General features: G+C 36.9%; 3 protein-coding genes across 5 annotated transcripts in view; 1 reads left to right on the top strand and 2 right to left on the bottom strand.

Moving 5' to 3' along the window:
- The window catches only part of LOC148951370 (uncharacterized), a 53642-nt gene extending 28465 nt beyond the window's left edge, over positions 1-25177 (bottom strand). Inside the window, exons 1-3 of the mRNA XM_089090268.1 lie at positions 24863-25177; positions 10597-10656; positions 1834-1963 (exon numbers count right to left, since the gene is read on the bottom strand). Coding sequence (XP_088946394.1) covers positions 1834-1963; positions 10597-10656; positions 24863-24933 — 261 coding nt within the window. The 5' untranslated portion in view covers positions 24934-25177. The remainder of the gene's footprint in view (positions 1-1833; positions 1964-10596; positions 10657-24862) is intronic.
- A 14536-nt stretch (positions 25178-39713) lies between these two features.
- Polr3H (RNA polymerase III subunit H) lies at positions 39714-115875 on the bottom strand. 3 transcript variants are annotated; one of them, XM_089090818.1, is made up of 5 exons: positions 115800-115875; positions 54728-54914; positions 45229-45357; positions 42338-42426; positions 39714-39950 (listed from the first exon to the last, which is right to left on the bottom strand). In XM_089090818.1, the coding sequence occupies exons 2-5, from the start codon at positions 54888-54890 to the stop codon at positions 39825-39827; spliced, it is 507 nt and encodes a 168-aa protein (XP_088946944.1). In that variant the 5' UTR covers positions 54891-54914; positions 115800-115875; the 3' UTR covers positions 39714-39824. The 3 variants fall into 3 exon arrangements, with proteins under 3 accessions (XP_088946944.1, XP_088946942.1, XP_088946943.1); XM_089090816.1 differs by lacking the exon at positions 115800-115875 and adding an exon at positions 112155-112291; XM_089090817.1 differs by lacking the exon at positions 115800-115875 and adding an exon at positions 62836-62904.
- Positions 60212-92790, top strand: LOC148951372 (thiosulfate sulfurtransferase/rhodanese-like domain-containing protein 3). The gene is made up of 4 exons (XM_089090819.1): positions 60212-60447; positions 75172-75363; positions 75974-76133; positions 92635-92790. The coding sequence occupies exons 1-4, from the start codon at positions 60291-60293 to the stop codon at positions 92696-92698; spliced, it is 573 nt and encodes a 190-aa protein (XP_088946945.1). The 5' UTR covers positions 60212-60290; the 3' UTR covers positions 92699-92790.
- Positions 115876-144179: the final 28304 nt, after the last annotated feature.

The following is a 144179-nucleotide window of genomic DNA, read 5'->3' on the forward strand; positions in this document are numbered from 1 at the left end:
AAAACAGAACTCATACTTCTGCACACTGAGCGGACGACAGGTATTTCCAAAAAGGTGCTATATACAGTACATGTGGAAGGGCAATGGCATCATACAGCGACGCAAGATATTTACGGCAGCACCGATGTCTGTTACCAATAATTGACCCATACATAATATATATATATATATATATATATATATATATATATATATATATATATATATATATATATATATATATATATTATTACATTATCCTCCACTTCTCGTATTTTCATTTAACCTTCGGCATAGTTGTGTGTGCCCCAAAATATTTCTTCCAAGAAATTCATTATGTTAGGAAAAATCCCATAAATTAAAGGATGTGCAAAGCTATATATATATATATATATATATATATATATATATATATATATATATATATATATATATATATATATATATATATATATATATATATATATATATATATATTGGGGACCGGTGGCTTCTCCGCCGGTTGCGGCTACGCGACAACCTTTTATATATTGATTCTCATTGTCACTTGTCTTCTAACCGAGACTGTTGTCCCAGTGAAGCAATAAGTTGAATTACATCATCCTCCACTTCTCGTATTTTCATGTAACCTTCGGCATAGTTGTGTGTGCCCCACAATATTTCTTCCAAGAAATTCATTATGTTAGGAAAAATCCCATTAATTAAAGGATGTGCAAAGCTTTCTTCAACAGCTTCATCGGGTCTAAAAAGTGCATTTTGGCCATATCAAGGTGGTTCAAAATCACGTTTGGGGGTTTGTGATGGATGCGCTGCTAAATTGATTTTGCGATAAATTTGTCCAGCTACTTTGAAACTGAAAACATAACGACTATTGATGGTTTGATTAACGCTTACGTTGAATGAAGCTAAAGTGAAGCATGAGTTATAGTTTCAGATTTGTTTGTGGAACTCTTTAGAGAGCAGGTGACGTCCTAAAAAAAAAAAAAAAAAAATTCCTTTGGAAACTGTGGAGGTAACAATGCAAATCAACCAAGCAAGCAGCAACCTCCAGATGAATCACCTTTGTTTGTGCTTTCATTTTTGACATGTTCGGATTTTCGCTGTCGCTTGTAATTCTCACTGCCACTTATCTTCAAAACATACATTTCTTCGTTCTCGCTGCCGCATATCTTCAAGCCACGTATTTTTTTTTTTTTCACTTTCATTTTGATTCGTTGTGATCCTCGTTATCGCATGTCTTGTAACCGCATATTTCTTTGTTCTTCACTTTCGTTTCTGACTCGTTGCAATTTTCGCTGCCACTTATCTTTTAACCACACATTTCTTTGTTCTTTACTTCTATGTTCTTTTTATAATGTTGCCTGAGCCATAGATACTAAAAACGACACGATCACTCCTGGGGGGATGTGTTCTTAAATATGAAGTCACTGACATGAGTATTTTTTTTCCGAATTAAGTTTCTTAACGAATTTCCTCAAAGTCTTGACCTATATAGATCTTTTTTAGGCCAGAAAATCCCACGATACCAATTTTCCCGAAAAAAATATGGAGCCGTTTTCCAGGAAAAATAAATAAATACACAATTATTGCTCGTTTAAAGAGATAGTATATATATATATATAAATATATATATATATATATATATATATATAAGATTCTAAAATAAATACCAGACTGTTCATGTCCTGCCTATATGTTTTTTTCTAAACTATTTTGAACCTTATGAAGTCTCAGGATTTTTTTGCTCTAAACAGAGGTTGAGTTGAAAGAGAGAGTCAGAGGGGAGTGAGAGGTTATTCATAAGACGATTATATTTATTTTTTCTTCTGTTGAAAAGGAAAATAAAAAACTCACCGCAAATATCATATCTCCATAGTATCCAAGCCTAAGATGCCTTTCTCTTATTATCTTTTTCATAGCTCTTAATTCTCTCAATACATTAATGTTTGGAACTAAAGCTCCTTTGACTTTGTATTCACTTTCCCTAAAAAATATAGTACAAGATTGTTATAAAGCATGGGCATGACGAAAAAAAAAAAAAAAATCCAATTTTTGCTTTTTATAAACAAAGATTCGTTCTTTCCTAGGTTGCTGCTACTGCCGAAACCTATATTTTTTTAAATAATTTGTTTGGATTTCTTTTCTATGATTTTTATTTTATTAATTCAAGGAATTCATTTATCTACATGTATAGAATTATGTGCATCTCTGTTTAACTATTTATCATCCCGTCTTTGTACTGATTTAACAGCTATACTATTTAGGCTGGAAACGTACCTTACTCGGACTAATATTGAAAGCATTAGAATGATTCTAAGCTATAGAAATCTCCCCCCCCCAAAAAAAAGTTAAAGAGAACAACTGTGAAAACATGACTTGGAATTACACATATAAACATAAAACAGCTCCTGGTAGCGAACTATAAGTAAAGAAAGACTCTTACTGCTATACTAGCCAAAAAAGGCCCGGTTAGTGGGTCTGAGACGAAAAACAGGGCTGGGTTCGATTCCCGCTCCCGCAAGGTTGGGAGACAGGCTTGCTACCTGTCACTGTAAAAAAAGACCCAGCAACTAAAACGTCAATAATAACCTGTCGACACCCTATGCACCATCAAAGACTGTGGAGGATTTTTTTTCTACTGGTACTACTAATAAGAACTCACGGCAGCACCAAGTCACATTAGAATAACACAGCGACGCATGCTCCGCTTCCATCCTAATCTATCTAAAGCTTCATTTGGGGACGTCCAGCTTTTAATTGGCTTCAAGAATGGCCAAAAAAGCACAATCTTTGGCAATATGTCATCCTTCGTCCATGAATCGCAACCAAGCCATCTTAACCTTTCTTGGCTTACAGCCCTAGAAAGTGGGATCGAACCACATTTTTTTGTGCAGGTTAGTGTTTGATATGCGTTCAGTCAAACGAGTACATAATACAATCCTTTTACAATTCACACCTACTAGATTAGAATAAACAATTTAAGGACCGAAACATTAATTTCGATTTTTTTTTCTTAGGTATTCAAAAAAAGATTTGGATTTTGAGACAATCCAGCAACCAATAATGACTACTACTAATACTGCTAGCAACTCGTAGCAGCACCAAGCCGCTTTAGTCTAACAGAGCTACGCAGCCTCCCCTCGCTGAAATTTTGTTCAGAGTTCCACTCTTTATTCCCTTCCGAGAATATACAATTTCATTTAAATCTTTACTCATGATCCCCTCCCCAAACCACACACCATTAGGGAAGCTCGTTCGTAAAACTGTTCACTTATTTCAATATAAGTATAAACAGTGGGATCAAATCAAATTTTTCGTAGAGTTTATTGTTCAATATACGATCATCCAAACAATTACCCCAAAATATTTTTAAACAATGCCTCTGGAAGAAATCTAGCATATCTTCTTTAATCTTCTTAGAGGCAATATTGCCGTTTTAGAGGCATACTTAAACACTTTTGTTGCCGTGGCGTTGTTTTTATGAAATAGCCTATATGGACAACTTAATGCTATTGCTAAAAGAAATGCAAGGAGCTAAACTGCGATCACCCAGAGCGTCTTATCCAGAACGATGAAAAAATCTTGAAGATGCTCACTGCTCTTAATATGACGATTTGAACACAAAGAACAGCCTAAATATTATTTTATTGGATTTTGACTTAAAACTAAGAAATAAAATATACCAAAATTAGACCCAATTATTTTGTGACTCTGAGGAATAAGGTTTCTTCTAAGATGGCGTTGGGTTTGCTGTAACTACAAATGGCGAGTGATGACAATCAAATTTATGACTTCATAGTCAGAATTGGATCGTGTCAATTAGTCTTATTTCTATTTCCACGAATATTTCTGTAAGTATTACAAATTTGCAGCGAATCTTCCGCTGTCTCAAGCAAACAGTGGCGTCATTTAGCGAAGGGGGCTGATTAGGGCTATAGCCCCCGCTTTTATGAAGAACCCCAAATCAATATAGATATTTATATTGATTAGAATTTAACTGTGAAAAATGTTGTGTAGGCAAAAATGTTTTCAATTGTTGTCAAAATATTTTCAAAAATGATCACAATGAAAGTGATACGAGTGAAAATAATAGATACTTCCAGAAAAACTTGGGTTTCGTATTCGTTTAATCAAATAGCTTTTGTAGCAAACAAAACTGAACGCTAAATTATGCTATTTTTACAATCATTTAAGAAAAATAAATCACTTATTTAAAAAAACTAACAAAATATGGTACGAAGGAATTTGCAAATCTGTTCGTTCGGCACTTGACGGGTTGTAGTCTGTTCTGATGCCTGGTGAGTTTGGGGGTCGGTGCAGTTGGAGGAAGAATTGAGCGATTTTTCTCGTTTGACATGAGTGATTTCCCGAATATCATTATCAAATCGTGTCTTCGGGCGAAAAAAGTGGGCAAGCTCATAACCACAAGGGTATGCTCGTAGCTCTCATACCTGGGTCCAAGAATTATTTTAGTAGCAAGTTTTTGAACGTCTTCTAGTTCCTCTGACATGTAGGCAGTGTTTTGTGCTTGGGGACCCCAGACAGGACAACAATATTTAAGGATTGGCATGATGTATGTCGTATAAGCCAGTAAGAGCTGACGATCTGAGAAACCCAGCCTTCGCATACTCGTTAAACTTTGGATTGAGTAGTGTCCTTTGCGTACGATATTGTCTACGTGCAGTTTAAACGAGCAATCGCTTGTAAAAGTCACGCCTAGTATTGTCGCGGACGAAACAGTTGGAAAGGGAATATCTGGTATTGTAATATCTCTTTTGAGCGGGTTGAAACGTTGAACTTTCGATTTCTGCTCGTTCAGTTGCAGGCTTTATATTTACGCTGGTTAACGAAGTCAGAAAAAAGTGTTGGTTCAAGCTGCTGTTTTGCTACTGCGTTTTCTACTATGTATTGGAGAAGCGAAGACAAGTCGTCAACGAACTTGAAACGCTCATCAAATTCTGCAAGGATTTTATTGGCAGCTAGTTTCGCTCCTTAGGGACAGCCACAAGTAAGTTCGGTCCACCCAGAGCGGATATCATCGGCAAATAACGGATATACCGATTGCCGTCACCCTCGTAGAAAACCTCTCACTAATAGCAGCAAGTTTTTTCCAGCTCCCATCTCTTTTAGATTTGTCAGTGCAATGAGGTGCTCTATAAGATCAAATGCTTTCCTGTAGTCTGCCAAAAGTAAATTGACAACACTGTTTGGGCTGTCCAGCCACTCAACTATCAAACGGTGCATCTGCACTAGCTATATTGCCGTGCTACTGCCTCGTATACAGCCATATTGGTAAGTGTCTATTGAGGGTGCAATCTGCTGTAATAGGGCACGGTGGATAAAACCCTTGGCCACTTTAGCCAAGTTGGGAGTTATGGATATAGGTCTCAGCTGGTTGCAGGACTTGGGTGCCTTTACTTTCGGAATGACCCGCACATAGGCAGCTTTCCACAATTTTGGGAACGATTGTTCTGAGAAACACTGATTTATGATTGATGCCATGGGTTTGGCTAGATAAGGTGAGTACTCTTTCAGTAGCTTCACAGGGAGTTCACCTGGGTATGTGGCACAGTTGTTATGTAGTCGTTCAATTTCACAGAAGACTGATATTTCGGACACTTCTACAATATCATTGGCACTATAACTGTTGATGATATTGCTCATCTGTTCGTCACTTATGGTGGGGTAAGAAGTGCAAATTTGTGTAAAAAAATTTGTTAACATCCGAGGCTCTGATTAAACTCCCGTCTATGTTGCTGATTTGTACTTCAGTCCCTTTCTGTTTGCCAATAAGCCTTTTTACCGCATCGTGCCACTTGTGGGAATCTGACTTGAGGAGTGGAGCTATTTTTTCCCGTATATACCTTTTCCTAGATACGCGGAGGGCTGAAACGACTTTGTATCTGAACTTGTTCCCCTCCGATAATCCTCCCACGGCATGGAGGTTGCATCGTTTTTGATCATTATTTTGAGCTCTGAGTTTAGCCACGGCTTATCTGTTTCACAGACCAAGCGCGTTTTGACAGGAAAGAATTCGCTTGCAGAGTCGAATATAGTGTCTCGACCTTTTCATCGATGTCAGTTATAGCACAGATTGAAGCAAAATCGAAGTTCGTAATCCATCTGACAAAGGCTTGAATGGAGCTTTCACTCAGTGGTCTGTACAGTATTCTAGTATTTTTTGGTTTAGGTATATGGTTTCTGTTATTTGAATTCCAGCATAAAGTGTTGTGATCAGATTTTGCAAGTGGTCCTAAGGAAAATGGCGGTTCATAGTACGCTTCGAGATTTGTCAGTATGAGGTCCAGTATGCTTCCACTTTCATGAGTGGGAACATCGAAAACTTATTTAAGGTCCAGCACATGTGAAATCCATTTTTTGTCGGTTAAGTTGGAGTCTCCTGCTATGATAAATGCTGAATTGTTTTACCGTTTCCGCAAACTGTCAACTTGATATTGCAGATACGTCACTAATTCTCGCCTATTACGCGCACCTTCTGGATATTATATTACTGCTATTATGATGCATGAGTAAGTCCTTGGTAGCCCCTCCGGATTGCACCAGAGCCAGATTGTCTCGTGGCACGAATCTGAGGGGATACCAAGTTTTTTGCATGGTAAGTCTTCGCGGCAATAGATTCCTACGCCACCTTCACGTCGGTTGTCCTCCCTATCACGTCTAGTATTAAAAAAGTTCAGATATCCTTTGATTGCACCCGTTTCGGTTGTCATATACCAGCATTCAGTAATTACTGCTAATGGTGCTAAGTTTATGCGTAAGACAAGTTCTAATTCATCAACCTTGTTGGTTAGGGACCGGGCGTTGCAAAGAATCAGGTTTGGAAGATGTCTTGGCATTCAGCGTTACAGGTTTTAGAAAGGGAGGGGAACTATTCGAGGGGAGGTGGCCCACAGGATTATCAGGAGAGTAAGGTCTCAGGGTTGGCATAGGTGCTGAATACCCTGTAGTTACTACACGTGTCAAATATCGGTTATTTCTTGACCTTTTGATTCTGTTGTTATTCCGAACTATGGATATCACTGGAATACAGTGGTCACCACCTTGAAGTACACAGCGCTCTCTACGTGCTTGGACTCTCCTGCCTGCCTGCCAGCTAGTTTCGTTCCTTGGGGACAGCCACAAGTAAGTTCGGTCCACCCAGAGCGGATAACATCGGCAAATAACGGATATACCGATTGCCGTCGCCCTCGTAGAAAACCTCTCACTAATAGCAGCAAGTTTTTTCCAGCTCCCATCTCTTTTAGATTTGTCTGTGCAATGAGGTGATCTATAAGGTCGAATCTGTAGTCTGCCAAAAGTAAATTGACAACACTGTTTGGGCTGTCCAGCCACTCAACTATCAAATGGTACATCTGCACTAGGTATATTGCCGTGCTATACAGCCATACAGCCTCGTATACAGCCATATTGGTAAGTGTCTATTGAGGGTGCAATCTGCTGTAATAGGGCACGGTGGATAAGACCTTTGGCCGCTTTAGCCAAGTTGGGAGTTATGGATATAGGTCTCAGCTAATCGTAGGACTGGGGCGCCTTTACTTTCAGAATGACCTGCACATAGGCAGCTTTCCACAATTATGGGAACAATTGTTCTGAGAAACCCTGGTTTATGATTGATGCCATGGTTTTGGCTTGAAAAGGAGAGTACTCTTTCAGTAGCTTCACAGGGAGTTCACGGATATGTGGCACAGTTGTTATATAGACATTTGATTTCACAGAAGACTGATATTTCGGACACTTCTACAATATCATCGGCACTACAACTGTTGATGATATTGCTCATCTCTTCGTCACTTATGGTGGGGTAAGAAGTGCAAATTTGTGTAAAAAAACTCGTTAACATCCGAGGCTCTGATTAAACTCCCGTCTATGTTGCTGATTTGTACTTCAGTCCCTTTTTGTTTGCCAATAAGCCTTTTTACCGCATCGTGCCACTTGTGGGAATCTGACTTGAGGAGTGGAGCTATTTTTTCCCGTATATACCTTTTCCTAGATACGCGGAGGGCTGAAACGACTTTGTATCTGAACTTGTTCCCCTCCGATACTTCTCCCACGGCATGGAGGTTGCATCGTTTTTTGATCATTATTTTGAGCTCTGAGTTTAGCCACGGCTTATCTGTTTCACAGACCAAGCGCGTTTTGACAGGAAAGAATTCGCTTGCAAAGTCGAATATAGTGTCTCGAACTTTTCATCGATGTCAGTTATAGCACAGAATATAGCAGTTATAGCAGCAAAATCCAAGTTCGTAATCCATCTGACAAAGGCTTGAATGGAGCTTTCACGCAGTGGTCTGTACAGCATTCTAGTCTTTTTTGGTTTAGGTATATGGTTTCTGTTCTTCGACTTCCAGCATAAAATGTTGTGATCAGATTTTGCAAGTGGTCCTACGGAAAATGGTGGTTCATAGTACGCTTCGAGATTTGTCAGTATGAGGTCCAGTATGCTTCCACTTTCATGAGTGGGAACATCGAAAACTTGTTTAAGGTCCAACACACGTGAAATCCATTTTTTGTCGGTTAAGCTGAAGTCTCCTGCTATGATAAATGCTGGATTGCTGTACTGTTTCCGAAAACTGTCAACTTGATATTGCAGATACGTCACTAATTCTCGCCTATTATGCGCTCCTTCTGGATAGTATATTGCTGCTATTATGATGCATGAGTAAGTCCTTGGTAGCCCCTCCGGATTGCACCAGAGCCAAATTGTCTCGTGGCACGAATCTGAGGGGATACCAAGTTGTTTGCATGGTAAGTCTTCGCGGCAATAGATTCCTACGCCACCTTCACGTCGGATGTCCTCCCTATCACGTCTAGTATTAAAAAAGTTCAGATATCCTTTGATTGCACCCGTTTCGGTTGTCATATCCCAGCATTCAGTAATTACTGCTAATGGTGCTAAGTTTATGCGCAAGACAAGTTCTAATTCATCAACCTTGTTGGTTAGGGACCGGGCGTTGCAAAGAATCAGGTTTGGAAGATATGTCTTGGCATTCAGCGTTACAGGTTTTAGAAAGGGAGGGGAACTATTCGAGGGGAGGTGGCCCACAGGATTATCAGGAGAGTAAGGTCTCAGGGTTGGCATAGGTGCTGAATACCCTGTAGTTACTACACGTGTCAAGTATAGGTTATTTCTTGGCCTTTTGATTCTGTTGTTATTCCGCTATGGATATCACCGGTATACAGTGGCCACCACCTTGAAGCACACAGCTCTCTCTACGTGCTTGAACTCTCCTGCCTGCACGCTTCCCATGCCATCTCCGCTTTCCTTTAAACTTTCGCTGAACTAATGCAACATTTTTGCTAGGTTTGTAAAGTTGGTATGCGATTAAATTATCGACGATAGATGGCGCCATTTGGTATGCGGCTGAATTTTCGACGATAGATGGTGCCAGCGGTCCAGAACTGAAACGTTTGCTTTTCAGAAAGCTTTTCGGGCTTTCATCGGATTCTTTTGCTGTCATTTTTATAAATAAACGTAACACTTTAGTCACTGCGTCACTGCATATAGTCACTTTATTAACGGTATTAAATACTTAAATGACTGATTGAATACTTTATTGACGGTAAAGCAAAAGAACAAATTCTTGGTTGCTTTGACATTGAGAAACTTGATGCAGAAAGTCTGTTAAAGTTCATAGACCATCAAGTACGAAAAATAGGGCTCATCTGGTCAGATTGTGTTGTCAGTCATATAATGAACCCGCTGGCAATATGCACTACCAACTTTGTCTTAATGTTCGGAAAGCCACTAGCTCGAGAAATCATTTACAAGATGAGCATACTGGTATGGATCAGTGAGCAAAGCACTGAATGGGTATGATTGTATCTTGATTGTTTTATCGATTAGCAAAGCTCATTTTATGTTAGAATATTGGCATGCATTTGCACCCTAGGCCCATGCATTTGCAACCATACTTCAGACATCGAACTTCACGACTGTCTGAAAGAGACATCAATAGCGTATTCTGATATATTGTTATGCAATCTTCATTACTGTGCCTATTTCAACTGCTGGTAATAGGAGATTTGTGTCAATACTAATCCTGATTAAAACCTATCTTAGATTGACAATGGGCAATCTGGTGCTGATGTTTAGTGAAAACGCTCTTGTGAAATCGTTGGATCTAGATGCTATGGTTGATATTTTGGGAAAGTGCAACTTTGTCAACTCCCAGTATACAATAAAACTGTAAATTACCTCCCAACACCAGTTCTATATTTGTTCATTTAGCACTTATTTTTTTTTTATTTACTTTTATTAGTTGATTTTGGAAAACCCAAGGCCTAGGATAGGGAATTTACAGTTTTACTGCAACACTAGGAGTTGACATGGTTTACTTTCCCTAAGTTATCAACCACAGTATCTATATCCAAGAGCAGCTCAGAGATATGGTTCTTAAACAGCTCCGTGAGCAGGCGACTGTGAGGGGGCCAAGAGAGGCTATCCAGGCCCCTCCCTTTCTTTCAGAATGAATTGAGGCCGGATTAAATCTCCCTTTGACCTTTGGATCATTCTAAAGAGCTGTGTGAGCTGGTATGATGCAGAAGAACTAAGAACTAATTATTGATGTATGAAAAAGTCTCAAAGATGATACTTACTTTCTCACCCGATTGGGCTTCCTCATAATGAAGACTTGTAGGACTAGTAATGTATACAACCTGAAAGAAGTGGTATAATAAAAAAGAGAAATCAAGCATAGCAGAATCAACAAAACTAAAAACAATCTTCACGGAATATATAATAACAGGTATCTATTTACAGATTTACCTATTATTCAAGTTTTCATTCAAATATCACAGGTGCAAAAAGATACCGACTTTTGGGAGCGGATAATTACTAGATAGCTTTTTTCAATGGAAGATGATAAAGACCTAAAAAGTAATGACTTAAGGGATGACATCTCAAGTCATATCCAGGAGAGGAAAATTTTCACTATACTAAAATATGTTTACAAAATAATGTTCGACACACTTAGTGGAAATTTTCCAACATAAAACTGGATATTAATATCCATTATATTAAGCACAAATCTGGATTAATATCCATTAAATACGTGTAGGTATTAAAATTCTAAATTGCAATATTAAACTCAGATTTACAGTCAACAATATCATAAGCCCATAAGTACCAACTTTCCTGATAATCTAACACTATTTATGAAATATTTACTTAATATATTCTGATTTTGGATTTCAATATTGCAATATTAGATTCAGGTTACAATAAAAAAGCTTAGGAACCCTTGAATACCAACTTTGGAAGAAATGAAATGCAACTGTTTATAGATGTTCTTAGTGTTTTTAGTTTAGACAGTTAACTACAACATGTAACTTTAAGTGATGAGCATCTAATCATTTTGGACCATTCTTTTCGTTATCCTTGAATAATCAACAGCTGAAAAGGTCCGATTTGGAGGGGACACGGGTCTAAGGTCCCACACTGGGGTCTCTAATCATACACACTGAAGTTCCTTACATGACTATCATTTTCACAAACTGTCACATGTCCGTCTTTAGTAAAATATATACTTAAACGCTTGAGGTTGAACTTCTATACTGCATTGTTTGCGTCATTATTTTTAGAATTCGTAATTAATTTATTGCAATTTAGGACTCCTAAACTGCAACATTAGCCTCAGATTTATAACCGGCAATCTCGGAAACGCTTACCAACTATGATGGAATCCAAATACCCTGAATGACAGCCATTTTTAAGTATGTACCTGACATCTTTTAATTCTGGATATATACATTTCAGATCAATAAACGCGTTTTTGTACAAACTATGGAGTTTGATTTCAAAGCAAGCCATAGACATCTGATTGCAACTGTAAAAGGCATAATTAGTTCAAACAAGATCAATGGCGGAAAGAGAAACGTATCAGGTGTTTGCAAAAATTTAACTGACATTTTGGTGTCAGCTCATCTGAAAACGCAAAATCGGATTTTAACAGCAAACTCAAAGCTCTCCTCTTTTAATGTCTTATACAAGTACTGTGAGAGGAGCAGATACTTTTCCAATTGTTTTTGAGCCCCTCGATGAAAAAAAGATCTCAAGACAAGTTTGAGTAGAAAGGATCAAACCATACTTACAAGAACCCCAAGTAGGGGTGCGGATTATAGAGGTAATATATTCAGCGTGAACAAGATGCTTTCTGGAAAAATGGGAAATTTATTTCAGAACTCTCCTCAATGAAGAAGGTTTAAAAGCTACCTCATTATTAAATGAAATAGCCAAAACACCAGCCTTGCGAGGTTTAAGCCAACTTCTGTAGTAAAGCGATTACGACACATGATTAATTATGATTTAAAGGACATTTCTTGTAAAGAGGACATAGAAACTACTCTGCTACTCTGTAATCCTCAACTAAGAAATCTAGTTGACAGAGGAGAGTATCTTCGAAAAGAAAAACTATCAAATGTTTTAATGATGTTAACCCCACAATCAGGACATTTGTGTTTATTGAAAAAGGTGTCAAAGTTGTAATCTAGCTGGCAATAAAAGTGATGAATGTGTAGGCCACTCAGTTTATTCGTATTACATGGTTGACCATTGCTATGATGCACGTAATTCTTCTAAAAAATATGTCATCCCAGGATCTCAGCTTCTAAGATCTTTTCAGAAATGAGATATACTTGATTGTGCCTGTTTTATCTGATAATGCATGCATATTGTTTAGCCTTGGGTATAGCAAAAATGAATTTCAATCTGGTCCAGTATTAAACAATACGACTTAAAAAAAAACATAACTAGAATATCTTTACTTGGTTCCTCTTGGAAGATATTGATGATGTTTATAATTTTTCAGTGAATTCCATTGATGAGATTGACTTTAGTATTTTACAACTACCAAACTAACTCACACAATATAGAGAATTTTCAACTCCTCTGCAAAACTGTTTCAGAAATAGACAATTTAATCATTAGTGGACATAGGCCTAGTATCTCAGTATCGTAAGACCAAATTGTAGCAAATCTGTAAGAACCTTCAGAAAAACAAGATAAGTTCTTAAATAAGCTACTACTACAACTACTACTAACAACTCACTGCAGCACCAAGACACCTGAGGCCACCACAGCTATTCAGGTTCATACTCCATCCCAGTCTTTTTAAATCCTTCCTCTTTACATCCACCCAAGAAGTTGCAATTTCCCTCAAATTCTTCCTTACAACCTCCTCCCACCCAATTCACGAATGACCCACTTCTCATTTGGCCCTAGATGGTTTGCCGAAAAGAACGATTTTTGGCAATCTGTCACCCTTCATCCGCAGAACGTGTCCTAGCCATCTTTCTCTTATTATAGCCCTACAAAGCAGGATTGAACCACATTTTCTGTACAGCTTATTGTCTGAAATATAGTCAGACGAGTACCCAAAACAATCTGCGGACAATTCCTCTGAAAAACATCTAATAAGCCCTCCTCTGTCTTTCAGAGAACCTACGTTTCAGAACCATACTGACCACTGTCATCACTGTAGCTCCCAATATCCTAATCTTGGTTGGCTGACTTACTTATGTTTCTATGCTTTCAAATTTTTTTCACCTGTGAAAAAACACCCTTAGATTTGGCTATTCTGCCTTTAACGTCTTCACTACATCCACCATCTTTACTAATAATACTACCCAGGTAAGTGAAGCAATCCACTTCATTGATCTTCTCAATACCAGACACCACCTCTTCACTTTCACTTATTCTGATTCTAAGCAACTTCGTCTTTTTAAATTTAACTTTCAAATCTATTTCTGGCACCCTGAGCTCTCAAAACATCCATCATCGATCAAGTCTAGGGGGAGTTTTACTTTCCCATTTGATACCATGCTCTCCTATAGCCACGTTCCTTAGGACATAGTTCATCAAAATGACCTAAATAAGTGGGAGTAGAACGTAACCCTGCTTAACTTTGCTAAATTTTCATGCCCAAAAGCACATATCCTACACCTTTATAAATTTTTTATCTGTCCACAGCTTGAGCATGTTGCCCAGTGTGGCATTTAGGTCCTCAGTGGATTAGTCTGATAGGATAGAAATTATCCAGAAGAGAGCCCTGAGAATCCTTTACGGTCAGGGTAAAGTACCTTACATTCTCCTCCTCAAGGATTTGCGCATTCTCACCCAGGCAGCCCTACGTCTAACTCTTTGTATTAATTTTAGGGAAATTCTGCGTCGCAAACAAAACTTTCAACGTATGCTTCCAGCCCTTCATTTTCCCCGAAATCATCGTTTACCTTAATCAAAAGCACAAAAAATCCTGATTGTAAATATTATTAATGCAAGAACTGAGCGTTACAGAAAGAGCTTTGTGCCAGCGTTCGTAAAACATCATGTTAATGTCTCATGTGTCTTGTTAATGTGTTAGTTTTTTTGTTTCAATTTTATTTGACAGGCCAGTTGGATTCATTGCTGTATGTTTTTTATAATGTGCTTATATTTTTACTAATGCCCTCACTTTTATTCCTTTTACTTATATTACTTACTTTTACTTACCTTTTACTTATGCACTTATGTTTGTGTACTTAAGTACTCATTTTTATTCATTGTACTCATTTTATTTGACAGGCCAGTTTGGTTCATTGCTGTAGGCTATGTTTTAATATTGCACTTATGTACTTATGTTCATTTTTTGTATACAATGTAGGCTAGCTGACTGAAGGCAACAAGCTTTGCAGTTTTTTATGTTGTGAGAGTTTACTTGATAATAAAGTACTATTGTATTCTATAGCTCCTGATTCAATTCAAAACAAGCTACTACCCTCATTTCCTACCTTAGTGTTTTAACGTTAAATAATTTTAACATATTTATCCTGCATGCCATACAAAGATAGCACCTTCACTAAAGCTCTTCTGTTGGCTAAATCAAACCCTTCCTAATAATCTGTAAAAAAAAGCTAAGTACTGAAGGGTTGTGATGACTCAGGCACTTCTCAATTATTAATCTAAAAGTGAACATTTGGTCAACTCATTATCTTCCCTTCTTGAAACCACACTGTTCATCTCTCAAACTTTATCTACAGCATCTCTAAGACTAAAATGTACCATCATGCTAAGTATGTGGTTCCTACAGATACTAAGCTAATATCTCTATAATTACCACACTCACTCTTATCACCTTTCTTATAAAGAGGTTTAATTAATTTGTTTTTTTAAATTGCTAGGTACTCCCTTTTTCAAAACTCATATAATATATTGAAGGTAATTATTTGGTTAAAAAGAAAAACTGTTTTCCTATGTTAGCAATTGAGATAAACGAGCACTTGAACAAGGATGAGTCCATCCATGCAATCACCTAGGACAAAACAGTATAACCAATCTATTAGCCAAGTAATCATGCCTAAAATCGAGCAAAGTTATCCTTAATAAATTTAAGTCGTTGTACAGCTATAAGCAAAAGCACCTTAACTTAGTTAGTTCCCTCAACTTAAAACAGATAGTAAAAATACCAACAACCAAAGGAAATTCTACCCTTTATTTGATTTGCACCAATATGCAGTCTTTCTATGTCCCACCTGTCCCTTTGCCTCCATTAGGAGGAAGCTACCATTTTTGTTTACTAATGAAGCCTCTCACCAGCTTTAATAATACTTTTTCTGTTACTGAGTTCTCTTATTGCCCTATTTCCTATGATGGCCTTTTCGAATTTGGATTACTAATGACAACTGACTGGCTCTCAAGGGGAAATATTACATTAATTTTAAAGTCTTCAACTTCCAAAACCAATTTAAGACAAAATACATAATGAGAAAAAAGTGAAAATATATCCTAATGACAAACCGTACATTACAAGTCAATTGAAAAAAAGCTAATAAGATTTAAAATTAATCTACTTAACAATGGCAAAACATCCGAAGCTAATTCCCTGCTTAAACATATAATAAAGAAAATATGTAAATCTACTTCTTCATTTTATTAATTTAAAAAAACTTTTTCCACAAAATAAATTTTTCAAAGAAAAGTAAAGAACTCCATTAAACAAAAAATGAGCAAAAATCAAATCAAATAATCTACCAAGCGTGAAACTACCACAAATCAGCATCGATAAATAAATGACACCCAAAACGAACAGAAATTACAATAAATAACCGAGTCAAACTCGAAAACGAGCGGAAATTAACATAAGTTGGGCTCAAAACCTCTATGCCTACTCAAGGCCAGAACAAAATTTGCCCTTTACTGAAAAAAATATAAATGTTTTAACTTTTATAACTTTAATAAATCAAATAATATTAACATTTTGATTACTAAATATCAGTATATGTATACTAAACTGACAATGCACATTCATTTGTATTTTTTTTTTTCAATAAAAACCTTATATGCCCCCAGGGCGTAACGTATAACCCTTGCCCTGAAGAATGTGGGGGGAGTGTCCTGCTCAAAGGTATAATTTCCTGAACTTTGAACTGCGTGGAACCAAATGGCTATCTCAAAATTTTTATTGGATATGTTTGGGGAAATGATGGGCGTGACAGGGGTTTTAGTTGCCTTCCAATCACTTTCGACTATTAAAAAGGGCACTAGCCATTTCAATTTCGATTTGACTGAGCGCTTTTTGAAGTTTCTACAACAATGTATTCTATAAAAACCTTATATGCCCCCAGGGCATAACTTACAACCCTTGCCCTGAGGGATGTGGGGGGGGGGGGGTTGTCATCCTTAAAGACCTAATTTCCAGAACTTACAACTACGTTGAATAAAATGGTTATCTAAAAATTTTGATTGAATGTGCTTGGGGAAAGGTGGGCATGAGCGGGGGTAAGTTGCCGTCCAATCCCTTTCAACTATTAAAAAGGGCACTAGCCCTTTGAATTTCCAATCGAATGAGCCTTTTTTGAAGTTTCTACAACAACGCCTTCTATAAAAACCTAATATGCCCTCAAGGGCATACACTTACAACCCTTGCCCTGAGGGCCATGGAGGAGTCTCAAAAACATAATTTCTATCTGGAAATCAACTATGCTAAACAAAATGGGTATCTCAAAATTTTGATTGGATGTGTTTCAGGAAATGGTGGGTGTGGAAGGGCTGTTAGTTGCCTTCCAATCACTTTCGACTATTAAAAGGGCACAAGCCATCCAATTTCCAATTGAATGAGCCCTTTTCAAAGTTTCTATGACAACTTCTTTGATACAAAGTGCCCTGCTCTAAAGGAAAAAAATAATAAATAACACATTGTGCCAACATTGTTCTTATATGCCCCCAGGGCATAACTTAAAACCCTTGCCCTGAGGGTTGTGGGGGAGTGTCCTCCTCAAAAATACATTTTCTATCTGGAAATCAACTTTGCTGAACAAAATAGCTATCTCAAAATTTTGATTGGATGTGTTTCGAGGAATGATGGGCGGGGGGGGGGTGCTAGTTGCCCTGTAATCCCTTTTGACTATTAAAAAGGGCACTAGCCACTCCACTTTCCAATCGAATGAGCCCTTTTCGAAGTTTCTACGACAACTCCTTCGATACGAAGTGCCCTGGTATGAAAAAAAATAAAATAAATAATACATTGTGCCAACATTGTTTTTTACTTAGGCAGTGCGATTGTGCTGCCTATGACAAATGTAAAGTCAAGAATTTATTTTCTACAAAGCCAAAAGAATGGTATAATAGAATAACAAATTTGTGGGAAAACACATAATAATATAGATTTCCATTTCCAAGAAGACCCCTCAGTTACAGCCAATGATCTGAACAAATTTCTTTCCTCCATAGTTCAGAGCATCCCTTCTCTTTTTACACTCCTTATGATTTGTGTTCTCTCAATTTCCCCGTTATTTTGCCCTCAGATGTGGAGACAAAAATTAAGAACATGAAAAAGTGTAATACTTGTCCACTAGACATCCCGATTGTACTAATTAAAGCCTTTGTTGACAATCTCTCAGAGCCTTTGTCCTTACTTTTTAATAAAATTACCTCTAATGGTAAACTCCCAAATTGTTGGAAATTAGGTTTTATTACTCACATAAAAAAGAAAGGTAACAAGTAAGATTTTGATGGTGTCCGTCCCATTACTCTTACTCCAGTTTTTTTCAAGTTATATGAAAGCTTTTTAGCTGAGTGGTTGAAAGTAAAGAAAATCCCAAATGATGACAAACGACAATTCGGAAACCTATGTTGTACATCTACCACCCACTATCTTGTTCACCTTATGGGCACAATATGTAACACACTCGAAAAACCCAATACCTGGCTCAATATTATTGCTGTAGACTTGCAAAAAGCTTTTGATTTAATTAACCACAATGCACTAGTAGACAAACTATCTAATGACTTTCAAGTTGACCCATATTTAATTAGAATAATTTCGTCTTTCCTCTCTAATAGAATGCAAGTTGTGAAATACCTGAATGTATATTTTGATCCCCTCCCAATTTATAATGGTGTTCCCCAGGGAGTCCTCTTAGGTCTAATTTTATTTCTTACAATGAAAAACAACCTGGGAGTCGGTTTCCCAGATAGATCGCAATTCGTTTATGATCTAACTGTCTTAGAGACATGTTCCAAAAAATTTAAAAAGTAACCCAATGGACATCTTGGAATCAATATCACCCAAAGCTGTATCTAATGATATGGAAGTCAACCCTTTAAAGTCAACTGTTCTTACTATTAATTTACTTAAATCCCCCCTTCTTTCTCCTGTCCAATCCCCCCCCCCCGAAATGTTACCATTATGAAGTTACTGGGTGTTACCATCTCAAGCAACTTAAAATGGGATTGCCATATTAATGACATCTTAAAATGTGGAAATGCTACATTTTCCCTCCTTAAAGAATTTAAATGCCCTAAATCACATTGTTTGAGAATTTGTCAGACAGAATAGAGGCAATACAAAAAAGGTACCTAAGAATTAGCTTCAATGTGGGTAAAGTACCTTATATTTCCCTTCTTTGGAGAGCTAATCTTGTCACCCTTAAGGAAAGGAGAGCAAAAATTTCCTTGCATTTTGCCAGCAATGCCCTTCATTAACCTTGAACAACTACCCTTTTCCCTGGTCAATACTCACCCCTTCGACCACGCCTCCAGTGTTCTGTTTAAACAAAATCCCCCTTCTTGCCCCAATAAGAGTTTGCACAGAAAGATATAGAAGAATTTTCCTCCCTTACATGGTTGACATTTTCAATCAGTTAATCTTTGCAGCCCCCCCCCTCACTCCCTTTTTAAGCTTATAATTTTTAGTTTTAATGTCCATTTTGCTAATTCTTCCTCATAATATAACTATCCCTTCACTTCCAAAGGGTCCAAATCTTTTCTATATGATTTCTTTCAAGTTTATCATGGTTTAGCACATTTTCAAAAATGTTCTGAAAATCTTTCTTTAACTCTTTCCTTGTCACTATTTGTGGCCCTTTTCCTATTTTTACTGCAACTAGTACAGATTGACTATTTTGTCTTAGTTTTTTAATATGCCAATACAATAATTTACTGTTATGCTGTCTGGCTGCATCTTCTAAATTTTCAGCAGTTTTATTCCTGAAAGGTAGTTATCCTTCTTAAGTTTTTGTTTTAGATTAAGGCTAGACACTGCTAGATAGTGGTCTTTAATTGTAACATCAATATCAACACTCATTTACTCCCTAGTATCTTGAATTGATCCTGTCAGTCTTCTGTTTAGAATAGCACAATCAATAAGGTTGGCTGTCTTATCATCATGTGAGTGCCATGTTAACTTATGGGGCATTTTATGACAAAACATTCAATACACAGCAATATTCGTTCAGAAGCTTATAAAAATTCCTGGTGATTATTTATCTTGGTTTATCAGTAGTGAAAGAGTTAAATCTCTACCCCAGCAATTCCAAAAGTAACACCACAGCTTCATAAGGGTAGCAATTTTCAAGTCAATAAAATCTATATTCTTATTAAACATCAACCACAGTGGCTCATTGCTAATAACTATCCAAGATACTAAGTCAGCAGAGAAAATACTAAATTCAAAATCCCTTATTGATACTCCAATAAAATCTGCATATTGGATTCCAACCCTCAATCCAACTAAAATAGTTGTGCATAACATTCCTCCAGATATGCCAAATCAAAAGCCAAAAGAAGGGCTCTCTGACAGATATGGCAGCCCAATCCTAGTTGTGGATGAACTTCAACTGGGAAAACCAGATGCAAATGGCCAAAGGTCAAGCAAGTCATTCCTATTCTCACTTAAAGAAACAATAGACATTGTTTCACAAATATTCCTCTTCTGACAAGTGAAGCCACACAAAATCTACCAACCAAAACCTATCCAATGCCAAAAATGTCAAAACTTTGGACACTCAACCAACACATGCAATGCAGTCCTAAAAAACCTGCAGCAAAAGTAAGAACACCCATCCCAAGTAATTGCTAAACTGCATGAAGGATCAGCCAACTTGTACAAACTGCAAAGGCCTCCAAGAATCTACCAACAAAACCTTATGCCCTGTCTAGAAGAAAATAAGTATCAGCTCTCCAAATAGCAGCTGAAAAATTCATACCTCACCCACTTGCTGCTCTGGAAGCAAAAACAGGACACACAATCCAAGCAAAATCTTCCACCAAGCAAACTAACACTGGCAAACAAAGAGCATTCAACTCAAGTCTCCACAGAGCACCAAGCACCCTCTCCAAAGCTCCTCTATCAAACCAACCCAGCTCACAACCCAACTGGAGAGAACTGTTAATACAGAACCAACCATCTTCTTTGTCATATAAAAAGAAGGTTCCTTGGCTAACACTCCCATATAGAACTGAAACAGAAGCCTTAATTTCCATTGTCACATTAAAACTACTGTAAATAAATGCAATAGGAAAATTAGAATAATAAAAAGACTACTATTGACACCTTGGGGTCATGTTCTAATGAGAAAATATTACTCCAGATTTGTAAATCTTATATAAGACCCCAAATTGATTATGGGCTCATCATGTAAGATGCTTGTGCAAAGACCCAACTACAAAAAGTTGAAGCCTCACAAAATGACATAATCCACCTCACATGGGGTCTTGGGAAAGCTGCAATTACTAAGCTTCTGAATAAAAACAGCAACTTATCAACAATAAATGAAAGAAGAAGGTTCCTTTGAATTAGTTATTTATCAAAAATCTCAGGCAACAGCTCACATACCCTGCATAACTGGTTAAAAAATCCATCCATGTAGAAGGGCATTGCACAGGAGTTGCTATTTCAAATGATATTTTCAGTGCCAACTAGGTCTATTACCCCCACATTCCCCCTAGCCCCACATAGACTTGGACCATTCTCATAAAAATACTAATTTCTCACACTGGACAAAAGAACTTACCCCCCATCCAATACACCCAGAAAAAATTTGCTGAACTTAAAATGAGTGGAAAGGTTTCATGTGGAACTTATCTCCCATTCCTTAATATTACAATGACTGAGAAATTATCTGATAATATTTCTATTACTTCAGCAGAGTTAAATGCCATAATCATGGTGTTGGAGTATGTTATTAATAATTACTCATTGAGTCCTAACATGCAAAACATTTTAGAATATTCTGATTCTATGCCAAGCCTAGAACTCCTGCACATGGCATCTCAAAATAAGATGGATATAGGCAGGCCTACATTCCATTGTCTTACTCTTGCAAATGTACTTGCCTCAAAAGCAGGGGTGTAATTTGCTATGGGGCATGGGGGGGGCAACTTCCCCCTCCAGACCCAAGTTTGCCCACTTTCCCAGCTGACATTTAGTTTCTGCAAAAAATCTTGTCAAAACTACAATAAACCTGCATAATTCAAGTATCCAGAGAAACAGGTGAGTTTTCTTCAGTATATCTTTGGTTTTATGGTAATATATGGATCATTTTTCAGTTTTCACTTGATTTGGGAAAATTGGCTCACACTCTGCCCCCCCCCCTAGGATTTTGACAAAATTACACCACTGTTCAAGAGGCATAATAACATACATCCAATATTTTCCAAGCCACTCAGGCATTATAGGTAAGCATCATGCTGATGAAATTGCAAGTAAAATCCCAAAATATTGACCAGCCAAGTGGGAGACCCCCCTCACCCTTAGAGATATATATCAATGGAGATTGTCAGAAGCCCATCTGATTAATGCCAACTCCTCCTCCTACTTTGCTAACATTGCAATAAAAGAAATGAAACAATTGACCATTGCCTATTTGAATATAATATGCTGACATCTGCACAGCTTGTCCTTCAAAGTAAACTGTTAAAGTGCTTTAAACACTACAAATTTCACCATGAGTCAATATTCTAGCTCACCTAACCTGCACACAGAGCACAAAACATAGAATATAGGCTATACCCTGATCTTTCAGTGCCTGGAATCAAAACAGCTACTGCAAGGCATTTACTGCAACAACTAGCAAACACCTGCAATAGTCCAACTCATCTTGTATAGAGTCAAAAGGAAAAGGGCTGAATAGTCCCAACTGAAAACTCCATTTCAATACCCAACAGAAGAAGACCAAATACCGCATTAGTTGTAGCTAGATTGTTATACCTACAAAACTGTAATAGTCTATAACCATTACTATTTTCTTTTTCTACACCAAATTTACCTAGGCTAGGATACCATCTATCCATATTTCTACTAATCTGGGAATTAAAAGACCCTAATAAAAATACCCATATTTTAACCTGGAATCCTGTCTATTTCTTCCTGTAGCTGTAAGTAAACTTCATATGAGTCACTACCATCTCCATCAGTTGGTTCTACAAGGGTGTAGATTGCCATTACTGATACCTTGAACATTTTAGTCATAAAGTGAGCAACTAAAATTCTATTATTAATGCCTTCCTAACCTAAGCAAGGCTCAGCAGCTTCCTTCTTCATCATGAACATCACTCCTTGTCTCTGCACCTTATCCTTCCTGTCTGAGTAAATAAATTCTAAATCACCTATTTTCAAGCTTCTTATCCCCCGGGATATGAGTTTCTGAAATTCTTAACAAGTCTAGTTCAAAATGTCTGGATTTGTTGGTCAAAATGTCAACATAATAGTTTTTTTTATGTTTTAACATTCCAAAGTTGCTATTTTTCTACTATTTAAATCATTGAAATTATTATGGCCTCCAGAAAAGCAAAGGGTCTTAAACCATAGCAGGACAGGGAATAACACATTTCCTCAATCCTACAAGAAGTGCTTAAGCAACCTTAGAACCAGACAACAAGAATTCCCTGGGATCTCCAGTATGATTAGAGGCTTTGTGCAACCATGGGCCATCTTGGCCACAACAAGGTCTTCCATACTTGGCAATGCTCTTCTATCCATAAGAGTCATAATCTTGCATATAATAACAAAATAACAAAATCATTTTTTATTCATAATAATAAAAATTTGAGCATTTTAGCTTGATGTCTGGTCATTTATCAAACAAGAAAAGAAAAAGAGCACAGCAGACTAACCTAAAATTAACAGAACATATAAGGAAAAGGGAAGAAAACACATAAACAAAAGAAAAACTTGCAAATCAATAACCTCCAGTAGGTTGATTCAACTTTATATCATAATGCTCAAGGATACAAACTAGGACAAACAGACTGTCTGAAATATTTCCAATATATTCCACCACCTATCACTCTTGTTTTTCTTGTTTTTGTTTCATCATAGTTGATTTAATTCATAGGTAGATCAATTGAAACAAGAGATGCATTGGGAGAATACATGGAGAATATCTAATTTTGGCTATATATATGCACATTAGGGGGGTTAAGTATAGCAGAGTTGCAGGCAAAATGTGTTAGCTACAATCAGGGACATCCTGAAGGGGCGGGGGGGTACCCCTCCCTAACTTTTTTGGCATTTAGTAAAATTTTGGCAGAAATTTTGCAAAATTGGCCAACATTTAGCAAAATTCTTGATTTCTGCAGAAAGTTTGTCATAAATCAGGTAGCAATTCTGTAAAAGTTACAAAGATTGTCCCCCAATAAAATGAGCCTCAGGATGCTCCTGGCTACAATTAGCCTATTCTGCATAGCCTAGCCTATTATGAAGTAAGAATTGTTTTCTTAACATGTTTCCTTCTCAACAGCCCCTAATCTAGACCTATACTAAATATTTTATTAGGGCTATATATAAGGGACCATCAAGGGAGGTTATGCTTTTGGAACCATAAATATGGTAGGCTACTTGGAAAGAGCACTAAATAAGGAAGCTAATGGTAATCATGTTATTTTTTAATCCTATGCAGCAGCTAAAATAGAATGGTATTGTATTATTACTGTATTTCCGGTAAAATTCTACTTTAGCTACTTTCGACTATCTTGGAAAGGGGTTAGGTTAAGAAAATGAAACTTTCAGGGATGGGTCTACAGGTTAAAGTATGTCCTGGGAAGATATTTTGAAGTACCCACCTCCACTCCTTCTCCCTCTAGAGGGTCCTGACCTTTGATGACCTTTAAAAATATGTGAGTTATAGAAGTGAAACTTTGCAAAATAGATCTTCTGCTTAAACGAAGTACAACAGACTTGTTTTCAGCTTCACAACTTTGCTCAATCCCAATTTATAAGGTTTTAAAGATATGCAAATACATTTCCTAAATTTTGGAAATAAACTATTTATATGTCTTAAAATTCTACTCAAATAACTGAAATTGCATTTTCAGAGCTAAAGCCAGAGAAAAAGAAACTGATAACTGAAAATTAAGGTAAAATGTTGTTTTGTCAAAATTGCAAGGGGTATAGACCTGTCATGTAGGCAAATTTCATGACCCTTTAGAGGGAGAAGGGGTGGAAGTAGACCCTTCAAAACACCTTCCTGGGACGTACTTTAACCTGTAAACCTATCCCTGAAAGTCTCATTTTCCTAATCTAACCCCTTCCCAAGATAGCCAAAAGTAGCTAAAGTAGAATTTTACCGTATTTCCTTGAGGAAAACCAAAATTATATAGGCCTAGTCTTACCCAGTTAAATTTCTAAGATGCCTAATTTTCTCGTTTAGCACTTTTATGTATTTTGCGCTTGCTGCTGCCATCTATGAAGGAGTAATGTTGACCAGCCTTGTCTTATGCCCGTGCCACATCATAGTCACATCTATCGATAAAAAAGCCAAATATCATAAATGACAAGGCAATTTTCTTGATTTTAGCGTCATACTATTTAAAAAGCGAAAATTTAAATTCCAAAAAATTAGTATAAAAAGTTTTTACAACAGTAATTTGTATCCAACTGTTCTCTACAATACTAAGTCTTTTTAATTTTTGTTAGATTCCTCTCCCAGATAGAAAAACCGCAGTTCTAAGTTTCTGTATTTTCTAGTTTTAAAAATTATGCCTTAAACATTGACTCTGATCGGTCAGTCAAGAAATTTTCGCTAGAACGCTGAACAATATTCAATTCGAGAAATCATGAACGGCAATCATAATTGGTGCTGTCGTCGTGCGTAATTTTGATTTTATCGACAAGTGGCACGGGCATTAACGGAACGGCAAAAAACTACTAGTTGCAAGCATCATGGTTGCAGCGTCAGATACAATCTTGTAAACAACGAACTATAGCCCGCAGCAACCAAAAACTTTGTTTTTGTTTAGATAGACTGTTAATTGACGAACAATCTCCTTTTGAATTCAGGAATGGTAACTGTTATTTTTTTTAATCTTAATGGTAAATTGTAAAAGTAAATTAATGGGATTTCAGAAAATACCCTGAAAAACCTTGAAAGTACTGTCTGATCGAAGTGAAAATAGCACCATGAAAGTCACCATAGCTAAAAACCCAACAAAAGCGTTTACAGCCCATCATCTTGAACAACATGGAAAATTACTTTTTCTCATTGAAAACAGGGATTTGTCCCTTTTCTTTTTTCCTTCTTGTTTTTCTTAGCCACTAGTCGGGTGCTGATTCATCACAGATAGACGTTCAAGGGCTTATTTGAAAGCAACAAAAGAAAGTGTTAAAATAAAACCAAATTTTTGAAAAAAAGGTGTCTCCTTATAAAAGATGGTATAACCCAAATATCATTTGACAACGAATAATGAAACAAGTTTGTGTTTGAAAATTTGCTTCTCTGGGAAATGATGGCATATTTGAATGGCTTCCCCACCTTATTCCTTGTGGTTTTTTTACTTGGTTCCAGCTAAGAAAAAGCCAAAGGCTTCTTTCTTTATATTATGCTTAATCATTGTTATAATATATTCACTGTTACCTAATAAAAAACAAACTATGTCCCATAATAACCATAAACTGAAAAACGCAATTTGAAAAAAATGTTAAGTGGGTAGAAATCGACATTTGAAACCGATTCAGAAATGGTATCTATTATATCGATTAATTTCATTGATAAAAGTAGGTTGTGAAAACAATTTTATATAAATTTTAGAAAATAGCTGGAAACGCCACAACAATTGTGTCTGATCGTATGTCAGATCCCCTCGACATTCCCTGAAAGTTTCACAAATACAAATAATAAGGAATTTTTCCTTTTTTTCTTAAGACAGTGGAACCTTAACCCTAAATAAATATTTCTACTCTATATGCAAGGGCCGTCCTCATCAAAACAAATGAAAATATAAAAGAAACTCACACTAAAACACGACCATTAAAACTAAAATCTTTTTAAAACAATCTCAGTATCCTCACTTCAGGGAATTTCAGCCAGGACTGGTACATCTAGTGAGGTAAAAAAAGGGAATTCATTCGAGTGAAATAAAAATAATTAAAAACTCGCTTTCAATGCTATTCTTGTCTTTTTTGTAGCTAGCCTCAAAGGTCTTTTTATAGCTGTGGCAATAGCTATGTTGGCAGAACCGATCTTAGAAGTGCAAAAAGTGGCCATGCATGTCTCCAGTGATGAGCTGGCTGAAGGTGCTGAGAAGTCTTTTGCCAATGTGACTAATGATTTATTTTTGTTTATGGAAGATAATGATACTGTCATTGATCAAAAAGTAAATATAGACACTAGTCTCAAAGCTGAATTCTTCTAATCTTATCAAGACAAGAGGAGGACCCTCGATTCTCTGAAAGACTATCCAAAAGTTGGAAAACTGTTTACGAAATTTAACACTCCCCTCCCATCATCTGCACCTTTTGAACACCTATTTTTTGCTGCAGGAGATGTATTGACTGCAAAAAGAAACCGATTAGAAGATGCTAAGTTTGAGAAACTTTTGCTACTAAAAGTAAAGAAAGATGTCATGACTCCTCATTAAAATAAGGACTTTTTTCAGACATCTTTAGATTCTGGCACCAGATTCCGGGATACGGAATCTGGAAGTTTAAGGGGTTTTTCCTTTACCTAATTTTGCAGCAACGTCTAGCGACATGAGTTGAAACAAATACAATGCTTTTGGTAGATGGTACTAAGATTCTTCGTCATTAAGACGATGATTTGCATTTTACTATGAGATGGCTAATGTAGTAACACCCGAGCCAGATTATAGTCACACTTATGGCTGCTAAACCCAATGTCTTGGATGCGAATACAACGTCTGATTAGTGACCTAGTTTTTGAAATTCGCGCAAACCCATTCCTTCAAGGCTTTCTCTAAAGCAGCCCTCACACACAGGTCGCAAAGTACTTTAAGTCCACTTTATGACCGGCCTTAAGGTTTAAATCACATTTCCGCACTGATCTAAAGTGGTCGATTGGGTCGTAAAGTGAATTAAAACCTTAGTGAAAATTTGGAGCTTTCCTTATAGCTCAAGCTGTTTTCAAATGTCTTATGTTGTGAGGCAGAGCAGAAATAAAAGGAAATAATTTGTGTTACTTGGAAAATGCGATGCTTCATATTTAAGACGCTGGCTGTATAGTTCCTAAATTCTATTGTTACGTGTGAACGAGCGGTAAAACTTACGTACAATTGAAGGTAATTTGCTTCCTCACTTTACGTCCTATGTCTGAGTGCCACTTAATTGGTCAAAATTCTTAACTGCACTTTTTGCTTGAGGCTGATTAGAGGTGTCAAACTCACAAATCTTATGGACAAATCGCTTTGTGGGTTATTTTCGTGTCAGAAACAGGGCTTAGGTTTGAGTTTAGCCAAAAGTGTGAATATAATGAAGCTTGTGCAAAAAGCTCCTCTTTCTGGCCTAATAAATTTTTGTTTGCAGTTTTCATATGACACCCTATTTATGGAGGAAGAAGTTGACGTTGCCAGCTATGCAGCCGCAGTATCTGTACTGGTGGTGAAAGTGTCAGAATCATAAGATAAGATATTTATTTCAGAAAATGGCTATCACAAGCCCAGAAGGGCCGAATTCGCATTTCGGGGTCATATAATAAAATAAGACATAAATAGCACAACAACTAAAAAACTGGCTAAACACTGCCAAAAACAACAATATCAGAAAGGCAAAGCCATTCATTAGTCTAACAAAAAGTGTCTAATGTAAGAAGGTTAAAAAGGCACAAATTAAAAAATAATAAAAATTGAGATAAAAATAATGTTTAAAAAGTTTAAAAGATTGTATATAAAAAGGGGAGGGAACGGAAGAGCAAAACGGACACCATCATGGGTATAACCAGTAAAAAAAAAAAAAAAAAAAAAAAAAAAAAACTAGTGGTTTATTTGTTAAGTAATGAAGGGGAAAAAGGTTTTTTCATATATGGTGGTTAAACAACGGATGGGGGACAAGATAGGGATGGGTTCAGATACAGCACGTGGCAGGCGGTGTCTGGATGGGGAGTGTCTTTTGGGGAAAATATTTTCCTTGCGAGGGTTTATTATTGCATTTCTTGCAAAATGGAGGCACAACCTTCCTCTCCTGTGCTCAAGAGTTACAAGCTTGGCGTTTTTTAGAAGGAGTGAATATGGTACCAAAGTTTCTTTAAAAATTATTCTTAGGGCTCTTTTTTTAATAGATTCAGTTTCATCTGAGTCATCAGTGGAGATGCCAGGATGCCATACTGGACAAGCATATTCAAGATGGGGGCGGACAAAGGAAGTATAAATCCTTAAAGAATTGGAGGGGGGGATGTTAAATTTATTCAAGAGCTTAAGGAGAGACATGGACGCATTAGCTCTACAGACAATATCTTTCACGTGGATATCCCACTTTAAATTAGAGGAAATTGTAACCCCAAGTAATTTAAAGGAAGACACAGAAATATCTGGGGGGATAGGGTCAAGGAAGGCGGGAATAGATTTCAAGAAATTTATCGTCATTATATTTGATTTAGTGGAATTTACTTTCATATTTAGGTTCTTAGCTTCATCCGAAATGTGGGATAGAATTTCAAGAGGGTTACTTTTAATATTCCTGTGACATACTTCGAGGATCGTCAAGTCATCCACGTATATCCACCTAAGGGGGAAGCCTTTACTAATATCATTAATCATGACTAGAAATAAAAATGGTCCCAATAAGTTTCCTTGAGGAATTCCACAATATATAGGGGGGGGATTAGAGAAAATATTTTTGTATTTAACAACTTAGGATCGATTTGAAAGAAACGATATAACAATATTTACTAACAGAGGATCAAGTTTAAAGTTAACCAGGAGTGAACGAATTAGGGTTGTGTGGTCAACCAGGTCAAAAGCTTTTTGGAAATCAACCACGACAAGGTTCAGCCAGACATTTGGTTTATCAAGGTGATTTACGATGGTGTGCATTTAGTGCACAAGGTAATGGGTGGTGGAAGTTTTCTTAAAGTTACCAAACTGCCGGGTGTCAATACGCGGACAAATTTTCTCCTTAAGCCAGTCACAGAGGAAACCTTCATAAAGTTTAGAAAAAACAGAAGTGAGTGTAATGGGGCGAATGTTGGCGAAAGTCAGACTGGCGCATTTTTTAGGGACAGGTGTTATAAAACCTTGTTTCCAGCGACTTGCGAATATACCAAATTTTGTGATGTGGTTGAAAATATTTGATAAAGGCTCAGCAATTTTATCCAAAAAGGCTTTAATTAAGCCAACTGGAATGTCCAAGGGACAAATACTTGATTTTCTAGGCTTAAGAATTTTAATTATAACATCAGAGGGAGAAATAAAGGGGAAGGAAGTATTGGGAGGAATAGTTGGACTTGAGCCAGTGAAAGGGGGAGACTTTGCACGATGGAAGCAAGGTACAAGTTCAGATCGTTGGCAGTCTTATTAGGGGGTTCAGGGATATGAAAATCAATTTCGAAAGGACTTTTTCCGCATGTTTCTTTAATTTTTCTATACCATTGCTTGGGCTTGTTGGAATATAGATCTTTGACCTTATTATTATAGTAATTAGAAGCTGCTTTTCTTAATTTTTTCTTTAGGAACTTCCTTAGACTATTAGCCTCAGTAGTGCCATCTGCTGGGAAAAAATGGATTTTTTTTCTTATAAGTTTTTTTAAAGACTCAGTAACGTAAAGCTTATCTGTAGAACACGTTTTAAATTTTTTCTCAGGGAAGTTGAATTCATAATTATTCCTCAATAAATTTTGGAGGGACAAAGCTATGTAGTCAACGTCATTTGCTTGATACACAGGGGACCAATTTTCAGTAGTAATCCAGGAGCCAAAATCGAAAAGTCCTGAGTCAGTGAGAGTTCTATAAATGGTTTTAGTTATAGAAATCCACTTTTAAACTTTAGCCAGTGGAGATAGAAAAAGGCTAAAGTGGTAGCTACCTCTAGAGGGGGCAGAATAGAGACGGGGTTTTCAAAACTTCTAAAGACTAGTGCATATTAAACCAAGAGTAGTGTTGTCTTTTATTGTTGGGACATTAACAACCTGTTTTAAATTAAAAGGATTACATATAGAATCAAGTCTTATATCATTTGCGTCAACCATCAGGAAAATTCCTGCATTTGGGTATTTTGATAGTACAAAGTCAGCACTTGCATGTAATTTTTCGATAAAATTTATTTTGTCAGTGGATCTCTGATTAGGGGAGTAATAAAAACAACAAAGGACAATTAAATTAAAAGGACGCGGCAAGATTTTAGGTCGAACACATACCCACATAAGTTCATCAAAGGGATTAAGACACGGAATTGGGATTTCACTTGGATATAAATCATTACGGATAAAGAACATAATTCCGCCACCTTTCTTACACAGAGGGTGGTTTTCTGGCCTGAGTTTAATAAATTGAGAAAAATTGTTAATCTTTAACATGTGCAAATTTTAAGCTTTAACTATAGTAATAGCGATTACATCTAAACTATATATTTTAGAATGGGTGTCTAATTCATTCAGTTTTTCAAAGATAAGGCTTTCACCGTTGCTCAACAAAAGTTTGGGGAATCGAAAGCGACTTGTGAAGATACCGTTTTTACACTTTACTTTTTTTATATCACAGATGCGGTCAGGGGTTCTAGTGGAATTCTTGAAGGGGGCTAAACTTGGATAGCAAGAACAAGGGACAGGGGGATCAAATCCATCTTTTTCAAGTACAATTGTATTTAATTGAGCTGGTCCTAACGGAGACTCTAAACAGCGGTAACTATGTGAAGTTTTAGAAACTCTGCACGGAGGTGTTAAGAGGATCATTCCGCCTGCTTACTCTTAAACCAGAGTCATACTGGTAGGGTAGCCAGGGGGGATAAAGTGCAAGGGACGGGAGAAAGGTTTCCTGGTGACCTGGGAATAAGTCATGTTGGGTGTGTTCTTTAATTGGGGGGGTCGGGGGGCAAGATGATGCTGAGGGAGGGAAGTACGGTGGAGGGTCTCTGAGAGGGGAGGGGTTGGGTTTGTTTTGTCAAATAACGGGTGGAGTCCAGAACCGGCTAGTAACTTCTTGGACACACGGAGACAAAAGGAGTCCAAAGGAAGTGGATTTTTGGGAGGAATATGCGTGAAGGAGGGTTTGGGGATGGTCCGAATTGAGTGAAGTGGTTGCGGGGATTGGACTGACTGGGCACGCGTAGTTACTTGGGGTGGAGGATTATTTCTAGGGAGGGATTCCTGTGGTATACTGCTGTGTATCGGGTCTGCAGGGGGATAAGACCGAAAGTTGGATGGAACACAAACACGGGGAGGGGGGTCTTGAATACTTTCGGCGTCGCTCTAAAAAACGTTGGATTTTAAACCTGCGCTCCAATCCTGGAGATGCATGAGCAAAAGTACACGACTTATCAATACAAGATAAAACAGAACAAAGATCAACATGGTCAGGCCAGTTTGCAACGGGGTGAACAGATAACAGTTGAAGACCGTGAAATAGTACATAGTCAGTACAGAAAAGACTACTGCCGTCTGACGTCCATAGCTTGTCTCGTAAAAAGAAAGAATGACGATTCTGGTGATACTGAAGTTTCTCTAAACAGATCCACTAGGTTTATTTAAGACTCATACGATGTGAAGTCAAACTGAATTTGTTTTGCAATACGAAGCTAGTCCTTTCGTCTGAGACGAACAAAGCCAAGAAGTGACCACAATTGAAGTGAAAAATCGATTCTTCAGTGCTGTGATTCTAGGAAAAATGACGATTGGGCTAATGGTTTTCACGGCAGTATGAAATCTATAAGCTCGGATTTGCATGCAGCTCATGCAGTCATAAGATATGCTACTCTAACTTCAAAACTCTAAGAGAGATTCCAAAGAGGCACTCTAGTGCAACTGATTCAGTGAACGCTGCTGGAAGGCCACAGGAGAGTACAAATCGAGATGCATTCATTAAGCTGTTAATTATTTCGAAGAACTGGAAGATGAACAGTTTACAGTGAAAGATATAGCAGAGAAGATGAGGCTTTTTCTTGGACCAGACCTGTCACCGTACACCACAAAGCATATAAAATGACTCCTTAATGAAACCTACGGCGACCGCATTGTTATAACTGACATAGGCCGACAGATGAAATAACTGTGAAGTATTCCTTAATCCGCGCTCTATTAAGGAAGAAGTCCAGCAAGGCGGTGAAAATATTTGCTGTGTTTCTACAAGGCTAAGAACGGGGAGGGTAGAGTAAAGCTAAAGCTACAATAAAGCTGGGTACAGGAGATTTCTTTAAAAACTGAAGAGCTCAAAGACATCAACTTTTGTGAACCCAGAGAGACTTCCACCAACTCCATCGGTTGCGAAATTTCATTAATATAGAGTCTTCTATCAGGTAATGGAATGGCGTAATAGTGCGTCAGAACTCGACCCAAAAGACTGGGGTCGGTGATTACGTGACGGATGCCTCACTTCGATCATGACAGACATTGGACCTGCTCCACCTCATCTGCTAAATGTGATTCGTTGCAGCTGCACGCGTTCTAACTGTGACAGTTCACGCTGTAGTTGCCGAAAAAATGGATTACCTTGCACACTTGCTTGCAAAGACAGCCAGGGGATTGCTTGTTCCAATAAAGATGTTTTTGTTGATAAAGATGAAGAAGACGATGTTTAATACAAATCTTTATCTTATCCTTTCTGGTTCAATCAAAACCGTAATTATCTTTTGCTGTGATTACCGAAGTTACCTGATTTGTTTCATTTTTTACATTTAGTTTTGTCTTATGTTTATATTATATAGTCGATGTAAATCTGCCCAAGTACTCCGAAGGCCCGATGCATTGTCTCCCCTATGGTGAAAACACTGCAGAAAAGCAAGATACGAAGCTATTACCATATTTTTTGAAATCATCGAGTCAAAAAACCTTGGGGGCAACATTTTCACCAGCCATATCGCACAACACTCGAGGATACTGTTTTTTCCCCTCCCCTCCCCCGCTCAAGGGGGAAATTGAACTAAGTCCAGTGAAAAAACAACATAACTTTCTTTCTTTGATTTCTCCGCGCAGAAAAAGACCAGACGTGAAGTTCGAGTGCACAATAAATCTGCCCCTGAATTTTTACAATTTTCCCCCTTTTCCCCTGTTTTTTACCCTGTTCCACCCAGGGGATTTTTGCGGACTTTTAATATGTTGCACAGAATTTTTTTTCCCTACAAGACGGTGAAACTATCTTTTATATTGCAATTTTGTCCAAGAGTTTCGTACATTTACTGGACTATTAGGATTGAAAATTATCTTGTAGGCAAATATAATTACAGAAAAGAAAATAGGCCATTTATCTGAAAAGAAAAGAAACAAGGGGTGGAACCCCAACAGTGGTGGTATTAGTGGTGTTGGTAGCCAAGTCTTCTTTTTCTTTTAAGGATTTTGTTTTCTATACCTCCCCCACGGACAAGCTTTGCTTTTAAGGGAAATAGCAATATTTTTTTGATGATGTGCTTTGTCAATAAATCCTTCTCTCTCTCTAAAAAAAATGAAGCCACTATGAAAGTCTATACTGGTATAATTTTTAGACAGTTTAAATTATTATAATGAATGAGAAGCCGATTTTTTTTGTTTTTGTTTGCTATAAAAGTTCTAATATGGTTGAAACTGAGTTGTTGTTGTTGTACTCAGGACCGTATCCGGGATTCTCGTTTGGGAGGGGTTTTACCGAAAAAATTCTATTCGGGGGGGGGGGTACCAAAAAGATACCCTCCCATGAACTTTTTCTAGCAGCTTCGGGTAAGATTATGACATTTTCTAGACAAATTTGCAAGTTGGAGAAGCGGGGAGAGGGTCGCTTCTCCAACTTTTTCGGGGGGGGGGGGTCAAACCTGGTAACCTCCCTCCTGGATATGACCCTTGTGGTACCACAATTGAGTTCCTTTTCACTTCTCCACTGGAAGTTATGGAGTAACTAATGTCACCGAACGCCACCAACGAGAGGCCCGGTTGACCGCCACTGAAGTGCCGCAATGCCATCGGCGTGTCGCACGCGCGCCACCTCCAGCAGAGGCGGCGGCGTTTGGTTGACTTTGAATTAATTTTGCGGCAATTCTTTATTGCGTCAACCGCAAAGTTGGAGCTTTTCTTTTCACGTGTGGTTAAGTATTTCGATTTTCCTGATTAGAACTCAAGCAGGGCTTGCACTATCCCCGCATGTTCGGGGATTTCACCGAAAATCTATGTGTCACCCCGAAAATCACCAAATCACGGTGCCACTCCTAGTGATTTATCACTAGTGACTATCCCTGCCAAATATTACTTTGTATACCATAATTCTTCACTACTTTCTTGTTCGTTAATTTTCGTCTATTGTGTTACTTTGCATATAAACCAGACATATACAATTGCACCATACACGGTTCTTCATATGTTGACAAAAGTATCGTCTTTATAAAATGAAATAAAAAAAAACAACAAGTTTTTTTTAACTAAAGTAAAGGAGTCACATTAAAACTTAAGACGAACAACAATAATTCCGTATATGAAAGGGACTGTCCCCTCCTCAACGCCTCCTTCTTTACGCTAAAGTTTTTTATTGTTTTAAAAAGTAGAGTGGTAAAAGAGTCAAACTTTAGTGCAAAGAGCGAAGGGTTGAGGAGGTGACAGCCTCTTTCATATACGGAATAATTTCTAGATATTTTAAGTTTTAATGTCGCTCCTTACTTTCAGTTAAGAAACTTTTTTTTTATTTAATTTTTGAACGTTTTTCAAATAATGCAGATTTGAATTTGGCTCACCGTGCATGAAAAATTAAAACACAATTTGTAAATTAGCTTTGGCAGATTTATTCCGGATATGAAGGTTCGCCCCTCCTCAATACCTTGCTCTTTACGCTAAAGCTGTTAGCACATTTAAAAAATTCCTATTCTGATTAAACAGCCCCTGTGTTTCAATTTTAATAAACAGTCAAACTTTAGCGTAAAGAATAAGGTATTGATGAGGGGGCAACCCTTCATAAATGGCATAATTTCTGTTCTTTTTTCAAATAATGCTGGTAAATATGGCTCACCCTCTATGAAATATACCCCTTCACCTCACAGAACTCCTCCGTTTAAATCTAATCCGACGTAAAGTGCACCCCCTCCCCCCAGTCAAATTCCCTCCAGACAGTTCCTTCCTTGCTGAAAATCCACCCCCTCTCTGTAAAATAGCTTGTAGACGATTCATCCTGAAAAATTCTCCTTAGGATTTTTTCATTGGAATAAGACTTTAATCTATAATCGGTTTCTTGGTTACTCCAGAAATACCCCCTTCCGTGGAAATTATTTCCCAGAAAGCAAAACGTGCGGAAAAAATCCCCACGGAACATCTCCATGTAAAAAATTTGGCAAAGAGAATGTAAGACAATTAAGAAGAATTTCCCCTAGAATATTCACTACTCAGAAATTTCCCTCCCAAATGAAGATTCTCCTCTTTGAAATCTACCCCAAGCACACCCCCCCCCCCAAAAAAAATTGCTGTATGCTTCCCAATAACAAATACTATATGTAAACAATGGGCAAATTTCACAACTTGCAGCCCTTCCCCCGGTGACTGTGGCCGTTCATTTTACACCTAAAGGCATAGTTATTAGATTTTTCGACTATACTGAACAAAATGGCTATCTCAAAGTTTCGATCCTGTGACTTTGGAAAAAATGAGAGTGGGAGGGGCACTATGTACCTTCCAATTTTTTTGGTCACTTTAAAATGGTAACAGAAATTTTTATCTTCGCTCGTAAGAATCCTTTTGAAATACTCTAGGACCACTGGGTCGATTCGATCACCCCTGGGAAGAAAGGAAAAAGAAACAAATAAAAACGCATCCGTGATCTTTCTTCTGGCAGAAAAAAAATACAAAATTCCACATTTTTACATACAGGAACTTATATACGCTGTATCTGATGATGTGATTTTCATTAAGGTTCTGTAACTTTAGGGGCTGTTCTCTCCATTTTTTGAAAATAAGGCAAATATTTTCAGGCTCATAACTTTAGATTGTTCAGACTAAACTTAACGAAATTTATATGTTTGAAATGAGCATAAAAATCCGATCCGTTTTGTGTGTGCTCCCTTTTAATTATATTTCTTGGATCTTATTGAATGCCACGGCGAATCTATTATTTCAACTATTATGCAGGGGTTCTGATAGGCCATAGCCGTTCCGTTTCTTTCAGATTTCTACTTCTGTTGATGAATAACAAAGAAGACCAGCGTTCAGCCAGCGACTTGCGAAGTTTTTAATTCATGAGTAGGCCCGAATCTTCTGTAAATTCAAGCTGGGATTTGAGAAAGACTGAAGAAAACATTAATGTTTGCGGTCAACATTGATCACCCCGGCGGCGCGCCACCAAAAACTCACCGGCGGCAGCGCGAAAAAATCATCGGTGGCGCGCCTGCAGCTATTTTTGGACCCGCCACCGCCGGTCTTCCCTTGTCGTCGCGGCGCCAGAGTCTATTCTTTACCATGCAAAAAAAGCCTTCAAGTCCTGTACTTTCGTACTTAAGTACAATTTACTTCGAGCGAATACTTAGTACTTATACTTAATTACAATTTTGGTTGAGTACTTGGTAATTATACTTAAATACTTTTTTGGAGTACTTGACCCAACACTGAATAACACTGGTCCTGTTACAGAAATACCTTTGAGACTAGCTGCCAAAAAGGCAAGATAAGCATTGAAAGCGTGTTTTTAATGATTTTTATTTCGCTCGAATGAATTGCCTTTTTTACCTTACTGGATGAACCAGTTCTGGCTGAACTCCCCTGAAATAAGAGTGCTAGGACTGTTTTAAAAGAGTTTAGTTTTAATGGTCATATTTTAATGTGTTTCTTTCATATTTTCATTTGTTTTTGCTGAAGATATAGGATATAGGGTTAAAATTTTCATTTAGGGATAAAGTCTCACTGTCTTGAGGAAAAATTCCCTGTTCAGCTTAATACCATTAGCCTCAGTAGAAGTGGCAGTAGTAATAGGAGTAGCAGCATTAGTAGAAGTAGTACGCACATAATACCTTTTTATTAGTTAAACATCCCCCAAAAGCTTCAACTTAACACTCCAAAACATTCCTGAAATGTTTCTGATATGCCTTTTAGAGAGCCTGCCCTGAAAGTTTCCAAAACCATATAGATGGTCCAAGACACAGTATAAAAACATTTCAATCAAAGTTAATTAGAGAGTTGACGAGACATAGTTAATTAATTACTTCAGACTATGAAGAACCTATTATTAAGGTAGCCTGTAAGGGTATCTATCTACTCATAATTATTAAAACTCACGATTAAAGGGGTTTTAAGCCATTTCTGAATTAATAATCTAAGTACAAAAATATTTTAATAGCATTCTCTGCCTTTCCTAAAACCAAACCGGGTTTCACTTAAGACTTTGTCAAAAATGTCTCATATTCCATTTCACAAAGCAACTTGCTGCCAACCTCAGTCGAACTAGTCATTCTGTGTTTCTTTTTTATCATAAATCATGCTCATAATTTTTAATCTTATTTGTGGTATCGCACCAAATATTTTTCAAAACTTATTTTCACCAAAATCAGCATCGTACGTCTGATTGTTTAGTAAGCCTTTTAACACCTTCTACAATTCTTACTTAGTAAGTAATGTTTCCTTTGTTAATAAATTATCAATAACTCTATTACTATAACGGAAACTCTCAACCATCAAAGATTTTCTTCATTTTAATTCCCCATGTTTAACGGAGATTATTCCGAATTTTCTCAACATACTAAACAATATTTTAATATTATGCGGTCTAGCTACACCTCTCAAGTCCACAGTAATTCCATTCATTGTCTAGTTTTGTATCGCTCACAGTTTATACTTAAATGTTCCCTGCTTTCCCCTTAGAATAGTTTGACTGATCACTGAAATACTTCTTGTACAAAACTCTTTTCAGAGTTTTGACACCATCTGCTACTTACTAAGACACCATCTGCTACTTTTCGAGCAGAAGACTCACACCTCATAGAGCAGTGTCAACGACTTTTGTACAGTCGCGTACAGTGACGTATTTTTACACACAAGCACAATGCAATTCACAAAAATAGATTTTCTCTTTCGATTACAACTGCTCCTAAGCTCCATATCAACTACTACTACTAACAACTCACCGCAGCACCAAGCCACCTAAGGCCAACACCGCTACGCATGGTCCTCCTCTATACCGATATATTCAAAGCCTCCCTCTTTATATTCTCCCAGGAAATTCCCGTTTCCCATAAATTACTTGATATTAAATTACCATTCAAATAACTTGATTTTTCTACCTCACTTAGAAAAAAAAAAATATATCTCGGAGGGCTATAATTATAAATTTTATGTAGTCCAACAAAAATTTCACGTAGCATAAGAAGTATATCTTTAATTTATAACACAAAAAGGCAACAATTTTGCATTACCCTTTGTACACTGCATTGGTGGATTGTAGTTGAAATACAAACAGGACAGATAAAAAAAGAAATACAAGATAAATTGTGTACAAGCTGATCTTGTTCACAGATTTTAAGGTGTGACTACTTTAATTGATACTTACCCAGAAGATTTAAATAAAAATTCCATAATCAGTTTCAACAGCTCCATTCGTATCTGCACCACAAGTTCTATATGGCAATTAACCAATAAAGATCAACTAATTTCCGTAAGTATTTGAATAGTTAAAGTGTTAAAAAAGAACAATTTTTTACTAAACTTACAGAATTACTTTGGAATTTCCTGGTTATCTGTCTTCAAATGTTTTATCCTGTTTTAGTTAGAAAACTTAGGCACATGTTTTTATCAAATTGATTGCAAAACTGAGAAATGCATAGTTGACACAAAAGTGCATCTAGTACGTCGAAAACCATACTACTGTAAATAGAAGGGCTCAGTCTGATTTTTCCCTGAAGAATCTAAGGTCCAATTTATAAAAGTTTATCTCGCAGACTTGACTGGCTAATTCAGGAGGATTTTGAGTCAATTAGTCCAGAGCAAAAGCTTTTGCACATGTCCTTAGGTCAATCCTAATCATGTTCCTGCTTTCACAATTTCTCCCGGCGACAGTTAGTTTCAGTCGTTATTTTAGGTGACAAATAAAATCATCTACAGTTTTAAATGCTACATAATATAAAAATCAAACAAAAAAACAAACAAACAAATTATTCTAAAAATTCTCTTTTATTGACATCATTTACGGTAGAGACTATCGTGACATTCAATAAATTCACGAAAGTATTCGTTGATCTTGAGGAAACAAATATTTAATTCAGAACAGTCTAGTTTTCTTCTTCTTCTTCCGAATCTTCCTCTCCATCTTCAACGTCGTCTTCTTCGGCGTCTGCTTGATCTTCACCTTCTAGCCACCAGCTCGGTGCACCTAACCCATTCTCAGCCATTGATGCCTGTAATAATGAATCCGTAAATAAAGTGACTGTTAAAGCTGGAAGAAGAATGTATCTTAAACAGTGCTTTTGTGAATAGGAAAACGAAGGAGATCCCCTGCACGATCGACACAAAAGGGTATTGATTCCCGGGCCTAAAAGCGTTATTATGAATCTTAGATTTTTTTTTTCTATGACATTGCAAAAACTCACCCACATTGTATTTTTTGAAACAACTATCTAAAGGTTGAAGATAGTGAGGCAATATACAGTAACAAAGTGAATTATACTATTTCCAGTGAATGAAAAACAAATTAAAAAAAATTTTCGGAAAAATAAATTAGTTATAAAAGAAATAATAGACTTGTCTACTGCAAGTACTATTCACCGTGGTAGCTTTGCTGATAGTAGCAAAATCATTCATGAATCAACAAATAATAACATTGATAACGCTTCACTCGCGAAAAAAAAAAAAAACTGAGTGCACTTCTTGTCAGATTCTAAAACAAACAAATTTAAGTCATTATCTTGTCTTGATGCATATCTCAGTAATCAAATTCAAATCCGTGCATTTTTATACCCGCAAGAGCAAATTTTCCTTCCCATATGCTACCTGTTGCTACCTGTATTACTGGAAAGTTTAGCTAAGATATACCCAAAGTGAAGACCCGGACAAATGTTTTTTTTAAAATAAATTATTTTTAGAAATAAAAAATTACAGAAAAGACTGTAAAAAAATAATTTAATAGGAAATATATATTACGAAAATAAAGTTAGAATTCCAATCATCGTAACTTTTCCACCAGGAGCGCAGCTCCAGCATTTTTATTGGGGGAGCAAGAGGGGTCCCTATCCGGATAGTCAAGGGGCATGGGCTATACATACTATCGGAGAATTCACAAAAAAAAACTGGACAACAAAATAGTAAAACAGTAAAAATGGAGAAAACTAAAAATTATAGTCGACATTTTAGAATATTTATTTTAGATTTTATTTCTTCCACGTTATTATCTTTTTAATTCTTCCAATTTGGGTTTTTGTTCCATTTTTATCTCCCCTTTTTTTGTTATTTTGTCTTTTTATTTGGTCTAAATCGTTCGCACTTTCGCTTAGAAAATGTGAACTTGATTCTTTGAGACTTTCTCTAATATTGCTGAAGAATTTTCGGGGAGGGGGGGGGAGTATATTTTTCGTGGGAGGAACTTTCCACGGAGGAATTTCCCTTGAGGGGAGGAATTTTACGCAGAAGGTGTGCCAGATTTACCGGCATTATTTAAAAAACAATCAGAAATTAAATATAAAAAAAACAATCAAGTTTTTTCAATTGGAAGTAAGGAGTCACAATAAAACTAAAAAAGAACAGAAATTATTCCGTATATGAAGGGGTGACCCCTCTCTTTACGCTAAAGTTTGACTTTAGCGTAAAGTTGTCCCAATTTTTAAGAGCGACTCTTGAAACACAAGGACTGCTTAATTAGAATAGGAAGCTTTTTTAAAAATGCTAAAAAATTTTGCATTTTGCATTTCTTTGCCAGAATAAAGATCACGGATGCGTGGTTACTTTCCAGATGTACGATGAGCCAGATACTACCGGCATTATTTGAAAAACGATTAGGAATTAAATAAAAAAAAAAAAACAGGTTTTTTCAACTGAAAGTAAGAAGCGACATTAAAACTTAAAACGAAAAGAAATTATTCCGTATATGAAAGGGGCTGTTCCCTCCTCAACACCTCGCTATTTGCGCTAAAATTTGACTTTTGTTCCAATTATTAGAAATGACTCCTGAAACCCAAGGGTCGTCTAATTAGAACAATAAGAAGCTTTTTCAAAATTTCTACAAACAAGTTTAGCGTAAAGAGAGAGGTGTTGAGGAGGGAGCAGCCCCTTTCATACACGGAATAATTTCTGTTCTTTTTCAGTTTTAATTTCGCTCCTTACTTTCAGTTGAAAAAATTTGTTTTTTTATTTATAATTTCTTATTGTTTTTCAAATAATGCCGGTAAATCTGAATCACCCTCTATGTAAAATTTCTCCCCTCACGAGAAATTCCTCCGTGGAAAGTTCCTCTCGCGGAAAATACACTCTCCTCCGTAAAACTTCCTTCTGGACAATTCAATCCTCGCTGAAAGTTACCCCTCCCCCTCCGCAAAGCTTCTTGCAGACAATTCAGCCAAAAAAATATCCCTAGTATACTTTCATTTGAAAAAGACTTCAAGCTCTAATCGTTGTTCCGATCACTCCGGAAATCCCCTCCATTTAGATTGTGTGTGTGTTTCCTCCTATCTTTGAGTGTTATTCATATTTTTTTTGTCAAAGTCGAGGGTAAATACCAATATCTCTCTCTACAAGCTGTGTACGCATTTAAAATATTTTTTTTCTTTCTGAACAAGTAATCTAATATACTAACCCGAATAAACATCACTGGCTCATTTGTGTTATCACTTGTAGCCACAGCCTTGAATTTGATTTCTTTTATTCTGATCCAAACCTTCAATCCTGTAAAAGGAAAAGAAAGTTATATCATTCCAGTAAGTTTTCACTTTCTTTTTCAATGTTTTGTTTACAGAGACAGGTATCATGGCCCTTGACAAAAATTTTATTTGAATTCTATTTTAAAGTTTGCTAAGTTGGCAATCGATCAACTACATACAAAAACAACGGAAAGATCGCCTTCTCATCAAGTCATGTTCCAGTGGTCTTCGGTATCAAAAGTTCCTGGTATGGGCACAGCGGCCTGAATTGTCATGGGCACAGTGGATGAGGTAAAGATTTTTTTGCCTTAAAAAAAAAACAAAAAAAAAACATCCGATTTGGCTCACTGTCTCTTTCTCTCAGACTGTACGTCTAGAGATGGTGCTGTCAAGGACTCAACTAATTCAGGGCGATTTTTTTTTAGGTTGAGAGGCTTAAGAAAATCAAGGCTTCTATACACACAATCTTTAACCCTTGGAAACCGCAAATAAATAGACAATGGAATAAAAACAACAGAGAAGAAAAGCGAGAGCAGGATTTTTTTTTTTATAAGAACAAAGAAAATACTGGATGAATCAAAACAGATATTTCGGGAGAACAACTACTTCTCTTCTTCAAAAATATATATCAGAAAGTCTCGAAGAGTCAATTTCATATTTTCTGAACAAAAATGCGAATGATACCGACCAGATAAAAATAAAAAAGACAAAAACGAACCACATGGAGATCAAATGCAACAAAAATCTAAATCGGAAGACTTAAAAACCGAAAAAGAACATAATAGCATAAATCAAACTTAAACCAATTAAAAAAAATGAACAGTGAAAAATCCAACTCAAAAAGCTAGCCACCCTTCCAAAATCAAACGACTAACAATAAATAATGTTCACATTAAGAAGCTAGACAAGCGACTAAGACTCTTTTAAATAAAATAAAATAAGCAAAGTTCTACGCCCCATTTGTCTAATTTTAAGCAAAATCTCTTTAGCACAGGATACAGAGAGGCGTTAGAAATACATAGATATTATCATTTAGTTTAGGCTCTTAATAGGAATATGGGTGATTTTAAAATAAAATACTCTAATTTTGGTTTTCTCAGACAAGAATCTGATAATTTGTTCATCGCCAAAATAAGTTATGTGTCACTTCCACATTCACAAAATGATACAAGCTCCCGACCCATCAAATATAAAAGATACTGTGCTAAAGAAGCTTTACTTAAAATTAGACAAATGTGACGTAGTTCTCTGCTTAGTTATATTATTTCATTTGAAAGAATCTTAGTTGCTTGCCTAGCTTCATATTGAGAACATTATTTATTATTAGTCGTTAGACTTTGGATAAGTGGCTAGCTTTTCATCCAGTGTTTTGGTTGGCCATGTAAAAACCCCGTTCTCGATTTCCTTCTCTTTTGTTTTTTATTCTTTATGATATCAGGCCAAAGTGGTTTACGAAATTATTTTTTGGACACTGGAACACAAAAATATTCTCAGGTCGTAACTTGGGGGCAGATCAACTCTTGAAAGTTTCGTTTATCCACCATAACTGTTTTCCATGCTCGCGAAAAGAATTTAGAACTTGAAAAAGCCTTTTGGTTTCCACCCATTCTTAAATTTTCTTGACCCTGAACAACTGAAACACACTTTCATGAGAAGCTACAAGTTCTTAGTTATTTTACTGGATTTAATAAAAAAAAAAAAACTTTCCACAAAAGAGACTTTCAAACAAAAGTAAAGAGCTACATTAAAACAAAGGTGAGCAGAAATAACTCAAATAATTTTCCAGGCGTAAAGCTACCATATATTACCATAGTTAAATAAATGAAACCCAAAACAAACAGAAATTCCAGTAAATAACAGAGTTAAACGCAAAACGAGCAATCCTGGCTTAGACCAATCCTTATTTCGAGCTATGTGCTTCTATTTCTCATAATATAAACAAAAAAAACAAAACATTAAAACTATGATTACTGAAACAGAAATGAATTGGATTGACAGTTTAATATATATACTGATTTTAAAAGAGAGAAAATGTTTTAACTGTATTTCGTTTTGAGTAAAATACAAAATATGTTCTGGTCTTTGGAAGGTATTTGGGGTGTCGGCCCTACTCTTTTTAGTTTCTGCTCGTTTTGAGTTTGAATCGGTTATTTATTGTAATTTCTGTTCGTTTTGGGTTTTATTTATTTATTAGTGGTAATTTATGATAGTTTTACGGTTAGAAAATTATTTGACTAAATTTGTGCTCATCTTTAGTTTGATGTTGCTCTTCACTTTTCTTTCAAAAACTTCTTTTGTGGGAAATTTTTTTTTTTAATTATTCTGTTCGCTTTTGATTGACATAGTCTTTTTCATTGATAAACAGAAGAATATTTTAAATCTTTTCGATTTGCTCTATAAGAATCTACACTTTGGTTAACAATTTAGGATTCAACAATGAATTTCTACGAAAAAAAAAGAAACGCTTTTCCATGACGTGAAAAACAGTGAAACAGCGAAAAACAGTTTTTTTTTGTCCAACTGTTGGAATAGGGTTTGCAAGAGGTCATATATACATTTATGTCATATTTAATGCTGAGAAAATGCGTACAGTCCAAGTTTTTAGAGACGGTAGAGGCCGTCAATAAATTTTTCCGCGGAAAAAAAAAGTGTCTTTCAGGCTCAAGTGCGTTATTCTTGTACTGTGCCATTTTCCTAGTTCTGCTTGTACTAGGCTGCTTGGATACATCTTATAGGACTTGAACCCCAAGCCCCCTGTGTGCATTTATGTAGCCATACAAAAAGAAATCAGATCGTGAAAATAATACTACATCCAAAATTGACTCACCAGTTTCTATGCGAAATTTGGTTTCTTCATCAACATTCCATATAAAGACTTGTTCTACTTCATTGAAAACCGTAGTTCCGGGTAAAAGACTCTTCGGTACACAAATATCATCAAAAAATCCTAGATAAACTGAATAAAAGGGTAGATAGAGCATGCTTGTTTCAGAATTGTCTATATCCTTAATACAGAACATGTAAGAAGAAGAAAATGATTAAAGTTTTAGAGCACCTTTATTTTATTAATGGATCTTTTTTTTTTTTTTACTAAAGGCTTGATAGGTAAATTCTAGAATATACTGTTAGCAGCTATGAAAAAATACAATTTTCCACTATACTGCAACGCCCCGCCAGAGGGTGGTGATAATTAAAAAGTCTAGCATAAGGAGTACAAGAAACCGATAAGAGATGTGCCTTATCTTTGCCACTTTGCAACACAGCCCGTTGACCGATGTTTAGCAACAAGGTTTTAATATTAATTAAACACCACTAAGGCTACTGACAGTGCTACCTTACTAAGCGTTATAAAGTTCCTACAAGTAATTTTCAGAAACATGGCTCTTAATGTTGTTTTAAACTTGATTTTAGCGGTAACAAAATAGTTATGGCTAGATCGGTATGCAGAACAAAGTATGCCAAAAAAAGCAACAAAAAAACATGTAGGCTACCTAAATGCCCTCTTGCCAAAAATGGCTCTTCTATCTTCGGCTTCATGCAAAGCGCAAAAAAAGGAGGTGTTGTGAGAAACAATAAATACATCTAATGTATTTTTTTAAGTTTTTATAATTAACTTTTGGATTTTGCTCGGGACTCCAGCTGACGTTGCTTGTTATACTTTTTTGCTCAGACACGAACTTTCGTTTTCTCGTTTATCAATTTCCGTGCTCCTTAATCGTTAAGGTAGGAAATGAGGTTAGCAGCTGCTTTCGTATTAAATCAGGAGTTAAGCAGGGTTGTGTTCCATCCCCCTTTATATGGATCCTTTTGATGGATTTTGTCTTAAGGAGCTTAGGAAAGGCAATGGGAGACCACGAGATCAAATGTGGAGGAAAAACTTTCATGGACTTAGATTATGCTGATGATTTAAGCATCGTAGATGAAAGTGTGAGCAAAATGAATGAACTTTTAGGGGTTTTGCGGGTTCAGGGTGCTAGAACAGGTTTGCAAATTACTGTTAAGAAGACTAAGTCGCTAACGCTAGGAATAAGTGAAGATGAAAAGGTGACGTTGGGAAACGAAAAGACTGATCAAATGGACAGCTTCGCTCACCTTGGTAGTATTATTAGTAAAGACGTTGGGTGCAGTGAAGATGTTAAAAATAGAATAGCCAAGGCTCCGGGTGTTTTCTTACAGTTGAAAAAAGTTTGAAAGAATAAGAAGATAAGTATTTATTTATTTTATTTATTTATTTATTGAAAAACACGTCAAATAAACACAACAAGACGGAGCACTTAAAAGAGAGAGGAAAAAAAGAAGACACAAACTATAACAAACTGAACCAACAAAGAAAACGAATCACTGATTCACTGAAGGAGCAGATAGGACCATTCGTGTAGATTTCGGATTATTTTTCTATTATGCTTCGCTATTCGTCTAGCGACGGCGACGCCAGGGTCTGTGACTTTAAAATTTTCAATTACATGCGAATTCTTATACCACGGAGGTAGACGAAGCAAATACTTCATAAAAAGAAAATATATAGCTCTGATTTTATTCGGGTCATTTTTTGTGAGAAGTTTCCAGAAGGGCGTGGCATATAAAATGTGAGGAAGAACGATGGCGTTATACAAGCTTGCTAGAAGCAGCCAGTGGAATCGGAGTTTGCACGATACAACTGAAGCGTAAGACGCTGAAATTCATCGTTTAAGCTGTTCGAGGAGAAGTTTTCGGGTGTGACGGATAGATGAACCTATGGGTAAGCCTAGATAAATGAGGTGATCCACTGGCTGGACAGAGCTAGAAACAAGGGTAATGGTGGGAACACAAAAATCAATTTTCTAATTGAATAGGACGATTTCTAATTTTGAAGAGTTGAACTGAAGTCCAACTTTAATATATTTGGTTTCGAAGATTTAGAAGATTTCAATTATTCACTGAGAGGATCGGCTAGGCTTCAGAATATCCTTTACATAGCGTGCGAAAGACAAGATAATAGATGAGAAAATCAGTGAAGTTGGAAAATGATCGTGGGCATCAAAGATACGATTACTGAAAAGGTTGGGAAAGATAACTGCTTATTGACGCCCTTCCTTCTTGACTGGAACTAGTCGGGTGCGCGGAAAGGGCGTCAAACCCTTGTCAGGAGGTAGCTTCAGTCGGATCCGTTTCCTGAGAGAACGAGTGACAGCTAGATTCAACCCACGTTTACCGGCCTTCAAAAGCATCGCAGCATGGACTAGAGAGTCGAATGCACGTCTAATGTCGTGTCCTGCCAAAGAAACGCTCTCTCCAGAAGATTCGGCATCTATCAAGACATTAGCACCGACTGTTAAGGCATCAGCACATCCAGTTCCTCGCTTGAAGCCGAACTGATGCGGAGGAGTGTAGCATACTATTTCGAGTTCCTGTAAAAACAGTAACTCGAAGAGCTTGCACAGTCACTGTGACGTATCGGACGGAATGCTGTACATGAAGTTTCAGATTTTCCCTTTTTAGAAATGGGAGTCAAATCTCCGATGCAGAAAGAGGCAGGAACAATTCATTGAGAGAAAATCATCTGCATAAGCAGAGAGAGATGTGCCGTGAGAAGTTTACCTCCGCGTTTCAAGTGGATCGCACTGACTTCGTCAATGCCCGATGAGCCTTTCCATTTGAGTCTACAGATGACATCTTCAACAGAGCGGGTACTGGCGATAAAATCTTCATCGGGATGAGAAGATAGAAACTGATCCAAGGCAGCCTCGTAAGGCTGTTCGATGGAGGGGTCAGGAGCTGAGAACTCTGATTTGTAATGGGCATACCATTCATCTTCAGGGATGTCGGCTGGGGATGGTGAAGGAGAATTTTTTGTAAGACGAGAGAAAAACTTGAAGATCATATTTCTATCTTGCTTGGCACGGGCAGAATAACGATTGACTAGATTTTTCCGATGCCGAGCCAGGGCCTTAGAAAACTTTCGCTTCCTGAAAATCCGCATGCTGTTCACAAGACCCATATTCGGACGTTCACACTCTTTCCATACTGAAAACCAAAATTTTGCTTCATTACATGAAATGACGAGATCTGGATTTGACGACCACCCGGGAATGATTCCTTTACCAATTCGTTGCAAAGGATCACCTTGTTTTTCTGCGAAGCGGAGAGCATGGCAGATTTCTGCGCAATATATATCTAGACAAATCGAAACCTCTTTTTGAGGCAACTGGAGTGACTTCTCAAGGAGATGAAAGGGGAAGCTGATTTTATTCAGGACTGAATCTACCGACTCGATGAATAAGGCTTGAGCAATTTTCGACCAGTTACGACGGTGTCGAGGTGCTGAAGGAGAAAGAGGTTTTGTTTGGTGACCAGAAGATGGCATACCGACAGAGCAAGTTATGGGAAGATGATCAGACAACTGATAATCAAACACAACCTTTACTATATCCGCTCGCCAATCTGACGATACTAAAATGTGGTCCAGGCTGGAAGTTTGCGAGGACGTGTGAACATCCGAAAAATCGGACGATTTTTCTAAACACACACAAGAAATCATGAAATAAGCCCTTAACTAGTGTTGTACGCAGTGAAGCTTGAGAACTCGGCTCTGACAGATTACAATTAAAGTCACCTGCTATTATGCAGGGTAAACCTAAGTGTCGTATTTTGTCTATACATGAACCTAGTTTTTCACAAGATAGCGCAAATTTACGCTCAGACTGGTCATTATTGTAGTCTGTGGGAAGATACACAGTAATACGCGCAGAACAATTTGCTGTCATAGCTAGATAATTATTCTTTGCTTCGAAGATACTAGAACGGAGAGCTGATTTCACAAACGTAATAAGTCCACCCGAGGTTCGGCCTCTATTGTTCAGCTGTCTAGCGGGTACGCAATAAGTTGTCATATCCTCAAGCTCAAGTATGTACAGACCATGTTTAGTAACAAAATGTTCCTGGAGACAAATCACACTAAACTCAGAATGGAGGCTTTCCAGAACCGGAAGTTTATTAATAAAAGAGCCGTTTATATTCCACGATAAAAGAGTTATTGACGAGGTTATTAGTTCGTGGGTTTACGGCTTTTCGGGCACTTCACACAAAAGCAAGTAAGACCCTGACTCTTGCAACAAAAGCAAAAGGCTGCCTTCTGACACGGGGTATCTGACGTAGATTTGTGATCGGCGGAGCCGCATTTGGAACATAATGAACCGTTCTTACAATCTGCTGCTAGGTGACCGATTGCGTGGCAGTTAAAGCAGCGCCGAGGTAAGAACACGAACTCTTCAGCTGGGAGGCGTTCATATCCGATTTTCACTGAAACTTTGAGAAAGGTATCGAGGTCATTCCGTGTCGGAAAGTAGACTTTAAATGTTCGAAACTGGCCACACTGTAGGATTTTATTACACTTGGGGATTAGCTGTTTAAGAGACTGTTCGTCTAGATCCTCTGGCACACGCTTGATCGCAGATAAAAAAGCAGGTTCCTTGAGGGAGATTTTGATTGGCGGTTTCGCACGTTTAGCTGCATCCACTATCTGGCTCGCGGTTTATTTGGAATGTACCACGAGTTTCCACTCGGTATTAGAGTGGCGTAACTCGTTTATATCGCCGTCTGGACATGGGCACAGTTTGTCGATAAATGCTTTGCGTTCGCTTGGGCATTTTAAGTCTGTTGGAGGGTCTTTTAGTATCAAAGAATAAAGCGGCCTCGGGGGTGCGGTTTGGGACGATGGAGATTTATCTGGCAGAGTGAATGTAGAGCGGCTAGTATTTAGCATAAATCCATCCAATTTTCTGGAGAGTTTGTTTACTTTGGACACCACTGTAGCGTGAACTGCCTCACCGATGGCAGGTACTTCACACGGACTAAATATCACAAATTTCGGGATCGGGACATTTTGTTTTGCCGCAGAGACTAGCGACTTGCACATATCAGTAATGTTATCCTCATCTTTGGCATACGAAACCATCCGGCTTTGAATGTCCAGCTTGCTGTGAAGGGTCTTTTTAGCTTGTATGATTGTATCATGTTCGAAATAGTTTACTGCACTTTTCACAATCTGATCGAATTTCATCCCTTCAGTGATTGATCCGCTCAAAAAGTTCAAAACTGGGTTGAATCAGCTTTGCAGTTATCACTTTCACACAAAAACAGCCGATGTCCACTGAATCACACAATACTAGGAACAAGGGAAGCGTCGGGACCCGCTCATCAATTCCCCACAATTTAAGAGTAACTAAATACCGGTATGTACATACGGCGCTTGTGGCTGGAATGTTACCCCCTTCTGCTCATCGCCTAATATATGTTATCAGTATCGCTGCTGTACAAAAAGAGTGCAGTCCTCAACGGTAATTAAATCGTTCGGTCTGAATCTCAGTACTTGCTAAGTCACTAAATCCCAAGGGAATTTAAATTCAAGCAGCAAAAATGTCAATAGCAAGTAAATAAAATAAGCCGATTATAAATCTCTGTAGGGAATCACACAGGTTGAAACCTTACTTTATTAAAAGGTTAATATCCAGAAACAAGGTGTTAACACAACGAACTCTCAATCAAGACTCAATATGCGAAACAAGATTAGAATATTGGAAGCTACAGTGATGACAGTGGTCAAATATGGTTCTGAAGCACGGGCGCTCTGAAAAACGGACGAAGATTTGCTAGATGTTTTCCAGAGAAATTGTCTACGGATTGTTTTGGGTACCCGGCTGAACGACCGTATTTCAGATAGTAGGCTGTACGAAAATAATGGTTCAATCCCACTTTCTAGGGCTATAATGAGAGAATAGTTGAGATGGCTAGGGCACGTTCTGCCGATGAAAGATGACATATTGCCGAAGATAGTCCTTTTAGGCCAATCGTCTAGGGCTAAACGGAAAGCAAGTGGTCTGCGGTTGGGGTGGGAGAATGTCATAAAGAAAGATGTAGGAGAGATGGGAACTTCCTGGGAGGGTGTGAAGAAGGAGGCTTTAAATAGATTGGGATGGAGGGAGAGCGTGCGCAGCTGTGTTGGTCTCAGGCGGCTTAGTGCTGCAGTGAGTTGTTAGTAGTAGTAGTAGTTAATCTCGCCTTTCAAATTTTTGTTGTTTCACAAGCTTTTATGACATTTCTTTCCGCTATATTAAATATATTGAAGCACATTAGAAGTTCATGTAATGTCGATGGATCTCATTTAGAGACAAACCATGGATGCATTGATGCCTCTATGTATGTAACATTTCCGAATTCTCTTCAGAAGAATCTTCAATGTTTCCTAAGAAACAACATTTCAAAAATTTTTCAATCGGATTTAAAATAGATTCAAACTTGATTTAAAAAAAAAAAAGATTCAACGAACAGGGAAATCGCAATTTAGAACAACATTTTGTGAAAACAAATCGGGGCAAGATACTAAAACCACACCTCTTACAAACATGGATAGATTTTTGCTCTTTACAGAAGTCCGATTGATTCACTAAATTATTTTCAATAATAGGTCATTTCCACTGAATTTCACTAACTGATAGTGACAATAGCTGGCCCTCATTTCACTTGAAAGGGAACTAGACTGTCTTTAAACAATATTTGTATGTATGCATGTATGTATTCATAACTCATTACACAAGAAGGAAAAAGATAGAGTACATTAAAACAAAGAAAAGAACATCAAGAGTTCAAAAACAACAACAAACGTTAAACGTCAAAAATGGCATTTTGCCATTCGTTGCTAGTTTGCTTACAGCACAAGCTTACATACCTTGGCACATGGATTCGATAGACTATATATTATCATCAGTTACAGGCTATGGGGTCCAAGGGGGGACTCACAGCAGAAACTTAGTACATCCAAAAAAACGCAGGATCCATTTTAAGACGATCAGATTCACTAAATATTTGGTAAAAAAAAATACTAAATGAAAAATATGTGACAGGGCTACATTATTATAAATCCTTACAAGAAAGGCTCTATTCAAAAGGAATTGGGAACTTAGAATCGCACCATATGGACAATGGTTTTAAATCCTCCTCAACTTTCCCTAAAAGTTCCAACTTAATAGGCCTACCCTACTCCATTCCCCAGATATTGCTTATGTGCCGTTTTGACAACCCGGAAGCTCCTATATTCCTTTGATTCAGTACTATGGTAGTAGCAGAAGCAGTAGTAGCAAAAATAGCAGTAATAGTCACGATCGCACACAGTCATAGTCGCAGTTCTAAGTAGTCGTAGTCACAGTCACTGTTTTCAAAATTCACAATCAGAGTCGCAAGTAGTTTCAGTCGCAACCGTAAGCAGCAGCAGATGCAAGTATTCTCAATCACGGTTCCAAGTAGCGACAATCGTAATCAAAAGTAGCTGGAGTCACATTCATAAGCATTTGGATTCATCTTTAGATTTTGTTCAACATCCCCAATAACTTGCTCTGAAACATCGTACTTAACACTCCAAGGTGTTCCTGGGATATTACACATATGCCATTTTGACAATCTGGATACGCATAGTGCCTTTTGATTTAGTTTTACATTCCCTCAACTCTCTCTGAAAATAAAATTTAATACCCCTTTTAATTTGATTCAATATCCCCCTAAAATTTCTTGAAAATTTCACTATAATGCCCTTTGCCTTAGAAGTTGTAGCATTAGCAGTAGATGTAGCAGCAGAAGTAGACACATAGTACCTCCTGGTTGATTCAAAATACTCCTCGACATGCACTGAAAGTGTTAATTTAATGCTCTAAGCTGTTCCTGGGATACAGCTGATATGCCCTTTTGATGACCCGTGTCCACATAGTGTGTTTAAAATGAAATCAAACCATGCTATGCCTATGCAAGCTGTTAAAGGGCGCACCAGGAATATCTCAGGAAAGGCTTAGAGTGTTAACTTGAAACTTTCAGGGCATGTTGAGGGGTATATTGAACTAATCAAAAGGCCCTTTGTGTATACAACTACTGCTACTGTCACTAGTGCTGCTATTACTAAGGATAAGGTATTAAGGTGAAATTTTCAGGGATTGTTGAAGGGGATATTGAACTGAGTCAAAGCAGACACTGCTTCTTCCATTACTAATGCTAGTACAAAACTACTATTGCTAAGGATAAGGATATTAAGGTAAAAATTTTAGAGAATGGTAAGGGCTGGTGTTGAACTAAATCGAGCACACTATGTGCCTGAAGGTCGTCAAAAGGGCGTATCAGCAATATGTCAGGAACAGCTTAGAGTACTAAACTCAAACTTTTAGGACATTTTAAGGGGAATATGGAACTGAATTAAAGCACACTATGTATGCACGGGTTATCAAAAGGCTGTGTGAGCAATACCCCAGCAATGCCTTAGGGTATTAAGCCAAAATTTCCAGGGCTTCTAATATTACTGCTACTAATTCCACTACTTCTACTGCTATATTTGAACTAACTCAAAATAATTTAATAATACCCAAGTTGTGAAGATGTCATGGGCAGAATATCTTAGGAATGGTATAGAGCATCAGGTTGAAAATGTCAGGGAAATTTGATGGGGATGTAAAACTAAATTAAATCACACTATATACATGCAGATTGTCAAAAGGGTGTATTATAAATATCACAGGAACAGCTTATGGTATTAAGTTGAAACTTTAAGGGCTACTACTATACCTACTACTACTACTTGACTAAATCAAAAGAGTTCAACTACATCCAGGTTGTCAAAATGACATAGATGCAATAATTCGGGCACTGAATAGGGTATCAAGCTAAAACTCTTAAGGAAAGTTGAGGGGTATGTAAAACTAAATGAAAAGGCATTAGGTGTATGCTGGGGGTCGAAAGGGTGGATCAGCAATATCTCAGGAACGGCTGATTGTATTAAGTTGAAACTTTCAGGGATATTTTATGCTGTCATAAATCTAAATAAAAAGGTACTATATGCAAGCTGGTTGTCAAAAGGACTTATCAGCAAAATCTCAGGAAAAGTTGAGCCGATTAAGTTGAAGCTGTCTGACCTACTAATAACACTACTGCTACTACTACTATTGACCTAGATTAAAAGGATTTAAGTGCACAGAATAGAATTTACAAAATAGGGCTTTAAATTTTACTTTTCAGGGAAAAAATGAGGGATTGTAAAACTAAATCAAAAGGTACTACGTGTATCTAGATTATCAAAGGGGCGCATTTTATATACATGGAGGATTTAAACAAATTATTAGCATTATTTTTAATAAATACAAAATTCTAATATATGGTCTCATAATAAAAAGAGTTCATATTTTCATTAATAGGCTAACGTTAGAAGATTTTGTATTTCACATATATCTCTTTGTATTTCTGTTTGAAAGAATTGCGCCCTGACACCTCCACTCTTAGCAACCATAAAATATTTTTTAACATTCTATAAATTTTACCTTTTACTGATTCAGATGTAATTCCTGAGATACTTCCCTCGATAATCTCTCCAATGAAAGGACAGAAAAAATAAGCTGAAAACTTGACCGCAACTTCATAAGATCCATCACCTGACTGAGGCACTATCCTATCACCAACTTTCAAGAGGCGATCAACAGACATACATAAACCTAGTTCCGGAACAACCTAAAAAGATATATCCTTTTATGATAAATTGAATTAGCAAGGTATCTTTCTTAAATTTGGATATACTTGAAGCATTGGCTGGGGTGGGGTTGTGGAGGCTAATGAAGATAAATGTTGAATTTTAAATTACAATGCAGGACAGTACTTTGCACTGTAATTGAAAATGTATAAACACAAATTACGAATACAACGACTAAAAGTCGTTAGAAACAACGAAAATTTGAATTGTATGGTTAACTTTTTTTTTTTTTTCTTATATATACTTCTTTTGTTCTTTTTATTGAAATTTCATGATTCTTCTAAAAGTGCAGCATGAAGAGTTTCAATTTATGTTACTTTTTTTATTTTCAATATTTCATTTGATATTCAATTCATTTAAATGTATTACGTATCTATTCATTCTACTTCCGACGTTGAAAGTCCCAAAGTCAAAACTGCTTCCTAAGAGATTTAACTGCTTCCAAAAACGCTAAAAAATAACAAAACAAAAAAGATGCTTAGCATATTTGATTTTGCATAATGATAAAGATGAAGAGAACAAAACAAACTAAAACGAATAAGAATAAGGAAACCGTTTAGTAATCTAAAAGGTTTTGGAACATGATTTGTGTAAATTTCCGGTTTGGTATAGCTCTATATTTTTCTCTTAAAAAACTTCTTTTGTAGAATTTTTTTTCAAATTAATTTCTGTTCATTTTTAACTGACTTACTCTTTTTCATTGGTTAGGAAAATAGTAGTTTAAATCGATTCGGTATATAAAAGAAATCGATCGAGGCCATTTTACACCCGTAGACGGATAACGAAAGGTTAGCTGATTCCGATTTTGAAAAAAAAACAAACATGTTTGATTTCGCATCATGCAAAAAGATCAAAATGAATAAAATACTAAAAGAAATTAAAATATGGAAGGTTTTGAGTCCGTTAAAGGGCTATAGAACTAGATTTGTGGGAATTTCTGGTTTAACGTAACTCTTTACTTTTCTTTTAAAAGCTTCTTTATCAGACAAAATCATCCCTTTTTCTTTTTTATTTAACATACTCTTTTCATTGGTTAAGAAAAATTATTAGGCTATAACTTTTCTTAAGGCGATATTAGGCTATTTTACACATGTAGGAGGAGATATATTTTGTACCGTGACCGGCTGAGTTTCGACTTTGCTCTTTATTTTCATAGGGGGAATTGGATGATAGCGGTAAAAAAAACTATTCCCCATTTTATTCGCTTTGCAGTTTTTTTCCTAATTTTGGTTAATCATGTCCTAAAATGTAGCAAAACAAGAGAAAAACTTACGAAATAAAACTTCGATATGTAATCCAAATTCTAAGAAAATCTGTCTATATGAGTTCTTTATTTTAGAAACTTGATGAAGTTTGATCTAAACTGATGAAGTTTGATATATATATATATATATATATATATATATATATATATATATATATATATATATATATATATATATATATATATATATATATTTGTTCTATTAAAAGTTCTTTTGAGAACTTTTAATATTTTTCTATTGCTTTATTTTCTTTTTCTTCTTTGCTTTTTTTATTTAGCCCTAGCACTATCGGAACCATCCCTTAAAAGTTGAACAATCGACAGTATCATACAAATTTGTTATTTCAGAATACATCAAAGATGGAGAAATCATATTCAAGCTTTGCCAACTCCCATTGATTCGTCCTCGGTTGAACTATAGGGTAAACAGAAAGATAAAGTATTGAAGGAAAATATGAAGCAGATAAAGAAGGAGAACATAGAGATCTCAAGAAAAAGGAGGATAAATGAGAACATATCACTCGTCTTCCCTCCCCTCTCCTTCCCAGGTGTCTCAATCATCCAAGATATTCAGATTTTAATTTGAATATAGTCAATTTTTTATGTTTGAATTAATTTATTTTGCGGTTCTTCTCTTTTTGCTTATTGGTTTTCATCGTTTTTTTCATATTGTATTTCGAGTGTTGCTTTCTTATGTTTGAATTAGAAGTGAATAAGAATGAATGGTAATACCATAATTTCTATTTTCTGTTAGTATTATATTATACAACATAAATTTTTGAATATAAATAATATAGACTGTAATACCATAATTTCTATTTTCTGTTAGTATTATATTATACAACATAAATTTTTGAATATAAATAATATAGACTGTAAGGGATTAGGAGGGTAAAAGATTTTGAAAAGATTGGCTTTCCCACTAAAAAAAAAGAAAAAAAAAGACTTCTACGCAGGGACTATTCCACATTTCTACTGCCACGTTGGGGACGCTTGTCACACTGACGAATGACAAATAGAACTGAGTTAATTCCTAGTTTTTAACATATATTACTGCAATGCTGTAAATATTTGTAAGTGTGTTGCGCGGGGGGGGGGGGAGGAGAGGAGGAGGTTGGTGATGAAAGACCAGAGCTATATTCGACATGTCAGTAGGGATTAAGTTTCCGCACAAAAAAAAAAAAAAAAAAATCTTGGCTGGGTTTAAATGTTATAAATCAGGCTGTTACCACGCCGTTGCTACAAACGCCACCTTGTAGGCCATATAGCGGCCAATTGTTCTAATGGTAACGTTTGTTCTCAGTGTGCAAGTAATAGTCACAGTGTGCTCAGTGCGCAGTGATCATATAATTACTAAGGAGCAGCCGTGTATGCGAAAAAAAAACGGTGTGGTATGTGCAAAGTTTCAGGTCACTCATACTATTACGCATCCTGCCCACAAAAACCAAAATTCAATTTCAGAGCTGAACAGATCCAAGAGCTTCCAATAAGTACTGATAGACTTCGCTCTGCTATGTCATGGAATGTTGATGGTGGGCTCTCGATAAACTACCAGCTTTGGAGAAACTATGTAAATCATATAGCGTAATTTGTTTTCTAAGCTTTTATACCCTTCATCTAGCGTAATAGTACATTTACCCCCTGCAACAAGATTAAAGCAAAAGATAGGTAAAGTGATGGTTTAGCCGTCTTGACAACGATTCAAGACTACTTAAAATATTTGATTGCTATCTTGCCGTAACATTTGATGAACTTATTACAGTTAATCTCTTTCTTCCAACAAATTTCAGAAAGCTTCTGAAATAAAACTTGTTATTGCTTGCAGAAAAATAGCCAAATTGTTAAAAAGTGATTAAAAAGATGATTGTTAAGTGTATGCTTATCGAAGACTTTGATTGTGACTTACTCCAGAACTCAAGAGCTGAAGAGCTGAAGTGTAAGACCTGAAACCTTACTTCTATTTTGTCGACCGGCTACAGGGTCAGTCCGAAAAACAAAACTACAAGTTCATTTTAGTTTCTGAAAAACACTTCTAACCCTGGCAATGCAGCCTCCCAATTTGGATCTAATGATTAACGTCGGTCTGGAAGGTGAATATAGTGTTCATATCCCATTATCCCTCTCAATTCCCATTAGTGGCATTCATTCTTCTGAAATCAAAAGAAAATCAAAACATTTTCATCTTAAGTATTGTTACAAGATTAATAAAGATATCTGTTTAGCTGTGTGTAACCGCATATTGAAAAGAATCTGAGTTCTTTTCAGACCCTTCAGCAGCAACCTGGGACGGATAAGGTTTGAGATGAATTTTTACCGTGCAGAGAACACTCCCACTCTAAAAAGAGCTGAGATGTACACTGTTTCTATAAGAAAGTGAAGATAGAGCACCGAGAAGTTTGGATGGTCTAGAAACGAAAGACTTTAAGCCCCGTGTCAATCATGGAAATTTTTGTCACGTTTGTGGAATAAGCGTGAAAATGTAAAAACATAGTTCTAATACTTTGCGGTATTAACAACTTTGGTATTAAGCGCTATCCCGATAGGCCTATTCCATCAGTGTCTCCAAAACTAAGCACCTAAGAAGAATTCAGGTAACTTGGATCACTGACTGAAATCAAGGACAAGCCTTGAACGAAATCAAGGCTAGAATAAGTAAAGTATGAAACACTTATAACTAGCCACAAAATCCACTATGTCCAGAGTCCAGAAAAGAGATCAGCCTGAAGAACAAAATACAAGTCTCTGGGGCGTATATCCGCTTCATTTTGGTGTATGGATGCGAAACTTGGCTGCTAAAGGAAAAGGAAGAACGCTCACTCGACATTTTTGATCGGAAGTACCTAAGAGCCATTTGCTACCCCAAACTCAGCCAAAGGATAAGCAATGACAGTCTAATGCAAATATGCAGTCTGAAGTATTCATTATCTACCATCATCAAGAGTAGAAGGCTCGGGTAGCTTGTGCACGTTTTGCGGTACCCAAATGTGTACCCGACCCGTCAGTCCCTTGAATTTAAACCCTCTTATAAGCGGAAGGAACAGAAGGAGGTGGAACTAAATCATGGCATGCCACAATGAAAAAAGACCTGGAGCCTCTGGGAGAATTCCAAAGTACGGCAGTAAATGAGACAAATCGTGGCTGGATGTTGTTCTCCCTCAAACAGAAGATCAAAGGCAGTGACAGAATATGGTCCAACACATCCATGGTGCCAATCTGGGCTAAACAGCCTGTGCCTCGACCGTCGAAATAGATTAAAGGACGGTTTTTGTAAGCTGAAGAGAAAAGCCAACTTCACTGGCAATGCCAAAAACAGAAAGTCAATCCTGTCCACAAGTGGAAAATGTTGTCTGGCAGCAATTTGAGCATAAAATTACGATCCTGGCTTTTAAGCAAGCCTTGAATCTAACAATTCTGATCTTGTAAATTTATGCTGTCAATTAGTAATTAATAAATTAAGTATTAATTTTCAATTTGTTGGGACAAGCCATCAGAACTTCATTCAACCTTCAGTGTATTTTTTTAACGCTTATCTTGAAGTATCATTTAACGTTAAACTTAAAACCCACCGACCTATGTCAACCAAAAATTCACATAGAACCCCTCCTAATGTTAGAGCTCAAAGTTCTACCTCAAGAATCTTCAATAAGTTGATTAGAGCAATTGATCCTCAGGCGGCCTGATGCTGCAATGAGTTGTTAGTAACAGTAATAATCTGGCTTTTCGGTTCATTTTTGCAACAGTTCTTACGTTAGACGATCTTACAAGGCAGAATCATCCGCCGGAAGAAAGATTTGAAAAATAAAACCTATTCAGACCTCTAATGACACTTACTTGCTAAAGTTTTCAGAGCTCTAAGTTGGTATTCTGGGCAGTTTTTAACTTAAGACTGTCTTATAAGCGAGCTTCGATTTTCACTGATATTCATAATCGACATTTTTGTAAGCTAAAACACCACTTGTCATGAATATTCCTCTTAAACCAGAAATTTCTGTAAAGTTGCATGCACCCCCGCCATCTATTTCACAATTGGAACAGTGACAAGTGCTATTTTGTTTACAGAACTGCTTTTCAAGTATTTTTAGTTATTGGCAAAATGAATTCAAATAGATTAAAAACAACCATGTTGCGATACCTAATGTCTGACAGAGGACTCACTCATGTAGAAAAGCCGGTACATCTCAGAACTCAAGCGAAAAGCTACATTAGCGCAATCTATGATCCAAATATAAATAATAATACTCCAGGAAAAGGTGAGTGCCTTAGTAATTTTTTTTTTTTATAATTTTTAAATGGTTTACATCAAGTGTGACACTATTAGAGGTTGAGAAGTAATTTTCATAACATTTAAGACAAGTCAGTTTAACAAAGTCAAAATACCCAAAATGTGGGGCTTAGCTTAATAATGAAAAAAAGATAGGCTACCACCGCAGATTATTCAGGCTACTATTCTAAATTACGTATCTATACAATTCAAAACGCTTATATGACTAAAAGTAGATAATAATTAGGGTACTTCTATGTTAAACGCACTCTTTTATATAGTGCTAGTATGGTTAATACAAATGAAATAAAATAGGATGAATATATAATAGTTTAGAAACAAATTTAGGCTATATATTTGCACATTGGGGGAAGGGGGGGGGGGGTAAAGCATAGCATATTTTAAATACGTAACCTAACCTAACCTAGGTACTTTTTTCTCCCCCTAAACCCCCAAAAGACAACAGTTTAAATATCGTCAACGCATTGAAAACCACGCTAAGCATTCATTACTGTATAACAGTGTCTTGAATTAACCCATAAAAACGGGTTTTCTGTCGCGTCTCCAGTTTGACATATATAAAAGAGTACGTTTAACATATAAGTACCATAATTAGTGACTTTATAAATCCTAAATTATGGAGTTCTGGAAAACTTATAGCCTAACATTTGAAATCATTTTCAATATTGACTAGATACGATCATGAGTAATATTGACTAGATACGACGTAACCTTTGGAAGGTTATTTATAGTACTTTTCTTACATCTTAATCTTAACCTGTTCCAAAGATTCATCCTCCAAATGAGTGAAAACAAAAAGTTCTTTTTATTAATTCATTTTTGTAAGTTCATTTCCTCTGAGGTGTCAATTTGATTCCATGGTTATATTTGAAGTATGTACAGGGACAGATACAATATTTGTGCCTGTGGCTGGGGGGGGGGGTAGAAACGAAATTTGTTTTCCCCATCAAAGTTTTTTTTCTTCAATTACTGCAATTTTCAACCTTCAGGAGGGGGGGGGGCACATGATCCATTGCCACTCTAGATGTCCACCCCTGAGTATGTACAAAGTTGAGCAAGTGTGCAGAGGTTAACTTTAGGCCTATGCCTTCCCCGTCCATTCTTCCTGCCTGAATATGGGATTTTACGACTGTACTAGCTTATCTAAATCCTCTATACAGATTGCAAAAAGAAGACTTCCAACAGGAGACATACACAATTGACAATACATACCCACAAAACGAACATTAAAACTCAAGACAGCTTACACTGGCAAAAGGCAATTTAGTAATAAGTCAACTACTGAACTGGATCGAATTCTAAATCTTGCAGTAACAGCATCCATTTTTCGTAGCATTTAAAGGACTTTTTGAAATTCTAAGACTCTTCAAAAGACTCTAGAGATTTTTCACTCATACACAAATAAATACTTTTGATACCAATGCCCTGGAAATATGCAGATGAGTAGGCTTGCCCTGCACTTCAGGAAAGTCAATATAGCTTGTGATTGAAGGACCAAGTCAAAAGCGTTAAAAATATCTTATTGTACAATTATATAGGGGTCATTTTTTTTTTTTTTCATGCTCTTCCTAAGCCGATATAAAAGGCGCATGATCATTACCAACAACAGGACCCGGTAAAAACCAAACTGAAGATCGCCATGATCACATCTATCTGAGATTTCTCGTAATTAGAAGGATCCTCTCAGTTAATTTCAATATTACTGAGCAAACTGGAATAGGGCAATAAGAGTCACAAGATTGAGGATTCTTATTTTTTTTTCGGGACACAGGTCGTGATACCTTCACATAATGCAGCGCGTATGTGTTGCCGTGCAACACAAGCTCGGAAAGCTAGTGCTAAATGGCCAATTAGCTTTGCAGTATCATCTACCAGATGTCCAGTTTGAAGCCCATCTTAGCAGGAAGCTTTAAACAGACAATTTGAGTAAGAACAGATGACGGCATGATAGAAACGAGGTTTCGGCTATGGCCTAATCAAGAGAAGTGAGATTGATTATCTGATGAAAGGATGTATCAAGATGTACAAATTATTTGCATCCTTCAGGTATACAAAGACGGCAACTTTAGAATAGTTTAATTTAAAAGACGGAAAGAGGAACGAGAATTTTCCTCTCTTCTTATAAGTTACTAAACTTATCGACTTGTTTACTCAAAAACTCATTGAACAGCCACTGAGGTGACTGTACAATGACTTATAAGAATTTTGGATGAGGTTGGAGATGAACTTAATCAGCCCCAAAAAGTTTCTCAGAAAGGACAACGGAAGGTAGTATTTGCAGAATAAAAAATATGGCATTTGGCAAAGCTACCAGAAAAGTAAAATTGACTAGTCAAAACTAAATTTTAGGACTCACTTTGATATATCTTACTCCACCAGGTACAAAGGAGTAAATACTAACAGCTGTCATAATTTGTCAACTTCTAAATGCACTACTGACCTGCCGACACTGTGGGACTCAAGGTTAAGCAGGTTTTCGATGACACCTTTGTTCAGTAGTCTATCTTCCTTTTTTCTTTAATTAATTAAAAAAACTTTTTCCACAAAACAAGTTTTTCAAAAAAAAGTAAAGAACTCCATAATCCAAAAATGAGCAAAAATAAATCAAATTATCTACCAAGCGTGAAACTACCACAAATCAGCATCGATAAATAAATGAAACCCAAAACGAGCAGAAATTACAATAAATACCCGAGTCAAACTCAAACGAGCAGAAATTAACATGAGTATGGCTCAAAACCCCTATGCCTTCCCAAGGCCAGAACATAATTTGCACTTTACTGAAAAATATAAATGTTTTTACTTTTATAAATCAAATAATATTAACATTTTGATTACTAAATATCAGTATATGTTTATTAAACTGACAACGCACATTCATTTGTATTTTTTTCAGTGAAGTGCAAATTATGTTCTTTATTTATCGTTCATTTATTTATCGATGCTGACTTGTAGTAGTTCCACGCTTAGTAGATTATTTGACTTTATTTTTGCTCATTTTTGGTTTAATGGAGTTCTTTACTTTTCTTTGAAAAACTTATTTTGAGGAAAAAGTTTTTTTAAATTAATTTCTGTTCGTTTTATATTGACATAGTCTTTGCAGGGAAAAAGAAAATAATTCTTTAAATCTTTTCGTTTTTTAAGACTTTATAGTTTGGCCTGCTATTTGTATGCAGGCAAAAAAATTTCAGTAATTTTTAACAACATACACCCTTTTAAAAATCTGGACAGAAATAGTAGTTAGTTTCATAACTCATCTAGTTGACCTGAAATAGAAAAATTGATACCATTCGCAAAAAGAATTTGTTTACGTTCTTCGATAGCTTTGATACACTTACGCTATTTTGATTTGGTTAAATTTTAGGTGCAGAAGTCGCCCCGAAAGTTTGAACATAATACCCTCAATCGTTCTTGGGATATTGCTGAGATGCCTTATTGGGAATTAGCATTAACACAGTGCATTTTGATTTAATCTTAAGGCAGCATTTAGTTTTAAAACATAATGGGCAAATGGCAAGGTGGGCGTGGGAGGGGGACTAGTTGCCCTCCAATCACTTTCAAATATTAAAAAGAGCATTAGCCCTTTCCATTTTCTATCTAATGAGCCCTTTTCGAAGTTCATAACAGAACTCCTTCGATACGAAGTGCCCTGGTCTAAACAAAAAAAAGGAAAAAATAATAACACATTGTACCCACATAAATCTTTACGATAAGAATGTAAAGCCTTCCAATCACTTTCGACTATTAAAAAGGGCACTAATCCTATCAATTTCCAATCGAATGAGCCCTTTTTGAGTTTCTACGACAACGCTTTCTATAAACACCTTATATGCCCCCGGGACATAACTTACAACCCTCGCCCTGAGGGCTGTGAGGGGTTTGTCATCCTCAAAGACCCAATTTCCAGAAATTTCAACTACGTTAAATAAACTGGCTATCTCAAAATTTTGATTGGATGTGTTTGGGGAAATGGTGGGCGTGAGAGGGCCGTCAGTTGCTTTCCAATCAATTGCATTTATTAAAAAAACACTAGCCCTTTCAATTTCCAATTAAATGACCCCTTTTGGAGTTTCTACGACAACACTTTCAGTAAAAACCTTATATGCCCCAGGGCATAACTTACATCACTCGCCCTGATGGCTGAAGGGGGGGGGTGTCATTCTCAAAGACCTAATTTCCAGAACTTTCAGCTACGTTGAAGAAAATTGCTATCTCAAAAACTTTGATTGGATGTGTTGGGGGAAATGGTCGGCATGAGAGGGGGGTTAGTTGCCCTCCAATCACTTTCGACTATTAAAAAGAGCACTAGCCCTTTCAATTTCCAATCGAAAGAGCCCTTTTTGAAGTTTCTACGACAACACTTTCTATAAAAACCTTATATGCCCCAGGGTATAACTTGAGGGCTGTGAGGGGTTGTCATCCTCAAACACATAATTTCCGGACCTTTGAACCACGTTGAACAAAATGGCTATCTTAAAATTTTGATTGGATGTGTTTGGGGAAATGGTGGGCGTCACTTTCGAAATCACTTTCGACTATTAAAAAGGGCACTAGCCGATTCAATTTCCAATCGAATGATTTTTTTTTGAAGTTTCTACGACAACGCTTTCTATAAAAAAAAACTTATATGCCCCCAGGACATAGCTTACAACCCTTGCCCTGAGGGCTGTGGGGGGAGTGTCATCCTCAAAAACATAAGTTCTAGACTTTTTAACTACGCCGAACAAAAGGCTATCTCAAAATTTTGATTGGATGTGTTTGGGGAAATAGTGGGTGTGAGAGGTGTGTTAGTTATCTTCCAATAACTTTTGACTTTTAAAAAGGGCCCAAGCCCTTTTAATTTCCAATCAAATGAGCCTTTTCTGAGGTTTCTACAATATCAATATCTATGAAAACCTTATATGCCCACAGGGCATAACTTACAACCCTTGCCCCGAGGGCTCTGAGGGGGTTATCATTCTCAAAGATCTAATTTTCTAAAACTTTTAACTACATTGAAAAAAAATGGCTATCTAAAAATTTTGATTGGATGTGTTTGGGGAAGAGGTGGGCGTGAGAGGGGGTTAGTTGCCCTCCAATCACTTTCGACTATTAAAAACGGCACTAGTCCTTTGAATTTCCAATCGAATGAGCCCTTTTTCAAGCTTCTACAACAAAGATTTTAATAAAAACCTTATAAGCCCCCAGGGCATAACTTACAACCCTTACCCTGAAGGGCTGTGGGGAGAGTGTTATCGTCTTAGATATAATTTCCGGACTTTTCAACTGTTTTGAACAAAATGCCTATCTTAAAATTTTGAGTGGATTTCTTTGGATAAACGGTGGGCCTGCAAGGGGTGTTAGTTGCCTTCCAATCACTTTTAACTCTTAAAAGGGCACTAGCCATTTCAATTTCCAATCAGATGAGCCTTTTTGAAGTTTCTACGACAACACTTTCTATGAAAACCTTATTTACCCCCAGGGCGTAACTTATAACCCTTGTCCTGAGGGCTGTTGGGGGATTGTCAACCTTAAAGACCAAATTTTCAGGAGTTTTGGACCAGCTGAAAAACACGGCGATATCAAAATCTCTCTTGGACTTGTTTGGGAAGAAGATAGAAGTGAGAGGGGGGTTTGTGGACCTACAGCAAGGTTTAAGTATTAAAAAGAGCACTAACCGTGTGAATTTCCAATCTTGAAGTTTCTACAACAACGCTTTCTATAAAAACCTTGTATGTCCCTAGGGCATAACTTACAACCCTTGCCCTGAGGGCTGTGGGGGAGTGTCCTCCTCAAAACATAATTTCTATCAGGAAATCAACTACATTGAACAAAATGGCCATCTCAAAATGTTGATTGGATGTGTTTGGGGAAATGATGGGCGTGGAAGGGGTGTTAGCTACCTTCCAATCCCTTTCGACTATTAAAAAGGGCAATAGCCGTTCCAATTTCTAATCAAAGGAGCCCTTATCGATGTTTCTACGACAAATCCTTCGATACGAAGTGCCCTGGTATGGAAGAAAACAAAGAACAAAAAGTGAAGAATACATTGTGCCAACATCGTTCTTTACTTAGGCAGTGCGATTGCGCTGTCTATGATACCAAAGATAATCATCTAAACAAAACAAAACAAAAAATTGAAAATTGAAAAGACGTGGATAAAATTAGTGGGATAAATTTGAGGTTTTCTGGCATAACGAGCAACACTTTAAGCGTCCTGAAGTACTAGTTCTGCCTGCCTACCAGTGGGTAAAGGCAGACACACATAGCAGCCCCCACCCCTGGGGTGTAAGAGGGGACTCATCAGGTGAGACCTAAACCAATTTTAACTTGTAATTTGCCTACAGTAACCAATCCTTGGGTTTATGCCACTGCTACTGTTGATGCTTGATGTTTTGTGCTGATTGCTTTCTATTCTTCAAATTTCACAATCCCCTGCTTTGCTATTTGAAATTTGTTACTTGATTGTGGACTATATCCTGCCTTATACCCAAACTGTCTTATACCACTGCTTATTCTGTTCCTGTTTTGTTGTTTACTTCAGATAAGAAATGAAAAGTCAACTCCAACCACCTCGTGAACTAAGGTCTGACAGCTCAATCCAATTCTCTGGATCAGAATCTGTTTCAGAGCAACTACTCATGCTCATTAACCACATAAATAGCATAAAAATCAAACATAAAATACTAGCAGATTCACTACAACCTGACGACCTTAAATCTTCAGTGAAAGGGTTACTTGATGACCTTATATTGGCTAAGATCTCTTCCCAGGTAGATGAAGCAGTGGTTAAAATGAAAGAGGAACAGACATTCACGCAACATGTCACTATCTCTTCAGATAAGCTGGATGCATTCAAGCAGGAGGTGTATGCTGGCCTCAACCTAGATCTTAGTAATCTAGTGGATAAAACCCTAGAAAGCTATAACAGACGCATATTTTCTGTTGAATCTTCTTTGGATACTTTAGAGTCATCCTTGATAGACCTTAAAAACTCTTCCCAGCCTATCCAGTCCAATCTGGCAAGATTAAATGACAGTTTTGAACAGCAGGCTTTGAGCAACCAAATTATTGTCTTTGGGGTGAAAGAGGATGCCTCCATTGAAAACACTGAAAGTCGATTCTTGTCACTATGTGCTGGGAAATTTTCTGGCATACCAATTATTCAGTCTGATGTTGTATCAGCCAAAAGAATTGGCAAACCATCTGCAAAACCCAGACTCATAGTTGTTGAATTTTGCAACTTACGAGTTCGTCAACTGCTTCTCAGACAAAAGGATTTGAAAGGATCAGGGATTCTATTTTCTGAGACGCTTACAAAACCACGCTTACAACTTCTTTGATATGCCAAGTCAACGCTTGGCTTACGTAATGTTTGGTCCAGTAAAGGTGATATCCTGTATAAAACCCAATCTGGAAGAGTGGTTAAGTTTAACGATCAGAACAAAATTGATTTATGTGCTGCAAATTCAGAAAATTAAAGTGATGGATTTAGATTTATTTTGTTATAATATATCGCATTGTTTCTGTAGGAATTTACTTGATGTTCTTAAAATATTCATCTATTATTCTTTACTGTCTTCACATAATTTTGACTGGTATCATTATACTTCGGGCCAATAGTTTGGATGATATGTCCCTTCCCACTAATATTTCTTTATGTTTGTTTGTCATTCTGTCACCTTCATGTTGCCTGATTTACATTATATTTTTGTCGTGTCAATATGCTTTTGACTCCCATAATTTCAACAGGTCACATGTTATAGTTGGTCCCAATAATTATAATAATATGTACCTTCCCGCTGACTTTTCTTTATGTTTGTTTATGATCCTTTCACCATCATGTAGCTTGGCTTCTATAATGTTTTTGTCCTGTCAGCAAACTTGCAGCTCACATACTTTTCACTGGTCCCATATTGCATTTTGGGCAAATATTATGAATCATATATGTTATCCCACTGTTATTTTTTTTTTTTTTACGTTTGTTTGTGATCCTATCACCTTTATGCAGGCTGATTTCTTTCATATTTTTGTCGTTTCAGCATAATTGCAGCTCATATAATCTTGCTGGTTCCACATTATACTTGGGGCCAATATTCTGATGAATATGTGCCATGCCACTATTATTTCCTTATTTAGGTTAGTGATCCTATCGCCTTCCTGTAGCCTGAATTCTATCATATTTTTCTCATGTCAGAACACATGCAACTCACATAATTTTGACTGGTCCCATATTATACTTTGGGCCAATATTTTGAATAATATATGCCATCTCATTGATATTTCTTTATCTTTGTTTTTGATCCTATCACCCTTGAGTACCCTGAATTCTATCATATTTTTGTCATGTCAGTATATATGCAGCTCTCATAATTTCTTACTACCCATATTATACTTTGGGCTAATATTTGGAATAATATGTGTCATTCCTTTGATATTTATTTATATTTGTCTGTGATCCTATCACCTTCAGGTAGGCTGACTACTATTATATTTTTTTCATGTCAGCATACTTACAGCTTACATAATTTACTGGTCCCACATTATAAATTGGGCCAATACTTTGAATAAAATGAGCCATCCTACAGATATCTCTTGTTTGTGATCCTCTCACCTTCATGTAGCCTCATTTCTATTTTTCGTTTGTCAGTCCAGCACACCAGCAGCTCATATAGTAGCAACCAGTGTCATATTATAATATGGTCTAACACTTTGGATAATTTATACCATCTCACTTATATTCCTATGTATGCATTTATTATGTGTGATAATTATGTGTGACTTCTCTTTTCTTTTGAATTCTTCTATTCTTAATTCAGTTATATTTGATCAACCAAGTAGGGCTGGTAAACAAGAGACTAACACACTTGACCCTCTCCTTGAATCTACGGTTAGTTCCAGCTCCAATTATCACACTACCACTGATTATTGTGATAAAATTATACCCTGACTGTCTTTAAATAGTAGCTTCAATGTATTTTGTTTGAATGTGCATGGGATAAAAGATCAGTGGGATTGTCTGAAATCGTATTTGTGGTCTGATAATTCTTGCCCTTTTGATATGATAGGTTTAACAGAAACATGGTTATCTGATGGTGAAAATATTACAGCCTATGATATGCATGGTTATGTTGCTATCCATAACCCCAGAATGGTAACAAAGTGCTCAACGGGTCTTTCTTTATTTATAAAGCCTCATATTGAGTTTAGGAGAGGGTCTGACCAAGAATCCTTGTTTGCATCAGTAGTGGCCAATAGTAGGACAGTTTAATCTCTTGTTATTGGTCTGCAAATCCAGTTTGCATTTGATACTATTTGTTTGTTCTATAACACCCGTCCTTTTCGAACACATCTGTTCTGCGAATTGCTTGATTAACTTTCTTGTGCGGGGTCTTTCTCTAAAAAACGTATTTGTGTTTTGGGAGATTTTTTAATTGTAATATGTTAAATATTGGATCAAGTGATGAATGTGACCATCTCTTTGATGTGCTTTCTTCTTCTGGTCTACTTCCTTCAATTTTTATTCCTTCTCGTGTTGTCCCTACTAGAAATTCTGCCACTTTAATAGACAATATTTTCATTTCTCATTCTTCTAATTTGAAGTTTACTTCTGGTCTTGTTTTCACTGATCTTTCTGATCACTTCCCTATTTATGTTTCACTTTTTGTGCCTCAAACTGAGATTGCTGTGGATGAGCGGGGTGAGTCTTCTTTAAGAACTTCCACAGATAAAGAAATTTCTAATTTAATACATAGTCTTCAGAGTAATGATTGGTCTAGTGTTCTTGAAGCTAATGATGTTGATTGTGCAACGAATTTATTTTTGTGTCGTATGGGAGCTCTGTTGGATAAGCATTTTCCTCTTAGAAAGAGGCCAAGGAATTCCATACCCAAATGTCCATGGATGTCTAGAGGTCTGATCAATGCAACACATATGAAGGCGTTTCTGGTCAAGGCTGCATGTAAAAGTTATACACAGGATGATCTTTTGAAGTATAAACTTTATAAAAATGTGTTTACTTCTTCAGTACGTGCAGCCAAAAAGCTCTATTTTTCGCGTCGAATTGATGAGTGTAAGGGGAATTTGCGAAAGGTTTGGATTGTAGTTAATGAAGCTCTTTCCCGCAAGAAATTCAAACAATCCCCCCCTTGTCGCTACAGGAAAGCTGATGGATCTTTCGTGGACAAAAATTCTTTAGCAAGCGCCTTCAATTCGTATTTCACCTCACTTCCTTTAGTTCCTAATCCACCCTACAGCAGATTAAGTAGTTTTCCCTTAGCAGAAAAGTCATTTTTCTTTCCCCATGCAGTGCTACCAAAATTTCTAATATTATTTCTCAGCTTTCAAATAGCCGTTCAGTTGATGGTTTGGGTTTGAGCTGTAATGTTCTTAAAAAAATTGGTCATTTTGTTTCTAACCCCATCTCACACATAACTAACCTCTCTCTTTCTTCTGGTGTTTTTCCTCATGTATTTAAGGTTGTTAATGTTGTACCTTTGTTTAAAAAAGGTGATTCATCTCTAATTTCAAACTATAGACCTATTTCTCTCCTTCCTGTAATCTCTAAGGTTGTTGAAAAAATAGTGTATTGTAGACTCTCTTCATTTGTATTTAGTACTAATACGACTGCAGGAAATTCTCTCACAACTAAATATCAGTATGGCTTTCGTCCCAGTTTTTCTACCTTGCATGCACTTTCAGATGCAACAGTTTGTGCGTGTTAACCTTGACAAGGGCTTGTGTGTTTTGGGTCTATTTCTTGACTTTTCAAAGGCACTTGATATGGTCGTTCACTCTGTTCTTTTGTCAAAATTATCTTCATTTGGAGTGCATGGAGTCCCACTTAAATGGTTTAGGTCTTACCCCTCAGGGAGATCTCAGTATGTTTCGGTTAATGGTACTTCTTCCTCTTCCTTGCCTATTTTGAAAGGTGTTCCACAGGGCTCTGTGCTTGGAACACTTTTGTTTTTAATTTATATTAATGATCTTGTTGATGATCTTCATCTCTTGTGCACCCTATTCTTTTTGCTGATGACAGTAACTTTTTCATTGCTGCAGTGGACCTGCCATCTGCCATTTCCCTAGCTCAAGGTCTTCTTGATAAAGTAAAAGATTGGTGCTGGTCAAATGGTATGACTCTCAACAGCCAAAAAAGTGCCATTGTACACTTTAGGACCCCTTATCGTATGAGAGACGCAAGGGAGCCAATCATCCTGACTTAAGGGAATGATATTATACTGCAAGCTACTATAGTGAAATTTCTTGGTGTGATTCTTGAATGTTTTCTTTCTTTTAAACCCCATATAACTCATACCCGCTCTCTTGTCCTCCGCCAATCTTCAATCTTATACAGAGTTAACTCATTTCTTCCACCAGGTTTTATGCTTTCTCTTTATTATGCTTTTATATCTCCTTACTTTTCTAATTGTTGTTCTCTCTGGGGTAGTACTAATGAATCTCTTCTCTGCTCTCTTCAAAGAGCCCAAAATAGGGTAGTGAAGGCTAATTTTCTTCTACCTCGTTCTTACCCTTCCTCTGATCTTTATACTGATACCGGAATAGCTCCGCTGGATCGTATTGAGGGTAAAAGTTACCTTTATTTAGCACATTCTGCTTTTCTAGGTACACTTTCCACCATCTCTGCAGCAGTTTTTCTTTCTGTCAGGCTCAGGTAGGTACTCTTCCTTTTTACTTAGCTCTTATCGAAGATTCATTTTACCTAAACGATCATCAAGAGGTCTCCTGTTTATCAATCTATTTTACTATGGAACTCCATCCCTCCTGATGTCCCTCTATTTCTTTCTGCAAAGGCAGTTTCTCACTGGGTCTTTCCATTATAGTATTTTTTTCCCCCCCTTTTTTTTTTTTTTTTGAATTCCATCCAAATTTATTTGGATGGAATCCAAAGTCTTTTTTTTCATTCAATATATTTTTCTGATTTTAATTTTTTTTTTTTTAGTTTTATATCTAATCCTAATTTTCAATCTCTTTTCTTCGTTTATATATATTTTTTCCGTTATTTGTTTAGTTTTCTGTTAATTCTCCTATTTTCATAAATGTCTCTTGATCCAGTTTTTTTTTTTTTTTTTTTTTTTTTAGGTATGTTTTGTTATGTGCTTTATAATAGTGTCTTATTTTGTTTCTTTATAAGCTGAGCTTCTTGGGCGTGTATAAACTTTACGTTTGTAATTGTTTTGTTTTTAGTATTAATAAATTGATTGATTGATTGAATACATTGTTTTGAGGACTGGTTTGGTTATATTAAACTCCTTCCAGGTACAGAGGGAGAAATATCAGCAGTTACTAATCTGCAGCTGCTGAATGATTATCTAGTACCCTTAGAACTGTGAAGACAGGGTTTCAACTGTGTATGACTCAAGGTTAAGCGAGTTTGCATGAAGCTTTTGTTGAGTAACATATCTTCTCTTATTCCTTAATACTAATGCTGAGTTCCTTGCTTTGGAATATTTAACCCCCTTCATGTACAAAGGATGAAATACCGACATCAGCCCTACCAACTACTGTGTGTGCTATTAAGTCGTCCTTTTCCCCTTCAAAAAAGTGAAAATACTGTCATCGTCAAATAATAAAATCAGGGGCAGTGTCAGGTTAGACAGTGATTCAATATAATGAGGGAACGTTCCATTAGTTCCGACGTATAAAAAAAGGTCTTAACTTGCCTCGAACCTGTATTGAAAGTGTTTGTTGGCTTTGCCAGTCTAACTATCAGTTACATTGTACCAACACATTGCTGCTAGGTACTATTTTAGATTATTGAATTGTCTAATTTCGCATTTTAACCTTACACTCTAACAGAGCATAGGCCCGCTACTGATATTACTGCAAGCTACTACAAGAAAAGAAGTCAGACAGACACTTAGCTAAAACAATTAAGTATCGTTTATAAAAAAAAATAACAGAGTCAAAACATAAATTTTTAAAAGCAAACAATTTATAATAATTATAAAACTGAAAATTAACAACATTTATTAAATATGTATTTTTTTAACGCAAAAAAATAAAAATCTAGACCACAGTTAGGGTGAAAGGTAGGGGATATTATTTAACCTTAGGGAAAACAAACGGTAGAAAGCTCTAGCAGTAGCGAGATTTGTTTGCGTAATCAGGTGTAAACTTTGAAATGGTAATGCATTATTTATGAATAAAAGATATCATCTACCCGGGCCTTAGTCATCTTAAGACACGCACGTATTTTATGCTTAGCTTAGCACAACAACTTAACTAACAAGTGGTCAATAAAAAAAACAAATTACTAATAAATAAATATCAAACTATATATTTTGTTTCTATTTTTATATATGTTAGATAGGATGAATTGAAGTTTCAGTAAAAATAGTTGGTCTTGCCCAATTTTAATACAGCTTTATCTGGAATATACTTGATTCCGACCACTTTTACGACTGTGCAAGCGAACAGTTTTCCATTCTGTACTTTTATGGTATAACCAGCTCTAATATTCAGTAACAATGTTTCTAACTTCAATATTTAAAACACATTTTGAGGCTTTGTGGGTTTTCAGGTGTCTACAAGTGAAACTCATTGCAGAACAAGGTCTCATGAGGCCTACACAGATGAAAAAGCTCTTTTTCTACCTCACTTTCTTCCGAGCTCCACTCTTCACTCCCTCCCATGATGTTCCCAATTTTTTTAATTATCTTTCTAATCCACTCGAAAATTTCCTGCTTTTCATTTGACCCCAGCTGGATTAGCAGAAAACACAACTTTTGACAGTCTATCATCCTTTATAAGTAAAACCTGACCTAGATAAAAGCGATAAAGATCCTTCAGTGCCATTGCTGGCGTCGCATTGACGCTCAGTTGGTGGGTCTTTTTTAATGGGACAAGTAGCAAGCCTGACACCCTATCTTGCTGCAGCGGGGATCGATCACTGGGCCAGGTATTGCCAAACTGAGCATCAATCTACTGTGCAATCACAGGGTAAAATATGACCTAAACATCTTAAAATTTCTTTTAGAAATTAGGATCAAACCACATTTTTTGTTTAATATATGACCCTTCAAACGAGCAGCTAAAACTATCTTTTGTCTTAAGCCTTTCAAAGGGTCCACGTTTCATAACTGTTTTGGACCTTTTCGTTACCGCAGCTTCTATTACCGTAATCTTAGTTCTAATACTTATCTTCCAAATTTATGTCAGCTGCGAAGAAATACCATGTGTTTGGACTACTCTGCTTTTTAAATTTTATGCACCATCCTTACTAAAATTACTACCCAGATAAACTACCCAGATAAAATTACTTACTCGGTAAATTTTCTTGATGCCTTCTTCGTTATTATTTATTACTAATCCAAGCATTTTAGTGTTCTTAACATTAATTTTTCAAACTCTCCTCGTGCTTTCAACTCAGAAAATCCCAAAAAGCCATTTATTTCTCTAACAGTTTTATCTGGATGATTAGCTTTGAGCATCTATTAGAAATGCATCTTTTAAAATAATAGTTCAACAGGATTTCAAGGTATGGCCTATTTTATTCCACGAGAATCTAAAGTTTTCTGGTGGAAGACAAATTGCAAACACCATTCATCAAATATATCCATGATATGAATGTGTGCAGTAAAATCAAAGCTGACTAAAGAAATAGCAACAAAATGCTAAAAAACAACCACTTGTATACATTGTGCTAGTGTTTAGAAATTCTGAGTGTTTGTTTCTACAATTTATTCATTTTCAGTTCAGTGCAGAATCCACTCAACTCCAAGCTTCTTGTATAATGGAGAGACTACATCCCATCAAGATGTTGAAGTTTCTTATGACGGTCTGGTTGAAGCTTTTAAAAATGAAAGGAAGAAATTAATAATTGATGTTCGGCAGCCAGAGGAACTAATAAGTCCCGGAAAGCTGCCAAAAGGCATTAATATCCCCTGTACGTATATTTATTTCTGTCATAGATCAATTTAAAAGCCGTGCATATTAAAATGTATACGTTTCTTTGCTGCTTTGCCACTTTTGCAGTGTAATCTGGGAATAGCGACTATAATGTTAAACAGATCCCTCTGTCTCTTCTCCTGCCTTTTCCTACATTCCTCCCTTCATCCAACACCATTTTTAGGAACAGTAATCAAAACAAGACAAAACCAGATAACTATCACATAATTAAAAGACTCCCTTGTATTCCAAATATAAACACTAGATCATGATGTCATACTTAATACTTATTGATAGATATCACTTGGTTAAAGCCACAACACAATCCCCTGCAAAACTTGGAATACTTACAAGACGCAATTGCTATAGGCATACGATTTTTTGTCTCTTAAGCAGTTTCCATAATTTTATACTAATTTATGTCATGCATTCAAATATTCATTTCCTTCACATTATTATATGGGTGCCTGGCCTAGCTCTTTTATTTCACAATAGGCAGCAGCCTATTCTAGGCTACTGGGTAATCCAGCCTTGGTATAGCCCACAGGAATAATATATTGCCGAGAAGAGGCTATTTTCGTGTATGTATACATAATTTTTTCTTACAGTAGGTGAATTGGTAGATGCATTACAGATGCCTGATAGAGTTTTTGAAAAGCGATACGGAGCTCCAAAGCCCAACAAGGACCAAGAAATTATTTTTTCATGCTTGGCTGGAATCAGAAGCTTAAAAGCACTGATCATGGCACGTCAACTTGGCTTTGACAGGTTAGTATTTGATGTTTTTTTTTAATCTTTCATAGACCAATTGGACCAAGTACACTCAATAAACGGTCGGAAAATTTTAATAAGAAGATTTAGGTACCTGTCAACTCCTCACCTGCATAGTTCCCCGCCCCATAACTTTTCCCATGCAATGCCCCGCCAGTTCAAACTATAAATTAATTTATAATTTACATCAGAATATATAAACAAAAGCTGTGGATACTAGTATGGATTAGTAGTAAAGAGCTCTTTTCTTGAGCCTTAAGGAGTATGTAAATTATAACAATTAATAAAACTCACAATGAAAAAAAATTGCAATACTAATCATTGATTCATCAGCATTTAAAAGAAATAATTTAAAATATGTTGACCAGTGTGGTGTTTTATTAATTAATGTTTTTATTGATTAATGGTAATTAATATTTTTAATAGCTTTTTTTATGCTTTTTCAACTTGTCCTTATTGGTTGTAGATGCTACTTTAGCATTTCTCAGCTGGGGCTCTTGAGAGTCCCTTGGTAATACGCCAGAGGAGGGAGAATAAGGTCGGTAGCTAAGGTTAAAGGACTATTAAAGAGCAACTGTTACCTTTGAAGGCAAAGTTTGATGTGATGTCAATCCACTTAATTTCTTTCGAGAAGTCATATCTCCTAAAGCGGTGTTCACATGCGTGTCTAGCTAGAATCCCATGTCTAGACATGTCTCTGGTCAGACATCAATGTTTAGACAGCTACCGTTCACAGGTAAAATTTGGTGCTTGGCTAGACAAGTTACAGCTAAGCGCCCAGTTCTAGACTCTAGAACTCAAAGTCTAGGATTTTCGATCACAGCCAATCAGAATGTGTCGAGTTCCATTATTTTCAGCATCTATGTTTACATTTTTAAACTGAAACTAAATTTTTGTTTTCACATTAATTGCTTTTTTTTCATTTTAGGCAAATATGCAACACCAGACAAAATAGTGAAGCACATTAAGGCAATTGTTTGGCTTGTCTCGTCAATTATCTTGTGACAGTAAAAATAGGGATTACAATTTTGAATGTTTGTCCGCATAAGTACTCTTGATTGGCTAGAAATGATAACTGTAATCTATCTGAAACCAAATTTGTAGTTTTTGCAAATCACTGAATTCTTCTTGTGAACGGAAATTTCTTAGACATTGATTTCTTGCCAGACACGTGTCTAGACATGAGATTCTAGCTAGACACGCATGTGAACGCCGCTTAATGCCATCGTACGTCATGGCATGCGTAGGAAAAGGCGTACAACCACCGAAAAAATGCGTAGACAAACACCTTGCCCTGGGAACCTGGGGGAGGAAATGGCAAAGTAAGAGTACTTAAAAACAGCTTTTTTCAGCTGTGATCTCAAAATCAGAAGTGACTTCAAAAGTGTTGTATCCCCTCAAAGTCATATATGGATTCTTTCGAGCAAAAGCTCAATAGTGGGACAAATTCAAGTGAATAATCTGGTTAAGGACTGCCTTCCTAATGGTCACTCATGCCATGCTTGGCGTCCATACAATTATACCCTAGGTAAATCTTCTTTAAATGAATTCTTTTTAACAGATATTAATTTCATTTCTTTTTTTGATGGAGTCTAGTTTCTGTTACATTTTTGAGACCATGTTTATTTGGCATCCCTGAAAATTCGTTTTGCCATACAACCTGCTATAAGCTATGCGCTTCATTTTCTTTGCAAAACTTTGACCTATCACTGATATTCCGCTGGGATTCCACTACCGACTCTGACTGGATATTTTCAGAAATCATAAACAAAATTTCATACGGCCATCAAAGACTTCTTACTAGTCTGCTGTTACTCGAAAATCTTTGTTTTTGGACCCTAGTATTTCATGTTTTCAGGGAACTCTTTATGATGCATATCAATTGTCTTTCCAGCATACCCATCATTGCTTACAGTTACTAATGACAACTTTTTATAGATATTTCGGAACAAGAATATTTCCTAACAAAAAATTATAGAATTTACTATCTGAAGTCAAATTGAAACATAGAGCACATAAAATCAGACAATAATTACTTTCTGAGATTTATAAATTTTGTTTTCCTACTATAGGTTTTTCGAAGCTCATGCTAAAAGTACACTAAATAACCCCCAGCAATGGTTCTTTATGTTGAAGAACTCTCAAGTAATTTCTAAAGGCAATTTTCTGCTGCTTAAACTTCGCGGATTAAAATCATTGCTCACAATTTTCATGGGACAGCAAAAATATATTCCAGATGCAGTCAAACGGTAAAAAGTCTGATTCTTCTCTGAAGCAGTATGTTGATATAATCTATCAGTGCATCCCTTGGGTCAATTCGTATACAAGTTCTCCAAGTGTTTAAATAGTTTTCAAGCTGGTTCAGTAAAAACTTATCAATAAAGTTTTGTAGAAACTTAAGCTTACACCTACCAATATGCTTGTTGTCTTAGATTCTAATTTTTGTATTGCATTTTTTCCTCTTTATAAATAATGAAAATTAATACCACTCCGTGATCTACATATTATAGAACTTGAGTACCTTAACCTTAAGTCCTATAGAACTTATGTAACCTCCACAAATTAAATTCTAATTTTGCATATTTTTTTTCTATGCAAGTGGCCTTTAAGATCATTCATAAGTCTGATAGAAACCTAAGGCTTCTGAAGCACATTAGAACTTAGATCCTATAGGAACTTCAGTATACAAGACTTCTGCATGCTAACTAATGTATCTCTTTTCTTCTAATTAATTAAAAAAACTTTTTCCACAAAATAAGTTTTTCAAAGAAAAGTAAAGAACTCCATTAAACAAAAAATGAGCAAAAATAAAATAAAATAATCTACCAAACTCGAAACTACCACAAATCAGCATCGATAAATAAATGAAACCCAAAACGAACAGAAATTAAAATAAATAACCGAGTCAAACTAAAAACGAGCAGAAATTAACATAAGTTGGGCGCAAAACCCCTATGCCTTCCCAGGGCCAGAAAAAAAATTTACACTTTACTGAAAAAATACAAATGAATGTGCATTGTCAGTTTAATATACTGATATTTAGTAATCAAAATGTTAAAATTATTTGATTTATTAGTTTTAAAAGTAAAAACATTTATATTTTTTTCAGTAAAGTGCAAATTTTTCTATCTGTAAATAAACTATGCTGAACAAAATGGCTATCTCAAAATTTGTATTGAATGTGTCTGGGGGAATGATGGGCGTGGGGGGGGGGCTAGTTGCCCTCCAATCACTTTCGACTATTAAAAAGGGCACTAGCCCTTTGAATTTCCAATCGAATGAGCCTTTTTTTGAAGTTTCTACGACAACGCCTTCTATAAAAAACATTTTATGCCCCCAGGGCATAACTTAAAACCCTAGCCCTGAGGGTTTTGGGGGAGTGTCCTCCTCAAAAACATATTTTCTATCAGGAAAACAACCACGCTGAACAAAATGGCTATCTCAAAATTTTTATTGGATGTGTTTGGGTGAATCATGGTCGTGGGGGGCGGGGGCTAGTTGCCCTCCAATCCCTTTCAACTATTAAAAAGGGCACTAGCCCTTTGAATTTCCAATTAAATGAGCTCCTTTTGAAGTTCCTATGATAACGCCTTCTATAAAAACCTTATATACCCCAGGATATAACTTAAAACCCTTGCCCTGAGGGTTTTTGGGGAGTGTCCTACTCAAAAAAGTATTTTCTATGTTGAAATCAACTATGCTGAACAAAATGGCTATCTCAAAATTTTAATTGGATGTGTTTGGGAGAATGATGGGCATGGGGGAGGGGCTAATTCCCCTCCAATCACTTTTGACTATTAAGAATGGAACTAGCCCTTTGAATTTCCAATTGAATGAGCCTGTTTTGAAGTTTCTACGACAAGGCCTTCTATAAATACCTTATATGCCCCCAGGGCATAACTTAAAACCCTTGCCCTGATGGTTATGGGGGAGTGTCCTCCTCAAAAACATATTTTCTATCTGGAAATCAACTACGCGGAACAAAATGGCTATCTCAAAATTTTGATTGGATGTATTTGGGGGAATGATGGGCGTGGGGGGACTAGTTGCCCTCCAATCACTTTCGACTATCAAAAAGGGTACGAGCCCTTTGAATTTCCGATCGAATGAGCCCGCTTTGAAGTTTCTATCACAATGCCTTCTAGAAAACTTTATATGCCCCCAGGGCATAACTTAAAACCCTTGCCCTGAGGGTTGTGGGGGAGTGTCCTCCTCAAAAACATATTTTCTATCTGGAAATCAACTATGCTGGACAAAATAGCTATCTCAAATTTTTCATTGATTGTGTTTGAGGAATTCCGGGACGTAGGGGGGGGGGGCTAGTTGCCCTCCAATCACTTTTGACTATTAAAAAGCGCACTAGTCCTTCGAATTTCCGATCTAATGAGCCTTTTTTGAACTTTCTACGACAACGTCTTCTATAAAAACCTTATATGCCCTCAGGGCATAACTTAAAACCCTTGCCCTTAGGGCTGGGGTGGAGTGTCCTCCTCAAAAACATATTTTCTATCTGGAAATCAACTACGCTGAACGAAATGGCTATCTAAAAAATTTTGATTGGATGTGTTTGGGCGACGGATGGGCGTTGGGGGGCCTAGTTGCCCTCCAATCACTTTCGACTATTAAAAAGGGCACTAGCCACTCCAATTTCCAATCGAGTGAGCCCTATTCGAAGTTTCTACGACAACTCCTTCGATACGAAGTGCCAGTGCATGGAGAAAAAAAACCCAAAAAACAACACATTGTGCCCATACCGTTCTTTACTTAGGGGCAGCTCTAGCGCGCTGCCTATGAAAAGGTCCGTGTGAGAGGGGGGTTAGTTACCGTCCAATCACTTTCAACTATTAAAAAGGGCACTAGCCTTTTGAATTTCCAATCAAATGAGCCTTTTTTGAAGAGTCTACGACAACGCCTTCATTAAAAAACCTTATATGCCCCCAGGGCATAACTTAGAACCCTTGCCCTGAGGGTTTTGGGGGAGTGTCCTCCTCAAAAAGATATTTTCTATCTGGAAAATCAACTACGCTTAACAAAATGGACATCTCAAAATTTTGATTGAATGTGTTGGGGGGAATGATGGGCGTGGGGGGGGGGCTAGTTGCCCTCCAATCACTTTCGACCATTAGAAAGGGCACTAGCCCTTTGAGTTTCCAATCGAATGAGTCTTTTTTGAAGCTTCTACGACAACACCTTCTATAAAAACCTTATATGCCCGCAGGGCATAGCTTAAAACCCTTGCCCCGAGGGTTGTGGGGGAGTGTCCTCCTTATGAAGATATTTTCTATCTGTAAATCAACTACGCTGAACAAAATGACTATCTCAAAATTTTGATTGGATGTGTTTGGGGGAATGTTGGGCGTGGGGGAGGGGGCTAGTTGCCCTCCAATCACTTTTGACTATTAAGAATGGAACTAGCTCTTTGAATTTCCAATCGAATGAGCCTGTTTTGAAGTTTCTACAACAACGCCTTCTATAAAAACCTTATATGTCCGCAAGGCATAACTTAAAACCCTTGCCCTGAGGGTTGTGGGGGAGTGTCCTCCTCATAAACATATTTTCTATCTGGAAATCAACTACGCGGATCAAACTGGCTATTTAAAAATTTTTGAAATAGCCATACATCCAATTTTGGATGTATGAAATTTTTGAAATACATTTTTTTGGATGAAATTTTTGAAATACATCCAATTTGGGATGTATTTGGGGGAATGATGGGCGTGGGGGGGACTAGTTGCCCTCCAATCACTTTCGACTATCAAAAAGGGTACTAGCCCTTTGAATTTCCGATCGAAGTTTTGAAGTTTCTATGAAGTTTATTTTTGTTTTGAAGTTTCTATGACAATGCCTTCTAAAAAAACCTTATATGCCCCCAGGGCATAATTGAAAACCCTTGCCTTGAGGGTTGTGGGGGAGTGTCCTCCTCAAAAACATATTTTCTATCTGCAAATCAACTACGCTGAACAAAATGGCTATCTCAAAATTTTGATTGGATATGTTTGGGGGAATGATGGGCGCAGGGGGGAAGGGGCTAGTTGCCCTCCAATCACTTTCGACGATTAAAACGGGCACTAGCCCTTTGAATTTCCAATCGAATGAGCCTTTTTTGAAGTTTTTACAACAACACCTTCAATAACACCCTGATTTGCCCCCAGATCTTAATTTAAAACCAATTCCCTGAGGTTTATGGTGGAGTGTCCTCCTCAAAAACATACTTTCTATCTGGAAATCAACTGTACGACAATAAAGAGCTATCTCAAAATTTTTATTGGATGTGTTTGGGGGAATGATGGGCGTGGGTGGGGGGGGGGCTAGTTGCCCTCCAATCACTTTTGACTATTAAAAAGGGCACTAGCCACTCCAATTTACAATCGAGTGAGCCCTTTTCGAAGTTTCTACGACGACACAGTCTATGCGACGTGCCAGGGTATGGAGAAAAAAAAAAAAAAAAACAACACATTGTGCCCATATCGTTCTTTACTTAGGGGCAGTAGGGGCAGCGCTAGCGCGCGGCCTATGAAAAGGCCCGTGTGAAAGGGGGGTTAGTTACCGTCCAATCACTTTCAACTATTAAAAAGGGCACTAGCCTTTTGAATTTCCAATCAAATGAGCCTTTTTAGAAGTTTCTATGACAACGACTTCTATAAAAACTTTTTATGCCCGCAGGACATAACTTAAAACCCTTGCCCCGAGGGTTGTGGGGGAGTTTCCTCCTCAAAAAGATATTTTCTATCTGTAAATCAACTACGCTGAACAAAATGGCTATCTCAAAATTTCGATTGGATGTGTTTGGGGGAATGATGGGCGTGGGGAGGGGGGGGGGCTAGTTGCCCTCCAATCACTTTTGACTATTAGAAAGGGCACTAGCCCTTTGAGTTTCCAATTGAATGAGCCTTTTTTGAAGCTTCTACGACAACTCCTTCTATAAAAACCTTATATGCCCTCAGGGCATTACTTAAAACCCTTGCCCCGAGGGTTGTGGGGGAGTGTCCTCCTCAAAAAGATATTTTCTATCTGGAAATCAACTACGCTTAACAAATTGGCTATCTCAAATTTTCGTTTGGATGTGTGGGGGGGAATGATGGGCGTGGGGGAGGGGGCTAGTTCCCCTCCAATCACTTTCAACTATTAAAAAGGGCACTAGCCACTCCAATTTGCAATCGAATGAGCCCTTTTCGAACTTTCTACGACAACTCCTTCGATACTAAGTGCCGGGTATGGAGAGAAAAAAAAACACATTGTGCCCACATCATTCTTTACTTCGGGCAGCTCTAGCGCGCTGCCTATGAAAAGGTCCGTGTGAGAGGGGGGTTAGTTACCGTCCAATCACTTTCAACTATTAAAAAGGGCACTAGCCTTTTGAATTTCCAATCAAATGAGCCTTTTTTGAAGTGTCTACGACAACGCCTTCTATAAAAACTTTTTATGCCCGCAGGGCATAACTTAAAACCCTTGCCCCGAGGGTTGTGGGGGAGTTCCTCAAAAAGATATTTTCTATCTGAAAATCAACTACGCTGAACAAAATGGGCATCTCAAAATTTCGCTTCGACGGGTTGGGCAGAAGGATGGGCTTGGGGAGGGGGGGGGCTATTGGCCCTCCAATCACATTCGACAATTAGAAAGGCCAATAACTCTTTAAATTTCCGATTGATTGATCCTGTTTTGAAGCTTTTAAGACAACGCCTTCTATAAAAACCTTATATGCCCGCAGGGCAAAACTTAAAACCCTTGCCCCGAGGGTTGTGGGGGAGTGTCCTCCTCAAAAAGATATTTTCTATCTGGATATCAACTACGCTTAACAAAATGGCTATCTCAAAATTTCGATTGGTTGTGTTTGGGGGAATGAGGGGCGTGGGGGAGGGGGCTAGCTCTCCTCCAATCACTTTCGACTATTAAAAAGGGCACTAGCCCTTTGAATTTCCAATCAAATGAGCCTTTTTTGAAGTTTCTATGACAACGCCTTCTATAAAAACCTTATATGCCCCCAGGCCATAACTTAAAACCCTTGCACCGAGGGTTGTGGGGGGTGTCCTCCTCAAAAAAATATTTTCTATTTGGAAAACAACTACGCTGAACAAAATGACTATCTCAAAATTTTGATTAGATGTGTTTGGGGGAATGACGGGCGTGGGGGGGGGGATAGTTGCGCTCCAATCGCTTTCGACTATTAAAAAGGACACTAGCCCTTTGAATTTCCAATCGAAAGAGCCTTTCTTGAAGTTTCTACGACAAAGCCTTCTATAAAAACCTTATATGCCCCCAAGACATAACTTAAAACCCTTGCCCCGAGGGTTGTAGGGGAGTGTCCTCCTCAAAAACATATTTCCTATGCAGAAATCAACTACGCTGAACAAAATGGCTATCTCAAAATTTTGATTGGATGTGTTTGGAGGAATGACGGACGTGGGGGGGGGGGTTAGTTGCGCTCCAATCACTTTCGACTATTAGAAAGGGCACTAGCCCTTTGAGTTTCCAATCGAATGAGCCTTTTTTGAAGCTTCTACGACAACACCTTCTATAAAAACCTTATATGCCCGCAGGGCATAACTTAAAACCCATGGCCCGAGGGTTGTGGTTGAGTGTCCTCCTCAAAAAGATATTTTCTATCTGGAAATCAACTACACTGAACAAAATGGCTATCTCAAAATTTTGATTGGATGTGTTTGGGGGATTTATGGGCGTGGGGGAGGGGGCTAGTTGCCCTCCAATCACATTTGACTATTAAGAATGGAACTACCCCTTTGAATTTCCAATCAAATGAGCCTATTTTGAAGTTTCTACAACAACGCCTTCTATAAAAACCTTATATACCCCCAGGGCATAACTTAAAACCCTTGCCCTGAGGGTTGTGGGGGAGTGTCCTCCTCAAAAAGATATTTTCTATCTGGAAAATCAACTACGCTTAACAAAATGGACATCTCAAAATTTTGCTTGAATGTTTTTGGGGGGAATGATGGGCGTGGGGAGGGGGGGGCTAGTTGCCCTCCAATCACTTTCGACCATTAGAAAGGGCACTAGCCCTTTGAGTTTCCAATCGAATGAGCCTTTTTTGAAGCTTCTACGACCACACCTTCTATAAAAACCTTATATGCCCGCAGGGCATAACTTAAAACCCTTGCCCCGACGGTTGGGGGGGAGTGTCCTCCTCAAAAAGATATTTTCTATCTGGAAATCAACTACGGTGAACAAAATGGCTATCTCAAAATTTCGATTGGATGTGTTTGGGGGAATGATGGGGGTGGGGGAGGGGGCTAGTTGTCCTCCAATCACTTTCGACTATTAAAAAGGGCACTAGCCACTCCAATTTGCAATCGAATGAGCCCTTTTCGAACTTTTTACGACAACTCCTTCGATACTAAGTGCCGGGTATGGAGAAAAAAAAACACATTTTGCCCGCATCATTCTTTACTTCGGGGCAGCTAGCGCTGCCTATGAAAAGGTCGGCGTGAGAGGGGGGTTAGTTACTGTCCAATCACTTTCAACTATTAAAAAGGGCACTAGCCCTTTGAATTTCCAATCAAATGAGCCTTTTTTGAAGTTTCTAAGACAACAACTTCTATAAAAACCTTATATGCCCCCAGGACATAACTTAAAACCCTTGCACCGAGGGTTGTGGGGAGTGTCCTCCTCAAAAAAATATTTTCTATTTGGAAAACAACAACGCTGAACGAAATGGCTATCTCAAAATTTTGATTAGATGTGTTTGGGGGAATGACGGGCGTGGGGGGGGGGGGGGTTAGTTGCGCTCCAATCGCTTTCGACTATTAGAAAGGGCACTAGCCCTTTGAGTTTCCAATCGAATGAGCCTTTTTTGAAGCTTCTACGACAACACCTTCTATAAAAACCTTATATGCCCGCAGGGCATAACTTAAAACCCTTGCCCCAAGGGTTGTGGTGGGGTGTCCTCCTCAAAAAGATATTTTCTATCTGGAAATCAACTACGCTGAACAAATTGGCTATCTCAAAATTTTAATTCGATGTGTTTGGGGGAATGATGGGCGTGGGGGAGGGGGCTAGTTGCCCTCCCATCACTTTTGACTATTAAGAATGGAACTAGCTCTTTGAATTTCCAATCGAATGAGCCTGTTTTGAAGTTTCTAAGACAACTCATTCTATAAAAACCTAATATGCCCCCTGGGTATAACTTAAAACCCTTGACCCGAGGGTTGTGGGGGAGGGTCCTCCTCACAAACATATTTTCTATGTGGAAATCAACTACGCGGAACACAATGGCTATCTCAAAATTTTGATTGGTTGTAGTTGGAGGAATGATGGGCGTGGGGGGGGGAATAGTTGCCCTCCAATCACTTTCGACTATCAAAAAGGGTACTAGCCCTTTTAATTTCCGATCGAATGAGCCTGTTTTGAAGTTTCTATGACAACGCCTTCTAAAAAAACCTTATATGCCCCCAGGGCATAACTTAAAACCCTTGCCCTGAGGGTTGTGGGGAAGTATCCTCCTCAAAAACATATTTTCTATCTGGAAATCAACTACGCTGAACAAAATGACTATCCCAAAATTTTTATTGGATGTGTTTGGGGGAATGATGGGCGTGGGGGGGGGGGCTAGTTGCCCTCCAATCACTTTTGACTATTAAAAAGGGCACAAGCCACACCAATTTCCAATCGAATGAGCCCTTTTCGAAGTTTCTACGACGATTCCTTTGATGCGAAGTGCCAGTGCATGGAGAAAAAAAACCCAAAAAACAACACATTGTGCCCATACCGTTCTTTACTTAGGGGCAGCGCTAGCGCGCTGCCTATGAAAAGGTCGGTGTGAGAGGGGGGTTAGTTACCGTCCAATCACTTTTAACTATTAAAGGGCACTAGCCCTTTGAATTTCCAATCAAATGAGCCTTTTTTGAAGTTTCTGTGACAACACCTTCTATAAAATCCTTATATACCCCCAGGCCATAACTTAAAACCCTTGCACCGAGGGTTGTGGGGGAGTGTCCTCCTCAAAAAAATATTTTCTATTTGGAAATAAACTACGCTGAACAAAATGGCTATCTCAAAATTTCGATTGGATGTGTTTGGGGGAATGATGGGCGTGGGGAGGGGGGGGGGGCTTGTTGCCCGCCAATAACTTTTGACTATTAGAAAGGGCACTAGCCCTTTGAGTTTCCAATCGAATGAGCCTTTTTTGAAGCTTCTACGACAACACCTTCTATAAAAACCTTATATACCCTCAGGGCATAACTTAAAACCCTTGCCCCGACGATTGTGGGGGAGTGTCCTCCTCAAACACATACTTTCTATCTGGATATCAACTACGCTGAACAAAATGGCTATCTCAAAATTTCGATTGGTTGTGTTTGGGGGAATGATGGGCGTGGGGGAGGGGGCTAGTTACCCTCCAATCACTTTCGACTATTAAAAAGGGCACTAGCCACTCCAATTTTCAATCGAATGAGCCCTTTTCCAACTTTCTACGACAACTCCTTCGATACAAAGTGCCCGGGTATGGAGAGAAAAAAAAACACATTGTGCCCACATCATTCTTTACTTCGGGCAGCGCTAGCGCGCTGCCTATGAAAAGGTCGGCGTGAGAGGGGGGTTAGTTACCGTCCAATCACTTTTAACTATTCAAAGGGCACTAGCCCTTTGAATTTCCAATCAAATGAGCCTTTTTTGAAGTGTCTACGACAACGCCTTCTATAAAAACTTTATATGCCCGCAGGGCATAACTTAAAACCCTTGCCCCGAGGGTTGTGGGGGAGTGTCCTCCTCAAAAAGATATTTTCTATCTGGAAATCAACTACGCTGAACAAAATGGCTATCTCAAAATTTTGATTGGATGTGTTTGGGGGAATTATGGGCGTGGGGAGGGGGGGGCTAGTGGCCCTCCAATCACTTTTGATTATTAGAAAGGGCACTAGCCCTTTGAGTTTCCAATCGAATGAATCTTTTTTGAAGTTTCTACGACAACACCTTCTATAAAAACCTTATATGCCCGCAGGCCATAACTTAAAACCCTTGCCCCGAGGGTTGTGGGGGAGTGTCCTCCTCAAAAAGATATTTTCTATCTGGAAATAAACCACGCTTAAAAAATTGGCAATCTTAAAATTTCGATGGGTTGTGTAGGGGGGAATGAGGGGCGTGGGGGCGGGGGCTAGTTCTCCTCCAATCACTTTCGACTATTAAAAAGGGCACTAGCCCTTTGAATTTCCAATCAAATGAGCCTTTTTTGAAGTTTCTATGACAACGCCTTCTATAAAAACCTTATACGCCCCCAGGCCATAACTTAAAACCCGTGCACCGAGGGTTGTGGGGAGTGTCCTCCTCAAAAAAATATTTTCTATTTGGAAAACAACAACGCTGAACGAAATGGCTATCTCAAAATTTTGATTAGATGTGTTTGGGGGAATGACGGGCGTGGGGGGGGGGATAGTGGCGCTCCAAGCGCTTTCGACTATTAAAAAGGGCACTATCCCTTTGAATTTCCAATCGAACGAGCCTTTATTGAAGTTTCTACGACAAATCCTTCTATAAAAACCTTATATGCCCCCAAGACATAACTTAAAACCCTTGCCCCGAGGGTTGTAGTGGAGTGTCCTCCTCAACAAGATATTTCCTATGCAGAAATCAACTACGCTGAACAAAATGGCTATCTCAAAATTTTGATTGGATGTGTTTGGAGGAATGACGGACGTGGGGGGGGGGTTAGTTGCCCTCCAATCGCTTTTGACTATTAGAAAGGGCACTAGCCCTTTGAATTTCCAATCGAATGAGTCTTTTTTGAAGTTTCGACGACAACACCTTCTATAAAAACATTATATGCCCGCAGGCCATTGCTTGAAACCCTTGCCCAGTGGGTTGTGGGGGCGTGTGCTCCTCAAAAACATATTTTCTATCTGGATATCACTTACGCTGAACAAAATGCCTATCTCAAAATTTTGCTTGGATGTGTTTGGGGGAATGATGGGCGTGGAGGAGGGGGCTAGTTGCCCTCCAATCACATTTGACTATTAAGAATGGAACTACCCCTTTGAATTTCCAATCGAATGAGCCTTTTTTGAAGTGTCTACGACAACGCCTTCTATAAAAACCTTATATGCCCCCAGGGCATAACTTAGAACCCTTGCCCCGAGGGTTTTGGTGGAGTGTCCTCCTCAAAAAGATATTTTCTATCTGGAAAATCAACAACGCTTAACAAAATGGACATCTCAAAATTTTGATTGAATGTGTTTGGGGGGAATGATGGGCGTGGGGGAGGGGGCTAGTTGTCCTCCAATCACTTTCGACTATTAAAAAGGGCACTAGCCCTTTGAGTTTTCAATCGAATGAGCCTTTTTTGAAGCTTCTACGACAACACCTTCTATAAAAACCTTATATGCCCGCAGGGCATAACTTAAAACCCGTGCCCCGACGGTTGGGGGGGAGTGTCCTCCTCAAAAAGATATTTTCTATCTGGAAATCAACTACGGTGAACAAAATGGCTATCTCAAAATTTCGATTGAATGTTTTTGGGGGGAATGATGGGCGTGGGGGAGGGGGCTAGTTGTCCTCCAATCACTTTCGACTATTAAAAAGGGCACTAGCCACTCCAATTTGCAATCGAATGAGCCCTTTTCGAACTTTCTACGACAACTCCTTCGATACTAAGTGCCGGGTATGGAGAAAAAAAACATATTTTGCCCGCATCATTCTTTACTTCGGGGCAGCTAGCGCTGCCTATGAAAAGGTCGGCGTGAGAGGGGGGTTAGTTACTGTCCAATCACTTTCAACTATTAAAAAGGGCACTAGCCCTGTGAATATCCAATCAACTGAGCCTTTTTTGAAGATTCTATGACAAAACCTTATATAAAAACCTGAGATGTCCCCAGGCCATAACTTAAAACCCTTGCACCGAGGGTTGTGGGGAGTGTCCTCCTCAAAAAAATATTTTCTATTTGGAAAACAACAACGCTGAACGAAATGGCTATCTCAAAATTTTGATTGTATGTGTTTGGGGGAATGACGGGCGTGGGGGGGGGGGGGTTAGTTGCGCTCCAATCACTTTCGACTATTACAAAGGGCACTAGCCCTTTGAGTTTCCAATCGAATGAGCCTTTTTTGAAGCTTCTACGACAACACCTTCTATAAAAACCTTATATGCCCGCAGGGCATAACTTAAAACCCTTGCCCCGAGGGTTGTGGTGGGGTGTCCTCCTCAAAAACATATTTTCTATCTGGACATCAACTACGCTGAACAAAATGGCTATCTCAAAATTTTGATGGGATGTGTTTGGGGGATTGAGGGGGGGGGGGGAGGGGGCTAGTTGCCCTCCCATCACTTTCGAAAATTAAAAATGGTACTATTTTTTTGAAGTTCAAATTGAAGGAGACTGTTTTGAAATCTCTACGACAATTGATTCTACTAGTAAACTCTATGTCCCCAAGGTATGACTTAAAATGCGTGCCCGAAGGGTGTTGGGAGAGTGTCCAACTCATAAACAAATTGTCCATCTGGAAATAAACTACGCTGAACACAATGGCTATCTCAAAATTTTGATTGGATGTATTTGGAGGAATGATGGGCGTGGGGGGGGGGGGACTAGTTGCCCTCCTATCACTTTCGACTATCAAAAAGGGTACTAGCCCTTTTAATTTCCGATGGAATGAGCCTGTTTTGAAGTTTCTACGACAATAACTTCTAAAAAAACATTATATGCCCCCAGGGTATAACTTAAACCCCTTGCCCTGAGGGTCTTGAGGGATTGTCCTCTTCAAAAAACGTATTTTCTATCTGCAAATCAACAACGCTGAACAAAATGGCTAGCTAAAAATTTTGATTGGATGTGTTTGGGGGAATGAGGGGCTCGGGGGGGGCGATGGGCCCTCCGAACACTTTCTACTATTCACAAGGACACTAGCCGCTCCAATTTCCAATCGAATGAGCCCTTTTTAAAGTTTTTACGATAACTCCTTCGATACGAAGTGCCCGGGTTTGGAAAAAAAAACCCAAACAAAAACACATTGTACCTACATCGGTCTTTACTTAGGGGCAGCGCTAGCGCGCTGCCTATGAAAAGGTCGGTGTGAGAGGGGGGTTAGTTACCGTCCAATCACTTTTAACTATTAAAGGGCACTAGCCCTTTGAATTTCCAATCAAATGAGCCTTTTTTGAAGTTTCTGTGACAACACCTTCTATAAAAACCTTATATACCCCCAGGCCATAACTTAAAACCCTTGCACCGAAGGTTGTGGGGGAGTGTCCTCCTCAAAAAGATATTTTCTATTTGGAAAACAACTACGCTGAACAAAATGGCTACCTCAAAATTTTGATTGGATGTGTTTGGAGGAATGATGGGCGCGGGGGGGAGCTAGTTGCCCTCTAATCACTTTCGACTATTAAAACGGGCACTAGCCGTTTGAATTTTCAATCGAATGAGCCTTTTTTGAAGTGTTTACGACAACGCCTTCTATAAAAACCTTATATGCCCCAAGGGCATAACTTAAAACCATTGCCCCCAGGGTTGTGGGGGAGTGTCCTCCTCAAAAAGATATTTTCTATGAGGAAATCAACTACACTGAACAAAATGGCTATCTCAAAATTTTGATTGGATGTGTTGGGGGGAATGATGGACATGGAGGGGAGGGGGGCTAGTTGCCCTCCAATCACTTTCGACTATTAGAAAGGGCACTAGCCCTTTGAGTTTCCAATCGAATGAGCCTTTTTTGAAGTTTCTACACCAATGCCTTCTTAGAAAACCTTATCTGTCCCCAGGGTATTACTTAAACCCTTCCCTCAAGGTTTGTGGGGGGAGGGGTCTCCTCATAATGATGTTTTCTAGGGGAAAATTAACCACGGTGAACAAAACGTCTATCTCACGATTTTGAGTGGAATTATTTTGGGGACTGATGGGCTGAGGGGGGGGGGGGGGCTATTTGCTCACCAATCGCTTTCGACTATTAAAAAGGGCACTAGCCACACCAATTGTCAATAGAATGAGCCATTTTCGAACTTTCTACGACAACTCCTTCAATACGAAGTGCCCGGGTATGAAAAAAAAAAAAAAAAAAAAAAAACACATAGTGCCCACAACGTTCATTACTTAGGCAGCGCTAGCGCACTACCTATGATTTATTTAAAGACAGGCTATGCGACTTGTTTGTCGTCAATATGACAGGTTATTAATATCCATCTTAAATCCAATAGATACTTAATATACAGTACTTAATATATAATTCTTCTTTTGTATTCTAAATCTTAGTTTAATTTTAAACATTCCTCTATTCAATAGATATTTGCGAATAATTTCATTATTAGATCATGTTTTTTTTTCTTCAAGAAACAGGAGAGGAAAAGTGCAAAGAATACCTCTTTTAAAATCAAAATATTTGCTTAACTACAAATATAATGCTTTGCATCTTACCACTGAGCACAAATATCAATGGTAATGCCAGATTAACTAACTAAAGCAAAAAATTATCTTTTAAGAGTTAGTGGTACAAATACATTTTTTTAACGTCCTAAGTTTAGGCAAACATAATGTTTAAAGTTTGTTTTCTTTTACAGGACGAAACACTACCCCGGAGGATTTGCCAAATACAACGAAATTTCCAGTAAAGAAGAAAAATAAATTCCAATAAGTATGAAATAGTTGAAAACTATTCAATAGTAATTTCGTCTTTATTTTGAAATGAGAATATACTTTCGTTTTTAGATATTCCAGATGTTTTATGTACATGTGGTGTAATTGCTCGAAACAGCTGGTGGTATCATATTTCTTTGTTGGGGGGGGGGGGAATTTATCCGTATATTTTTTTTGCCTCCATTCCCCATGGGCTTCAAAAATACGCTTTTTTGGGGATATTTTCCTTTTTTTGCATTTCCATTGAGAAAATTGAAAAAAATGCCCCCTCCCCCTCTAAATTTCGAAAAGTTTAATTTGTCCCCCCTCTATAATTTTTTAAATTGACATAGCTGATAACAATCTCATTATTGGTAAGGTCTTTCTGGTTAAGCCAAATTTATTAGTTCCACTTTTTTGTCAACTACTAATTTTATGCCTCAATGAACCAGATTTATCTTTAACTAATGACAGTATTTTCTAAAGTAAGTATTAATGTCAAGTACTATAAAATATTTTTTCAACCAACATCTTAGGCTATAGGTCAAGCGATATTCTTATTCTTCAATACATATTTCTTCAATATTCTAATATTCTAATCTTGGTTTGCAGACTTATCTTCCTATTCTTCCAAACTTTTTTTAACTGAGAAAAAACACCTCCAACCTTGGCTATTCTACTTTTAACATCTTTACTGCTCCCACCGTCTTTACTAATAATATTACCAAGGTAAGTAAAGCTGTCAACTTGATCAATCTTTTCGTTTCCCAACGTCACCTTTTCATCTTCACTTATTCCTAGCGTTAGCGACTTAGTCTTCTTGTCATTAATTTTCAAACCTATTCTAGCACCCTGAACTTGCAAAAACCTCTAAAAGTTCATTCATTTTGCTCACATTTTCATCTAAGACGCTTAAATCATCAGCACAATTTAAGTCCAGGAGATTTTTTCCTCCCCATTTGATTCCGTGGTCTTCCATTGCCTTTCCTGTTCTCCTTAAGACAAAGTCCATCAAAATATTCCATATAAACGGGAATAGAACACAATCCTGCTCAACTCCTGGAAACAGGAGTAAGTTTACTAGCTGTGTTTTTGGGTGATCATGCTGAATTTGGCCTATAGTGCTGGGGGGGGGGCCTAGACTCTTGTCATCAGGAATCTTATTAGAGAGGGGTGCCCTAATTTTGCTTTTTGAAGCTTTGTTTCTGGGGCAACACATGAGGGCAAACAAGTCCTTGAATCCTTGTTATCAGGATATTTACCAAAAAAGTTTGCCAAATCTTGATGAAACTTGGTGTGAAGCATAAGCTTAAGTGATGCTCTGCTTTCTAGATATCCAAAGTTAATTGAACTTTTTATAGCAGGAAAATGGGAAGAGTTCCCAAATTCTCGTCATTGAGACATCTACAAGAAGACATCTACAATTGGATACCAGACAAATTTATTCAGAAGTAATATTAAGTATCCTAGTTGTGCAGCTGGGGAGGGGTTCAAACCTAATTTAACCTCTGTGTGGCAAGGGATGAGTGAACTCTTGTCATTGCAACATCTATCAGAAAAAAACATCAAATCCAACTGAACCTGGTGGGCGGAAATGGCCAATGTTCGCAGCACTACCTTTAGGGAGTTTATACCTAATCCAACCTGTCTGGCGGGTAGGAAATCCCAAAGCCTTTGTCATCAGAACGTTTATCAGAAGTGGTGGCATGATATTGAAAAACTTGGTGGGAAGTAAGAGCAAATTTTCTAGTTTACCTTTCTTAGATCAAGGCTCAATCAGAACACTGCAGGGCAGGGAAAAGAAAGGCACCATAAATGCATGTCATTATAGCAATAGCCAAAAGGGTTTGCTGTATCTCAACCAAACCTCAGAAGAAGCAGCATTTAATCCCACTCTAGTGCTGCCTACAGCAAAGATCCATAAGCCTTAAATGTATTCTTCTTATTTTTTTCCAGGGCCATTTCATAAGGAAGGAGTGGTTGTATAAACGTTGGAGGGGGCTCATTTGATTAAAAATTGAAAGTTCTAGTGCCATTTCAAGATTCAAAAGTGATAAGAGGGCAATCCGTCCCCCTTCCATACCATTTTTCTCTAAATACATCTAATCAAAATTTTCAGACAGCCATTTTGTTCAAAATAGTATAAAGGTAAAATAACTATGCTTCTATGATTTACATTAGCCCCCACAGCCTCCAAGACAAGGGCTGTGAGCTATATAAGGGTTTTGTTTTCTTCAAAAAGGGGCATGCTTGATCCTGGGTCTCCTAAAAGGCTTAAATTATTAAGGTGAAACATTGAGGAAACGCTGAGAGAGATGTCAAACACAATCAAAACACACTATGATCATGCTGGTTGTCAAAAGGGTGCATCAGCAATATTTAAGGAATGGCTTATGGTATTAAGTTGAAACTTTCAGGGTATATTGAAGAGAGATCAGAGGGCAACCAGCCACCCTGCCCTTTTTTATTGAACACTAATCGAAATTTTGAAGAAGCCATTTTTTTTCAAAATAGTCAAAAGGTCTAACAATAATGACTCCAGGGATACCATGTCCCCCACAGCCCCGAGGGCAAGGAAAGTAAATTATTCAATTTGTCCATTTTTTACATGTAGGATTTATTATTGGGGAAGGGGAGAGTGTTTGATCCTTGGTACTCCTCCAAAAAGTCAAAGGTATTGATCTCCAAAAAGGTCATGTATCATGTTTGTAAACAAACCCATGTGCATACTTAAATTTGAATCCTTGATATTTGCCCCTAATTTGTGAGATAAATCCTTTTCTCCTTATTATTTGTATTTTCATCAATTTTGTGTTACCCTAAGTAACATTTTAAAGATAACCATAGTGTTATGTTTTATATATTAGGAGTTTGAAGTCTTGTGATTATATCTTTGAATTCTCAAGGGAATATTGAGAACAAAGGAACTTCATATGAAAAGTATCAATATCGTATCAAAGTATTGACGTTGTATCAATTGTGTCGATATTGTATCAAAAGTATCATTATTGTTAACAATTAAAGTGTAAATCCAGATTAAGTGACAACATTTGAGAAGTTATTTCCAGGGAAATTTTTTTTGGATTTTATAGATTTCAGGAAGTTTTTCAAATTTTTGAACTGCGATCCTTGATTTTTGTTGATTATAGGTTGTGAGCCTAGTGCAAATTTTAACATTTAGGCCAATATTTGGTTGAAATCACAGTGCTAATTGCCCTATATTTTTTAAAATGCCACCAAAACGACCTTGCACAAGTCCAAAAAAAGGAACTGATCTGTGTGCAGCTTGTGATTGTCATTTAGATGAAGAATCAAATGCAATGAATTGTGACGGTCAAACAGTTCATGGCAACAAACTGTAAGTAAGGAGTAACCCAGCTCAACAGTAACCAAAACTATAAAAAACAGAATTTTGATACCAATAGATATATCAAAAGAATTGGCTTATTATGCTGATTTCAAATATATAAGTTTCATTAAGTTTAATCTTACTCATTAAAGGCTACAAGCCTGAGAAAATTTGCCTGATTTTCGAAAAAAGGGAGAAACACCCCATAAGAGTATTAGAATCTTAAAATCACACCATCAGATTCAGCATATCAGAAAACTCCAATGTAGTGGTTTCAAGCTCCTATCTGCAAAAATGTGGAATTTTGTTTTTTTTTGCAAGAAGACATATGTTTTTTTTCCAAGGGTGATTGTATTGACCCAGTGGTCCTAGAATATCGTGAGAGGGCTCATTTGAACTGAAATTAAAACTTCTAGTGCCCTTTTTAAGTGACCAAAGAATTAGAGGGCAATCTGGCCCCCTCCCCCGCCCCTTTTTCCCAAAGTCATCTGATCAAACTTTTGAGATAGCCATTTTGGTCACAATAGTTGAAAGAACCAATAACTATGCCTTTGGATATAACATGACCCCCCAGCCCCAGGGGAAAGGTTTTTAAGTCATGAAATTTGTCCATTTTATATACATACTATTTGTTATTGTGAAGAATGAATACATTTTCAGGGGGGGGGGGCGAATTTTTGCTGTTTTTCCACCGGAGAAGTTTCTACAGTGAGGGAAGTTTCCAGGGGGGAACTTGTCAGGGGTAATTATACACTGGGTTTTCACTATACACTTATCAGGGGTAAAAAAAACAGGTATTTGTTAACTGAAAGTAAGGAGCAACATTAAAACTGAAAACAAACAGAAATTATTACGTGCATGAAGGGGATTGCTCCCTCCTCAACACCTCGCTCTTTATGCTAAAGTTTGAATTTTGTCCCAATTCTTTAAGAACGACTCCTGAAATACAAGGGTCATTTAATTAGAACAATAGGAAGGTTTTTTAAAAGTACTAAAAAACTTTAGCGTAGAGTGAGGTGTTGAGGAGGGAGCAATCTTCTTCATACACATAATAACTTGTGTTCGTTTTAAGTTTTAATGGTGCTCCTTACTTTCAGTTGAAAAAACTTGTTTTTTTTTTTAATTTACTTGCAGTAAGTGGCTATGTGTAGATTGCCTTGAAATGACTGAGCCATAGTATGGTCTTCTAACAAAGATGACAAGGCGTATTGGATGTGAATGGCATTGTCCCATGTGTAAGGGGGGAAAACGGCAAGACTAAATGCATTGGATATTCAAGATGCCATTACCAAATCCCTTGAACCACTTCAACCAGCTCTTGCTGTCATCCAGGATTTTTATGTTAAAATTAAGGAAGCTGTGAAAATGTCTTTTAGTGAATTTAAGAGTTAAGTAATTGAAGATATGGATCGTAGATTCCAAGCCATTGAAACACGGATAGACACCAATGAACAAACATCTGATGCTGCCATCAACCAGGACTTGCTGAAAAGTTCTGTTGTCTCTCAGGTACAGGCTTTGAAAAGTGATCTTGATAACCATTTAGAGAACAAAATGAAGCAGTTAAAATTCGAAGATAGAGACAGGCAGAGACAAAAGATGAACCTTGTTGTGTTCAGAGTGCCATCAAAACTAGATGATGGTCAGTTTACCCAGTAGTATTTGTCCCAAGATTATAGCCTCCCAAATATTTCCGTCATAAATCCCCACTGCTTAGCTATTCCAAATAACCCAACTAGGGTAAAGCCACCGATGATTCGACAGTGCAATTTCGGAACCACTGTCGAAATTTTCCTTCAAAACGGGATAGCTCTGCTTAGCCGTGACTTAGAGCGGCATCTCTTGGAGCCGTCGTTATATTTCGACGGTGCGAAACGTGGACTCTATATCCGGTACATCCAGATAAGAAAAGAACATTCAATTTGGTCTATTTTCTGTTTTCAATACACAAGGAGCTCCCGACAATTTTTCAGGTATGTAATGTTCAAACTGTCATTACTTGGTTATTTATTGCAAGAAAAAGTTGGAATAAGTGCCAATGTGTCGAGATAGATCTGATCTTGTTTGAAATGTAGCCACATTAGCTTTTTCTTGATAAAATTGAATGAAAATGGCGACGGAAATTGCATTGTCAAAACTAGGTTCCAAGTGTCGAAAATTGTTGTTTGATGTAGTGGAATACCAGGCGGACTAAAAATATTCCTTCAGTCGCATTCAAGCGTAAATATCGGCTTCTATCGAGAGATTTATTTCTTTGGTAAATATCTCGTAGTAACCTTGTCGAAATTTTGGACAGACATCAACAGGCCCTCTTAAAATATAGGCGATTTTGTCGAAACTTCACTGAACATGTAAAACCGATGAGAAATAATAGGTGTCGAAATTCATGGATCCATTGATGAAACCATAGGCACCATAGCTGTCGAATTTACGGGTGCTTTCTGTGCAACGAGAGATTTTGATGATCATTATTTGTAATAATATCCTATTTCAGATGAAAGAACATTTAAACAAAAGTTTTTTTTTAACTTTGAAGTTTTACTTACAGACACTGGATTTTTCCATCATCTGAGGAACGGCCGCTTGGCCTCATACCATGCAGGGGGGTAAATTGCTATGAGGCAGGGGGGCAGTTGACCCCTCCAGACTTCGTTTTGCCCCCCCCCCAGATTTTTTTAGATTATACCCTTATTTATCCTTCATCCGAATAAAAAATACAAATTTTATCGAATACAAAATGACGCGTAGGCCTATGTTTTGGACGAAACTAAGAATCTGCATATGAAAATAAAATCCTCTAAATGAAATAAACTACTTAAATTTCTTGAAATCCACTCCCGTTTTCCTAGACCCTATTTCTTCCGAAATGCTAGTGAAACAATTTTGTTATACTAAATACTATTTGTATTTAATAAGGTACATTAAAATTTGTTGTACTAATTTTGTTATACCAAATACTACATACTTGAAACGATTTTGTTAGTTTTATTACTTCTACTTTTTGCATAGTCTTTTATACTTTTATACATCAAATGAAGTTGAAGAAAAACAAAGAAACAAGAATATACGTGTCAAATACACCAGGTTCTGCCCACAAGTATTCCCCAAGTATTTAGACGGGTGTTAAATTGGGTTCCGACTTGCGTTAAAAACAGGTAACTTTTTTGTTGTGTTGACTTTGTAGGTAAAAAATGTTGTAATTTAGGAAAACTGAACTTTAATATCCTTTTCAGGCAAAACTTCAAACTTCTAATAAAACAGTTAAATTTCTAGATGTTTTTCTTACATACTGAAACCCTTTTCAAACCAAAAGTCTTTAAATTAAGTCTTCATGAGTAGAAAAACTGTTTTTTTACAATAAATCTCAGATCATTATTACCTTTACCCTAGATCAAATTCACCCATCATTTTCTCTGTTGTAAACCTTGCAACAAAGAAACAAATTCTTCTGATGTCATATGAAACAAGAGGAACTGGCAGAATTCAGTTCAGAAATGATGTATCCAAAGCAGATAGGACAAAAAGAGCAAAACTATATGAAGAGATCCAAGCTTGACAAGTAAATGGTGTGACAGATATTGTGATTTGGGGTGGCAAAATAATCTAAAAAACTCTACCTCCTGCCCCTCCAACTCAGATGGAATTTTAATTGAACAGTCAAAACTTGTACATAGTTTCTCTTCTAGTGTATTATTAAATGCAAATGATACTTTTGCTAACAGGTAGCTGGACAACAGTTTTTACACTGCTAAATCTGAACAGTCTAATGGGGAGTTGGACAACAATTTTTATAGGGCTAAGCCTGAAAAAAAAAACATTGAGTCACCAAGTTCTAAAAGATCATCAACCCCCTCTGATAGCAGAAGGTGTGAGAACATTAGTTGCCTTGGCGTTATTTTCAGCAATGTTGACTGTCTGACTGTCGCACTTAAGACATTTACACCTTCTGTGAAGTGAAACCCAACAGGACTACTACTTGGGACCCAAATGAGGACTAACTATCATCACTGAAGCTGGCGGACACAGGATTCATCCTTTCGCTAGCAACTGCATTTTCAGGTAATTTTAAGGTATTGAGGTGAATTTTTGGGGAATATTGGGCTGAATAAAAAAACACTATGTGCATCCAAGTTATCCAAAAGGCATTCCTTAAGTAACTTAGGAATGGGTATGGGTATTAACTTTAATCTTTCATGGCCCCTAGTACTGTGAATGCAACTGTGACTACTTAGAGCTGATACTCCAACTATTTTGCAACTGTGACTAAATGACTTAAAGTGGTGACTACTTGCAACTTTGATTACAACTACTTGTAACTGTGACTACTTGCAAATGTGACTGCAGCTACTTTAACTTGTGACTACTTTCAGGAAATTTTGAGAGGAATATTGAACAAAATCAAAATATACCATATGTAAAACCGAAACGTAAAACTACTTACAAGAAATCAAAACAAACTATGTGCATGCTTGTTGTCAAATGGGCATATTAACAATGTCTCAGGGATGGCTATGGGTATTAAGGTGAAGCTTTCAGGGCATGTTTGGGGAAATTCTCAAAAGTGAGTGAAGGGCAACCAGTCCCTCCCCATTTACCCTGTTTAGATGCCACTCCCCTGAGAAGAATGTTCTGTTCTAAATGGTCAAAAGTTCTAAGAACTACACCTCCAGGGATATCAAACACCCCACAGCCTCAAAGGCAAGGGTTGTAAATTATGCAACTTGCCCATTGATTGCATACAGGATCTGTCATTGCAAAAACGAGAATGTTTGATTGTGGCTGTGTCCAAAAAAGGTATAAGTATTAAGGTGAAATTTTAGAGAATGTTGAAGATATAGAAATATATCATAAGACACTGCGTGAATCCAGACTAGCAATAGGATGAATCTGCAATATTTTAGGAGCAGCAAAGGGCATTAACTTAAAACTTTTTTGGCCACTACTACTACTGTGTCTGCAACTGCAACTACTTACAACTGTGACAACTTGCAATTGTGACTGCAGCTGCATCCACATTTGACTTATTTCAGGAATTGTTACAGGGGATGCTGAACAAAATCCAAACACACTATATACATTCTGATTGTCAAAAAGGCACATCAACAATATCTCAGGAATTGCCAAGGGTACTAAGTTGAAACTTTCTGGGCATGTTGAACAGTGCTTGGAGGAAAAATAGCCCCCTTGTCCTTTTTAGAAGCCCCCCTCTCATTACTGTTCAAAGTTATGAACAGCCACTTTGTTCATAATAGTCAGAAGTCTAATAACTATGCCCTTAGGGATATCACAGCCCCTGGGGAAGGGGTTGTAAATTTGGAATGTGTCTATTGTCTCTAAACAGGATTTATCATTGGAAGAAAGGGCATGGGCGTAGGCAGCATCTTGTGTAGAGGGGGGCAGCCGCTTCTGTGATGGAGGGGTCTTACTAATACTTCCCGAGGTCCTTTGAATATAGGTCTTTAGAAACTAGTCATTCTATATTTTGCTAAAACTTGGCCTTTAACATTTCCATGTTCTACTTTTCCTGCAACAGTATAATATAAGAGACCCACTATCCAACTTCCAATTTCCAGAAAAAATAAACACCACAAAAGCGATTTAACACAAATCACATTATGGTTAGATAACAGCTTCTTCTAAGAATTCAATTCAAAAGTTTACAGTTGGGCAAAATTCAATATCAAAATTTGTATAGGGTAGACCAGCCCACGTTTAGCCAAAGCAAACAGTTTCAATATAAAAACCTATGGGGCTTTTGGTGGATTATAAAAGCTCTGACAGATGGCAGTGTGTGTTTTTAAAATGTCTGACCCTAATTAATACTTTTACCAAAAATATCAGATTGGATCAGGTTTTATGGTGATTAACTCTGGAATTTTTTTCAATTTTGTCTGAAAGCCTATGCCTAATTGCGAATGCTAGAAAACTCGCGTTGTAAACTCACATTGTATTCTCTTATTATTTGCCTGTTTTTGGCAGCTTCGAAGACGTGTCATCTTCACCAGTTTGCTGTTAGTATTTTTTCATACTGTGGGATAGTAAACTCCCATGTTTGGCCACAATACCCGGGGTAAATTTGGCATGCCGTACCAAGGTGTCCAAAAGTGGGCTATGCTTGTAAAAGCTGTGTAAACAGCATAATTAAAGGTTGAAGGCAAGCTTAAAACCCAAAACTGTGTTAATTCTGGTGTTGTTTAATCATCTCAGAACAGTAGGTGAACTGAAGTTCTATTTTTTTCTGTTAAATTTCATTCAAGATAAAATGCTTAAAAGTAAAACAGAAGAGCAAAGAAAGAAAGGTGATTGTGATCTAGAAGAAAATAAAACAGTTGGATTCTCTGGAAGTGCCATAGGTGTCCTTAGAGGAACGCTGCAAGACTACATAAAAAAAAATGAGATGCTGAATATCCCTCTAAAAAGTCTGGACCTGAGTTTCTTTACACCCTGTTACAACATATGATAAATATTTACAGAGGAACAAGAAAAAGGACTAAAAACTTACTTGAAAACAATAGCTGATATGCTTTCAACTGTATTCCCCTAGAAGCGTGTAAATTTGCATACACTTATGCCATTATTAAGAGTATAAAAGTACCAGACAATGGAACTGTAAAGGAAGTGGAGACAGTGGAGGAATTACAGGTAAAAATTGGTACCATGGTTTTATGGATTTCCTTAAAACTCTATCAATAAGAACGCCAGAAAGTACAAGCCTATGACGGACAACTGCTTTCAACTGTCATAGTGTAGGAGCTTTCTTTAACAACCTGGAGCAAGGCCTTGATAAACACATGTTCAGACCACAAGACATTTGAAATTTTGACGAATCAGTTCTGAAGAATCCACAAGCCTGGTAAAATCCTTGCACAGCAAGGCCAGAAGTAAGTAGAGAAGGTCGCGTCAACAGAAAGAGGTCAGTTGACCATGATTTGTGCTGGTGTTAATGTGTTGGGAACACAGTCCCTCCTCTACTTTTTTCCCCACAAAAACAGTGTACGGAAATTTTACTCAGGGGAGTTTTACCAGGAACCATCACGATCAGCTCAGAAAATACTTCTGGCTGGAAACAGTCACCTGTACCTCTGAAATTAGAACACTAGATCACCCGATACATCATTGAATTGCTTGATCTAGCTAAAAAATAATAGTGTTGTCTTTTTAACTGTCCTTCCCCACACTACTCACAAACTACAACCTCTAGAAATGATAGTCATGGGGCGCCTTAAGTACTACTACAACCAGGAAGCTGCAAGTTTTATGACTGCCCACAAATGTAAAACTATATCAATGTATAGCATTACTGAGCTGCTGGGGAAAGCATATCCAAAGGCTTTCAATCCTGAGAATATAATCAGTGGAATCAGAGCAAGTGGTGTCTACCCCACAAACAGAGATATTTTCAAGGATTATCAGTTCTTCTTGTCATATGTCTCAGACTGAATGCCTACCACATCTAGTGAAGCAGTTACCAGAGAAGTTTCTATGCTCAGCACAAGTCCTGTGCAATATTTAGACTCCTTTAACATACACCCTGAAACAGACGCAGCACAGGTTCTGTCTCTAAATGAGAAACGAAGGTCAGCAGATGATTTGTTAAAAGAGATCGTCCATGCAAACCACTTTCCAAAGGCTCAATACGAAAAATCAACAGAAAAAAATGTGAAAAAGTCAGAAGTGCTCAATGACAACCCCATGAAAGAATGCATTACTGCTAGGATAAAAGCTGTATCTGCCAAAAAGCCCTAGTCCTGGAACAAAAGAAAGTCAGACAAGTAAAAAGACTAAAAAGCAAAAGGTGAGTCTCTCGCAACAAGAGTTACAGTTAGAGTGACGATTCTGACGTAGATGATCCCGGATCGATGATGAGCGAAGTATTTCTAATTGTCTTCTTCAAGGATGGTATTGAATGAGTTACTTTTGCTTTGGCATGCTCAGCAACTTCTTATTGCTTGAATCGATTCATGGAGAATTAAACAAGTCAAAATCAGCCGATTGTGGGCCAACCTCCTATCTATATATCGGACGAAAAATCAATATTGAAGATCGAAACGTAAATGTTGATATCGCAAACGATATTTGGAAATTTCTGTTTATTTCCAGCTTTTTTAACCATCTACCAGGTAACATCCAACAAAAAATCCAACAGACGAAAAGTTCGCGCTAATATCTAGCGTAAATTTGAAGTTCAAGGGGGGGCAGCTGCCCTCCCCTGCTCCTCCCCACTTCCCTACACCCATGAGAAAGAGTTTATGTTTAGTCCTGGGTGTGTTGGAAAAGGCCAAGGGTACTGAGGTGAAACTCCAAGGACTGTTGAGGGGGATGGTTAACTAAATCAAAAGTCACTATGTGCATCCAGGTGATCAAAAGGGCATATCTGCAACATCTTAGGAATGGCTAAGGGTGTTAACTTAAAACTTTCAGGACCGTTATTGCTACTATTACTGTTACTGCAACTATTTGCAACTGTGACTATGACTACCTTTGACTCCTTGCAAGTGTGACTACTTGGGACTTTGACTAAGACTCCTTTCCAACCAGGACTTTGACTACCTTTAGCTGTAACTATTTGTGACATCTATGGCAACTCCAACTCCTGTGGCCGTGGCTGTGAATACTTGTATCTGTTAGTGTGACTACTAGCAACCTTGACTATTTGTGAATATAACCACTTTTGACTCCAAATACTAACAAATGGGACTACTGGGGACTGTGACAGCAACTAAGACTAATAGCAACTGCAACTCTGACTATTTACAACTGTGATAACTTGCAACTATGACTACTTTTTAATGTGACTAATTAAGACTGCCAATACTTAGGGCTATGACTACTTGCAACAACAACAAAAACTTATGGCTGTGACTGCAACTACTTACAACTGCAAATACAAATGCAACTGAATTACTGCAGCAGCTACATTCAATACTGACTACTTATAACTGTAGCTATTTGCATCTGCAACTACAAATGCAACAACTTGTGGCTTCAAGTGATTGCAACTGTTACTACTACTATTAGTGCTGCTACTACTACTGCAATTAAAACACTGACTGCAAATACTACTGAAACTTCTACTGTTACAACTAAAACTATTGAACACATCAGAAGAGTTGAAAAGCATTCTTCTTTCCAAAATGGCATATTTCTTCTAAGTTGTCAAAAAGACTTATCTGCAATATCTCACAAACAGCTAAGGTTATTGAGTTGAAAACTTCATGGAATGTTGAGGGGGATGTTACACTAAACCAAGATACTAGGTGCATGACCATACCTATACTGATCTCAGGAACAGCTACAGTATTAAGTTAAAACTTTCATAGAATACTAAGGGGGCTGTTAAACAAAATCAAAAGATATTATGTGCATATCAATTGTCAAAATGGCATATGTGTAGTATCTCAGGAATAGTGAAGGGTATAAAGCTTTTGGAGAATGTTGAGGGGGAGGTAGAGCTTAATCAATATACAACTCTGTGTATCCTGGTTGTCAAAAGGGTGTAGGTGCAGTATGCCAGGAGTGGCTAATGGTATTTAGTTGCAACTTTCAGGGAACATTGAGGGTGATGTTGAAATAAATCAAAAGAAACAAATTAGAACTATTAAATTAGAATCTAATATTTCGATTATTAAGTCAAAGACATGAAAACTGGTAAAATATTCAGTATAATAGCCAAGAACAGACTTTGGCAATCAAAACAGGCAGAAATTAATTAAAATAAAACTTTTCAAAGGGGTTTAGTACCCTTGTATTTCTCTTTGATTAGTGGGATCAACTATATTAAATAGTCCAATTTAATGTTAAAAACCAATTTTATGACAAATTTTTTCTTTTGTATGGTACTTAATACTGAAAATAAACATTAAAATTATAGTAACATTTTGAACTGATGAGCTTTTGGCAATTAATATCCTTATACATCAAATATTCAGTTTAATTTATTAGCTCTTTTTACAGTTTTTAAAGACAAATATAGTTTCTCTACAAGCAAGTGTGTGGATACTGCCTCCTTTCCTAACTGTAAATAAAACCAAAAGCCTACTGCGTCATTGGCGCTTAACTGAAAACATATTATATAACAAATATTTTCTTTTCCAGTTCTTACAGTATTGAAAATGAAAATACAATTACTGTGAAATAAATTCTTGAACTGATGGATCTTTCAACAATTAATATCATTATACATCAAATATTCAATTTGATGTTGTTTATACTTTCCAATACTGTTTAAGACATACATAGTTTCAGTAAAGTGTCAATGACACAGTAGGTTTTAGACTTTTACAGTGAGAGAAGGAGGTCATACCCAAACTCTTGTTTGTGGTGATTTTTGGTCGTTTCAAGCTTTATTTGCATATTCAATTGAAGTTTCACTCGTTTTAAGATTCATTTATTAATTTACATTAATATCTATTATATGTTTATTTGCATTGATTGTTTATTTAATTTCTATTCGCTTCAAGTTTTATTGATAATTCAATATGAAAATATTTCTTTTGTTTTAAGCTTGATATTCATATTCAATCTAAGCAATACTCACTTTAAGATATATTTATTCTTTTATAGTATTAATGGTTGTTTGTTTTTTTGATATGATTTTTTATTGAATTTCTGCTCGTTTTCGATTTCATTTATTCTTTAATAGTAATTTCTGTTCGTTTGAGTTTGAATTTTGAAAGGGATTTGTATCTGCTGAGCTTAAGTTTAAAATGGAGATTTTTTTTAACTAATTTTTGTTTTTTTTTGATTGCAAAAAATTTCAATTTTTTAAAAATTCCTTATTTCAAAATCAAAATAAAAAAAAAAAAAAATAAAATATTCATCAAAGTATCAAAACTGATACCAAAGTGAAAAAATAGGTTTGTGTCAACCGTGGAGTTTTTATTATCTGATGTTTGAACTATTTTTAACAAAATTGCTATCTCAAAATTTTTATCAGATGGGTTTGGGGAAAAAGGGCATGGGGGGACTAGATTAATCTTTGGTCTCTTTTGACTCTTTAAAAGTGAACTAGAACTTTCTATTTTCAATCAAATGAGCCGTCCCTGAAGTTTATATGAGTATTCCTTTTATAAGAACCATATATATCCCCAGAGTATAACTTACAACGCCTATTCCTGGGCCCTGGGGGGCTGTGTTGACCCTGTAGTTTTAATATCTGATGGTTGAACTATTTTTAACAAAATGGTCACCTGAAATTTTTATCAGATGGGTTTATCCATCCAATACACCCAAAGGCATGGAGAAAGGGAGGGGCTAGTTTACCTCTGATCTTTTTCACTCTGTGAAAATGAACTTCAACTTTTAATTTCCATTCAAATGAACCCTCTCTGAAGTTTATACACGCATACCTTCCATAAGAACCATATATGCCCCCAGAGCAATACTTACAATGCCTGCCATGGCCCTGGGGTGGGGGTTGTGTTGACACAGGAGTTTTTCTTATCTCACATTTAAACTATTTTTAACAAAATGACCATACGTATAGGAGTTTCTACCTCAAATTTTTTATCAGATGTATTTGGGGACAAAGGGCTTGGGGGGGGGGGGGGGGGCAGTTGCCCGCTGATCACTTTTGACTCACAAAAAAGGCACTGGAACTCTTTATTTACAATCAAATGAGGCCCCTTTGAAGTTTATATGATGACCCCTTCTATATGAAGTGCCTCTGGGAAAATAATAAATAGAGTTTGGGAAGAGGCTAGCTGCCCTCCAATCACTTTCGACTCTCAAAAAGTGAATTACAACTTTTAATGTCCAATCAAATGAGCCCTCTACGAACTTTATACAAGCATCCCTTCCATAACAACCATATATGCACCACCTACCCCCAGGGGGCTGTGTTGACACCAGAGTTTTTTGTTATCAGAACTTTGAACTATTTTTAACAAAATGTCTATCTCAAAATTTTTATCTGATGCATTTAGGGCGTGGAGGAGAGGGGGCTAGTTGCCCTCTGATCTCTTTTGACTCTTAAAACGTGAACAAGAACTTTCAATTTCAAATCAAATGAGCCCTTGCCAAAGTTTATATAAGCATCCTTTCCATAAGAACTATATATGCCCCTAGAGCATTACTCATAACACCTGCCTCTGGGCCCTGGTGGGTTCTGTAGACACAGGAATTTTTCTTATCTGACCTTTGAACTATTTTTAATAAAATGGCTATTATAAAAATTTTATCAGATGGGCTTGGTGAAAAAAGGGTGTGTGTGTAGGGGAGGGGGGGGGGCTGGTTGCCCTTGGATATCTTTTTACTCTTAAAAATTTAACTAGAACTTTCAATTCCCAATCAAATGAGCCCCCTCTAAAGTTTATACAAGCATCCCTATCATAAGAACCATATATGCCCCCAGGACAACACTTACAATGCCTATCCCCTGGGTTCTGGGGGGAGTTTCTGTTATCTAATTTTTGAGCAATTTCCAAAAAAACTGGCTATCTCAAAATTTGTAGCAGACAGGTTTGGGGAAAAAAGAGAGTTGGGGGGGGGGGCTAGTTTAACTCTCTTGACTCTTAAAAAGTGAACAAGAACTTTCAATTCCAATCAAATGAGCCTTCTATGAAGTTTATACAAGCATCCCTTTAATAAGAACCATACATGCCCTTAGGGCATAACTTAGAATGCCCTCCTCTGTGCCCTGGAGAGTACTATTGAAACCAGATTTTTTCTTATCCAACCTTTGAACTATTTTTAACAAGATGTCTATCTCAAAATTTTCATCAGATGGGTTTTGAAAAAGAAGGCGTGGGGAGGGGGCTAGCTGCTCTTAGATCTCTTTTGACTATTAAAAATGAGCTCGAATTGACAAAATCCAATCAAATAAGCCCTCTCTGAAGTTTATACAAGCATCCCTTTCATACAAACAATATATGCCCCAGGGCATAACTTAAAACGCCTGCCCCCGGGCCCTTGGGGGTTGTGATGACACTTGAGTTTTTGTTATCTAACTTTTAAGTAATTTTTAACTTAATGGCTATCTCAGAATTTTTATTGGATGCATTTGGGGAAAAAGGGGTGTGGTGGGGGGGCTAGTTGCCCTCCAATCTCTTTTGACTCTAAAAAACTTAACAAGAACTTTCAATTTCCAATCGAATGAGCCATCTCTGAATATTTTACGAGCTTCCCTTCAATAAGAACCATATATTCCCCCAGGGCATAACTTACTACACCTGCCCTCCAGCCCTGGGGGGTTGTGTTGACCCCTGAGTTTTTGTTATATAGTCATTGAACAATTTACAAAAAAGCTATCTCAAAGTTCTTATCAGAAGGTTTTGAGGAAAAAAGGGCATGGATGGGGGGGGGGCTGGGTGCCCTCCAATCTCTTTTGACTCTTAAAAAGTGATCTAGAACTTTCAATTTCCAATCAAATGAGCCCTCTCTGAAGTTTATACAAGAATTCCTTCCATACGAACCATATATACCCCCAGGGCATTTTCTATCTGGAAACCAACTATGCTGAACAAAATGGTTATCTCAAAATTTTGATTGGATGTGTTTGGGGGAATGACAGGCGTGGGGGGGCTAGTTGCCCTCTAATCACTTTTGACTATTAAAAAGGGCACTAGAACTCTCAATTTCCAATTGAATGAGCCCCCTTTGAAGTTTCTACAATGACCCCTTCCATATGAAGTGCCTCTGGGAAAAAAAAAATGACAAATAACAATAAAACATTGGAGCTGTATGGCCTTTACTATAGGCAACACTATAGTGTTGCCTCTGACTATTCTCCTAATATGTCTCAGTTGTTTCAACCCATGTACCTTTAAACTGAATCAACTTTGACAAAACAAAAACTTGTAAAAAGAAGCTATGGGTGGCATAATGCAATTGAGACTATTTAATTTGGGCTATATATTTGTACATTTGGGGGCAGAGTAAAGTATAGTGAGGCTGCATGCAAAATGTATTAACTATGATTATTTGGTAAATTTCTAGTGGGCATTTTTTATGTTCTTTCATAATTCAATAATTGCTTCTGGGGCTGTTGCATCTTGAGCCCTTAAAGAGGCTCCAAAGGTATTTTACTTTTTTTAATCACACAAAGAGGTTATCACCACTAGTTAAGTTATTGAAAAGTGGTTAAAAACATATCACTAGTTTATAAAAGGTTGTTCAAGAGCAATGTATTCCAAAAATACTTATTAATAATAATTCAAACCTTATTTATTAGGCAACTCAAATATAAACCATTTTCCTACCATTTCAAGTTTTTCAAATGCTGTCGCCAAAAATAGCACTGAATTTTGCAATTCAAAACGTTGCCATCAAAAATTCAGGGTATATTCCAATTCAGAGTATATATTTGCACATAAGGGAGGTGAGGGTGGGTAAATTTCATGGTAAATTTGTAATAGACTATATAATTTAGCTAGGATTAAAGTGAAAACATCATTTGATGCTTTTGTATGCTTCTTCATTATCCATGTAAAATACCTTTGATGCCCCTTTAAGGGTTCAAGAGGCAATTAGCCCCATAAAAGCAATTATTGGATTATGAAAAAGCATAAAAAAAAGGCACCAAATGATGTTTTCACTTTCATCTTAGTTAAATTATAAGGTCCATTAAAAATTTACCAATTATTCTGATTATTATGAAGTAAGAATTGCTTTCTTAACATGTTTCCTTCTCTCTACTTAGTTCTCAAGGCAAATACCTTTGAGTATGCTAAGATTGCAGTAAATTTTTGGCAGTTCTATTATTGAATCAGTTCTATTATTGAAACTCTAATTTTGTTTCTGATGTAAATGGGAGAAAAGCTTAAACTTTACCCCCCCCTAATGTAAAAATATATACCCTGAATTGGCATATATAGGGGGGGCTGAAATTCATTTCTGATAGAAATGATTATTATATTCATAATCAGCATAAAAAAAAGCATTAAATGGTGTATTCACTTTATTCCTAACTCAATAATATGATTTGGTATATATTTACTGCCTTTTTTTATGATCTTTCCAAATATAATAATCATTTTTGTTCAAAATGAATTTTACCCCTAACCCTATATATATATACCAATTCAGGGTAAATATTTGCACATTAGGGGCAGGGAAAAGTTTCAACTTGGCTCTCATTTACATCAGAAATAAAATTTACCCCTACCGCCCTAATGTGCAAACATACACCCTGAATTGGTATACATAGGGGCGGGGGTAAAATTCATTTCTAACAAAAATTATTATTATATTTGGAAAGAACATAAAAAAAGGCATTGAGCAGTATGTTTACTTTATTTGTAAGTCAATAATATGAATAACAAAAAATTTACCAAGTTGTGAAGCTAAAAACAATTTTGTTGTACTTTATTTAAGCAGAAAATCTATTTTGCAAGGTTTCACTTTTATAATACACAGATTTTTAAAGGTCAGGACCCTCAAGAGGAGGAAGGAGTGGAGGTAGGTACTTCAAAATACCTTCCTGGGACATACTTTAGCCTCTAAAACCATTCCTGAAAGTTTCATCTTCCTAACCTAACCCCTTTTCAAGATAGCCAAAAGTAGCTAAAGTAGAATTATTGTCAATAATATGAACTGCCAAAAATTTACCAAGATTGCTTATCTGACAAGCCAAATTAGGCCTACTTAACTTATTGTTTCATAAGACATAGGCTAAGAGGCTAGGCAAATTGAGACTTGAAATGGTCTAGACATCTAGCCTATTGAATTAAGAAAATTCAGAACAAGATACAGCGTGTGCAAAAAAAAAAAAAAAATCAATCATTTAAAAATAGAAAAAAACATGTGAAATTAGCCTAGCTTGACTTGTGAGTAGCATGGCGGAAAAAAAAACAAATAGGCCTAAGATTAGCCGGTAGTTCTATGAAATCATATTATTGAGCTAGGACTAAAGTGAATACACCATTTGATGCCTTTTTTTATGCTGATTAGAAATATAATAAGCATTTATATCGGAAATGAATTTCAGCCCCCCCCCCCCTGTATATGCCAATCCAGGGTTAGGTATAGCCTACATAGGGGGGGCTGAAATTCAATTCCGATAGAAATGCTTATTATATTTGTAATCAGCATAAAAAAAGGCATCAAATGGTGTATTCACTTTAGTCCTAGCCTAACTCAATAATATGATTTTGTAGAACTTTACCGATTAGCCTATACCTTGTTTCCATATATTTCTGATAATGCAGTTGTAATTGCATTATAGTCATTCCTAGAAAAAAATCGTGGTTTAATGAAGACTTTATGATCTAATTCAACTTTTTGAAACATATTTCATTGTTTTAAAATGTCAAAAATATCCGATATGCAGTGTTTCCAGTAACTGTAGTTTCCTAAAGATTGCCTGATTTTTCTAAAGATTGCTTGAATTTCGAGTATAGCCTACTGTCCACATAAATAGGTGAGTTGCGGGAAACAAAATGTGGTGCGCATTTCGCACCGCTTCACCGCAGCGATGAAACCGCAGATTCTGTTCATAGCAAAAGTTGCATTTTCTAGCTATCTCATTCTGGTCCTATATTTCAAATTTACCAGGATCTTTGTAGTTGGTGATTTTTTTTACTTCAGTCACTTAATTAATATTTTTTTAAAGAAGTTTGCCCTGCATGATACCTGATATAGGATATTGCATCTTCCCCATAACTGTGGTCCAGCTACAATACTCATTTTAGATCTACATAGCCTGGACTGTGCTATTAGACCAAAATTACCAAATCAATAGTTGCATTTGTCGAAAAAAAGGGTGAAAACAAAAACTGGTATAACTTTTACTTCCCCCATTCCTTTCAGTAGATTGTGAGCTTTGATCATACTTTGGTAAATAGCATGCTGTTAAAACAGTCCAGTGTACTGTTCAACACATCATATCTGGAAAATTCGTCTCCTTTGAGATTTCCTTCCAAGCCTTTTGAATTAAATATGATCTTTTTTGCTTAGGATGACTTTTGTCATTAGTTATTTGATGAAATTTAAAGGCTAAAATTAGCCTTTCAACACTGCCACCATGTTCCTTTCTTCTACAATCCGCAAGTTTTTTAACCGCATGGGTTGGATTTTTTCAGCACATATGTCTTGCGGAAAATCGCAAGGATGAGCGGCCAGAGAAGCAAGCGTCCTTCCGCAATCCGCAGTAGCTTTTCGCAGATCCATGCTATGTGTGAATGTAAGGTAAAAGAAGTATTCTAGAAATTATTGCTTTCCAAATTTTGTGGCGTCATTTTCGAAGACAAACTAATTGTTCGTTTACACATTGCGGAAATTGATGCGGATTTAGCAATCCGTGCGGAAATTACGTCCGTTTTCGTGCTAGAAAAAATCTCTAGCTTTCCGCAACGTTTTGGTCAAATCAGGACGGAACCTTGGCAAGATTTTTAAATGAATAAAATCATGAGTATGGATTATCAAAACTACACGATCTTATAATTTTGGTTCAAGGCTACCCCAGCTTCTATGATCCTGCAGACCCAGGCTATAAGAAAACTAAGAAAAACGGTGTCATTTGGCTCTCTATTGCTCAACAGCTTTCAGAAGAGTGTAAAGCGGGGCTTTCACGGCGTCAATAAAGTTAATAAAGCTGTCCATAAAGTTAATAAACCGTTTACCTCTTATAACTTTATTGACTTTATGGTTGTCGGAAAGAAGTTAAACTTTATTTAACCTTTTCAATAAAGTCCAGAAAGTTAAGCCAATAGGAGACGACTTGTGGAAAATTTCAATTCAGCTAAAAGAAACTAATTAGATAGCCAGTCTTGAACTTTTTTCTCTAATCTGCGGAACATTGATGTGTGGAACATCGAAGTAGAAGACTTGCTTATTTTACTAGTGAGAAATAAACCTTTAATATACAGTTCCTCACAAAGGGAACATAAGGACAGTATTTGTGTTGAAAACGCATTCAAGGAAACAAGTGAAGCAATGTGTCAAGAATTAGGTCCTCATTTTTATCTGTGAGCCTTCTTTAGTCAATTTTAAAGTAAAAACAACATCTAACTTAAGACTAACTTATTAAATTGAAAAAGTTATCAAAAAATTATGTAAGATATATTCAAGAATGAACGTGTTAATAATTCAAATTAATTGCTTCAAAAAATTTCCATAAAGTTAGGAAGGTAAAATTCATGTGTGAGCGCGACAAACTTTACGGTATGTAACTATGGAATGTCTCCTTGTCTGTAACTTGGAATGTCTCCTCAGCCTGAGACATGACGGAGAGAAATTTGGAGTACATATCCTTACAGAGAGTTCCACTTTGACCCTCTTGGATTTGTCATGTCATGTCATCCCCGCTTGCTCTACAACAAAGTGATTGTCATGTCCAAGGTAGTCATGATCTCATCAATAGTGCAACTAGATCTATATTTTGCGTTGCATCCTTCAAGTTTGCATTTTGTGCTACTCTTTATCTTATTCTTAGTATGATTATTTAAAAAAATTATTTGACCCCCTTTTTCTAGAATTATTTCTGATAAAAGACGTAAAACCTTTTTTCCTTACACTTATCATGCCAAATTCGTTCAAAAGTATTCCTAAGCTCTCCTGTCAACACTTGTAGGAAGGATCTGTTTTTTTGTTATCAGTTTTGCTTATCTGGCTTCTTCATGTTGGTTTCGGTTTGATTTGGGGGTTTCCAACACCTATAAATTTAATTTTAATATTAATATTATTCACTTTTAGCATTTACAACATTTATATTGTAATTCCACAATTGTGTTAAACCTGAAAGCGAATGTATTTCTTCTCAAACGTGACTCTCCTCCCCCACTTGATGCAGCTTAACAAACTGCTATTGAAAATTATTAATAAAATAAAAAAAATATAACAGAAGTAGGGCTATATTGAAATTTAAACAAACATTTATAATTTCTCGTCAAACCGTAATTATGAACTCTGTTAGTAGATTAATGAAAATGTTACAAAGTGGCAATATTTTAGCTTTTAGGTAAATTAATGGCATTTACAAACCCAATTTAATTTTTAAGCCCAATTTAATAATGGGTGGTCGTTTATCCTTGGTGTAAACATGTATGAGAATATTATATTTTAATTCATTTTTGAAAATAGTTATCAATTAAAACGAAATTCTGACAGAAGTAATGAGCAACATTGAGACTTTAATCAAACGTTTACAATTTCTATCCTCAGTGAAAACATGTATGAGAAAATCGTATAAATACAACGGAATAACAGTTTTCGGTCACATCCAATAATTAAATAGACTTACAATTTAATTATTTTGATTTCACCAATCAAAACATTCACAAATATTTATCTGTTCAGGCAAATAAGAAAAAATCTTATAATTTTGTCGTCTGAGACTTCAAACGCTACGTAATGGACTATAGTTGGCGGTAAGGTGTGAAGGCTTGCCTATATTTGTGTTTAGACGATCTGCCACTCAGTCTGCATTGATCTCTACTTCTTTCTAAATCCCTATATCTTTCTAAAACACTGTATAAACACAAATCTATAATTTTCATAAAACTTAAAAACAAGCCGGAACATGCATGAACTTTAGATCTAAGCTATAATTAATTCAACTGATAAGAATTCATCTATTTATTATTGCAATTGTTTTGTCGCAATGCTATAAAACCTTTTGAAGTTCTCATAAGAAAGTATACTTTTATTATTTTTAATTCTTGGACCCATAATTTAGTACAAGTAGTGATTGAAAATAATTATTATGAAGAATTTAAGGTTAAAAAATAAATCTTCCAAATTAAGTGTCAACAAACTCGGTTCTCTTAAAATCTTCTCTTTAAAGCATATATTGCTAAACTAGGAAAAATGAATACATTTACTTACTTGAAAATCATCAAAACCTTGTTTCTGGCTATTGTCAGATCATGAACAGACAAGATCAGAGTGCCTTGATGCTGAAAAAAACCTATCATTGAATATTGTGTATCACTTTGTGAATTGTTTAGATGATTCTTCAAAATATTTTCGTCAAAACTAATTGGTTGCTTGTTTTTGTGCCGTCATTAAAAAACCTGGAAGTATTTATTATTTATGGATATGTTTGTAAGGAGGAACAAAACATTAAAATGATCATTTAAAACTTTTATTGACGCAAATATGTTGGTTTTTACCAAGGCCACACTGCCTTACATGACGTACAATTAACAGTCTCAATAGGCATAAATCCAGATCCACATCTATTAGAAAAATATCCTAATTGGAACTGTTGTTGGCACGATTATACAGCTCTTATTTTTCGGCTTTTTGTAAAAGAAAAATATGCTATGTATATCACATACAATGTATTCTGTGATATAACTTTTTGAAACGCCATAAGTCTATTCAGAAGAGTTTGATTTTGTCAGTGAAAATGTCAATATGATAGTTATCTTTTAAGTTTTTAGTTCTTTTTTGTATGCATAATCTGCCAATTTTGACTGTTCTTGCGCAATTTGTTCACCCGTTACCCAGTACAGCAAAACCCTATACAATTACAATTAACCTATACAATATTACCCGTCCTACATACTAACACTTAATATGCTCTCTGTTGGAAGTTTCTGAAAAGTTGGAATACTTTTTGGTGACATCATGGTTGCAGCAGTAGCTGCAACCTAGTAAAGAACCACAACCCATAGTATTTAAAAGTTGAAAAACACGTTTAGAAAAAAACTGTGGGATGAACTTCTGAATCAGAAATGGTAACTATTGTTTTGATTAATCTTAAAAGTAAAAGTTTATTGCGAAAACAAACTAATGGCGATTTCTAAAAGAGCGTGAAACCCCTTGAAAATTTGCATCAGATCAAGATCAAAGTTGCACCAGTGGAATCAGTATGGTCAAAATCTTGTATAGGGTAATTTGAGACCTTAGAGCCCCCCCCCCACCTTGAACAACAAAGAAAACCACTTTTCCTTTCTCTCCCTTTTTCAACCAGGGCTAGCGAGCTGCCAGAACAACATAAAAGAAATGTTTAATGGCTCTTTGAAAGGAAATGAAAATTGTTAGTGCACAATTTAAGCAACCAAGAGATTTTCCTGCTGCACCAAAAATTACGACTAAGCACCAAAATTTGAGCTGTATTGAGCTTGATTTTTTCTGATAATTTCTGGATAAAAAAAAACATCACTGCTGTTCTACATTTTCTTTTAGTATTTGGGAAAAAATCCAGTTATTCGATTTTGTCAGTTAACCGTTTCTTTTGGTTCCCATAGTCTTCAAAGAAAGGAGTAGAATGTGCATAATGAATTTGCCTATTTGTCTACACCTTTTCAAAAACAGTGAGTAACCCCTCGATTGTCAATTCCATTCCCTAAGACACTTTTATTAGCAATAGAATATGAAAAAACCTGGACATGGCGATTCTAATGGTGTACTTGAAGACCAATGGGACCTGAACAAACCCACTAATGGCGATTTCCTAAGGAGCTCTTGAGGAACAATGAACTCTAAAAAAACAGGCAAGATGGTTTTTCTTTCTTAATACTATTGTGGAACAGATTGTGTTATGATCTAAGATGTTTGCTAAGCTTTTTCCGATGATTTCAGAAATATTTGACTAGATTGGGATTTAAACTGGGGACTCCTAAGGATGAAGGAATGACGTTCTAGTCAACTGAACTAACAAGTCAATGCTAATAAATTGTTCTTAGAAATAGATTGACCAAAACCCTCGCATATCACCTTATGAATTAAACAATTAAATGAAATCCGTAGTATCCTTTTAATACTTCCGACCACAGCTATTGAATTTATGAATTATTTCGGGTGTAAGAATTGAACGTCAGATCTAAGATTTCCTACGATAACGAGCGATGCGTTAGCTATCTGAATCAACAAGTCAATAATATGATTATATTCTTAAAATTATAATCTAAGCAATGTACTTTCCATGCCGTTCAATTGTATGCGTTTGTATATCATATATAACCATTAGTTTTAAAATCTCCCCTCCCTACTAGCCATTCTAGAACTTTTGAATTCAATCCGTGGAATATTTTCAAACCTGGACCCTTAGGGGACAATATAGAGCAATATCAAAACTAGAAAGTGCACAAAAACTGCCTTCAAGTGGTTTACGAGCTTAGCCCTTGAAGCAAATCTGAATTTTTTGGCTCTCAACATTTTATTTTTTTTACTTTTATTTTGGACTACTGGTTTCTCTGGCCTTGAGAGTTAGTTTTGCAATGGTGTAGCTCTAACGTTCTGTTGAGGGTCAATGGAGTCTTACGTAACTGATTTTTCTGGCCTTGAGAATTAGTTGAGCGATGATCACCGGTTTTATGACACCTCCCCGCAATGAATTCCAGGGATGTCATGCATCGTTGCGTCGTGTAGATAAGAGTGATGTCATGCATCATTGCAAAGGAGTCAATAAACTCTTGAACAATTGATTTCTCTGACATTAAGTGAGGATATAAGAGCCTGATGGAGAGCTACTTAGTGATTAAAATATCTATTATGAATAAGACAGAGTCCATCTCCCCTTAAGATATTTTTTCTAATTTTGAACAAGAAATAGATAGAGAAGGTTTCGTAATGAATATAACTGGGCCCCATACTCCCATCATTTTTTTTAAAAATGCCACGAAGAAAAAAGGTCTCGAAGCTCAAACAACACCTTGAAGTTAAAAAAACACCAAGAAGTTAAAAAAACGCTTCCAATTTAAAAAAACAACGTCTCGAAGAAAAAAATATCACAAAGAAAAACTCTCGAAGTTAATACAAAAACGTGTAAGTTAATTAAAAACGTTACGCAGAAAAAAACACCCCGAAAACGTCACGAAGAAAAAAATGTCTCGAAAACTTCATCAAGAAACCAAAACGTCTCAAAGTCTAAAAACAACGTCTTGAAGAAAAAAACTCATCGAAGTTAAAAAACGTCATGAATCAAAACAAAACGTCTCAAAGTTAAAAAAAACGTCACGAAGAAAACGCTTCTCGAATTAAAAAAATAACATATCGAAGAAAAAAAGTCCCAAACGAAATTCAACTTCTCGAAGTTAAAAAACGTCGCGAAGAAGAAATGTCTCGAGGTAAAAAACATCTCAAATTTAAAACAAAAACGTTGCAAAGAAATAGAAACGTCTCGAAGTTAAAACAAAACGTATCGAAGTTAATGAAAAATTTCATGAAGTAAAAAACGTCTCGTAGTTAAAATACATCGTCACAATGAAAAAAACATCACAAAAACAATGTCTCGAAGTTAAAAAACGTCATGAAAAAATTATCGAAGTAAAAAACGTCTCGTACTAAAAAAAACGTCTCAAAGTTAAAACGAAAACGTAACGATGAAAGAAAAAAGACTTGAACTAAAAAACCCCTCGAAGAAAAAAAAACCTCTCCAACATAAAACAAAAATCGAGTTGAATGCGTAAATTATAGAAAGCAAATCGGTCTGGAAAAAGCTCTGTAGGTGTAGGAGGGGAAGGGAGACCGTCTGTTGGGGGAGGAGGGCTGTTTTTTCCATCGCCAGCTCAGCACTGCCTTTTTTCTATCCAATTTTTTCCAGTGTTTTATTTTTTATTATTTTTTTTTAGTTGTGCAAAGCGGTAATTTTTAAGCATTTATTTTTATATTTGATGCATAGAGTATGTATTTATTTATATTGAATAAAGTGATTATTACTAACCCGGAGCGGGGACCTTCCGGCTGTCAGGGGTGCCGGCCCTGCCGATTCGGGATCCGTCCTCTGGCCGCTGTGGGGGCACCAACCCTACCATCATAAAGTGCTTATTTAGTGTTTTTTTGGAAATATATTCAAGAGTTTTAATAGGTTCATTTTAAATTTATATTTTATGCTGTTTCTACTGCCATTGCATATATATTTGTGAATTAAAGAAACCATGTATATTCTATTTCCCTTGACTATTTGTTCAACAGATTGAGGCTAGGTTTGGTTAGTTGCATTTTGACATTGGAGGAGTGTGTATCAATTTAAAAACACAATTAAGATCTTTTCTTTGTGGACCGTCAATATCCGGCAAAACACAAAACCAATTCAACGAAACCAATTCAAAATCGTGATAAAATGTGTCTAGAGAATCTGAAAAACGTCTAATATTGCTTAGTGTATGGCAAGAATCTTATGAGAAAATAAAGAAGATTGATCCACGCATAAAATTTATAAAAGGACTTTACGTGTTTACTAGTATTAATTAAAACAAACTTTCCGAAAAATAGGTTTTTCAAAGAAAAGTAAAGGCCATTTTAAACTTAAGCTCAGGAGATACAAATACCTGTTAAAATTCAAACTCAAAACGACCAGAAATTACTAATAACGAATAAATGAAACCAAGAACGAACAGAAATTAAATCAACAATCATAGCAGAAAACCTACAACAAGAAAAAACATAAATGAATATATAGATCTTAAAGTGAGTAATGTTTAGATTGAATATGAAAGTCAAGCTTAAAACAAAACAAATATTTTGCTATTAAAGTATAAATGAAACTTAAAACGAACAGAAATTAAATAAACAATTAATGCGAACAAACATAAAATATATATTAATGTAAATGAATAAATATAATCTTAAAACGAGTGAAACTTAAATTGAATAAGCAAATCAAGTTTGAATCGAATAGAAATAACTACAAACTAGAGTTTGGGTATCGTATCACTGCAGAAGCCTAAAACCTACTGCGTCATTGGCGCTTTACTGAAAACAATTATTTGAAATATTTTCACTTTTGTAACTTTAAGAAATCAAAAATTAATTAGGACTTTAGGGAATAAATATCAGCATATGTATATTAAATTGACAATGCACATTTTTTTCAGTAAACTCATTTGAATTTTTTTTCAATAAAGCACAAATTATATTCTGGCTTTTAGAAAGCATAGGGGTTTTGAACCCTATTCACATTAATTTATGCTCGTTTTGAGTTTGACTGTAATTTTCATTTTAATTTTTGTTCGTTTTGGGTTTCATTTATTTATTGATATTGATTTGGGGTAGTTGTATGCTTGGTAGATTATATGATCGTCCGGACGCCAGGTGTTGGAAATGTGAACCATACCACGACGGAATGGGGCTGCTACGAGAATTAGCCTACCCTCCACCCCTAAATTGACCATGCGGATTCAAAAATACCAAAGGCACTTGCTTGCAAGTGGTGGAACACTCTGAAACTTGACACTTTATTATATTTTGGTGTTTCATGCAAGAAAATGCATGTTCCACAAAGCTTGAGGTGCAGTTTTCCGCTCAAATAGAAATGCCTAGAAGTCATAGAATGTTTTCATAACAAACTAACACGATTAGTTACAAAAATGGCAGAGTTAAAAAAACGGCCAAAACTATATAAGTCTTGAACAGTCTTGTAAAATATAAACAAAATCAAATTGAATATTTGATATATAATGATATTAATTGTTGAAAAATCCATCAGTTCAAAATTTTTTTTCACTGTAATTTTTATTTTTATTTTCAATGCTGAAAGAACTGGAAAATAATAAATTTGTAATATACGAGTAATTCGTTTTCAGTGAAGCACCAATGACGCAGAAGGATTTAGGTTATTACAGTTAAAGAAAGGGGCAGTATCCCAATTTTGCTTGTAGTGAAACTTTATTTGTCTTGACCAATCTTGAAAAGAACTAATAAATTAAACTGAATATTTAATGCATAATGATATTAATTGCTAAAAGCTCATCAGTTAAAAATTTTACTGTAATTTTAATATTTATTTTCAATATTAAGCACAAAAGAAAACATTTGTAATATAATTCGTTTTCAATAAAGCGCCAATGACGCAGTAGGTTTTAGGCTTATGCAGTGATACGATACCGAAACTCTTGCTTGTAGTTATTTTTATTCGATTCAAACTTGATTTGCATATTCAGTTTAAGTTTCACTCGTTTTAAGATTTATTTATTCATTTACATTAATATATATTTTATTTTGTTCGCATTGATTGTTTATTTAATTTCTGTTCGTTTTAAGTTTCATTTATACTTTAATAGCAAATTTTTTTTTTCATTTTAAGCTTGATTTTCATATTCAATATAAGCATTACTCCCTTTAAGATCTATTTATTCATTTTTATCATTACTTATTGTACGTTTTTTGCTTTGATTGTTTATTTAATTTCTGTTCGTTTTGGGTTTCATTTATTCTTTAATAGTAATTTCTGGTCGTTTTGAGTTTGAATTTTAACAGCTATTTTTATCCGCCGAGCTTCAGTTTAAGATGGCCTTTACTTTTCTTTGAAAAACTTATTTTTTGGAAAGTTTTTTAAGTTAATTTTTGTTCGTTTTTGATTGCAAAAAGTTTAAAGTTTTTATGGCATGGGGGGGGGGGGGGTGCGTAACTGCCGATTAGTCTTGACTTTAAAAAACGTTTCTAGAACTTTAAATTGAAAATGAACGAAACTTTTTTCAAATTTTATACCATTACATCTTTGAAAAAAACCTTATATATAAACAATAGACAGCTTGCATAATTTGTGGACAGCGATTGGCAACAATGAATGGATTGAAAAAATAGCTCGAATAAGGGGGTTTAGACCATTTCACTTGCTGACACAAAGGGATCACGACTGTTTGGAATTGACCTTAATAGGAATTTGTATGCCAAAGCAATTTTGCCTCTATCACAGAGTATGTATTTTAACCTTATAATTTGATAATTATAATAGATTTCCTATGTGTTCTTCCCATACAAAACCCCTTCCCATAGGTTAAAAACCCCCCCTTCATAAGTTATGCCCCAGGGCATAACTTACAACGCCTACCCCTGGGCCCTGGTGGGCTGTTTCGACACCGGTGTTTTATGTTATCAAAACTTTGAACTATTTTAACAAAATGTCTATCTCAAAATTTTTATCCTATGCATTTAGGGCGTGGAGGAGGGAGAGGGGCTAGTTGCCCTTCAATCTCTTTTGACTCTTAAAAAGTGAACAAGAACTTTCAATTTTCAATCAAATGAGGCCTCTCTAAAGTTTATACGAGCCTCCATTCCATAAGAAATAATTTGAAGGATTTGGAGAATCCTTAAATTTCAACCCTTGCCCTAAGGGCTTTGGGGGAGTTACAATCCTCAAAGACCTAATTTCCCGAACTTAAAACTACGTTTAATAAAATGGCTTTGTTAAAACTTTGATTGGATGTGTTTGGGGAAAAGGTGGGCGTGAGAGGGGGGTTAGTTGTCCTCAAATCCCTTTAGATTATTACAAAGGACACTAGCCCTTCGAATTTCCAATCGAATGAGCCTTTTTTGAAGTTTCTACGACACCGCCTTCTATAAAAACCTTATATGCCCCCAAGGCATAACTTAAAACCCTTGCCCTTAGGGTTGTGGGAGATTTTCCTCCTCAAAAAAATATTTTCTATCGGCAAATCAACTACACTGAACAAAATGGCTATCTCAAAATTTTTATTGGATGTGTTTGGGGGAATGCGGGGCGTGGGGGGGGCTAGTTGCCCTCCAATCACTTTCGACTATTAAAAAGGGCACTAGCCCTTTGAATTTCCAATTGAATGTGCCTATTTTGAAGTTTCTACGACAACGCCTTCTATAAAACCCTTATATGCTCCCAAGGCATAACTTAAAACTCTTGCCCTGAGGGTTGTGGGGGAGTGTCCTCCTCAGAAAAATATTTTCTATCTAGAAATCAACTACACTGAACAAAATGACTATCTCAAAATTTTGATTGGATGTGTTTGGGGGAATGATGGGCATGGGGGGCTAGTTGCTCTCCAATCACTTTCGACTATTAAAAAGAGCACTAGCCCTTTCAGTTTCCAATCCAATGAGCCTTTTTTGAAGGTTCTACGACAACGCTTTATATAATAACCTTATATGCCCCCAAGGCATAACTTAAAAGCCTTGCCCTGAGGGTTGTTGGGGAATGTCCTCCTCAAAAATATAATTTCAAACTGAATATCAACTACGCTGAATGAAAATCGCTATCTCAAAATGTTGATTGGAGGTGTGGAGGGGAAGGCTGGGCATAGGGGGGAGGGGCTTGTAGCCTGCCGATCGCTTTCGACTATTAAAAAGGACACTAGCACTTTCAATTTCAAATTAAAAGAGCCTTTTTTGAAGTCTCTATAGCAATGCCTTCTACTAAAACCTTATATGCCCCCAGGGCATAACTTAAAACCCTGACCCTGAGGGTTGTAGGGGAGTGTCCTCCTCAAAAATATATTTTCTATCTGAAAATCAACTGAGCTCAAAAAAATGGCTATCTCAAAATTCAGATTGGATGTGTTTGGGGGAATCTTGGACGGGGGGGGGGGCGCCTAGTCACCCTCCAATCACTTTCGACTATTAAAAAGGGCACTATCCCTTAGAATTTCCATTCGAATGGGCCTTTTTGAAGTTTCTACAACAACACCTTCTATAAAAATCTTATATACCCCCAGGGCATATCTTAAAACCCTTGCCCTGAAGGTTCTGGGGGAGAATTCTCCTCAAAAATATGTTTTATATCTGGAAATCAGATACGCTGAACAAAATGGCTATCTCGGAATTTTGATTGGATGTGTTTGGGGGAATTATGGGCATGGGGGGCTAGTTGCCCTCCAATCACATTCGACTACTAAAAAGTGTACTAGCCCTTAAATTTCCAATCGAATGAGCCTGTTTTGAAGTTTCTACGACAACGCCTTCTATAAAAACCTTATATGCCCCCAGGGCATAACTTAAAACCCTTGCCCTGAGGGTTGTGGGTGAGTGTCCTCCTCAAAAATATATTTTCAATCAGGATATCAACTACGCTGAACAAAAATGGCTATCTCAAAATGTTGATTGGAGGTGTTGGGGGGACGGATGGGCGTGCGGGGGGGGGGGCTAGTTGCCCTCCAATCACTTTTGACTATTAAAAAGGGCACTAGCCCTTTGAATTTCCAATTGAATGTGCCTGTTTTGAAGTTTCTACGACAAGGCCTTCTATAAAAACCTTATATGCCCCCAGGGCATAACTTAAAACCCTTGCCCTGAGGGTTGTAGGGGATTGTCCTCCTCAAAAATATGTTTTTTATCTGAAAATCAACTGAGCTGAACAAAATGGCTATCTCAAAATTCAGATTGGATGTGTTTGGGGGAATGATGGACGTGGGGGGGGGGGGCTAGTCGCCCTCCAATCACTTTCGACTATTAAAAAGGGCACTACCCCTTTGAATTTCCAATCGAATGAGCCTTTTTTGAAGTTTCTACAACAACACCTTCTATAAAAATCTTATATGCCCCCAGGGCATATCTTAAAACCCTTGCCCTGAAGGTTCTGGGGGAGAATTCTCCTCAAAAATATGTTTTGTATCTGGAAATCAAATACGCTGAACAAAATGGTTATCTCAAAATTTTGATTGGATGTGTTTGGGGGAATGATGGGCGTGGGGGTGGGGGGGGGTAGTTGCCCTTTAATCATTTTGGACTATTAAAAAGGGCACTAGCCCTTTATTTTCAAATCGAATGAGTCTGTTTTGAAGTTTCTACGACAACGCCTTTTGTAAAAACCTTATATGCCCCCAGGGCATAACTTAAAACCCTTGCCCTGAGTGTTGTGGGGGAGTGTCCTCCTCAAAAATATATTTGCTATTTGGAAATCAACTACGCTGAACAAAATGGCTATCTGAAAACTTTGAATGGATGTGTTTGGGGAATTGCTGGGCGTGGGGGGGGAGAGGGGGCTAGTTACACTCCAATCACTTTCAACTATTAAAAAGGGCACTAGCTCTTTAATTTCCAATCGAATGAGTCTGTTTTGAAGTTTCTACGACAATACCCTCTATAAGAACCTTATAAGCCCGCATTGCATGACTTAAATCCTTTGGCCCGAGGGTTTTGGGGGAGTATACTGCACAAAAATATATTTTCTATTTGGGAATCGACTACGCTGAACAAAATAGCTATCTAAAAATTTTTATGGGGTGTGTTTAGGGGAATAATGAGCGTGGGGGGAGGGACTAGTTGCCCTCCAATCATTTTCGACTATTAAAAAGGGCACTAGAACTCTAGATTTCCAATCGAATGAGCCCCCTTTGAAGCTTCTACGACGACTCCTTCCATATGAAGTGCATCTGAGAAAAAATAAATAAATAATAATAAAATATTGGTGCCGCAAGGCCTTTACTATAGGCAACGCTACAGCGTTGCCTCTGATATTGCGCTAAACTCGTGGTTGATTATTGATGATTTAGCTTAATCTATTGAAGAATGATCGCAGGAAATTTTACAATTATTCACGGTCCGGTCCCATCACGATAAAATTTCTGTAACTGTATTGCTCTATAATCTCTTTCACCAGAGTAAATGTATGAGGATGTTTGCTTGAATTGTATCTAGTATATCATCTATAGAGTTGTTCGCGATTGAAGTTCTCTTATAAATCTAAAAAAACAAATCCACACCGGCGAAATTTTTAATTTCGGCGTACAATCAAGCTACTAATAAACCTTATGCTTACATTTTATTAGAGCTAAATCAAAGCACACCCGAAGAGTTGCGTGTAGTAACTGATATTTTCGATAATGAAATTACTGTATATCTACCCGTGAATAGTAAAAGGTCATTAGTTGCTATCATGACTAATGATAAATCATTAATCGTTGAAGAATCTACATGAACATCGACATTTATTTTCCGTGGTAGCCGATTCAAAATCACGGCTTAGGAAAGCAATAATCAAACATGGCGTCGACAAGGAATTTAATAATCTCTTGTCGGAACTTTGTTTAAATTTACGGAAGGTAATGTTCAACTGTCAGATGGTGTTAAGCAACATACAAAGCAGCACCAATCACTTGTACGTGCTCTATCTTGTAAAAAGAAACTAAATTGTAAAAGAAAACGTCTTGTTCAAGCAGGTGGTAATTTTTTTCATTGTTACTACCGATAATCGCTGGACTTGCAAACACTATTCTCTAGAAATGGCTAAACCTTATAAATTGACCCCAATTGAACTTGCTTTTTTCACCAAAAGAACACTTAGAAGATAATCTTTATAGATTTACTAACAATGAAACAATTACCGATGACAAAAAATTATTTTTACTTCAAAATGCCCTTCGACGTGTCAACAAACATAAACCTTATCGTGAAAACCGCTCAAAGTAAATGTCATTGATCAGCCTTCTGAAAATAGTGAAAGTTTTGAATATTTCAAAACACTGAAAAAAGAAGATTTATTAAAAAGTGCTATAAATTAGTTGCCTCCAAACTATCGTGAACAAGTTAAAAGAATCTTGACATATCTTGCTGAAAATGAACAAATAGGTAAGAAAAAGAATGAAGTTGTAATCCAGTGGCAAAAGTTACAATTTAATTGATTTGTTATCGGATTTGATTGTAAATCGTAAAAGAGTAGAATCCATGGATAGTCATCTATATAATCTTTTAAATCGTCAAATTTTCCCAAAGGTCTTATTAGCAATAAGCAAATTCTAAAGACATTCAAAGATTATAGTATATCAACCACATTAAAGGTAGAAGATGATGACAACGGTAGCTATGTTATGTAAAGAGTTAAGAGGAATTAAGAATTATTGAACTAGGAATTCTGTCGCCTCAGAGCTTTGTTTCCACAGCACGATCAGATCTGATTTAAGAGATACGAATTCTTATAGGCTAACAGGGGTTAGAAATATTTTTCTAAGCTGTGGCGATAACGACTTTTGGTGTTTGTAGGGATGAAAAAATGTGGCCTCTTCTTTCTTGAGCTATCTGGAGATCAGATTCCTTTGGGAGCATTTACCTTGGAGACCTACGAACTAATTATCTATTATCAGACAAGATTCAGACATATAAAATAAAACAAACACAGATAAAAAGGCAATAGATTTATTGACATACATATTTATTGTGTACAGCAATAGGTTACTTCAAATGACAATAATGGTGACCGAGATGAAAGAGTTTAAGACTTCTATCTCAATGAACCTGCTTCAATTTTACGAATCCTCTCAAATCTGATTTACGAATAACATTAAAAAGCACATCTACCACACTACCAAAACATAGGTTTTCAGTCCTGCGCCATGAGGACTGCTCGCCATTGGCCCAAGAGGACCAAGGATGTAAATCTTTCGCCAATGAATTCTTTTAAATGTTTTTGATGATTCAAGCATTCACACGGTTTTTTGCCATTTAAACTTCCTTAGAAATATTGTGTATAGCATTTTTTCTGCTACTAATTATCTTAGCGAAATTCAAACGACTAGCGTCGTTGTTTGACTGAAGCTAGAATGCAATTTCTCTTTTTGCTGATTAAGAATTTAGACTCATGGAAGCGGTATTTGAACTCAATTAGGGGACGTTTAATTTCTACCCGAATCATCTTTAGAAGGAAAGAATCTTGTATTTTAAATATATCGCATTTTACTCAGGATACACATCACCCTCCCCATTAATTAATGACGTCCCGTCATTAGTAACTGCTTATTAGAAGTGCTAAAAATTTTTCAATTATTTATTTTATTTTATTCTACATCCCTATCTAAAATTCATCTACCGGACTAAGATTATTTATGGTTCTAGGTTAGCTACTATACTAAGGATTTTTTTTTCTATATCTAACGCTGATTACTTTTATATTTACAACAAGGTTGGGGCTATTCTACCTTTACATAAGTTTTTTTTTAATTCACTTTTTTTTTCTACGTGGCATACTACATTCTATCTACGCTACATTAAATGAATAGCTTGACAAAGCTGCACATAACTATCTGGATATCTAATACTACATACAAAAACGATTTAAAACACACAATATTGTGTTTACCATGTTCACTGGTATTTTTAAAATACTTTCACTATTGGGATTTTTGAATTGTCAAAGTTATTAGGAAGTAACACATGTAGATTCACATCTATTCATCACCTTCGAGTCCTTAGTGTACTACACCCTTCTGTTGTAAATTATTGTCCTTCTCTCTTTTTGTCTAGGCAAAAAGTTTGAAGCATTTACGTTATGGTTTCTTCTTGGAACAGTTCGAGTCTAGTTTTCTTTACACGACAAGTTTTCCCCAATAGTCAACTGGGAAATGACCGTTAACTATCGTTCTAATAGTCAACTGGGAAATGATACTTCCCACTATAGGTGTTGGTGTTTTTCTTCTCAGCATATCGTTTTTAGGATTTTTTGAGGCACATAGAGGATGTATTCTCGTGTAAAATTGTTCATTTGTGCCTTTTGAAACGGGTTGTCGTCATACTATAGTGACTCTTTGAATATAGTGTCTTTAAATTCAACTTCAAACATCTTCAAATACTATTTAGCTTCAAATATCGTTAAATATCGTCCATCCCGCACTGCTCGATGGTGTTCTCAGAATTAAACCTCAAATTGTCCCTAACTTCCGCTTCAAATATCTTCAAATGTCTTTACATGTCATTTAACTTCAAATATCGTTAAATATCGTTTATCGTGTGCTGATCGATGGGGTTCTCAGAATTAAACTCCAAATTGTCTCTAACTTCAGCTTCAAATATCTTCAAATTTAAATATTATTTAACTTCAAATGTCTTAAAATATCGTTTAGCTTCAAATATCCTCACTATACTGTCAAATTATTCTGGGGTCCATAATGAGTATCAAAGGCGATATCTACGTATTTATATCTTGTACTGACCGATGGGTTTCTCAGCATTTATGTGATTGTATAGTTCGTTAAAGTACTTGATACTGAGGTTCAAATATAGTGTTATCTGATACGTAATATGGTTCATGGTCGAAGAAACGACGATCGAAGGTAACTGTTGTTTTCGTAGACGAAGTTGGGATGAAAATTACCTGGAGTCTATTGTGAATACTCTTCGTTGGTTGAGATATGATGCAAATAGATGCTACTGGGTTGTATCTGTACTGGGCAGCTCATTGTAATGCTCAATAACCAATGTGTCCATTTACTCCCTGTAATAAAAATAACGAGGCAGAATCACGCGTTCTTTAAAGTAAACACTCATAGCACCAATAATTCCCGTGTTTATTGGGTACATTAATTTCTAAGCTATGAGACAGAATTAAATAAATACACTAATATTAGTATTCTCAACGAAAATCTAAAAATCTAAAACAGAGATGTCTTCAAATTTGTTTTGAGAACGGAAATATCGATATTAAATAAACATAATTTAACCTACATTATTAAGTTTGAGGTCTAATTTTACAACTTATTTCATGCCTGCATTTGGTCACGCACGTCCGTGCTGTTTAAGAAACGCATTAGCAGCGTCATAACCACACGGTTTTACGCAAACGATACTACAATGAGGGAACGAGACATAACAAGGACGAATGGAGACCTCTCTACCCACTCGTTTTCTAATGTCTTCCCTATTTCTTGGCTTAGACGTTCTCATGGGGCTCCGGGTTTAACCTCAGCATTTCAGCTGTTTCCCCGTGTTCTTCTCTTGGATTTTCCTTAGAATCCGTTAAGCGAAAAACACCTTCACCTTAATAGGGAATTCCTTGTGGGTTTTACTTAGTCGCCATTGGACATACACAGGGTTTCAATCCATATATCTTAACTGATGAAATGGTTTTAAAATTTTACATATTATTATTGAGATATAATTCCACATTCACCGTGAAATTCTACATATAAACGTACCAATAGGTTGTTTGGCTATAGTTACCAATAGTTGGCTATTGGTACATATATTACTCGAGTAAGAAACATTATATTTCTCGAGTAAGAAACACATGAATAAGGAAACTTGCGGCACATAATTACACTGGTAGGCCTAAAATAATTATAATCTGCACTAAGATAAAATAGTTTATGCATAGAGGGTTAATTTCTTCTAAAGTTACCTACTAATGTGTAGTTTTGAGTTTAGAATCTTTTCTTAATTTTCTTGTTACTATTTTTATGGGCGTCTCTTTTCCTTTGGTAAGTTTTCATCCGTTTCAGGAATAATTTGCTACCGAGGGATTTGTATTCTTCAGATTCAGGGTCAAATAAAAATTGTTTGTAATATTGAATTTCCGCTAAAGGGTGATGTATGCCTTCATACTTGACACATTGGGGATTTTTTTCGAAGTTATAGCAAATTTTGGGGGCTCTGCATTTATCAAGGAGTAATAAGTCTGTTTGAGTGGGTCCCTTGCAATAGAAATACTTGATATTGAGGTTCTTTTGTAGGCGTCTTATCAATAATTGTAGACAGCCAAGTTGCTTTGCGCTTCTTTTCCTATATTTTGTTTTGACCTCCCCTCTAGCCGGACGATACTTGGGGGAATTTGCAAGTGCTAAACCATACTTATAAGTGTGGGGTGCATACCCTTTAAGGTTGTAGGTTACATCCCATTCTTTCTCATATATTTGATTTCCTTGTTCGTCCACGACTAGCATAGCTGCCGAATATATAATGTTTTCCTTTGCGTTCATTATGGTAATGAATTCAGTATCAATTATCGCCTTTCGAATAGGTTTCGACTCCATTGTTATGATCTGAAAATGCTCACACTTAGGAAATGGGTCGATTTTTTTAATGGAAAATCCAAGGGAAGAAGTCGTCAAAACAAACCAAACGTTGCCTTTTGGCGAGCCCTCCCCCCAGACTTCCCACGAAACGTGGTCCGTCTAATTAGGTTTGATTACACAACTTAATACTGAGTAGGGGATGATTTCCCTAGTTCCTTTGTAGAATGTAAGTTGAAAATGCGGTCGGTAGGGGAAACCAAATCTCCCCTCCCCATGATATAAAATCCGTTCTTGATCCCGATGATTGGGTAGATTATAGGTTGTCCAACTGATTAATTCACATTTATAGGGGTATAGTTAAATTTTTTATGAGGTAGCGACCCAGTAGGCAGAATGTGCTACAGAGGATATAAAAATACTATTTGTCATTACAGTCGACCACGAGCTTTCCACGTCAGATTTTTTTTTTTTGGAATGGGGAATTGTCCTGGAATTTGGAGATTTGGGAGCCAGTCTTGCGGCTCGAAGTGTGGCCTGGGCACGACAACAATGATATCGTTACCCCCCACATTCCGAATCACCAGAACGCTCCGGCTTCTTTCAGTTGGATTGGATGCATCGTACTGGGATGGTACGTGTAGTTTTTTGTATCCAAGGAAATTATTCGAATTAATCATATGCATTATTACCTTTTAATTAGGATTTGCTTTTCGGGACGTTTAATTTCTGCCCGAATCATCTTTAGAAGGAAAGAATCCTGTATTTTAAATATATCGCATTTAACTCATGGTACAGCTAGACAAAAGCGAAGACGTATTGACTCACCCCGTAGTATGCAATAAAGTAGTGGACGGTTTACACCACGTATACGTTCAAAATGAGTCAAGTTTTGAATGGTGTTTATGAAAATATTGGTGAAGTGGGAAGTTTAAGTTCTCCCACTACATTTGCTAAGGTTACCGGAATTAAAAAGAAGCTAGCAAAACAGTCCTTACAAAAGGAACCCAGTTATACCCTTCATCGAAATCATGCAGTTCCATTGCTGTCAAAGAGAGGCAATGAATTTGCTAAGGTCCTTGAATTCATCTTTGAAAAATATTCATATAAAAACTCAAACAGAGTGTGGAAGTGAATTTTACTGAAATACAATACAATACTCTATCATCATCATATTCCTATAAAGGTGGCATTGGCTGAACATTTGGTACGAATTATTCGACTTTTAATTTCAAGATACTGTGCATTGAAAAAATACAACTGCATTTATTCATGATTTAGACAAAATCATGTTGATTTAAAACCAGCGCCCTTATCGATACTTGTCCAATGTTAGCCCTATAAAGTTCCTCATAGTGAAAATAGCCTTTTCCGTAAACAGTATTCTAATGAAAATGCGGGGAAGAAAAAAAAATTAAGGTTGGTGATACTGTTCGAATCAATCGTACAAGAAATATTTTTGAAAAGAGAATTTATTGTGGTTCACAGAACTTTTTAAAGTGTCAAAAGTCTTGGACAGTAAACCTATAATATATCGGTTTCGTGATATGAAAGATGAATAGATTCTTGGTGGTTCTTATAACTATGAATTACAAAACGTTGGAAATAGTGAAGTCTATCCAATTGAAAAGGTATTAAAGAGTCGTACTCACATGGGTAAGTGACAGCTGCTTCTTCACTGGCTAGGATACAACTCTGATTTTGATTCGTGGATGCCCGCTGAAGACGCTCATAATGTCTGAATGTTCTTACGTGACATTCGTGTCCAATGTTTTCGATCCTCTTTATGACGACCTGAATAAAACGAGCGATTTTGTGACAAAACTCTCCCCCGCCATTAAATTTGAGGGAAGGTATGAAGTTGCTCTTGTACATTGTATTCTTAAAAATACATATGATATCCTACGAAAGGACCGTATGTATGATTTAAAAATTAGACCATAAGATTGGCCACTCGTTAAAGATCAACATGTAATTGAAAAAATCAATTAATATGAATGTCCCTTTGTCAAATTATCGTGTATGAAGCTTGGGAGTATAAATGAATTGTGTCTTGCCATCAACACAAATTTCATATCGTAAAAAGGGTGCCTTTCAATTCAACTATTCAAAGAAAGAGGGTAAAATCTACATTAGTTGACCCATTGACAATGAGAAGGTTATTCTAGAAGATAATGTAAGAGAAGTACTTGGTTTTAAACATAATATAATGCATGGTAAAATTGCAGGAAGCGCTAATAAAAATCGTGTCATTTTTGCAGAGTACCCACCCGCCTTCTCCTCGGATAGTTGTATATTTCTTTAAGCATCGTTTGTTGAGAGATCAATAGTTGGTAAGTCCAGTGTGTTCCTCCTACTTGTTCTTGGAAGAAAAATCCCTAATGACCACATTCATCACTACAATATAAAGCGCCTTCAATACATTCCAGTTAATACTTTGTATTTGGAGCTCTTTCAGTTAACATTAAGAAGTGAATTGGGTGATACTCGAACAATAACAAAAGGTTTGGCTGTAATTACATGTCATTTTCGGCCCATCCAGTGAAATGGCTAATAGAACTCAGTTTGTATGTCCTAATATTGATTGTTACGTTGCTAATTTTGGACCACGATAGTTGGGACATGGAATGGACTATTGCAGCGGCCGTTCGTCAATGTCTGCGTACGGTCTCGGCAATTGGTTTCCTAAGCTTTTTCGCTCTGCACTACCCTTGGCTAAGAAATATAATGCACAGGTTGCAGCGGATTTTGCGTCCTCTACATTACATGATTAGGGGTTTAGGAAGGATTTTAAGGAGAGTTTTTCAAAAAATCTCAAGTCGAGCACACGATCCCTTTGTGAGCGATTGAAACAACGGAGAAAAGAATTAAAAAGAGTGTGAAAGACCTCATCACTCATCAGTCTGAACTCAGATCGGAAGCGTCAAGTATCAAAGAAGAATGCAATAAAAAGATCCAAAAAGGATTTCTTTTCCTAGAAGAAATGTCATATCTACAACACAAAGATTCCCACCCTTCAGTCACCTCAGCTCTAAATATTTTCAATGTGGAGAATGTAGATGTCAGTGTAAACATGAATACTATGAACGATTTTACCCGCAACAACAGCTCTCTTAAAATGTTCTTTTAAAATTTATTCTAATGAAGACTAAGTCATTGATTTGACTTCGACATTTATCGATTCACATGTCATTGTTAAAAAAACTAACAATGAAAAACCAGGTGCAGCCGATGGGTTATCCTAGGAAAATTTTGTACTGCACAGTTTATTTCGACAAGTAAATGTCTATATAAATGGAAAACTGGTGAGCACGAGCAATAATCTTTCAAATTATTCAAGTTACATAAAATTCATGTTGATGACTCCAATGTCTTATAAGCTGTTGAGAAGACAAGAATTGGGTTATGAATATAAAAAAAAAATACTGATGTCCCTAATATTCTTAGAGACGCGACAGCTAATGATTTACATTTAGTTGGGAAACTAAATCATGAGATATTTAGAAAACCTCAATGGTTGCCTCCTAATGTAAAGATTAATATAAAACTACAACTCGCACCATCCAATTGCTTTATACGAAAAGTACTTAACGCTGCACCCGATGTAACAGTCTCTCTCACGTCGGCAATACTTCATGTACGAAAACAATAAGTTATGAGTTCTGTTGCGTTAGCACTGTAAAAATTAAGAGCTGCTGGAAATAATATCAAGTTGCTCGTGACTCATACAATCACGAATCAACGCCATATTGCTAAAGATACGCGTAACTATACCGATTCATCATTTATCAATGGTGAAATTCCTTCAAAATTTGCATTGGCTTTTGTAAAAAGTGCTAGCGCTGCTGGATCATGGCCAAATTCCCCGCATGAATTTTAACTGTTTGGACCCTCATCTCTTGTATGTAAAGTAAATGGAATTCAGCTCTACAATTTATCCTTTGATAAATCATACAGGACCCTATATGAATTGACAATGCAATCCCTAGATCGATATTCTCAATGATTCGAAAATGGTATAAGTGAAGAAATGTTTCCGACAAAATTTGGCATCATTGTATTGGATTTATCCGGTACTCAAAATATGAGTACTGTCCGGACGGGGAATGTGCGGTTAGAGTGTACCTTTGCCAAGCCATTGGAAGAAAGTATTGCATTGCATAAGCAGCTAAATAAAAAAGCTCGACCCTCCGGTGGTACCGCCACTTTCGTTCGTTCGACTTTAAGATCTAGTGTATTTGAAGTCTATGATAATTTTCTGGTGATTCGTGTTGAAGGTTGTGTTTTTATTAATGTATATTTGCCTACAAATTACCATGATGAGCGTTTGGAGCGTGCTTTTACTTATTCTAGTAATAAACTCGGCAAGTGTATTAACCGTATTAGATCCTTAAGCATTCATTGCATATTAGCTGGTGACTTCAATTGCGATTTGAGTGAACCGCTCTTATCTAGGTCTTTACGTTCCTTTGGAGACCAGTTTGATATCAAGTGCAAAGATTTAAATTTTACACACGTACAAACCTCAATGTTTACATCATATCTCGATCACGTCGTTGCGTCCGCAAATCTCAGGATTTCGCCTGTCAAGGTTGTGCTTGATTTTGAGCTATCTGATCACTTACCAATACAGTTCTCAGCCGAGATTCCTTGCCACAGCTCAGATACACACACGCAAGCAATTTCGAAAAAACCTCCTTGGTCTCACCGTGATTGGCGTAAAATTAACCCTGTTTTATTTCAAGAAGAAGCCGCCAAAGTCCTTAGTAAGATCCGTGTCCCTTTCCATCTTCTCTCTAGATTAACTGCTCTTTCAAAAGAGGAAACACAAATATCAGTTGATATATATTGCGCAGAAATTGGCCATGCCCTTCGCTTTGCTGAAAAAGCTGCCGTCCCTCTAAGTAGACACAGTTATCCTACCCTTCCTGGCTGGTCTGAAAATCCAGGGCTAGTGGATACCCATTCTAAGTCTAAATTTTGGCTTCAACTTTGGGTTTCTTGTGGACGACCCCATTCAGGGTAGTCAATTCAATCCGCCTGCTCACAAAAAGAAAATTCGCGAAGGAGCTAAAAGCTCACAGAAAAAAAATGTTTGATATCGAATCTATACGGGCCAAAAATTAATCCTTCTCTCCTTTGGCGTTTTCTGTCCTCTAAAAGCGATGAGTCTTTGTCCGCATCTGCTATCCCTGATTCTGAATGGTACTCGTACTATGGGTCAGAATTTTTGCCTCCTGACCCAGCCCTCAACGAAAGATACGAAGCTGAGTTGGACGACTTCTTAGATAGTTGTCCTCGGGGTGATTATGTTGTAGCAGAGGGAGCTGTGTGCAAGGCCATCTCTCACCTAAAACCTAAACAATCTTTCGGGATTGACGGGATCAGCGCACACCATCTAAAAAGTGGTGGGCCCGCTCTTATTAGTCATGTAACTCTCCTAATGCAGATTATCCTCATTCAGGGTATTGTCCCAACCACTTTCTCAATTGGAGATCTTACGCCAGTTCCAAAACAAGGAAAAGTTACCATGGAATACTCCTCTTTCCGTTCAGTCACAATTGCTACTTCTCTTTGCAAGTTATTTGCACTTTTATTCGTAGATGAGTTTGAGAAACTGTGTTGCAGTCCACCAAGACAGTTCGGTTCCCAACGCGGTATTGGTTGTTCTGAAGCGCTCCATGTCGTTGCATATGCACTCCTGGATGCACACAAATCAGGAGAAAGCCTAGCGATCGGGGGCTTAGACCTGCAGAGAGCGTTTGATTCATTGATTCATGCACTTATGTTGCTAAACTCAGCTAAAAGAGGAGTGAACCCAAATATCATCCGGGCTTTCCGTGATCTTTACTCTCGCCTTCGCGTGAGACTCAAGCTCCCTCCTGATAAAGGCCTTCCGCCATCCCCACGGTCAGCTTTGATACCAATCCGTAAAGGTGCCCGGCAGGGGGCAGTTTTATCCCCCAATTTCTTCAGCAACTACATTCTTGAGCCTCAAGACAGCTGTCCATCATCATACATTCTCAGTTCCATTGACATCTCCCTAGTATGCTATGCTGGTCACACGCTATATCTCAGGCAAACGCTTAACCGCCTTTCAGAAATATTCTCATGTCTGCAGTCCAATTACGAGAAAGTTCATCTGAGATTTAACTCCCAAAAATCGGAAGTCTTGCTTTACAATTGGAAGAATGAATCTCCTACTAATATCACACTAGGTGATTTCTCAGTAGAACCAGCTGATAAAATAGTATATCTGGGGCTGCCAATAGGTACCTCATTGCAGCATACCCGCTCCCTCCTGATCTCACGTGAATTTCCAGCTCCTTTGCTTTGATTGTTAAATCCACTCTGAGAGTTAACCGTCCACTACTGGCAAGTATTTACAATGCTACCACTCTGCCACATATATTATATGTGACCTCTTTCTGGAAATTATTGGCAAACCGTGAAAAGTCTAAAATCCGCTCTTTATTTTTCCGTTTTGCAAAGTACCTACTAAAATTGCCACCTTGGACAAAAAATAATTTTCTGATTTGGTGCTTCAACCTAGCGGACCCAAATCTAGCTGTTGAGACACTTATTAGCCGGCAAAAAACAAAACCAGCAATTCCAAAGCACGAGTGGGCAAGTTTGCTTGTTTAATTTTCCCTCTTGTTTTCCTTTTTTTCCTTTTTTTTCTCCTTCCAGAAGTTGTTGTCCTTGTTGCTATTTTCGAAGAAGCTGTTGTTTCTGTTGTAATCTTTGAGTATGTTATCTTTCTGTTTCCTCTTTTCGTATTATTTGTATACTATTTAAAAAGTTGTTGCTTTTGTTGTTATTTTTTAGTATATTTTCTTTTTGTTTCCTCTTTTCGCATTTTTGTATACTCTGTCATTGTACATTTATTGTATACGACGGGTTTTCAATATATTATTATTATTATTATTATTAATCTTGCTAAATCAATTGTAACCAGTTGGGAAATGACCCCTGAAGGCAGTGTTTTATCACACTTTACGCTATGAGTAAAATAATCAGTGTTTTCAATACGAACCCCTACATGTCCAAATATAAATCCTATTGCATACCATCAGTATTCCTGGAGCATATTCAACATGTTGACAATACTATTATTATTGTTAATAGCAGTCCATCAAGTGTAAAGACGGGGCATTAGTTATGCATCTTTCAAACAAAGAGCAAAATAGAATTTTTTGATCCGCTTGGTTTACCGTATACATTCTACACACCTCATATTAAAAATTTCTTGAGCAGAGTGGAAAATCTATTATTTAAAATCGGAAGCGGGTACAAGATCTATCAACGAAAAGCTGCGGTTTTCATGCCATATTATATTATAATTTTCGAAGTCGCGGGCATACTTAAATGGAATTCGTCATGATTTATGGCGACAATCCTCGATTGAACGACATTCTTGTTGAAAATACTCTTTCCTACCTCTATAATATAAATTCCGGTGCCCAAAAAGTGAAATGCTTTAAAAACGTATGTAACTTTGTTTTTTTAATAAAAATTGTTTACATACAAAGCACAGTTTCGTTTTCAGATTTATTCTTCTATGTATAGGTAATCATCAGAGACAATAAGTGATAACAGCTCATCAGGATTCAAATTGTATTCATCTTGACATGCTAAGTCAGGGTTATATTTTCTGCACTATAATGTAACTTCATTTTTATTAAATCTCTATGTAAAGTCTATAATACTACTCAGATTCATGTTATGAAATTTACGTGTTTCAATTTGCTTATTTGAAGCAATGTCACATATAAAATTCTCTTATGAAGAATAAATTTCTGTAACAGCCAAATAAAAGCCTGTAGGTTTATAATCGAAGTAGCTGGTATCTTCACAGCGATGTTGTAAAAACCAGACTCTTTTATTATTCCAGCAATTGAAGAGTAGACCAGGTTCTTCTTCCCAATACAATTTAAAGCCGCGAAGATACCAGCCTCTTACAAATAAGTTGAACTCACGCTTAGGGTTTTTCGCAATCATGCCAAGGTAAGTATTTTCTCATTGATGGCATTTATGATAGTGACGGTTGGAGCACAATAATCCTCTATTATGAGAGTCACAAATCTCTTCAAGACAAGAGATACAGTCTTTAATTTGCACTGCATATCCTCTATGGAATTGACATGGACTATATTATCTACAGTTTTCGTTATAATCATTAGAAAAAATGAGATTATTAGAGGATGACCAGCTGCCTAGTGTATGTAAACATACTGGACTAGTGCGAAACATTTTTTGATATTGCCATCCTGCCTTTCAAACAGAAACTGGCTCAGGATCAATAAAAATGTCTCCCAGGAGAAGTGGGTTCACAAAATGTAAGTCTAAGAAGTGGTTAAAAGCAAAACCAAAATATCATTTTGTTTTGTCTCAATTAATATATCTATAAATTGAGTAAAAGCTTGGGGACCACGAAGACGAAGTTTCATACAATAGTCCAAAGATAGGGAATCGGTTCCCATTATATTGTAAAGTATTTCCTGAGAAAATATTGTTCTTTGAAGAGATAATTCCAGAAAGTCATCGTCTAAAATTAACCATTTTTCCAATTTTACCAGATTACATAATATTTTCTGGTTCTCAAATTTATCCATTTTAACACTCTCACTACCAAATACAGACCAAACGTTTTCTATAAATTGTTCTCTTCAACATTTAATCCATCTTGTAGTCTCAGCATATGCACTATATTCACCTTAGCCGCAAAGCCTAATTCTTCTTTCGACTTGAATTTGCTTAATGTTATAACATATCCAGCATGCATCTTGTCCCATTTTAGGGTTAGTCGGTAGCCCCTTGTAATTTCAACCGCTACTTTAGACGCTCTAGGTCCCGTTTCATCAACAATTACAATATCCAAAAATTTACATGCATCCATTTCAATGTTGACTGTCCTACTTCCAGGAAGAAACTGACTTTCGATCAATAAAAATGCCTTTTACCACTCGGAAACATGTTTAGACATGATTCCTTATAAAATGACCGTCTAAACATGTATATGGGGGAAAACAAGATGGCTTCTACCACCTGGAAACATGTTTAGACATGATTCCTTATAAAATGATCGTCTAAACACCTATAGGGGGGAAAATATGGGGAAAACCCCAGGAAAAGTGACTAGAAACCTATAGGGGGGGAAACACCTGGGAATTTTGCCTAGAAACAGGGCAACGCTTGGAATCTTGTCAGCCCTCCGCTACAGAAAGGGATGCCGTGATGTCAGAGGACATGCAGTAGAAATAAGATGGAAAAACGGAGGGCATGTCATAGAAAGCAGTGGTGGGATATTACTGTGGAAAAATTCAGAGCGTGTGGCGCACGCTTACTGAACCCAATAGAACCTAGCTTAAAAACATTTGATATAATGTAACCTAGGTAATAAAAAAAGTTTACTGTAGGTAGCCAGGTTGCAGTAGGTTGTCTGTTGGCCCCCACGGTGTGGTAAGCTGGGAACACTGGGGGGGGATTGATTTTCCCCCTCGTTATTCATTTTAAAATGACTCTCACACTGCTTTTTACATGCAAACGTGTCCCCATCTAGACTCTTAAATGTAAAACTCACTGAAAGTTCTTGTTATGAAATGACTCTTACGCTACTGATTACATACGAACATGTCACCATCTAGACTTTTAAATGTAAAACTCACTGATAGCTATTTTTGGCTTTTTTCTTATGCAGCCGCCCCTCTGATATACTATGGTTGGTCATCGATATTCTTGATTTCATTGATAATGTTTGCTAGTGCTCTTTTTGTTTTACTACTGGTTTTATTTTCTATTACTATATTATTTTTGCTTAGGTCGCAGCTTTGTTCTAAATTTTTCCGTAGAAGAGAAAAAAGTTACACATCGATTCCGACTTTTTTTATAAGATATATTCCAGTTCTGAGAATCACCAAAGAAGACAGAAAAAGCTACCCTTCAGTTCCGAGTTTCCTTTGGAGCTGATATCGAACCCTAAAAATATTGGAAACAAAGACGATGTAATGCAAAAAAGTATTTTTATTGAAATAATTACATGATGATGCACGATCAGGACAAAAACCTTTTCAAGTGAGAGATTTATATAAAAAAAACAGCTAGTAGCGAGTAAAACAGTTTTATTTTACTCCTGGTTTTATTGTCTATTACTATATTATTTTTGCATAGGTCGCAGCATTGTTCTAAATTTTTCAGTAGAAGAAAAAAAGTTACACATCGATTCTGACTTTTTTTAAAAGATATATTCCAGTTCTGAGAATCACCAAAGAAGACAGAAAAAGCTACCCTTCAGTTCCGAGTTTCCTTTGGAGGTGATATCGCACCCTAAAAATATTGGAAACAAAGAAGATGTAATGCAAAAAAAATATTTTTATTGAAATAATTACATGATGATGCACGATCAGGACAAAATCCTTTTCAAGTAAGAGATTTATATAAAAGAACAGATAGTAGCAAGTAAAACAGTTGCGCTTTGCGCCACTGTTAAACAAGCTCAAATCTTTTTACCAACTGGCTGAAAACATTAAAGTAGTGTGCTCAGCCTCTCCCCATACATGAAACCCAGTGTTGTAGAAGTAATTAATTGCATGTATTTAAACTACAACCACTAACTATTCACCGCATCATCAAAACGCATGAGGCCAACACAGCTACACACACTCCCCCTCCATCGCAATCTATTCAAAGCCTCCCTTTTCATACCCTCCTAGAAAGTTCCCATTTCCTTTCTTTATGACATACTCCCACCCCAGACGAGGACAAACTGCTTTCCGTTAAGCCCTAGACGGCTGGCCAAAAAGGACAATCTTCAGCAATCTTTCATCCCTCATCCGCAGAACGTGCCCCGAACATCTCAACCTTTTTTTCATTATAGCCCTAGAAACTGGGATTGAACCACATCTTTCGTACAGCCTATTGTTTGAAATACCGTCAGTCAGCCGGGTACACAGAACAATCTGTAGGCAATTTCTCTGGAAAACGTTTAGCAAAAATTCATCCGTTTTTCGGAGTGCCCATGCTTCGGAGCCATATTTAATCTCTGTTGCTTCCAATATTCTAATCTTGGTTTGCAGACTTATCTTCCTATTCTTCCAAACTTTTTTAACTATGAAAAAATACCCCGAACCTTGGCTATTCCACTTTTAACGTCTTTACTGCTCCCACCGTCCTTGCTAATAATATTACCAAGGTAATTAAAGCAGCCCACCTGATCAATCTTTTCGTTGCCCAACGTCACCATTTCATCTTCACTTATTCCTAGCCTTAGTGACTTAGTCTTCTAAATATTAATTTTCAAACCTATTCTAGGACCCTGAACCCCCAAAACCTCTATAAGTTCCTTTATTTTGTTCAGACTTTCATCTAGGATGCTTAAATCATCCGATAATCTAAGTCCAGGAGAGTTTTTTCTCCCCATTTGAATCCATGGTCTCTCATTGCCTTTCCTGTACTCCTTAAGACAAAGTTCATCGAAATGATCCATGTCAAGGGGGATAGAACGCAACCGTGCTTAATTCCTGTTTTAATATGAAACAAGCTGCCAACCTCATTTCCAGCCTTAACAACAGCAGTGTTATTCTCGTAGATAGCACTAATCACTTTAATGTAATTGTCTGGTATACCATACAAGGATAAGACCATTGCTAAAGCTCTTCTATCAACAGAATCAAACACTTGCTTACAATCTAAAGCTGAGGACCGAAGGTGTTTGACAACTCTGGCACTTCTCAATTATTAACCCAAGAGTGAAACTATGGTCGACACATCCTCTACCTTTTCTAAAATCGCACTGTTCTTCTTTTAAAGTTTTGTCAACAGCATCTCTCAGTCTAAAAATTAAAATATTACTAAGTAATTTGCTACATATAGAGACCAGATGCCTCGATAATTACCACACTAACTCTTATCACCTTTCTTGTATGGTGGTTTAATTAAGGTTTTCCTAGAATCGCTAGGTACTTCTCGTTTTTTGAAAATCATATTTCTAACCTCAGAGCCACCATATTTAAGAAACTCATTTACCGCCCTATCAGCACCTGGAGCCTTATTTTTTTTAAATTCTTTTAGCCCTGTTGCTAATTCTTCCTCACAAAACAAATCTTCTTTCACATCCAAGGTATCAAAAAAAATTTCATTTTCCTCTATATCTTTTCCTGCAACTGTACCTCGATTTAGCACATTCTTAGAATATATTGCCCATCTCTCTTAAACTCTTTCCTTATCACTAATTTTGTCCCTGTTCATATCTTTAACTTGGACAAGTCTGTATTAACTACTCCCTCTCAATATATTAACATACCAGTACAATATTTTATTATTACGCCATCTGGCTGCATCTTCCAGATCCTCGGCAATTTTATGCATAGCATCCACTTCACACCTCCTTAGTTCATATTTTAATGCTTTCTTAATGTTTTTTACAATCCTTTTGTTTTCGTATGATCTTTCACTTAGATACTTTTTGTACAAAACGCTTCCCCTCTTTATTAAACATAAAGCTTCTTCTATAATGTTCCTAGCTGCAGTCCTAACGTTCTGCCCTAAGACACCATCAGCAACTTAATTGGTTTTCTAAAGTTATTCCAACCATCTTCTGCATTGTCAAACTTTAAACTATCAAGTTTAGTATTCAGCTGTTCCTCGAAGTTTTCTCTCAAATTTGCATCCTGGAATCTACTAATATCATACCTTCCCAGGATGTAGTTACCCTGCCGAAATTTCAGCTTTAAATTAACTCTAGACAATAGTGGATGATGATCTTTACTTTTAACATCAATAACAGCATTTCTATATACCCTAGTATCTTGTACTAATCCTGCCAGTCTGTGGTTTACTATAACATAATCAATGA

The sequence above is a fragment of the Artemia sp. Qi Xiang Cuo genome, chromosome 6 (assembly GCF_049724085.1).
Source record: "Artemia sp. Qi Xiang Cuo chromosome 6, ASM4972408v1, whole genome shotgun sequence".
NCBI classification, from domain to species: Eukaryota; Metazoa; Arthropoda; class Branchiopoda; order Anostraca; family Artemiidae; genus Artemia; species Artemia sp. Qi Xiang Cuo.

What these genes read in the sequence shown, in the direction of transcription:
- LOC148951372 (XM_089090819.1), top strand. Translation starts at nt 60,291, where the DNA reads ATGAATTCAAATAGATTAAAAACAACCATGTTGCGATACCTAATGTCT. An exon ending in TAATAATACTCCAGGAAAAG is followed by an intron (nt 60,448 to 75,171) that starts GTGAGTGCCTTA and finishes ATTCATTTTCAG; the next exon opens with TTCAGTGCAGAATCCACTCA. An exon ending in CGTCAACTTGGCTTTGACAG is followed by an intron (nt 76,134 to 92,634) that starts GTTAGTATTTGA and finishes TTTCTTTTACAG; the next exon opens with GACGAAACACTACCCCGGAG.
- Polr3H (XM_089090816.1), bottom strand. Translation starts at nt 112,265, where the DNA reads ATGTTTCAAAAAGTTGAATTAGATCATAAAGTCTTCATTAAACCACGA. An exon ending in TACATCTGAATCAGTAAAAG is followed by an intron (nt 45,358 to 54,727) that starts GTAAAATTTATA and finishes CCTTTTATTCAG; the next exon opens with TTTATCTAGGATTTTTTGAT. An exon ending in AGCCAGTGATGTTTATTCGG is followed by an intron (nt 39,951 to 42,337) that starts GTTAGTATATTA and finishes TCATTATTACAG; the next exon opens with GCATCAATGGCTGAGAATGG.